This window comes from Eschrichtius robustus, chromosome 3, assembly GCF_028021215.1.
Source record: "Eschrichtius robustus isolate mEscRob2 chromosome 3, mEscRob2.pri, whole genome shotgun sequence".
NCBI classification, from domain to species: Eukaryota; Metazoa; Chordata; class Mammalia; order Artiodactyla; family Eschrichtiidae; genus Eschrichtius; species Eschrichtius robustus.
Genome location: NC_090826.1, coordinates 18426066 through 18567256, shown reverse-complemented (window position 1 = coordinate 18567256; position 141191 = coordinate 18426066). Strand labels below are relative to the sequence as shown.

The window sequence follows — 141191 nt, the reverse complement described above, 5'->3', positions numbered from 1 at the left end:
GCCACTACAGTCTTAGGACCCAGGTTCCCGTCCTAGTTCTGGCACCACCAGGGGAATCATTCTTGCTTGGGGACCTCATTTCCCTCATCTGTAATGAGATGAATCTGAACCTGAGTCATTGAACATCCCTCCGGGCTGTGACTTTCTGACTTAAACCTACATGTGGCTGAGGGCACAGGAGCTGAAGCTGGGACACTCGGGTGTGAGTCTGCATCTCACCTCCTATGATGGGGTGACTGTGGGGGAGTCCTTTAACCCCTCCGAGCCTCTGTTCCCACGTCTCCAAAAAGGGGGACACTAAAACTCCCTCGTGATTATTGGGTGCGTTTCAGGTGATGATACAGCGTGAATGTGACTTTTTAAAAGCTTATGTGAACTGGACACCTATTATGTGTGGGTTTGGAGATATTTAAGTGAATATGAGCCATTCAGGGTGCAGTGGAGGCACAGATGTTACAAAGAGCAGTTCTCTTCTGGATGTGATAAACACTGAGACAGAGAAAGAGGGAGAGAGAGAGGATGGATGGACGGGTGGGTGGGAGGGGTCGGACCTGAGGTAGAGGCTCTCACATGTGATAGCTCAGTTACTGCTTCCACAACTCAGGGTGGTGGTCCTTATTTTTCCTGCTGGGAAAACTGAGGTGCCGGGTCCTGTAGCTGGTGAGGGGCTGAGGACTGAGCCCCCAACCTCTTCCTCACTCCCAAGCCAGGCCTTGTACTCTAACACGTGCAGGCCTCTGCGATGTGCTAAACAAACATTTGATTTTTTCGCATTCAAATACTGCATTTAATTGGCATCTTTGAGCTTCAGTTTCCTCATCTGTAAATAGACATAACAACAGTGCCTCCCCCTGGGGCTTCTGGAGTGTCCAAGTAGGTGAAACAGGACTCTCCTTGAGATCAGAGCTGATGGAGTAAGCCCTTGGGAAATGGGAGCTATTTTTGTTTTTAAGAAGGGCAGCCTGCAGACCAGCTGTTCTTTATCTGCACTTAACCATTTAAGCCTCTCAACAACCAGAGGCAGGTATAATCATCATCCCCATTTTAGGGGTGAGGAAACGGAGACCTATGAACGTTGTCACTTGCCCAAAGTTACACAGCTAGCTCAAGGTTGATCAGGCGGTCTGGCACACTGACATGGTTGTATTTTCAAAGCAATGCTTGGTTGGTAAGGAACGACTCAGATTGTGAGATTCTGGGCGTCAGGGTATATTTGGCAGGGGATTTCCGGTGCCCTGCTCCACATGCCTGCATAGGGAATCACGTCCTTACCTCTAAATGGAAATAAGCTGGTGTGCGGAGGAGTAGGTGATGGCCGGTGTGTCTGGAGAGGTGAGTGTCAGCTATGGGAGGGAGGCGGGGGAGGCAGCAGAAAGGGAGGCCGGGACCAAGTCACGCCAGGCCTGCTCAGTCCTGGTGGGAACTTGGATTTTATTCTAAGCCACATTTTTTTTTTTTTTGGCCGCACCACTTGGCATGTGGGATCTTATTCCCTGACCAGGGATCGAACCCGTGCCCCCTGCATTGGAAGCGTGGGGTCTTAACCACTGGACCGCCAGGGAAGTCCCTCTAAGCCATTTTTAAGTCAGAGCACAGACTGCAAGGGCCAAGAGTCGAAGCAAGGTGACTGGTGAGAAGGCTTCTGCAGGGGCCTGGGTGAGAGGAAGGGGCGAGCCGCAGATCACAGCAGCGGGACTGAAGAGAGATGGGCAGCTTAGAGGGTTGATTTGGTTGTGGAGGTGACCGAACTTGCTGCTGGGTCGGAGGCGGGGAAATGGCAGGATTACAGGTGATTCTTGGGCCTTCTGGCCTAAGCAACTGAGTGGGCGGGGGTTCATTAAATACAATGGGGGAAGACTCAGGTTTGGGGGAAGATCGGGAGTTTGGTTTTGACATGCTGAGTTCTGACCTAGCGTAGCCATCAAGTAGAGATGTAGCAGGAGCCCAGAGCCGGTGGGTGGGGTCTGTGCCAGAGGCATCCATTTGGGAGCAGTAGATCTGGAGACGGATTTAAAGCCACGGGGCTGGCTGAGATCACCTGGCGAGGAGTGCAGCCAGAGGAGAGAAGAATCGGAGGATGGAGCCCCTGGGCTTCAGGGTTTAGAAGTTGAGAAGAGGAGGAGGATACAGGAAAGGAGACCAAGAAGAAGCAGCCAAAGAGGTAGGAAGAAAACCAGGAGAATCTAGTACCAATGACTGCATCAGATTCTGCTGGATGTCACATGGGATGAGGCCAGAGAGCTGACCCCTGGATTTACCAACATTTAGCGCTGGTTCAGACAGACCCCAGGTCGGAGTGGGTTGAAGCGTGAATAGTGGTGGGGAAGTAGGGAGTGAGCACGGGTAACTCTTAAGAAACTTCACTGTGAAAGGGAGCAGTACAATGGGCTGGTAATTGGAGAGAGTCGTGAGGTCAGGGGAGGATGCTCTTTAAAGATCAGAGTTATTAGGGACTTCCCTGGCGGTCCCGTGGTTAAGACTCCGCGCTTCCAACGCAAGGGGCGTGGGTTCGATCCCTGGTCGGGGAACTAAGATCCCTCATGCTGCGTGGTGCGGCCAAAAAAACATAATAAAGATAAGAGTTATTAGAGGATGTCTGTGTATTGACAGGAATGATCTAGGAGAGTGAGAGGAATTGATGATGCAGGAAAAAGAGACCTCAGTGACTTCAGGGGCCAGGACCTTGATGGTGAAAGGGGGTAGGGTGACTGCAGAAGCTGGGGGTGGGTGTGGAGACAGGAGAGGGGAGGGGAGAGAGTGTGGGTGAAGGAGGGGGGCTGCTGGAGCTGGGGCAGGAAAGGGCAGGGTGTCCTGTGCTGTCAGGCGTGAGCCAGGGTAGGAGAGACCAGAGGCTGTTTTTGTTCTCGGAGGTCTGACCAGAGGCTTTCGGGCACCAGCATCAGGCATGACCCTTGTCGATTTGTCTCCAGCACCAGTGCTGACGTCCCAGCAGGTCCTGCCGCCACTCCCGCCGTCCCTTGTCCCTCTGGAGGCCACCGACAGCATGCTGGAGCCGTCACACCCACTCCTGCAGCAGACTGAAGACCAGCTCCTGTCCCCGACACCACCGTGCGGCTCCCCTCTGATCAGCTTCTCCCCGCCCTTGGACCAGGACGACTACCTGTGGGGCCTGGACGGCGGGGAGGGCATCAGTGACCTCTTCGACACCTATGACCTCGGGGACCTGCTGATTAACTGAATGGCCCCTGCCTGCCCCCCGGCAACCCCGCCAGTCTCCACCTCCTCACAGGCAGACTGACAGGCCCTCTGCCTGCACAGGATGTGACACGAGGCGCTGCCCTCAGGGTATGGGGGTCCCCCCTTTTCCTTTCCTACCTACCACCTGCCGGCCAGCGCTGTCGGGGGAACGTGGAGGATACGGGGGAGGAGCCTGTCAAGGGGTTGGGCCCTGTCCTTCTTCATGGAAACTGGGCCTGGGAAGACCCAGCCAGTCTTCTGACCTCTGACCTCTCATGTGAAGGGCCACAGGGGAGGTGACCAGGTCCAAGGAGAGGCCCTGCAACTGCCTTTAGAGGGGCAATTAGGACCCTCTGTTTATCAAGAAGCACTTAATGCCTTTGTATTTATTTCAGGTTGAGTTTTGTTTGTTTGCCTTCCCTGAGTTTTAGCAGGGAGGTTGTTCTAGTTCCTAGGAAGACGTCTCCTCAGACAGGTCCAAGGGCAGGCCGGGGCTTGCAGGGGCCCAGGCCAACTCCCTGACTCCCCCCAGCAGTGGGGACTGGGCCTCAGGGGCCATCCGGTCTGCTGGAATGCCAGTTGCACTTCAGCCTCCTAATTCTCTCGAGCGGGGGCTGCAGGATTCCTGGTCTCCTCTGTCCCAGAGCTGGTTCCAGGGAGTCAGCCAAGAGGTCCCAGGGAAACTGGGTTACGAACGTGGAAGCAGCTGTCCGCTGCTGTGGGCACCTTTCCTCCGTTGTTGCCTCTTGCTGGGACAGGGGCTGTTTTACACTGAGGACCTGGGTGGCAGAGACAGCCCCACTATGGACAAGGGTACGAATGAACTAAGAAACTGCCAGAAAGCACCTCTGCTGGTAGCTGCTGGTATCGTCCTCCCCTTCCCTAGAAGGATTTTTTTTTGCCGCATCTGTTGAAGGGGGTGATTCTTTAAGGACCTCCCCTTCCCCCCAGCTCTCACAGAGACCCCCAGGGACAGAAGTGACCACGGCTTGATGGCATGTTGGCTCCTTTTGTCACAGGATGCTGAAGGGGTGACAGGGAAGAGTCTTCATTGCAGATCAGACGTTGGCAGCTAATGGGGAGACGGGCTCATGTTACCTCTTCAGGCTTGGGGTCCTAAGAAGGTCTTTTGACCTCACCACATCCCCCAGAGGCTTGACCATCCCACATTGTCCCCGTAGCCCAGCTGGGTATGGGGCAGTCAGCTCTCCTCCCCCTCCCAACTTGGGGTGGGGGTGGGGCTCTGGACTGAGCCAAGGCTGTGCCTTCCTGAGAGAGGCAGCCGGGGGTGGTGGTCTGAGAGACCCACCGCCCACCCTCAGGGAGCTAGGTTTCCTCAGGGGCTCAGCTGGGCAGCACTTTTATTTTTTTAAGTTTGTAGCATTAAGTTGGTTTCAAATATGAAGTTGGCTCCATGGGATTGCTCCTGAGCTGACCTACTGGCTTCTGAAGTTTGGAAGGTGGGCTTCTTTGGGGGTGGGGTCCAATGTGAGCTAATGCCCAGCTGGGGACAGTCAGGCCTTGTCATTTGCTCAACTTCCTGGGTCCCCAAGTTAGTGCCCTCTCAGGAATGGTCACAGATACCCTGCTCTATAAACAGGGCTAGTTTTTTATGCTTTACAGAGGTGACTTTGGTCTCTATTCTCTAAATACTCACACAGGGGTCTCATCAGAAGGCAGTTTTGAAGCCCAGCATGCCTAGGGCCAAGGGACCACCTTGGCCCTTGGGTGGGGGGAAGGGGTGCTGCGAGCTCTCTGCTGGGCCGCCATCTAGCCATGCGCCATATCTGAGGACAGAGCTGTCTGACTTCCATGCCTTGAGCTCTCTCTAGAACTTTCTCCTAGAATTAAATCATAGAAAAGGGAAATGAATTTAATAGTGAAGTCCAGCCAGAATTGAAGCTCATCCCCAAAGCCCAGCCAAAGGGCTGGACAGAGAGGCTGTCCCTTGGACCCATGACCTATATCCAGAGCAGCTGGCACTCCCGCCGTCCTGTCCCCTCCACACCTGTCCTGGCCCAGCGGCGGGATCACCCAGGCCAAGCCTCAGGCTTGGTGTAGGAAACAAGCTTGTGCCTCTTTCTTCCCGGTGATGCCTGAAACCTCCCAAGTTCCGTCAAGTACTTTAAGAAGCATTTTGAGTGGAATTCCCTTCAGGGCCCAGGTAAACTTTAAAACCAGGGTAGAAGAAAAGACAGTTTCTTTCTGAGGTAAATTATTTCTGCCAGGAAATTTCCCAGCCGCTCTGGCAGCCCCCCACCCCACCCCTGTCACTCGTGTCCCCAGGGGCATCAAAGGCTCAGGGACTCCCGGGAACCCAGTAGCATTAAATTGTTCAGTAGAGTTGGAGATTCAAAGAGATTTCTTAAAACCAGAGTAGCATCTCTCCTCCACAGCCACGCTGTGGTCTGAGCAGTGCGGCTACAGGGAAGAAGAGGGGGATGGTGGAGCGTGTTAAAACTGGCTGTAGTGTGGTTTTGACTTTATTTCCTCTTTCCAGGTGTTCAGCCTCAGTTCTGCGCCGTGTTTAGTTTTTAGTGAAAGAGTTTGGGTGCTCCTGCGTCCAAGCATTGTGTGGCTTAAAGCATTTGAAGTGAAAGACTTTTGGGGTTGTTTGCAAGCAGCTTTCTGGTTCTCATCACTGTGTCCTGAGGTCCCCACCTCATCCTAGGACCCTAGCCTACCATGGGGACCCTCGGTGAGCAGAAGCCCAGCCAGCCTACTGGCTCCTGGGTAAGTGCTGAAGCCTTGTATGTGGCACATGTGTCTAGAGGGACCCTGGTCTCTGTGCTGGGATTCCATTCGGGTCACTCACCTCTGGCCGGGTTTCTGGTTTTGCCCTGCGTCATGCCTTGACGAGCACCATGTAAACCTCCACGTGTTGTGATGATTGGGCATTAAATGACAAACCTGGGCCCCTTGTCTCTGTTGTGCTTTCTGAAGGTCATTACCGAGTGTGGGTCTGGTCCTCCCAGGTCGGGGGTGGAGATGGTTCTGACCAACTGGCTGATCTATCCCCAGAAACAGCCTCCCTTCTCCACGTGGGCTTAGGACCATGCCTGAAATCTCACCAATAAGACCCTGAAGTTAGCAGCACCCAGATCTAAAATGTGAGCCCCTGCCCTGCGTCTGCCTCCATCACCTCTCACCTGAGCAATTTCAGTAGCTTCCTTAATATTCTCACTGCTACCCATTCTTCTCCACCCCATCCTCTATATCAGTGGTTCTCAAAGTGTGGACCTCAAACCGGCATTCCCTGGGAACTTGTGAGAAATGCATATTCTCAGGCCCCACACCAGACATTCAGTTTCTTCTGAATAAGAAACTCAGGGGGTGGGACCCAGAATCTGTGTCTTAATGAGCCCTCCAGGTGATTCTAGTGCAAGTGACGTTTGAGAACCATGACCCCACTAATCCAGAGAGATCCTTCTAAAACAGCTCTCATCATGTCACTCCCCTTCTTAATGGATGGCTTCTCTCTGCCCTCAGGATGAAGTGCCCTTTCACTTTGTGTGAACGTCCATTTCTAACCTTGCAACTGGCTTGGCCTACCTTTCCAGCCTCACTGGCCACTCCTTCCCACCACCCATAGCCACACTGGACTTCTTTGTCAGTTCCTGAAAACAACATGTTTTCCCCCTTCTCTGCAATTCACATGGGCAGGCTCCTGCTTATTCTTTTTTTAAATATATTTATTTGGCTGAGTTGGGTCTTTGTTGCTGCGCACGGGCTTTCTCTAGTTGTGGCGAGTGGGGGCTACTCTTCGCGGGCTTCTCGTTGCAGTGGCTTCTCATGTTGCGGAGCACGGGCTCTAGGCGTGCGGGCTTCAGTAGTTGTGGCTACGGGCTCTAGAGCGCAGGCTCAGTAGTTGTGCTGCATGGGCTTAGTTGCTCCGCGGCATGTGGGATCTTCCAGGGCTCAAACCCGTCTCCCCTGCATTGGCAGGTGGATTCCTAACCACTGTGCCACCAGGGAAGCCCTCCTGCTTATTCTTCAAGGCCCAGTTCAGTTTTTTTGTAGAGTTTTTCCTTGACACTAATGTGTAGCCGTTAATACTTTGTACATGGATATGGCCATTTATGGGTTATTGAATACCTACTGTGTGCTAGGAACTGGGGAGATAGAGATAAATAAGAATAGTCCCCATCCTCAGTATGCTCACAAGACACAGACACGTAAAAATATAATTACAGGGCTTCCCTGGTGGTCCAGTGGTTAAGACTCCATGCTTCTACTGCAGGGGGCTTGGGTTCAGTCCCTGGTTGGGGAACTAAAGATCCTGCATGCCGTGCAGCATGACCAAAAAAAATTACAAATGATGTGTCAGTTGCAATAATATACATTATAAGAGTTGGGAGGGGCAGTCATTAGGGAAGGCTTCCTGGAGGAGGTGATGCCCAAATTATGTCTTAACAGATACATAAGAGTAGCCTGGAGTTAGGGTAAATGAGGGATGGGAGACTTCCTTCCAAGCAGAGCAATCAATACCTTCTGTCCTGCCATCCAGCAGACAAGGGTGGCATCACAGAGCACTGCCTGCTGCCCCAACTCTGCCAATTTGGAGCTCTTGCCCTGTGAAAGCCTGCTGAGCCAAAGTGGTTGACACAGACCTTAAGGGCAGTGGGATCGGGAGACTAGGTCTGGGGGTCCTGTTAGGCCACAGGGGACTGATTAATGAGGAGCGTCTTGAACTTGACACCAAGATGTCAGTTTACATAGAGGGCATGAAGACAATCTCATCCATGTAAGCAAAGCAAGGGCTGAGGTTTGAGACATTAGCATAGACAAAGGAACAAAAAAGATGCCATTTTTTAAGCCTTCACATGTGTCTGGACACAGCAGTGTGCTCAATCCTTCACACATGATAATTTCATTTAATGTTCACTTTATGAAGTCAGTGTTATTATTATCACCACTTTATAGATGAGGAAACACTCAGTTTGAATAAGTTCCCAGGTAACCCTTGTACTTTGCTAGTAGGGATGTAAGATGGTACAAGCTATTTTTGAAATTTGGCAGTTTCTCAAAAATATAAAAGTACCGTAGGACCCAGTAAATTCCACTCCTAGGTGTCTGCTCAAGGGAAATGAAAACGTGTCCATGCAAAGACAAGACTTGCACATGAATGTTCATAGCAGCATAATTCATAATAGCCCAAATGGGAACTATCTAAATATCTATCAACCGGTGAAGAGAGAAAATATTTGATCTAGACAAAGGAATAGTATTCAGCCACAAAAAGGAATGAAGTACTGATGCAATATGGATGAGACTGTCTTCAAAAACAATACGCTAAGTGAAAGAAGCTAGTCACAAAAGAGCACCTATTGTTAATTCCATTTTTATGAAATGTCCAGAATAGGCAAATCTGTAGAGACAAAAAGTAAACTGGTGGTTGCCTAAGACTGGAGGTGGGAATGAGATGAACTGTAAATGGGCACGAGGGCTCTTCTGAATAGAAATGCAAAAATCCTCAACAAAATACTAGCAAACCAAATTTATCAACATATAAATAAGGATTATATACCATGGGATTTATCCCAGGAAGGCAAGGTTGGTTTAAAATCTGAAAATCAGTTAATGGAATACACCATATCAATAGAATAAAGGTCGAAAATGATCATCTCTATAGGTGCAGAAAAAAACATTTAACTAAATTCCACACCCCTTCATGATTTAAAAAAAAAACAACTCAGCACACTAGGAATAGAAGGAAACTTTCTCAATCTGATAAAAAACATCTATGAAGAACCCACAGCTAGCACCAGACTTCATTGTGAAATACTGAATGCATTTTCCCATAGATCAGAAACAAGACAAGGATGTCTACTCCCTCCATTTCTATTCAACATCGTACTGGAAGTTCTAGCCAGGACAATTAGGCAAGAAAATAAAAGGCACCCAGATTGGAAAGAAGAAAAACTAGCTTTATTTGCAGATAACATGATCTTGTGTATAGAAAATCCTAAGGAATCCATTAAAAAATATAAAACTAATAAATGAGTTCAGTAAGGTTGTAGGATACAAAATCAGCATACAAAAATAAGTTATATTTCTATACACTAGTAGTGTACAATGCAAAAAACAAAATTAAGAAAGCAATTTCATTTAGAATAGCATCAAGAATGATGAAATACTTGGGAATAAATATAACAAAAGCAGTACAAAACTTATGTTCTGAAAATTACAAAGCATTGTTGACAGAAATTAAAGAATATCTAAATAAGTAAAAAGACATCTCATGTTAATGGATTGGAAGACTTAATATTGTTAAGATGGCAATATTCCCTAAATTGATTTATAAATTCAACCCAGGCTCCATCAAAATTCTAGCTGGTTTCTTGGCAGAAATCAATAAGCTGATCCTAAAATTAACATGGAAATCCAAGGGACCCAGAATAGCCAAAACAATCTCAAAAAAGAAAAAAAACAGCGTTGGAGGACTCACACTTCCCAATTTCAAGGCTTATTACAAAGCTACAGTAGTCAATATAAGCATAAGGATAGACATATAGATGAATGGAATAGAATTTAGTGTCCAGAAATAAGCCCTCACATTCACAGTCAATTGATTGTTGCCAAGGATGCCAAGACAACTCATTGGGGAAAGAATAATTTTTTCAACAAACGGTTCTGGGACAACTGGATATCCATATGCAAAGGAATGAAGTTGAACCCCTAACACATACCATCTACAAAATTTAACTCAAAGACCTAAATATAAGGGCTAAAACTATAAAATGCCTAGAAAAAAGCATAGGCATAAATCTTCATGGCCTTGGATTAGGCAATAATTTCTTAGATATGACACCAGAAGCACAAGCAACAAAATAAAAAAAATAGACAAATTTGACTTTATCAAACTTTAGAACATTTTTTGTTGAAAAGGACATCATCAAGAAAGTGAAAAGACAACCTACAGGATGGGAGAAAATATTTGTAAATCATATATCTAATTAGGGACTTGTATCCAGAATATAGAATGAACTCTTACAACTTAATAATAAATATATATATCACCAAACTAAAAAAAACTGTACAAAGGATACGAATAGACTTTTCTCCAAAGAAGATATACAAATGGCCATTAAGTGCATGAAAAGATTCACAACATCATTAACCACCCTTCAGGGAGATGCACATCAAAACTAAGAGATACCTCATACCTACTAGGATGGCAATAATCAAAAAGACAGATAATAACAAAGCTCCAGTGAGGATGTGGAGAAATTGGAACTCTTGTACACTGCTAGTGGGAATGTAAAATACTACAACCACTTTGGGAAAAAGTTTGGCAGTTCCTCAAAAGTTTAAACATAAAACCACCATGCAACCGAAGTAATTCCACCCCGTATATACCCAAGAGAATTGAAAATATATTCACACAAAAACTTGTGCACAAATGTTCACTGCAGCATTATTCGTAATAATCCAAGAGTGCAACAACTCAAATGTCTATCAATTGATGAATGGATAAATAAAATATAGTATATTCATATAGTAATGGAACATTATTTAGCAAATAAAAAGACATGAACTACTGATATATGCTACAACATGAATGAACCTTGAAAACATGCTAAATGAAAGAAGCCAGACACAAATGACAACATAGGATATTATTTCATTTATATGAAATGTCCAGAGTAGGCCTATCTAGAGACTGAAAGTAGATTAGTGGTTGCTTAAGGCTTTGGAGGAAGGAGGAAGAGGAATGACTGCTAATGTATAGGGGTTTGAGAGGGGGCAATGGAAATATTCTAAAATCGGTGTGGTGATGATTGCACAACTCCATGAATACCCTAAAAACCACTGAATTGTATACTTTTAGTACTTGAATTGTATGGTATATGAATTATATCTCAATAAATCTATTGTTTTACAAGTGGACATAGGGACATGAAAATTTATGGTAATAGTTGTAGTTACTTGATACAATTTCTAGATATCAATGCACTGTACACCCGAAATAGGTGAAATTTAGATTATGTAAAATATACCTCAATAAAGTTGTTTTAAAAAAAAAGAGTTCCCAGATAACACAGCCAATGAGAGGCAGAGCTGAAAATGTATGTGAAAGGGAAAATTTTCTAGAAAATAATAAATTTACCCAAACTGGCTCAAGAAGAAATACAAATCGTTAACTAGCTTGAATGGGCATTCAGGAGTTTCTGACTCCGAAAGATACCAGAGCCAGATGGAGTTTACAAGTTTTATTAAACCTTAACCTTGAACTTACACATTTTTCAGAGAATGAGAAACAAAAGTCATTTAATGTGTTTCATGAGGCTAGGATAACCTTGATCCCCAAACCAGACAAGGACAATGCAAGAAAAGAAAATGCCAGAGGAATTCTCTCAAACGTAGAGACACAAATCCTAAATACATATTAGCCAGTTAAATATAGCCTTGCAAAATAAAAATAAATCACAGCCAACTTGGATTGACCCCAGGCATGCAAACATGTTGTCAGCACATTTGCTGCAAAACTCCAAGCTTTTCTTATGTGTAGAATATGAGCTAGAAATGCTACTTTTTTGGGAAGTTTTCCTAGGAATCTGTTCCTCGTTTATTTATTCAGCAAACATATTTAGGTGCCTATTAAGTGCTGGGTGCTGTTCTGACACCATGCATAACACAAACTCCTGCCCTCAAAAATGGAAAGAAAGCAATCTATGCAATCCCCATGTTAACAAACTAAAGGAAAAACCCATGTAATCATCTCCATAGATACAGGAAAAACACTGGAAAAATTCAACACTCATATATGATTTTTAGAAACCCGATAGGTAAATCAGAATACACAGTAATTACTATTCCACAGCAAATATCATACTTAAGAGTAAAACCTTAGAAACAAGACCAGGACACCTACAACTCAACATCATGCTGGTGATCCTGGACAAAGCAATAGGACAAGAGGGAGAAAAAAGCCCAGATCTGACGGCTCAAAACCCATGCAATTAACTACAGTGTACTCTGCCAGGGTGCCAGGGTAGGGTCATAACTACTGCTAATTCCTTGTCAAGAGTGTTGACCTGCTTTAGGAGTTGGCTTCCTCTTTCCATGAATGGACAAGGCCTGGCAGGTGTGTGTCTGCACACAGAACTCTTAAGGTGACTGAGGTTCTAGATTAGAGCAGGGATAGAAACCCAGACCTCTCAGGGGGTTCTAAAGGAGAATTTCTGATGGGGCTTAGCAGTATGACAATACTATTTTGTTATGTATATTCATATATTTCATTTGCCTCTTGATCCTTCCATCAATCCTGGGAGAGAGGACAGGTAATAAAACTGAAATTTGGAAAGTTTAAGATACTTAGAACCACAAAAAGAACTGGAAGGGATTTTCACTTATTTGTTTTACAAACATTTTTTGAGCACCTACTATGTGCCTGCATCTGCTAGGTGCTAGGGAAACCATGGCCCCTGCTGCCTTCATGGAGCTTACAGCCTATTCTACTTCAAATCACATATTTTATAGGTTGGTACATCCATTTAAAGAAACACTTCTGAGCCTCTGTGTTCTAGGCCAGTGGATCACAAACTTTAGCACACATCAGAATCACATGGAGGGCTAATTAAAGCACAAATTACTGGGCCCCATCTCCAGAGTTTCTGAGTCAGTAGGTCAGGGGTGGGACCTAAAAATGTGCATTTCTGACAAGCTCCAAGGTAATGCTGAGGCTGCTGGTCAGGGGGGACCCTACTTTGAGAACCATTGCACTAGTAACGTGCCCACACTGGGTTTCAGGCATTACACAATATAAAAAAGAAAGACAACTTCCTACCCGTGAGAAGCTTACAGCTCCATGGGGTTTGTTTGTTTGTTTACTCCTAATTTATCCCTCCCCACCTCCCTTTCCCCTTTGGTAACCATAAGTTTGTTTTCTATATCTGTGAGTCTGTTTCTGTTTTGTGTATAGATTCATTTGTACTATCTTTTAGATTCCACATATAAGTGATATCATATAATATTTGTCTTTGTCTGACTTACTTCACTAAGTATAATATTCTCTAGGTCCATCCATGTTGCTGCAAATGGCAATATTTCATTCTTTTTTATGGCTGAGTAATATTCCATTGTGCATATATACCACATCTTCTTAAACCAATCATCTGTTGATGGGCACTTGGGTTGTTTCCATGTCTTGGCTATTGTGAATAGTGCTGCTATGAACATTGGGGTGCATGTTTCTTTTTGAATTAGAGTTTTCATCTTTTCCAGATATATACCCAGGAATGGGATTGCTGGATCATATGGTAGCTCTATTTTTAGTTTTTTAAGGAACCTCCACACTGTTCTCCATCGTGGCTTTACCAAGTTATATTCCCACCAACAGTGTAGGAGGGTTTCCTTTTCTCCACACCCTCTCCAGCATTTATTATTTGTAGACTTTTTGATGATGACCATTCTGACCAGTGTGAGGTGATATCTCACTGTGGTTTTGATTTGCATTTCTCTAATTAGTGATGTTGAGCATCTTTTCATGTGCCTGATGGCCATCCGTATGTCTTCTTTGGAGAAAAGTCTATTTAGGTCTTCTGCCCGTTTTTTAAATTGGGTTGTTTGGGGTTTTTTTATATTAAGTTGTATGAGCTGTTTGTATATTTTGGATATTAACCCCTTGTCAGTCACATCTTTTGTTAAATATTTTCTCCCATTGCATAGGTTGTCTTTTTGTTTTGTTGATAGTTTCCTTTGCTGTGCAAAAGTTTTTAAGTTTGATTAGGTTCCATTTGTTTGTTTTTGCTTTTATTTATTTTGCCTTGGGAGACTGATGTAAGAAAATATTGCTATGATTTATGTCTGAGAATGTTTGCCTATGTTCTCTTCTAGGAGTTTTATGGTATCATGTGTCTCTCTCTCTCTCTCTCTCTATATATATATATATATATATATATATATATATATTTTTTTTTTTTTTTTTTTTTTTTTTTGGCTGTGTCGGGTCTTAGTTGCAGCACACAGGATCTTCATTGAGGCATGCAGGATCTCGTTGCAGACCGTGTGCTCTTCGTTGTGACACGTGGGCTTCTCTCTTGTTGTGGCGTGAGGGTTTTTTTCTCTCTCTAGTTGTGGTGCGTGGGTCCAGAGCGTATGGGCTCTGTAGGGTGCAGCACGCAGGCTCTCTTGTTGAGGCACATGAGCTCAGTAGTTGTGGCGCACGGGCTTATTTGCCCCACGGCATGTGGGATCTTAGTTCCCTGACCAGGGATTGAACCCACGTCCCCTGCATTGAAAGGTGGATGCTTTACCACTGGACCACCAAGGAAGTCCCATATTTAGCTCTTTAAACCATTTTGAGTTTATTTTTGTATATCGTGAGAGGGAGTGTTCTAATTTCATTGATTTACATGTAGCTGTCCAGCTTTCCCAACACCACTTGCTGAAGAGACTGTCTTTTCTCCATTGTATATTTTTGCCTCCTTTGTTGCAGATTGATTGATCATAGGTGTATGGGTTTATTTCTGGCCTCTCTATTCTGTTCCAATGATCTATGTGTCTGTTTTTGTGCCAATACCATGCTGGTTTATTTTGTTTGTTTGTTTCTTTTTTAAGTATAGCTGATTTACAGTGTAGTGTTAGTTTCAGGTGTACAAAAAAGTGATTCAGTTATGTGTATATATTGAGCATCTTTTCATGTAGCTTTTGGCCATAATACCAAGCTGTTTTGATTACTGTAGCTTTGTAGTATAGTCTGAAGACTGGAAGGGTTATGCCTCCAGCTTTGTTCTTTTTCCTCAGGATTGCTTTGGCAGTTCTGGGTCCTTTGTGGTTCCATATAAATTTTAGGATTATTTGTTCTAGTTCTGTGGAAAATGTCATAGGTATTTTGATAGAGATTGCATTAAATCTGTAAATTGCTCTGGGTAGTATTAATATTTATCAATATTAATTCTTCCAACACAAGAGCATGGGCTATCTTTCCATTTCTTTGAATCATCTTCAATATCCCTTATCAATGTTTTATAGTTTTCACAACTCCATGGGTTTTAATAGGCATTCACTCACTCACTCATTCATTTGTTCATCAAACCAGGGCTTTGCATTCATAATATTGTGTAGTTTTCAGGAAAACCCTATGTGCTGAATATTTTTATTAGCCCCATTTTACAAATGAGGAAACTGAGACTTAGGAGAGGTTAGGTAATGTGCACACAGTTACACAGTAAGTGACAGAACCCAGGCTGCAGGTCCCCAAGAGTCCTTACTCTTAACCTCCAGTTAACTGGACATAAGTAATTTAATGTGTGTTCTAAATGCTACCATTAAGGAGGCAATAGAGTGTTTTGGGAACCTAGATGGACCCATCTATGGAAGAATGAGCTCAGAGAGGGCATGGTGGGATGGACCTGAATAGGACATTTGCCAAAGCAAAGAGGGGGGGAAAGGCTGCAGAGCAAGCAGAAGGAACCACTTTGGAAAAGGCCAGGTGGCCCTATGGTTGGGGTATAAAGAACAGAATGTCCCAGTAAATGCCTATTCACTGGTCTAAGGCTCATGCCAATCCTCAAGAGACCACAGAGGAGAGTGACCAGCAGGGTGCTCATCTGTTGGCCAGTGGCTGTGTTGACCCAATCAAGGCCACATACCCTCCTGGTGTACGCCTGTGCAGATGTGTGTGTGTGTGTGTGTGTGTGTGTGTGTGTGTGTGTTCCTTCAAAGGAATCACAGATCACCAGGCAGGTTATTTTCCCAGCATGGGGACCACTGCCCTCTGGTGGCCACTCTGCCAAAAGCTGAAATTGGGAAAACAACTCTCCCTACGGAGACCATTCAGGACCGGTTTTGTTTTATCTCCCCAAAACCTTATAGAATAGGTATTATTATCCCCAGTGAGGCTCAGGGAGATGAAGTTACTTGCCTGAGGTCACACAGCTAGATGTAGTAGACAGGATTGTGACTAGGGTGAGGCAAGGGAGAAAATGGGATGGGACTGGAATCTGGTCAACTGAACTCCAAGACTCATGGTCTTAACCATCATGTGCCCAGTCTCCTGACTGGCATTGTGGGGGTTGCATTCTGACCTTGGACGTTTCCTTTGTGTGTACAATGCTAGATGCTGGGGAAACAGACACAGCCCTTTGCCCATGAAGATCAAGACTTCTGTCCGACAAATGTAAGTCGGGAGAAGATGCTCTGCTCCAGGAGCAGCAAAAGAATCATGGTTGTGTGTGTGTGTGTGTGTGTGGTTTTGTGTGTGTGTGTGTGTTTGTGTGTGTGTGAGTGTGTGTGTTTGGCATCCTAAGGGAACAGGTCCTCAGGGAAGCTTGAAAGCAATGTCCCAGCCACAAGGAGTCTTCTTCTCCAGGCAGTGCATCCCCTGAGCCAAGCCAGTGGGCACCAGGCTGGCTCCTTGGAGGTGCTGGGGAAGCATTTGTTGGATAAATGCCCATGAACTTAGAACACAGTTGATCTGCAGTCCGTTGTGATGATACACATGATTGTTATTGTACTGCGTGGTCACTAGTCATGGAAGGAAAATGCTCCCCAGTGTAAAGGTAATTAGCATTCCTTTGACCCAGACATATGCAACTTGGCTATTTTAGCTCTTCTCATTTTGCCAACATTTTTCATCAGGGTCCAAGTCAGTAGTTTTCCCTAAAACCAACTCACAAGTTTTTATTGAACACCCACTAGGAAGCCAAAATACAGGGAGAGGGAAATTATAGACATAGAGCTCTATGCCATTTACTCAGTACCAGAAAGGTGCATAGCACTATCCTAAGCCTGTTACTCCTTACATCAACCCAATGGGGTAGGGAGGGAATCCAAATGCAGGGAATCCTTTTAGAGATGAGCGAGCAGCTCGGAGAGAGCAAGGGATGTATCCAAAGTCATGCAATGAAAGACACAGCTGAGATCCAAGTCTAGCCTCATGCCATCACCTCAACTTCCACGCTTGCGGTCCTTGAAGTGTTCCCCAGACCAACAGTATCAGGCTCACCTGGGCACTTGTTAGAAATGAAGATTACCAGGTCCCACTGCAGATCTACTGAATCTGAAATTCTGGATGTTGGGCCCTGGAAGCCTGTATTTTAACAAGCCCTCCAGGTGATTCTGATGCACACTCAAGTGTGAGAACCACAGACCGTTGCTACAGTAGTCTCTGTACTTCAGCTGCCCACAGTCAGATGGGGACCAACCCAAACCGGGACATACACAAATAACTCCAGCCCAGGCATTCTGTAATAGTGTCAGAGGAGGGAGAGTCGTTCTGGGGGTTCTGAAGAGGTTTCATGGAAAAGATGAGATTTGAACTTGGCGATGATGAATGGAAGGACTTTAATGATCATAACTGGAAGAAAAGGCCTTTCAGGTAGAGCAGAGGCAAGGAGACCAGAAAGTGCCTGTTCACAAATGGGATGGAGGCCAGTTCATGAAAGGCCTTGCCTGCCAGGCTGAGAAGTCTGGCCCTTTTCCTGGAGGCAGTGGGAGCCATGTAGGTTTTTGAGCACAGGTGTGCTCATGGCTCAAAGTCCCAGTATGTCATTGCCCAACAACACTGTTTTCTTACTTACCACTGTGGTAGACAGAGTAATGGCCTTCCAAAGATGTCCATGTCCTAATCCCCAGAGCCTATGAATATGTTATATTACATAGCAAGGGGAATTTATAATCACAGATAGAATTAAGGTTGCTAATCAGCTGACCTTGGGATGGAGAGAGTATCCTGGATTATCTAGGTGGGCCCAATGGAATCACAAGATTCGTTATATGTGAAAAAGGAAGAAGAGTCAGTGTCAGAGTCAGTGAGAGATTTCAAGGTGCTAAACTGCTGGCTTTGAAGATGGAGAAAGGGGCCACGACCAGGAAGGTAGACAGCCTCTAGAAGCTGGAAAAGCAAGGAAATGGATTTTTCCCTAGAGCTTCCAGAAGGAACACAGTCCATCCAACATCTTGATTTTAGCCCAGCAACACATTTCAGACTTCCAACCTCCAGAGCTATAAGATAGACCTCCAAAAAATTATAAGGCGTTTTCTTTCTTTAACCGAAGGTGAATGAAAAGAGCAGTGGCTGCTTTCTGAGTGCTTACGGCGTTGTGTACTTTATGAGCATGCTCTCCTTTAATCCTCACAACAACCCCATGAGACAGGCACTATTCTCTCCATTTTCCATTGGAGAAATGGAGGCTTGCCCACGCTAATAAGGAGCACAGCCAGGATGGAAACGCAGGCCTGTCTCCAAAGGTTGTCCCCACTAGGCTTGAGAAAAGACTTTGCATGATAGTCTCTGCTCCAAGTTGCCTGGATGGGCTTCAGCCAAAGGTGCTGGGGGCCCTTCCTGTCTGGAGCAGGGGCAGAGGCTTGGAAGACTGGCTATCCTCTCCCTCCAATGAGGAAGTTGGTGAAGACAGCTTGGACCTAGTTATCCACCCCGGCTTGAATCTGCTTTCATCTAGGCCGGGAGATAGACACACAGGCACTGGACACCTGTTTACAGCCACATTCCCTGCGTTTGTCCCCTGGTTCCATCACTTGAGTACTGGTAACCTTGGGTAAGTTCCTTACTGCTCCTATCTTAGTTTCCTATTCTACAAAATGGGTATAATAACAGTACCTACCTATGAGAGCATTCTATGAGTTATTGTATGTAATGGGCTTAGAAAAGTACCTACACTGAGTAAATCTGATAACTGATATCATTATTTTCATTTTTATTTCATATCTGGGAAACCCACCCCATCTCAGGCACCCTTCTCAGAAACAATGGTGGTGGCGGGCTGTGCAGATGGATTCACGTACATACCCTTTTTTTTAATGTATAAATTTATTTATTTTACTTATTTATTTTTGGCTGCATTGGGTCTTCGTTGCTGCGCACGGGCTTTCTCTAGTAGCAGCGAGCAGGGGCTACTCTTTGTTGTGGTGTGCAGGCTTCTCATTGCAGTGGCTTCTCTTGTTGCGGAGCATGGGTTCTAGGTGTGTGGGCTTCAGTAGTTGTGGCACGTGGGTTCAGTAGCTGTGGCGCACGGGTTTAGTTGCTCCGTAGCATGTGGGATCTTCCCAGACCAGGGCTCGAACCTGTGTCCCCTGCATTGGCAGGCGGATTCTTAACCACTGTGCCACCAGGGAAGCCCACGTACATACCCTTTTAATATGAATATTTCTATGTGTTCACCAAATATCTCCTTAGGAATTTTAAACCTCTTATGGGTTTGTGAACCATTTGGGAATCTGATGACAACTACAGATCTTTGTAAATCTGATCAGTCCACACTTCTCTGCAAATTGCCCCTATAGGTGCCCTGCAGTCTATATTTGTACTCATGGTGTAGGCAGCTCCCACAGCTCCCAGGGAGCCTGGCCCACCCTAGTGGACACTCAGTGTTACTGCGCCCAGCCTTCCAGCTGGGCAGGCTGTGCACTGCTCCCCTCTAGGGGGCGCCATGATGTAGACTGCAATTCACAGTCACGTGTGCAGCAGGGAGGCTTGGGAGCTTCTTCTGAGGCAGGCTGGGGCCATCCAACTCTCTCTCAAGGGAATTTAAGAGTTGAGATTCTGAGATTAGTCTCTGCCGGTGGCTTGAACTGAGGATATGCAAACAAAGACCATTTGGCCCTGAAGAGTAGCTTCCTTTGGCTCTTGGGTACTTTCCAGTTCCTGGGGGAATCTTTGGGTAGGAAACGTCTTGCGCAACTTGAGGTCACAGGGTCATATAGCTATCCTTCTAGCGAAGGGTAGATAGGGGTGGGTCTTTATACACAGGGAGTGAGGGGGAAGCAAGGAAACAAAGTGAGACATGATGAGGAAGCACAGGGGTACCAAAGGGAAGGGTACCAAACCATCTCAGGGCATCAGGGGAGGCTTCCTGAGGCAGTGACATCTGTGACATCTGAGTTATGAGAATGAATAGGAGGTCAGCAGGCAAAGAAGCTGGAAAAGTAATGCAGGCAGAAGGAACAGGCTGTGCATGAGAAGAGAGGTAGCCTCAGGAACTGGACTGAGGTTGGTTTTCTTCTCCTGAGAGAGGATTGGAGAGGCAGATGGGGCTAGGTGGGGAAGGGGCTTGTGGCCACGCAAAGGAGCATGGGCTTGATCCTAAGGGGGAGGTGGAGCCCCTCTTTGTATCCACTTCCCTTGGCGGTCCTCATTTTCACTTCTTCAGGTCTCTGGTCATCTCGTCCAGGACATGAAACATGAACTCTCCACTCCCTGGAGGTGAGCCTAGAACCTACCACCAGAAGGTAGATTATGGATCAGTGGATGAAGCAGGGATTTTTTAAAAAGTAAATTTATTTATATATTTTATTTTGTTTATTTGGCTGCATTGGGTCTTTGTTGCTGCGTGCAGGCTTTCTCTAGTTGCGGCGAGCGGGGGCCACGCTTCATTGCAGTGTGCAGGCTTCTCATTGCGGTGTCTTCTCTTGTTGCGGAGCACGGGCTCTAGGAGCGCGGGCTTCAGTAGTTGTGGCACGTGGGCTCAGTAGTTGTGGCACGCGAGCTCTAGAGTGCAGGCTCAGTAGTTGTGGCGCACGGGCTTAGTTGCTCCGTGGCGTGTGGGATCTTCCCAGACGAGGGCTCGAACCCATGTCCCCTGCATTGGCAGGCGGATTCTTAACCATTGCACCACCAGGGAAGTCCCTGAAGCAGGGATTTTGACCGCAAATAAGCCTGGATTCTAAACCTGCCCCTGCCACTCACTGGTCATGTAACTTTGGGCATCAGTAAAATGGGGGTTAATAACACCTACTGGATTGATCAAATATTTATTGCATGCCTTCTACGCACCAGACATGGGAATGGACAATAACTAACACATTTTTTAAAAAATTAATTTATTTATTTTTGGCTGTGTTGGGTCTTCGTTTCTGCGCGAGGTCTCTCTCTAGTTGCGGCAAGCGGGGGCCACTCTTCATCGCGGTGCGCGGGCCTCTCACTATCGCGGCCTCTCTTGTTGCGGAGCACAGGCTCCAGACGCGCAGGCTCAGTAGTTGTGGCTCATGGGCTTAGTTGCTCCATGGCATGTGGGATCTTCCCCAACCATGGCTCAAACCCATGTCCCCTGTGTTGGCAGGTGGATTCTTAACCACAGCGCCAACAGGGAAGCCCCTGACATGACATTTCAAAGGCTCACTTGCTGCTCTGTTGAGAATAGCCTGTAGAGGAGCAAAGGGTGGAAGCAGAGAGACCAATCAGAAGGCACCTGAAGGAATGCAGGCAAGAGATGATGTGGCTTGGATCAGTGATGTGGGGTGGTGGATTCTGAATCTATTTGGGGGGAAGAGCCAACAGATCTCCTGATGTGGGGAAAGAGGTTTGGGAAGGGAAATCAGGAGCTCAGCTTTGAACATATTAAGTTCAAGATGCCCTATTAGATTTCCCGGTGCGAGTGTCAAGGAGGCGGTGGGATATGGGAGTCTGGAGTTCAGGGGAGAGGTCCAGGCTGTAGTTATAAGTTTGGGAATCATCAGGATCTAAATGGTATTTAAAGTCATGGGACTGGATGAGATCATCAAGGGAGTGAGCATGGAGGTAGGGGAGTAGAAGACCAAGGACTGCGTCCTCAGTGTTAAGAAATCACAAAGAACAGGAAGAACCAGAAAGGGAGATCAAGAAGGAGGCATCAGTGAGGGAGGAAGAAAATCAAAATAGTGTGGTGTCCTGGAGGCCAAGTGAAGAAAGTGTAGCATGGAGGAAGCTGCTGGGAGGCCAAGCGTGGTGAGAACTGAGCAGTGATTAATGGGTTCAGGACCGTGGTGGTCTCTGGTGACCTTGATGAGAGCAGTTTCAGTGGTTAGTGGGAGCAGAAGCCTGATCAGTGGTAGTTTAAGAGAATATCAGAGTACAGGCATGGACTCCTTCCTAAACTCCTACTGCTCTGCCCACTGGCTCCTTGGAGCTGCCTCCAGGGCCACTCTGAGTTCATTTCTCACCCTCCCCGCTGCTCAGTCCCAGCAACATCCTGGATTCTCCTCTTGACAGATGGCAGTTTGCCCATGACCCAAAATCAAGCAAATTAATCCAATGATGCTGGTGAACAATTGTCCAAGCAGCTGCTCCTGACTCTATACTACTGGTTGCAGGCAGAAATAAAGAGAAGCTATCTTAAGAGGTTCTATTTTAAAAGTTATGAAGCCGGGCTTCCCTGGAGGCGCAGTGGTTAAGACTCCACCTGCCAATGCAGGGGACACAGGTTCGAGCCCTGGTCCGCGAAGATCCCACATGCCCTGGAGCAAGTAAGCCCATGCACCACAACTACTGAGCCCGCACGCCACAACTACTGAAGCCCACGTGCCTAGAGCCCGTGCTCCGCAACAAGAGAAGCCACTGCAATGAGAAGCCACGCACCGCAACGAAGAGTAGCCCCCGCTCGCCACAACGAGAGAAACCCCGCGAACAGCAATGAAGACCCAACACAGTCAAAAATAAATTAATTAAATAAATAAATTAAAAAATAATAATAATAAAAATAAATAAATGTTATGAAGCTAAAAGAGAGTATTTGCATTAGGTACATCAAACACTGGGATTCTTACATTTTTATCCTCTGTCTATTTTAACCCAATATAAACATAATCTTGGGCATGACGTGATATCAAACATCTATAGATTACTTAAAGATTACCCCAAACCTGGAAATTTAGGGAAAATTTCACTGTAATTGAATTGTTCACATAATATTTAAATAAAAGCAAAATGTTATTTTACTGAAAAGAAAAATATCAGAAGAAAGGAATTCGATACTGTAAATATAGTGACGACTTTTCAAGGACTTCTGAAAGGGGAGCAGAGAAATGGGGCAGTAGCTGGAGGGAGGAGTTAGAATTCAAGAGGAATTGTTTTAATTATGGGAGACATTACAGTATGTGTCCACACTGATGGGAACGGACTTTTCTGTACTGTCTTTTTCTTTGCTCACTCTGTCCCAACTCCCTCAGATCCTTCAGGGCTCAGCTCAGGCTCCGTTCTTCTCTGAAGATGCCCCATCTTCCCTGAGCCAGACAGGGAAAGGACTCTTTTCCCCTCCCCACCCCTAATTCCCGTAGCACCTTGTTAAGGGCATTTATAATTTGCATTGTATGATTATTTGGGTACAAGTTTCCTGAGAACTGCTCCATATCTTGCACACCTTTGTATCCAAAGCCTCCCCACTTGTCATTTTCCACTCAGGAATACACCTAGAACTGCTTGATAAATGTTTATTGAGTGAACAAGTGAATTCCAGGGAGCTGGATTTGCACCGGCTGGTCCAGGGACCTAGAAACAGCAATTTTATAAGTAGTGTGTCTCAAATTCTTTCCTTGAAATAGCCTTCGTAAAGTGAATGTTTATGTGGGATGGTCTGGGGAAATAACTAGAAGCAACTGAAATTTTCTTGAAGGCACATGTTTTCTCTGAAAATTCCTAAAACTTTTGCAGCCTACCCTGATATAGCTCTGGGTTTATCTTATTTCCAAATAATACTGTAATTTACTTACCATTTATTATTCAGTTTCTCCCAGAAGTCTTGAAATAAAAATTATGCTTCAGAAAGTGGCCCGCCCTCAGCAGTATGTGTCTCTTGGCTTGAGTATCTGATAGAGGATTTGACATTGAAGAAGTTGCTTTACAAAATAGTAATAATTTGTTAGCCTGCAAGATATTACGATAGTATTCTGCCTCTGGTTGGCGGCATGTTTTAATTATAGAAGAGAATATATGGAACATGTATATCTGCTTATAAGAGGCAATATTTTCTCGTTAGGTAGCATAGTTTGGTGATTAATAATAAAACAAAAGCTTTGGAGTCATGCAGACTTTGGTTGAAATCTTGGTTATATTTTCATTCTGACTTTATACAAATTAACCCCTCTAAGCCTTGGTTTTCCCGCCTATAACACAGAGATGGGAAGAATAATGTTCCCCGACTCCTTGGGTTGTTGTGGATATTGAGTGAGCTATTGCTTGTATAGCCCTTGGCACTGTGACTAGTACATAGTAAGTGCTCAATAAATAAATAAGTGAGCCAGAGACCCAGACCAGCAAACAGGTGATTACAGTTCTCAGTGAGAAGTGCTGGGGCAGGGGATACCGGGTCCTGTGGGAGTTCCAAGCAGGACATTGGGGAAGGCTTCCTGGAGGAACTGACATCCAATATGAGCAGCTGAAAGGAGGTCGGGGAGTGTTATGGGCAGAAGGAAGAGTAATGAGAGAGCTTGGCTCATGGCAGGAAAGGAGGGGTGAGAGGTAAGGAAGAAAATGAAAACGGCAGGAGCAAAAGATCATGCAGGACCAGGTAGCCATGAAAAGAGTTTGTCTTTCATCCAGAGAGCAATGGGGGCCATTGAAGAGTTCTAACCAGGGGAGCAACAGATCAGATATGCAAGACTGGGCACAGAGAGACTGGTGAGGAGGTCAGAGGTAGTGTGGCCTGGACTGGGGTTGGCCAGGAGCTGGAGAAGGTGGCTGTATTTGTGAGACATTCAGGAGGTAGTGATAATGATTGAGTGTAGGTTGGTGGAAGGAGATGGGGAGGATGATCGTCAGGGAGTGCACAGTGGTGCCTTCCACCAAGGCAGGGACAGAGAAGGAGCTGGGACCAGCAGTGAGGTACAAGATGCCCAGTTCGGTTTTGGACATATAGACTGTCTGTGAGATAGTCACATGAAACCATCCTATAAATGGTTGGATACATAGATCTTAAGCCTTGGAAAATGTGGTAGGCTCAGTAATGGCCCACAAAGATACCCAGGTCCTAATCCCTGGAACCTGTAAATGTTATCTTATATGGCAAAAGGAATTTTGCAGATGTGATTAATTTAAGGTTCCTGAGATGGGGAGATTATCCTGGATCATCTGGGTGGGCCAAAAATGTAACCATAAATGTGCTCATAATATGGAGATCAAGGGAGATTTGACCACAGAAAGGTAGGTAATGTGACACAGAAGCAAGATGCCCTTTAAGATGGAGGAACTTGGCCACAGGCCAAAGAATGCAAGGAATGCAGTTCTAGAAGCTGGAAAAGGTGAGGAAACAGATGCTCCCCTAGAGCATTTGGAGGGAGTGCGGCCCTGCTGATACCTTGACTTCAGTCCAGTGAAACTCACTTCAGACTTCTAACCTCCAGGATTGTAAGAGAATAAATGTGTTGTTTTAAGCCACCAAGTTTGCGTTGTTACAGGAGTCGAATATAGGAGACATCAACATCAATGGTGTAAAGAGAACTGGTGGAGTTGGATGAAGGTGTTCAGGAAGCCTGAGTAGAGTGAGAAGAGCAGAGGGTCCAGCATTTAAGATACACGCAGAGGAAGTGCACCTCAGAAAGGGCCCTAAGAAGGAGCAGTCAGAGAGGAGGAGGACCACCGAGGAAAATGGTCCTTTTTCAAAAAAATGAAATTACTGTTTGCCGTAGTTCGGGCTGAAAACAGGCTAGAGTGGGTTGAAGGGTGACTGAGGGGTGAACCAGAGTTGTATTTCACAGCCTATTGGTCCTGTCTCCTCCACCAGATTGTACACATTTTTTCCAACTTTCAATTCTATTCCACAAACAGTATAAATTCATTACCAAAACGTTAGGATAGACAGACTAGCTAAAAGAAGAAATTACTCATAACATCCTCAGCTGGTAATATTTTAGTGTATATCTTTTCAGGTTTTTTTTTTTTTCCACTTAAACTACATAATCCTCTCAGTCACTTAGTGGGGTGAAATACCATTAGGCCATTTCAAGAGGTGGAAAATTCAGGCTTAGAGAAGCAAGCAATTTACTCAGCTGTACACAGCTGGTCAACAGCAGCACCAGGTTGGGGACTTAGACCTATCTGACTCCAAAGCCAATGTTCTTCACCGCAGTGCTTCCCTGATATTTTCCAGAGGACTTCGGGCTCCAGAACTAAATCTAAGTGGATTTTTATCCTGAACACCATCCCTCATCCACCCAAATATATAGGTGGTTCCCAAGAGGCAGAGGATAGTGGGTGGGGAGGAGGGGCAATCTTTAGCCTGGTGGGGTTGGTGAGCCAGGTTGAGGAGTGAAAGGCAGGAGACTGAGCCCAGGAAGAATGAAGGTGTGGGTGAGAAGGCCGGATAAGAGGGAGCCAGTTCCTGAGCGCCTATTGAGTACACGCACGTGTAAGGTTCCCTCCTCGTAACATCACAACCAAGTGGGCATTAGACTTCCCATTTTGCAGAGAAGAAAAATGAGGTTCCAAGAAGGGATATAATTTTCCCCAAATCACACAGCTATCCGAGGCGCCGAGCCACAAAGACCCTGGAGGCGGGGCACACTATTTAGGGGAGGAGCGAAGGGGCCGTTGGACGGCCCTGCCTGGACGCTGAGCAGAGGCCGAGAGCGGGGTATGCGGAGCAAGGGAGGGGTGGGGCGACTCGGGGCGGAGCGGGGCACCGAGATCCTCCTCCCCCCACCCCGGGCTTGGGAGAGAGACGAGGGGCTGGGTGAGGGCGAAGCTGAAGGGGTGAGGTCATGAGGACTGGGAACTAATGGGTAGGAGAGGAAGACGCAAGGCGCATTAAGGAGGGATGCGGAGATACGGCACCGAGGCTTTGGGAGGCAGGGTGACTTCGGAGGCCCGGGAGCGGGACAAAGGGGCGGAGCCGTGGACGCGCCGAGAGGGAGGTAGCTTTAAGAAAGGGAGGCCAAAGGACCCTGCAGAGAGGCATGGGGCGGGACCGCAGAGCCGGGTGAGGGGCCGAGGGCGGGGAAGTGAGCCAGGGGCGGAGCTCTCAGGGGCTGGGAGGCCAGAAGGCTGGGTCGATGGGTCGGGGGCGGGGCAGTGAGCCAGGGGCGGAGCTCTCAGGGGCTGGGAGGCCAGAAGGCTGGGTCGATGGGCCGAGGGCGGGGCAGTGAGCCAGGGGCGGAGCTCTTTGGGGATGGGAGGCCAGAGGGCTGGGCCGAGGAGCCGGGCGAGGGGCCAGGGGCGGGACTCTCAGGGCTGGGAGGCCCGCGAGGGCGGGGGACGGGCGGTCCAGGCTAAGGTGGGGAGCGAGGCTGGAAGGCCGTGGGCGGGGCCGAGAAGCGGGCGGAGTGGGAAAGGTCTGGGCTCCCAGGACTAGAGGGGACGCGGCTGTGCGGGGCAAAAGCAGTCGGGGGCGGGGCGGCGCGGAGGGGGCGGGGCGGCGCGGAGGCCAGGACGGCGCCCGTGGCGGGCTGGGAGGCCGGCCCAGAGCACTGCGGCGAGCGGCCCCCGGGCCCCACTCCGGCAGCCCCGGCGACCCCACCACGCGCCCGCCATGCCCGAGCAGCTCAGCGTCGCCGAGTTCCTGGCCGTCACTGCAGAGGACCTCAGCTCCCCGGCCGGGGCTGCCGCCTTCGCCGCCAAGATGCCCCGGTGCCGCGGGGCAGCACTGGCGCGGGAGGAGGTGAGAGGGCCGAGGCGGGAGGGGTCTGGGGTCTCGGCAGGGCTTCGCCTTGACCTTCACAGGCGTGACCGGAGCTGCGATGGCCCTCCTTACCGCGCCCCAGAAACCTTCCCCCTTCCTAGAGCTGTGAGAACAGAGTGCATCTCAAACATCTGCGTCCTCACCGTCGAGTGTTTGGGGGAGGGCCCGAGGGACCATTTGGGGGTCCTCGAGGTCACCTCGACGACAGACTTCACAGGTCGAGAGACATACCCCCAGTGCTCTTCGTGACCTGCCGCGCCGTCGCTTGCGGGTTTGCTCAGCGCCTCACTGCATCTGTTTGGGTTTTCATCTTTGGAGCCCCACAAGTTCGCCCCCCAGGTCACTCCCCTTCTGGGAAGCAGACCTTCCAGCCTCAGTCCTGAACTTAACTTCTCCCTGGGAGCAGTGAGGCGCCCTCCCCCAGACTGCTGGTTCTGAGATTTGGCCGGTGTTTGTGGAATGAATGCGAATGAGAAGGCGCCAGGAGCCGGGGTTCACCTTGGCCAGGCTGTTCACAAGTTTACAGTCTCCTCTCCCCTCCCCTCTCCTCTTTGTCTTTTCCAGAAATGCATCCCAGGCCTTTTCTTTGGCCCTTGCAGGCTGCCCCACCCCGTTCCCCTGCTCATTGGAGTTAGTTCCTTTTCTCCAGACCCGCTGCAGTTTCCCTGGCCTCCTCTGCAGGAATATTCTAGGGCAGACACCCTGAGGCTTTGGGCCAAAGGAGAATAATGTGTTTTTGCAGCTCCCTTTCAGAAGATGCCCTGAATTGGGGTGGCATTTTGGACCTCAACAGCAGCTCTCACCTTCCATCCTTCACCATAAGAATATTGAGCACCTACTGCGTGGTAGATACAAAGATTTATAGTTCATAATACCCTGGGCCAATGTCTTGGGATATCTCTTCTTCTCCTCCTCTCCCCAGCAGTCTGAACCCCCATCCCACAGTCTGTGTGTATCACTTGGTAAGGATGATAGAGGACTGTGGAAAGATCACCCACTTTGGGGAAGGCAGACCTGTGTTCAAATTTTGGCTCTGCAGTTTGCCAGCCGTGTGAGCTTGGGCACGTGACCTGATCTGTTTGCGCCCCACTTTTGGCATCTATAAAATGGGGATAATAATGTTTACCTCACAGGACTATGGTATTACATGAGGCCATGTATGTAAGGCATGCATTTTGATTAGTGGAATGATTATGGGGTTAATTGACAGACCTCTTTAGACAGGGACTGGGTCTCTTTTGTCCTCATTTCTCTCACAGAGCCTAGCCTAGTGCTTTGCATATAGTGGGGGTACAGGTTTTAATTAAAATAAGAAGCTTTGGCTTCCTTCCTTGGGCAGAACCAGTAGCTCAGAGTCCACCGCCTATGAATGTAGATTGTATTTTACTGGAGGCTCACAGGGAAACTGCCTCAGAGCCTCATCCTGAGGAGAGAGAGCTACCTGAGGTTTGTCTTCATTTTGTGACCTAGAAGAGGTCAGTACGATCAGCATCCTTAGGGCTTTCACAGTTCACACTCTTCTCTGGGTTGTTCATTAAAATGTTAGACCAGGATCAGGAGAAAGGGCTGTACTATGAACCCTTCTCCAGGGACAGAAATGCCCATTTATGCCCGTGCATCTGGCCTTGCCTGGCTTCGTGTGTGTAAGCACTTGTGCGTGCCTGGGGGAGAGAGCCCTTAGGATGGATCTGGAGGGCACAGCAGACTCCCGTCAGGGCTCAACTTTAACCCCAGGTTAAGCCAGACAAAACCCAGTCTCCTTTGCCTTTGGGACTTTAGTTTGGTGCGCGCAAAGGTTCATTTTTGCAATAGAAAGGTTTCTGACACCCAAATACAGTTTTGCTCTTCAGCATTTCAGTGCCTCAAAAGTTAGAATCTGACCTTTGGATTGGACTTTCCTGAGGTTTCCTGTTTGGCTTTGCATTTGTGTTTATATTTACATGTAGTTTGATGCTGTCATTACCCCGATCTCAGTTCTGGGCATGACTAACCCCCAGGCTTGAAGCTCCATTTGGCAGAATCAAAATTTGACTGATTCTCAAAGCAAGTGTTCCAGTCACAGCTGGTTTCCTGGGAGTAACTAGGGACTCTGTCCTGGGACTTGCGGTCTTTTTTTGCAGTCCTGCTAGGAAGGACCCTGGGCAGTTTACAGGAAGCTAGAATGTCAGTGCTGAGGGACCCTTTAAGATAGAGATCACCTAGGAACTCTCTCATTTAAGACGGGGAAACTGATGTCCAGAGAGTGCTACAGACTTATCTAAGCTCCCACAGCTGGGTAGTGGAAGAACTGGCATTTCTACCCAAATGTTCTAACCCCTGGTCCTATTCTCTTTCCTTCTAAAGTCCCTATGTAATTTCTCTGAACCTTAGTTATATCACCCTTAAAATTTCACCCTATTTCACCTTCCTTGCTTACCTCTCTGGGTTGTTAAATGTTTTTTGTTTTTAATTAAAAGCTGCTCAAATGTGAGGGAGTATTAAGACAGATAATCATTCTGTCAACCGTCGTCTTCCTGTCCTGGGCCCTTTACATCCATCATCTCATTGATATTCACAATAACACAGGTGAAAATGGGCCCAGGGAAGTTAAGGCAGTTGCCTTGTGCCACATAGTGGCTTTGTCTGACTTTAAGGCCTGTGCTATGTCAGTTCTCCATGGCATTTCTCTGCTAGGCACCAAGAACATAAAGATGCTGCTTAGTTTTGCTGGCTGGTTGGGGAGAAGTAGCCTGTCTTAGCGAGATAAGTGGAACCCCAGGAGTCTGTCCAGAGTACACAGAGAAGGTATGGTTAGTGCCATAAGAGGCCAGTGGAGCGAGGGAGAGAGAGAGAGAGAGAGCAGTGAGGACTGATGCAGTCAGGGAGAGCTTCCTGGAGGAGGTGACACTTCCAGATGGGTCTTGAAGGATGGAAGAACTCCATTAAGTGGAGAGGACAAGTGAGTGAATTTGGAGACAGATGGGAAGAAAGCATATTCAGGAACCAAGTAAGCCACTGTGACAGTGCTGAGAATTCATACTATGTCATGTGTCTCAAACTACTAGTGAACTTAAATCTCCCAGTGGGTCTTGGATGAAGCAGTCCACCACAAACAGGGGATCTTCAAAAGCTTGTGTTTTATATATATTTTTTGAGATTTAATGAAGTTTTAATTGAACAAAAGACATACTAATTTTTAATTAAAAATTTAAAATATATAACAGAAAAGACTAAAGTCACCTCTGACCATGTCTCACGATTCCTGTACTCTCCCCAGAGGTAACTGCTATGGAAATGTGCATGCTTCCCAATATCTGTCCTCAGAGAAAATGTATTATCAATAAAGGGGTGGTGGTTAAGAGGAATGTTTGCCTAAGTCGGTATCATGTCTTATAATGCATAGTTTTAAGTTTCATTGGAGTCAAATTTATCTTTTCCTTTGTGACTTCAGTGTTTTCGAATCTTATTTTAGAAAGGATTTCATTCTTAATTCTTAATATTCTTGTGAATTTTCCATTCTGCTTCATCATGTGTCGATGTTTGTTTTACCAAAATAATAACATTTTTATTTTGCAAAAAATAATAAAAATTATGTAGTCTTAGAGATTTTTTTGTCTGCAAGAAACAGAAACCCTCTAAAGCTTATGTTGAAGGGAAATTTGTTTTAAGGATCTAGAGGTGCCTCATGGGACTGAAGAACAGTATAAGTCAAAGTAGACCTCACCCGGGCCTCACCAGGGCCTCATTTGAATCTGGGAAGTCATCAGGAACAAAGGCAGCTGCTTCCTCATTCCCGCTGTCTCTTGCCTCTTGTTTCTTTCTGCACAGCTAAACGGTGCTTTTGCTCACTTGTCATCACACAGGCCCCAAAGGGCATCACACAGTCTTCTGGGGAAGTCAGGCATCTTCAGCCCCCACATTCACGTGACCTCACTGGTCCAGCATCTAAAGGCAACCAAGCCAGTCTTGCGTCCAAGTTCCTGGCAGAGAGGTTGATGGCCCAGCCTAGCTTCTGGATTGGTTCCAGAAGCTGGGTCCCCACCCCTGGTTTCATCAGCAGAGGTCATGGAGGGATTGACTCAGGCAGGGAAACATGGCCACAGAGACCTACATTGTGGGAGGGGACACTTCTCGGAGAAGAGGAGCAGGGCCTGGAAAGTCCCCACCCGCACCCCCATGTGTCCATGGCCATTTCTCTTCATTTGGCACAATCTAGGCTCCAGGGAGAGGCACTGTGTTCATCCTGTTTTGTGCCTCTGGTTATCCAGGTGTAAAGGAACCCCAGTTTGGAAAGCTCAGGTGTAGTGGAATTAAAAAGATGGATTGGAGAGCTCAGGGGGTACAGCATGACCTGGAGGGCCTTGAATGTCATTTAGGCATTTGGGCTTTTTGCTGGACAGTGGAGACCAGCGGAGACCATGTTATCTAAGGAATGGATGAGGCCGGCCCTGCCGAGGGACACAGTGGCCAGCATCATGCATGGGAACTGCTCCATGCCAGGCCCTGTATTAGGCACTGGGTAGACACATTGCTTGTTAAAGAGACGCAGTCCCTGCTCTACTGAGCTTACAGTCTTCTGGGGAAGACAGGCAGTAAACAGGTAAACAAACAAGTCAGTAATTGCACGTGTAATAAATGTCATGAAGGCTCATTCTCCCTGTCCAGGCCTGCCTTGAGGTTTGGTCCTGGGTCCTCATCTCTTGGCATGCTAGCCTCTCTCCCCAGGCAATCTCATCCACACCCATGGGTTCAGTCCTCTTCCATCTTCAGGTGACTCACACATTTGTACCTTTAGCCCAGACCCTCATGTCCAACTGCTCACTCAGCTGTTTCATTTGGACACGTCAAAGCCACATTCATGACGTCCCCCCCGAGGCTGGCCATTCTGGTGTTCCCTTCTCAGAGAGTGGTCCCTCCCTCTCTTCTGGTAAGCAAGCCAGAAGCTCCACATGCTCCCTTCATCACCAAGGGTCATCAGTGTTACCTTCTAACCATCTCTGCCGTCCCTCTACTTCTCTACATCGCTACCCTAGTCCCCATCGTCACCTCTCCCCTGGAACACTGCACTGGCCTCCTAACTTGTCTTTCCACATTTACTCTATAGCTCAGTTCTCCCTAATAGCACCGTGTGTCTCCTTTGCAGCACACATCCTAGATAAATTTTACATTTATTTGCATAATTACTTTGTTAAAATCTGATTTCTCACTAGATTTTGACTTCCATGAGAAAATAACCTGTCTCACCATTTTATCCCTAGTATTTACCACAGCACCATAGTAGGAGCTCGGAAAATATCGATGGGAGTAACAAATAAAGAAAAGAAGAAACCTGAGAGGGAGCATTAATAGAGAATAATGGTGTGAGGGTGCTCCAGTTGGAGGGAACATCTTAGGCAAAGGCCCTGAGTCAGTAAAGAACCTAAAGTATTTGTGACACTGAAAGGAGGCCAGAGGAGCAGAAACATAGCGATGGCAAATGGAAGAGTGACAACAGATGAGTTTGGGAAGGTAGGCTGGAGCCAGATCATATTCAAGTTTGTAGGCCCTGGTGGCAAGTTTGGATTTTATTTATTTTGCAGGCAAGCAACATGATCCAATTTATATTTTAGGACAGTCATATAAGCTGCTGTGTGGAGATGAGATTGGAGGGGGCAGGAGAGGACCCAAGGAGGCTGTTGGCAGTTGTCCATGGAAGAGACGATGGTGCTGTGGATAGGGCCGTGGTGGGTGGAGAAGTGGACAGATTCTAGAAGTATTTTATAAGTAGTAGCATCAAGATTTGTTGATGGGGTGCATGTGGGGAGTGGTCAAGAATGGTTCCCAAATTCCTAATGGAAGAATGCCATTGCCCCTTCCTAGGAAGGGGAAATCTGGGAGAGGAACAGGTTTGGAGGAGAGTCAAGAATTCTGTTTTTACATCTTAACAGGCCTTTGAGACATACAAGCGGAGAAGTCAAGAAGACATTTAGATATATGAGTTTGGAGGTCAAAGGAGTGGGTGGGCTGGAGATACACATTTGAGAGTTGTCAGCATTGAGATAGTGGGTTTCAAACTTGGATCTGTGTAAGAATCACCTGGCATCATTCCCAGAGAGTCCAATTCAGTAGCTGTTTCTTACTTAGGCTTCTTATTGCAAGTAACAGAAACCAACCTGAGCCGATTTAGACAGAAGAGGAGTTCCCTGAAAGGGAATATTCAGTAGTTCACAGGATTTCTGGGAAGCTAGAGAACTGGGGCGAGGCAGCAGGGGGGATCTCAGCCAAAATCACTCCACTGAGCCAGTCTGGCGAGGACACTACTGCCTCGCACTAAATGCCACAGCATATACCACCACTGTCCCCTGGGGACTGGGCACCTTCACTGCTGTTGCCATCAGTATAAGAATGATCTTCCACTCTCTCTGCTCCTGATTCAAAGTCTGTAGTGAGTGCCTCTGATTGGCCAAGGCTAGCTCATACTTACCTGTACCCTAGCTGCAAAGGAGTCTGGAAAAGCATGAATTTGGTCTCGTCAGCTTTTGTAGGAGGCAAGCTCTGCTGAGACTTGTGCAGCAAGTAGTTTCCCAGATGTAGGAGAGAGGTTCAGATACCAGTCTGGCAAAAATGACAAGTGTCCGGGACTTCCATGGTGGCACAGTGGTTAAGAACCTGCCTGTCAATGCAGGGGACACGGGTTCAAGCTCCGGTCCGGGAAGATCCCACATGCTGTGGAGCAACTAAGCCCGTGCGCCACAACTACTGAGTCTGTGCTCTAGAGCCTGCAAGCCACAACTACTGAAGCCCGCACACCTAGAGGCCGTACTCCGCAACAAGAAAAGCCACTGCAATGAGAAGCCCACGCACCGCAACGAAGAGCAGCCCCTACTCACCGCAACTAGAGAAAAGCCCAAACTCAACAACGAAGACCCAATGCAGCCAAAGATAAATAAATGATTTATAATTAATTATAAATTAATTGTTATTTAATTAATAATAATTAATTTAATTAATTAATTTTAAAAAATGACAAATGTCCTTGGCAGGTTCACCAGCCTGCAGGAGGGTGTCTGGGAATCTGCATCTTAACCAGCACCCCCAAGAGTTGCTCATGCACGTGGTCCATGAACCACATAATGCGTATAGTACATTAGCTGGTTTTAAAGAAGTGGGAGTGGATAAAATCACCCAAGGAAAGGAATGAAGAGGACCTGGGCCCAAGCTCTGGGGAGCTCAGGATCGAGAGATTAGGATGGGAAGAGTAGTTAATGAAGGAAACTGAGAAGGAACTGCCGATGAGGAAGGAAGGAAATCAAGAGAGGTCCGTGCCTCAGAAGCCAGGGGAGGAATGTTTCGATGAGGGAGCCACGCTCAGCTTTGTCGGATGCTGCCTAGATGTCCAGAGGTCGCATAAGAAAATGACAGAGACACGACCCCTGACGTCAGCAACACGGAGGTCATTGATGACCTTGAGAACTGATTTAGGGGAAAAAAAAAAAACAGATTTAGTGCTATTTTCCCCTCCACACTGGCGTGGACTGGATTTGAGGAGGAGGCAGATGAGAATTTTTCCTGAGAAGGGAAGTAGAGACATGGGATGGTGGCCAGGGACCTGGGCCAAGAGGGTTTTCCAGGCCAGACTTAGAACCCAGCTCCATCTGAGCCTAGCCTCTTCCCATTCCAGGCTGCCTCTGCACAAGGACACAGGGTTCTCCTGGAGCGTCAGCCTCAAGCCCAGTCTCACAAAGGCTCCTCACCTCCCCAAATGGCCGTCTTTGAGCCCAACTTCCTTGCCTGGTATTCAGCTGTTCTGGCCACCGAGGCGACACAGGCATATTTGGGGACAGAAACTGGAGCTTTAGGTCAGAGCAGAAGGAAAATGCTTTCCTCAAAAGCAATTTGGTAGTATAGTCCTCAGACATCTCTGCTAGAAAGTCCCTTTGATGGGCCCAGAGTACATGAGGCAGTGAAGCCCACGGAGGCACAATGAGATCCCCAGAATCTGGGGCAGGGCCCTGAGCCCCCTTTGTCCTGGGAACTTTGTGAGTGGGCATCACTGGGGTCAGAGAGTGGGCCTCACTGTGAAGGGTACAGGAGGCTGAGCTGGGAACAGCTGCTAAAGGTTTTCTAACTGGGCTGGGTTTTGACCTTGACCGAGCTTTTAAGAACTTCAGATGCTGTTGGCTCCACGCAGACCTACAAATCAGAATCTCCCAAGGGTGAGGCCTGGGCAAGGGAACAGTTAGAAGGTTCCCGGGCAACTGATGAGCAGTCAGAGTGAAAACTACTGTGGTGAGCTATTGCATGCCCCCTTAAGGTTAGTTATTCATTAAACACTATTTATTGAACACCTGCTGTATACGAAGGCGAGATGGTAGGTTCTGAGGGGATGGAGATGACAAGACAAGGTCCCCATCTGGGAAGAAAGACTCACGCCCATGAAAAGATGATTGACAGGGCTTCCCTGGTGGCGCAGTGGTTAAGAATCTGCCTGCCAGTGCAGGGGACACGGGTTCGGGCACTGGTCTGGGAAGATCCCACATGCCACGGAGCAATTAAGCCCGTGAGCCACAGCTACTGAGCCTGCACGTCTAGAGCCTCTGCTCCACAACAATGAGAAGCCCGCGCACCGCGATGAAGAGTAGCCCCCACTCGCCGCAACTAGAGAAAGCCCTCACACAGAAATGAAGACCCAACACAGCCAAAAATAAATAAATAAATTAATTAATTAATTTTAAAAAAAGATGATTGACAGCCCACAGCATAGAGGGGTGTGGCTGAGATCTGTGGAGACTGTCCCGTAAGTGAAGTCAGGCAGACCTGGGTTTGAATTCCTATTGGTTGTGTGACCTCGGGCACATGACTTGAATTTTCTGAACCTCGGTTTCCCCATCTGCAAATCAGGGTGATAATAACTATCTTATGGGGTTGTTTGAGGGGATTACATATAAAGCATCTAGCATCTACCTGGTGCATAACAGATACTTAATTTTATTTAATTCTCTTTTACTAAAAACACAAGTACACCTGCATATAGGATGGTTAAATAGATTAGGAACCACAGAGAAAAGGGGAGGATAATTGCAACAGGGATGAGGTAATTACTGTGAGTAAGCACTAAAATTGTGCAGTCCTGGCACCAGAGCAAAAAGAGAAATCTGTGTACCTTGTGGGTGTCCGGGAATGAATAGCTGAGCCTAGGTCTGGATAAAGCAGGTTCTCCCCTCTGCTCTGCCCTTTGCTCTCTCCTCTCTCCCATCCATTCATTTCTTCATCAAACATTCGTTGAGAGCCTACCCCATTCTCGGTCCTGGCTACACGTTACAATCCCCTGGGTTGCTTTTAGGTAGATTTTTTAAAATAGAGACAAAATTCATATTACATAAAATGTACCATTTTAACCATTTTAAAGTGTACAGTTCGGCAGTCTTTATTCACAGTATTGTGCAATCATTACCACTAATTCTAGAACATTTCCATCAGCCCAAAAAGAAATACTGTGCTCATTAGAAGTCACTCCCCACTGTCACTTCCCCAGCCTCTGGCAACTTTCAGTCTCTACGAATTTGCCTATTCTGGACATTTCATGTCAGTGGAATCCTACAATATGTGGACTTTTGTGTCTGGCTTCTTTCAGTTAGCATAAGGTTTTCAAGTTTCTTCCATATCGTCTGGATTGCTTTTAAAGCAATAAAAATAGGAATAGCAAACACACTAGGCAGTGTTGTAAGCATTTCCCATATACATTTTAACTCATGTAATCCCCATCAAAGGCACAGAGAGAGAAAATAACCCAGTAAACAGGATTGCCAAAGAACATACAGGATGTGCGTGCAAGGTATGGGACATGCTTATACTAAAACCTATTCACTGATTATCTGAAATTCTGCATATCTGAATAACTGCATGTCCTGTATTTATTTTTGATAAATTGGGCAACTCTGCTAGCAGTAAGTGGCAGAGCCAGGATTTGGACCTGGGCAGTTCAAAGCACACTTGTGTGCCTTACCTCTCACTCCTCTTCTTCCTACTCAGGGACTCTGACTTAACAGGTCTGAAGTGAGGCTCTGGAACCCTTATTTTTTTAAGCACCCCAGCTGATTCCCCTGGCAGCCTGGGGATGTGTCGCAGGGCCTGGGAATACAGAGATGTCTGCTGGGCAAGATGGGTATCATGCAGCCCTCCCTGTATACCTGGCACTGGGCTAGGTACTTAAATGCCCGATCACATTCAGTCTCATGAGGTAAGTGCTATTATTATCCCATTTGACAGGTGCGAAAATGGAGGCTCAGAGAAACTAAGTCACTTGCCCTAGGTCACACAACTAAGAGTACTGGAACTAGAATTTGGACCTCAGAACAGTGTGATGTCCTGAATTCTTAACCCTTGCTGCCTTTTCTGTGTTCCCACAAGGCCTTGCTAGTATCTATTCATTCATTTACTCACTCATTCATTCCACAAACGTTTACTGCTACTCATGTGCCAGGCCCTGTGCTGGGTGCTGTGGCTACAAAGGCAAATGAGCCCATCCTTGCCCTTTTAGCATTTTCAGCGCCATAGAGATTCAGACGTGGTAAATAAGGGCCACGAATGCTCTGATAGAAGGCTGTAGTGGGCACAGGGTGGCATAAAGTCAGTTTTTCCGTGATGGGGAGGGGGTGCCCTGTAAGCTGAGAAGGGAAAGATGGAGTGTTTACTAGGCAGAATGGGAAAAAGGCTTTCCTGGCAGAGGTCTAGCGGCTGGAAACAGTGTGGCACGTTGAGGAAACTGCAGAGTTGGGGAGGACTGGGGTTTAAGGCAGTGGTCCCCAACCTGTTTGGCACCAGGGACCGGTTTTGTGGAAGACAGTTTTTCCACGGACAGGGGGAGCGGGGGATGGTTCAGGCGGTAATGCGGGTGATGGGGAGCGATGGGGACCGGCAGATGAAGCTTCGCTGGCTCTCCCGCCGCTCACCTCCTGCTGTGCGGTACCGGTCTGCGACCCGGGGGATTGGGGACCCCTGGTTTAAGGGATTCATGATGACTATCGAGTTGGGGCCGGGAGGGATTCATCCAGGCCAACAAGGGAACCCAGAGGATGGGCGGCGTGGGGCCCTCTGCTGCTGTGTCCAGGAGGGCAGGCTGGTTCTCCCCAGGGTTGGGTGGAATTCAGGGCTTGGGGCCAGGGGTCAGATGGGAATCTTCAGCGATCCTCCTGCAGAGTTCTTGGTCTCTTAGCTCATCACCGCCGAGCAGTCTCCCGAGGAAAATCCCAGCCAGGAAACTTGGGGTTTGTGGAGGCCTCAGCACACACAGAGGGTGCGGCTCCCTTCCTGCAACCCCTCTTCCTCCCCGCTTCCCACCATGCTGCAAGGGGCAGCTGCTGAGGCTGAGCTGGCAGGGCTGGCCGGGTTCCCGGGCTGGGGAGACGGCTTCAGGGGCCCAACTGAAGGGGCGCACAGCCCGCCACAGGCTCCAGCAGCGCAGGAAGGAAAACAGCGAGAGACTGAGGGATCCTGAAATAATAAATGTCAGAGCTGGCAGGAGCCTTCCACGTCACCGCCCAACCCCTCGTTCCAGACAGGGAGTCGGCCCAGGGAGGGAAGGAGACTGCTCAAGGTCGTACCAGGGGCCGGGGCAGACCTGGGGCTGGCCCCAGGTCCTGCTCCAGGCCTTGCAGTGTAGCTCCTCCTGACTGTCCCAGCCTGGACTCTTGGGGGCTGGGGCTGGGGGCTTATCCAGATGAAAACCATTTGGAGACTTTTGCTCCTGCTGGTGGCTGAAGTTGGGGCAGTCTTGCAGGATATGATTAACCCCGCCTCTGAGTCCCGGAGCTTTGACCTGGAAGGGTCATGTCTGTCAGCTCTAAATTGTATAGGTGGGGAAACGGAGGCACAGACGGAGGAAGGAACTTGCTCAGAGGGATACAGAGGGCCTAATGGCAGAGGCAAGCCTAAAATTCAGTGCCTCCCCTCCCTTCCCCCAAAGTGTTTCTGCATTGCTTCTGAAGATGCCTGACATCCACCGTTAGAAAAAAATATGACCTAATTTAATCTTCACAGTGATCCTTACAGAGATAAGTAGGGCTCAGAGAGGTGTGATAGTGAGAGAAGGCTCTGGAGGCAGAGGGCTCTACACTTCCTAGAGCTACTGACATGTCCCTGAGCCGGTTGCCTCGCCTCCCCCAGCCTCGGTTTTCTCATCTGTAAAATGGGGAAGATATTAACTACCTCACAGGAATAAACAAGGTAACAAAAATAAAACGAGCACTTAGCAAGTGGGGTGGCGGTTGGATTCATGTAATCAGATCAGCCTGGGAGCTTGGAATCCGAGTGTCTCCTGTTGGCCATCTGCTTTGAGCTGGGCTGGGCTGTGCTCTCCGTCACCCAGTCGAGCCTGAGGTTCAGGGCTGCACCCCCTTTCTCCCACTTGGCCTGGGTCTGCAGATGAGCCCCAGAGTCAGTCTTTCTACCACAAGAATTTTTTTTTGGCCACGCCACACGGCTGGCAGGATCTTAGCTCCCTGACCAGGGATCAAACTTGTGCCCCCTGCAGCAGAAACGTGGAGTCCTAACCACTGGACCGCTGGGGAAGTCCCATCTACCATGAGAATTTATTGAATCACTCCTCTCTTGTTCAGAACCCTGCAGGAGCTCCTCATCACCTGTGGGATAAAAACCTAGAGGTTTGGGTTAAAAACATGGATTCTGGAGCCTGACACCCTGGGCTGGAGTCTAGGTTCCACCACTTATCAGCTATGTGAGCTGGAGAGATGCCATACCCTGGGCCTGAGGTTCCTCATCTGTAAAACCTCCTGGGGTTGTGGACAGGATTTGGTGAAATAATGCAAGTCTGTCAGGTGCTTAGAAGAAGCCTGGCATGTGGCAGTGATACAAAAGCATCCCCTCGCCTCTCATTAGGAGCATGGACTCCCAGAGGGTCGTTCGGGGCCCTGCTTAGCCTGAGGCCTCACTGCTCACCACTTCCTCACCGGCCCTGGTAGGTGCCTGCCCCATAAGCTCCAGGCTGCTCCCCAAATGTGCTGACACTCCTACCCGGGGACTTTACCGAGGCGCCTCTCCCCTCTTAGAGTCACCTTCCCCGTCCTACTTTGCTCCACCAGTGTCTCCTCATTTTTCAAGGCTCTGGTGAAGCATCACTTCATCCCAGGGTGGGGTGGGTGCTCCTGATCTGTGGCCCCCACAGGCTTCTCTTCTGCTCCAGCCTCACCCAGGCCTCCTCAGCCCTTGGCAAGCACATCCTTGTCTATGTTCTGTCTTCCCCACTGCGCTGTGAGCACCTTGAGGGCAGGGCCCAGCCTGACCTCCCTCTCTTCCCAGCGCCTTCACGGCCGGGCAAGGTACAGCCGGACAGTCAGTATGTGTGGACGAGCCCCTACTGTGTGCCAGTGACTCTGTTGGAGACCTTGCCCCAGCCCCTCCCTCTACCCCACTGGGTGGAGAGGGGCAGACTTGCAGATTTGAGGTTCCAGGGGAGATGCTTGTTCAGGGAGTAGAGCTGAGCTGGGATTGCCTGGAGGAGGGATGCTAGCAAATACTTCCCAGTCCCACCCTTGCCCCTCCTTGCTGGCCACCCACAAAGGGCCCTGTGGGGCTCCCTGCTTTCTTTGGATCTGCTAATTGGGCAGGTGGGTGAGCAAAAGCAAACTTTGAGCATGATGTGAACAGGACAGCTCACGTTTGCAAGGGCTACAAACTTAGCCAGTCCTTATTGATTCGATTCCCAGTGGGAGGTGGCTGGAACGGCACTGACTATCATTCCCATTTTGCAGATGCGGACCCTGGGGCCCAGAGACTGGAGAGATTGCAGACTTGCTCAGGGTCTTGGTATTGGGTCCAGAATAGAACCCCAGTCTCCTCTCTCTACATCCTGTGCTCTTTCTGCTACGTGCCCTCTTTGGAATTAGGCAGCAGAGCTTTTGCAACTTCCTTTAGCCAGCAGGTCAGCCTTAAGCCCTTCCTGTCTGCCCCTCAAGGACCCTCCCGCCTGGCCCTTGCCCTCCTTTGCCTCTCTCGGGCCGACTTCTCCAAACCCCACTCTCTCCCATCCCATTCCTCTTATCAAAAGCTGTGCCCAGACAGCTGTCCATTGAAAGGGGCCCGCTCATGTACTAAGGTGTCAAGGGGTTTCAGGTAACAGTGCAGTGGTCCTCAACTTTTCTGAACATAGGCACCCCCTGTCTTCTTTCATTAACTTCACGTTGTAGAAATTTTCAAACACACAAAAGTGGACTCACCCAGCTTCAACAACTTATTTTGCCAATTTTATGTTTTCATCTACTAGCCCTCATTTTTTCTTATGGAGAATTTGGTATATTCACAGAAAACAGAACAAACTGACGAACCTCCGTTTGCTCATAACCCAGTGCTGCCCCGTGCCCATCCCAACCTGCTTCCCCAGCTCTCATCTTGTTTTGAAGCAAATCCCAAACATCATATTGTTTCAGTCTTAAATATTTCAATACATAGCTCTAAACAGTAAGGACTTCTTTTTCTGCTTACATAACTAAAATGGGATGCCATTCTCGTACCCTGAAACATTAATAATAATCCCTAAATCATCAACTATCCAGTTTTCAAATTTCCAGTTGTCTCATAATTATCCTAACTTCTTTTACAGTTTATTTTTTAAAAAGCAGGATTCAAGTAAAGTCCATTTGTTGATGGGTGTTTTCAGGCTCCTAAGATTCCCCCTCCATCATTTTTGGTTTCGTTTTTTGTAGTCTCCAGGAAAACAAACCAGTGGCCTATTCTGTAGTGTCACGTCGTCTGACTGTGCTCACTGTTGCGTTCCCCAGGTGTGGTTTAAAGAGTTTCTCCATCTTCTGCACTTTCTGTAAATAAATCAGTAGTTAGAAATGAAAAGCCCCAGGGTTTTCTGTGCGTTTTTTGTCATTTCATTAAATATTTGAAGTGTAACTCGGTTTGCTCATTAAAATATTGTATTTTATTTTTCACAGTTAACATGTAGTTAGTACATACAATTTCATCTTCTCTCAGACATCAAAGATCAAAGGAGCCAGGATTCTGCCACCTCACAGAAGGACCCCCTTTCTTAAAAATTTATCTTATTCAAGTATAGTCGATTTACGGTGTTGTGTCAATTTCTGCTGTATAGCAAAGTAATTCAGTTATACGTATCTATATATATATAGAGAGAGAGAGAGAGAGAGAGTTACACACACATATTCTTTTTCATATTCTTTTCCATTATGGTTTATCAGAAGATACTGAATAGTTCTCTGTGCTATACAGTAGGACCTTGTTGTTTATCCATTGTATATATAACTGTTTGCATCTGCTAATCCCAAACTCCCAGGCCATCCCTCCTTCACCTCTCCCCTTGGCAAACACAAGTCTGTTCTCTACGACAGAAGGAACCCTTTTTTTTTTTTTTTTAAAGTATTTGTTTTATTTTTATTTATTTATTTATGGCTGTGTTGGGTCTTCGTTTCTGTGCGAGGGCTTTCTCTAGCTGTGGCAAGCGGGGGCCACTCTTCATCGCGGTGCGCGGGCCTCTCACTATCGCGGCCTCTCTTGTTGCGGAGCACAGACTCCAGACGCGCAGGCTCAGCAATTGTGGCTCACGGGCCCAGCTGCTCTGCAGCACGTGGGATCTTCCCAGACCAGGGCTCGAACCCGTGTCCCCTGCGTTGGCGGTCAGATTCTCAACCACTGCGCCACCAGGGAAGCCCGAAGGAACCCTTTTCAATGTCAAGGTTTCACTGACCTTTCCTTTACACTTGTACTTTTAGTATTGATTGATTGATTGATTAAGAAATATGGAAAAGGACAAAAAGCTACCATGAATTCAAAAATACGTTTAAAGATTTGTGTCTTATTGATCATAACAGCTGCGCTCATATCTGGAATGTGGTCATACTAATTTGTGAGACTTTTTTATTGGTCTGTAGTGCTTACTATATAAGTGTGCCTTCATAGGGCCATGGTAGTAACTCCTTGGACCTCCAGGGCCTGGGGCCCACAGACTGGGAATAAACCAGGGAGTTAGAGTCCAACTGTCCCAGGTCTATCTTGGCCACTTCCTGGCTGTGTGAGCTCAGGCAACTGTCTTTACTTCTCTGAGCCTCACTGACTCATCAGCCAGATGGGAATAAAAGCAATGACTGTCTTATCAGGATGCTATGAGTCTTAAAGGGTGGATGTCAAATTGCTTTACAAACTGTAAAGCCCTGTGCAAGTTTTGGATTGTATTCTTTCCTTAGTTTGTTTGCATTTCCTATGAGACCTGGGGCAAGAAACTCATCTGAGCTTTTGTTTTGCAGTCTGTAAAACGAGGAGGTAATGTTAGATTATCTCCAATATTCTGTGATTTAGTCTCTCAAGGGACAACATCATGGTCCAAAACAAAGCTAGAAACTGGTTTTCTTCTCCTGTGCCAACTATACTTTAATTGGTAGAGGCTACCTGAAGAGCTGCCTCAACAGAATGATGGAACAAAACCAGAGTCAGTGGGAAAAATACTGTGACTGATTAATGATGGCTCCAATGGTCATGGGATGCCACAAAAGGGGTGCCTATGCCCCGTATTATAATGGTCCAAAGGAGTGAATGTCTAATGGTGAAATTTAATCTGCAGCTCTCAAGGCCTTAGCTTTAGCAGCTCTGCCCCCTGGGCTGGGTCGCCATGGTTACCACAGCTGGCTCTGAGAAATCACAGGAATGAAGAATGGCTCCTATTGATGAATCCTGACCCAGGAAGGGGGCATGCAGAAGGCCCTTCCAAGCAAGGCAGCTGGGCATGGCCCTAGTGCTGCCATCTATGATCTTTTGCCTTCAGAGAGCGAGAGCACAGTGTGTGTGTGTGTGGAGGGGGTGGGGGGGCCACAAAGGGCAGTATCACCAACTGGAATTCAGACTTTGTCCAGGCCTAGCCAGGCAAGGCTGCCTGAAGAACTCCAGTTGGTTTTCCAAGTTCAGACATGTCCCTGGTACTCTGAGTTTCGCCTGCCTTTGCCCAGTGCCTGCCCAGGCTCTTGCATGGACTCTTAGCTTTGAGAGAAATCTAAATGGCCATCACTACTAATCCAAAATCTGGTGCCTGAATCATGCTCTACCACGTGAAGTCCCTAAATACTTCAAGGTCACTCCCTCCAGGGTCACTGATTCTTGCTTAGGAACTTCTTCTTGTGTTTGAGCTGAAATCTGTTTCTGTGTCTCTAATTCTACCTCTCAGTCCTGGAAATCCGCTTCAGGGCCAACTTCAATAAATCTGTTTTCTCTCTAGTAGGACAGCCCTTGGAGTATTTGCAGTTGGGGCCCTGACACTGCTGTCAACTTCCTTTTCTTTGGACAGGTCTCCCTCTGTCCCTCCCTCCTCCCTTCCTGTGTGAGGGGATGTTGAGGGGATATGGTAGAGATGGTTGAGCTGAAATTCAGGCTCAGAGGCAGATCCAGTCCCAGGGTCAAAGAAGCCGTGTCCCTTAACCTCTGTGGGGCAGCTTGGTGTTATGGAAAGAACATTGGCCCTGGATTTGACCAGACCGGGGTCTAAATTATGACTCTGCTACTGTTCAGCATTATGTGACCTGGACATACCTGGACATGTTCCTTCCCCTGACAGCTTCATCTATAAAAATGCAGATGGTGATGCCTGTCTCAAACGGTGGCTGGGAGGGTGACAAGTAAGAGTCTGGCCCAGAGCCCTTACTCAGGCATTCAGGACGTGTAACATCTTGCACTCTGTGTCTGCCCAGTGACAGAGGTTTCACTGCGGTCCCTCTGTACCTGTGGTTCCCACATCTTGCTGAGCAGGATCATGGGGGTGGTGGGAGGTATCTTTAATTAGCTCAAGGAAAGTTGAGAAATTCCTAAACCAAATTCCATTTAATTTTGCAATGGATAACATCATTAGCAATCAAATAATAATGTTCTAAGCACTTTACCTATGTGAGTTCATTTAATCTCCCCAACAACCCTATATAGTAGAAACTATTATCATCCTCATTTCGTGAATGGGGAAATTGAGGCACAGAGAGGTCACATAGCAAATACCAAAATGGAGCTAGAATTCTAAACCAGGTAGTTTGGGGCCAGCCTCATACTTTTAGCAATGATGATTTACTGCATCTCTGAAAGGTGGAATTAGACCAGTGATCCCCAAACTGGAGCATGCGTCGGAATCACCGTGAGGGCTCCTTGCAACTCAAATCGCTGGGCCCCACCTCCAGATTTTCTGAGTCAGCTGAAGAATCTGCATTTCTAACACGTTCCCAGGTGACGCTGTCAATTCCCTACTTTGAGAATCACTGACTACTGGGGATTAAAAGGACTCCGTGAGTCCAGAGGCTGATTTTTGGGTTTTGTTAACCTATCCAGTCACAGGCACGGGGAATGAGGGCTGATCTCATACAGAGGCAGAAAACAAATCACAGTAAAAATCATACTCATATTTTCCAAATGCCCCAAGCCTTGGCACCATGCTGTTAATGTCTGTGATCTCATCTAAGCCTCACAGTAACTCTGTGAGTTAAGTGGAGACTGGATTTTTTTCCCTGTGTGATATTATCTTTCTCCCATTTTAAAGAAGGGGAGGTTTAGAGATCTGGCTGGACTAGTATCATCCAGAGAGATAGTTTCCGGGGGACTGGGGCTAGGATCGTAGCTTGGGACTCATCGTGCTATGGTAGCCTCATTACTGGAGTTCTAAAAACCTCTGTGCCTTTCTCCAAATCCCTTCCCATCCCCAGGCTTTGATCTGAATTTTCTTCTTAAAACGGTATTTCTTTAGGTTAAATTTTTGCCCCATTGTACCATAGAGGGTAGGTGTTGTCAGTCATTTATACCCCAGTGTGAATGATCTTGAAATATTTTCTTGAGAAAAGGGTGATTAGAATTCCCCCCTCTTTGTTTCCCCTTCAGGCACTTTGTGTTTATATGTCTATGAGCCTTTTGAAGGAAGGGGCCATAAAATAGGCACCAGGAGATGCTTGTTGAAATGAATGAATGATCCTCTCCTTGCCCATCCTTCCCAGAGCAAGCCTCCCTCCTCTAGCACTTCTACCATTTATACCTAGTACTCCCCCACACCGCGTCACAGCGCAGCCTCTTAGTCCAGTGCTCACGGCCAAGCACCACAGCTTAAAGCTTTCCCTGTTCCTCCTAAGCAGACACAGCTCTGCTTTCCCTGGGCTCTGAGGTACCTTGTCCATCTTCCATTATAACCCTAATCACATTGCATTATAAATATCTATTTACTTGGCTCTTTCTTCCCTTAGATGGTAGTGTCCCTAAGAGCTGAGATCGTGTCTCTTATGCAGGATGTGAACACATAGCAGACACTCAATAACTAGGTGAATGAATGAATGAATAGCTGTGTGAACCTTGGTTGCTAAGAGCAGTAGGGGCAGGAATGGTATCTTGCCAGGAAGCCACTTCCTGATACATTTCTGACAAGGGCATCAAGGGACAGTTTGTGGGTGATTAGGATGACTTGCCTGCCTGTACCAGTAAGAGCCAGGTTCAGCTATAAGTGACAGAATACCTAGCATAACAGTGGCTCAAATAAGATAGACATTTACTTTTCTTTCATATAAAAAACATCTACAGATAAGTAGTCCAGAGCTGATAGGGTGGCTCCACAGTCACCAGGGACAAGGCTACTACTTTGTTGCTCCACCATCCATAATATGTGGCTTCTACCTCATGGTCCAAGATGGCTGCCTGAGCTCTAGACATCACAAATGCATTCTAGATAGGAGAAAAGTATGACAGGACACCCCTCCCTTCCTTTTTTTTCTTTTCTTTATTAAATTTTTTTTCCTTTATTTTTGGAGCAGTTTTAGGTTCACAGCAAAATTGAGTGGAAAGTATAGAGAGTTCCCAAACACCCCTGGCCCTACACAGGCACAGCCTCCCCTACTATTACCATCCCACACCAGTGTGGTACATTTGTTATAATCAATGAACCTACACTGACGCATCATTATCACCCAAAGTCCATAGTTTACATTAAGGTTCACTCTTTTTTTAAATTTATTTATTTATTTATTTTTGGCTGCGTTGGGTCTTCGTTGCTTTCTCTAGTTGCGGCGAGCAGGGGCTACTCTTCATTGCGGTGCGCCAGCTTCTCATTGTGGTGGCTTCTCTTGTTGCAGAGCACAGGCTCTAGGCACACGGGCTTCAGTAGTTGTGGCACGTGGGCTCAGTAGATGTGGCTCGCAGGCTCAGTAGCTGTGGCGCACGGGCTTAGCTGCTCCACGGCATGTGGGATCTTCCCGGACCAGGGATTGAACCCGTGGTCCCTGCATTGGCAGGCAGATTCTTAACCACTGCTCCACCAGGGAAGTCCCTTAAGGTTCACTGCTTCACCAGGGAAGTCCCTTAAGGTACATTCTATGAGTTTTGACAACTGTATAGTGACATGTATCCACTATCCTGGTATCATACAGAATAGTTTCACTGCCTAAAACTCCTTTGTGCTCCACCTATTCATCCCTCCCTTCCCCCAACTCCTGGCAACCACTGATTTTTTACAGTTTCCATAGTTTTGCCTTTTCCAGAATGTCATATAGTTGGAATCCTACAGTCTGTAGCCTTTTCATATTCGCTTCTTTCACTTAGTAATATGCATTTCAGTTTCCTTCATGTCTTTGTGGCTTGATAGCTCACTTCTTTTTAGCACTAAATAATAGTACATTGTCTTCCAAGTTTTGGCAGTTATGAATAAAGTTGCTATAAACATCCATGTGCAAGTCTTTATGTGGAAATAAGTTTCAACTCATTTGGTAAATACCAAGGAGAGCAGTTGCTGGATCATATGGTAAATGTATGTTTAGTTTTGTAGGAAACTGCAAAACTGGATTCCAAGGTGGCTGTGCCCTTTTGCATTCCCACCAGCAATGTATGAAAGTTCCTGTTGTTCCACAACTTCACCAGCATTTGGTGGTGTCAGTGTTTTGGGTTTTGGTCATCCTAATAGGTGTGTAATCCCTCCCTTCCTTTTTTTTAATAAATCCATTTATTTTATTTATTTATCTTTTGGCTGCGTTGGGGCCTCGTTGCTGCGCACGGGCCTCTCATTGCGGTGGCCTCTCGTTGCAGAGTATGCGCTTCAGTAGTTGTGGCTCGCGGGCTCCAGAGCACAGGCTCAGTATCTGTGGCGCACGGGCTCAGTTGCTCCGCTGCACACGGGATCCTCCTGGACCAGGGCTTGAGCCCGTGTCCCCTGCACTGGCAGGCGGACTCTCAACCACTGTGCCACCAGGGAAGCCCCCTCCCTTTTAAAACTACTTTCTGGAAGCTAACAAATGAGATATCCATTACATACCATTGGTTAGAACTGTCACATGACCACATTTAGCTGCAAGTCAGGCTGGGAAATGTAGTCTTTTTTTTTTTTTGGCTGCGTTGGGTCTTCATTGCTGTGCGCGGGCTGCGGTGAGCAGGGGCTACTCTTCGTTGTGGTGCGCGGTCTTCTCATTGCAGCGGCTTCTCTTGCTGCGGAGCATGGGCTCTAGGCGCACGGGCTTCAGTAGTTGTGGCACATGGACTCAGTAGCTGTGGCTTGCAGGCTCTAGAGCACAGGCTCAGTAGCTGTGGTGCGCGGGCTTAGTTGCTCCGTGGCATGTGGGATCTTCCCGGCCCAGGGCTCGAACCTGTGTCTCCTGCATTGGCAGGCGGATTCTTAACCACTGCGCCACTAGGGAAGCCCCGGAAATGTAGTCTTTATTGTGAGTGGCCAAGTGGCCATCTGAAAAGTCAGAGTTCTAATTGCTAAGGAGGAAGAGAGAATGGATTGGGAGCCAACCAGCAGCCTCTGCTACACTGCAGGGAAGAGAGATCCTCTCAAACTAGCTTAAGCACTAAAGGGAATTTGTTTGCTAGGTTCAGGGGTATTTCATGGAGGCCCAAGGACAGGAAGTATGGAAGGGCCTCTCAGGGTGAAGGATCTGGAAAGTTGCCAGAAACCAGGGCAGCTCTTCTTCTCTTGTGCTTCTCTGTGGCAGCATGGGTCTCATTTGCTTCTTTCTACACATCTACTTTGTTCTTTTCCCTTTGCTTAAACACTTCCAATCAATTAGCTAGCTTTCCAGAGCCCGATTCCAAATTCCTTGGAGAGAGAATCTGATTGGCCCAGCTTAGGTCAAGTGTCAACCTGGTCCAGTCAACTCTGGCTGGACAAACAAGGCAGCAAGGGCCCAACTGTAGAGGGGTTTTCAGAGAACGGGTGTCATGGGATAGGAAGACTCCCCAAAGGGTATCTAGAGCATGGACATAGACCTCTCAGGTCTGTGTCCCAGGGCTTTGCAAACCATCATTCATTTAGGTAAACAATTATTGAGCACCTTTTGTATGCTAGGCACATGGATCTGCCTTCTAGGGAGTTTTCTAAATCTCTTTGGAATTTGTTCATATCTTTAACCTGCACTGTCTTTTGGAGTGAAGTCCTAGCTCCTTAAATTAATCAACTCTTATCTTTCCCTTTCAAGTTTCAAGGTGGGAGTCAAGGGCTTTGGCAAACATGTGTTTCCCCGTCTAGGTCTTTGGGAACTACAGACACGTCCGCGTTCTCCCCTCTTGTCTTTGTCTCTCAGATAGAAACGTCTTAGTTCTTTAGCTGAGTCAGTTATGGCCCCCTCTCCCCAGTCTCCCTAAGTCCTCAACTTTCTTTCTTCAGCTCTGGGATGGGCCTCTACTGGTCCCAAATATGAAAGTATCTCAAGGTCATACTCAGGGGACAGACTGTTAGGTTTCTATTCCCTGGAGGAAAAGTACCCAGAATTTGATGGGTACTTTTTAGCATCAGGAGCAACTGCTGACAATCAGAGGTACTGTTCATTTAGGACACGCTCTGTGCTCAGCACCAAACTAAACCCTTTATGTGCATCGTCTCATACATACAGTCCTCATAATAACCCTGAGAGGTAGGCATTATTTCCCTCATTTTACAGATAGCTAATCAGGGAGCTCAGAAAGAATAGGCAACTTGCCCAAAGTCACACAGCATCTGGGCAGTGGAGCTGGGCTTCAAAACCAGACCCCTCTCCCTCCAGAGGCTTCCCGTGTGCCCAAGGCGTCTGAAGACACTCCGCATCGCCTCCAAGGACTGCCTTGTGCTTGTCCTCCTGTGAGTTTGGTTTAGAATCTTTGCAGATACCATTCCAAATGTTTGCTAACTCTTGCCACATTGAAGTAACTCTTTGGCGATCAAATTTTGATCCCATTATCGTCACTGGACAAAATGGGGGGGGGGGGCTGGGCTCAGGGTGCAGCCATCGTGTGTGGATGGAGCGCTGTATTAGGGCACCCCCGGAAGCCCAGCTCTGCTGCTTCCCCACTATTTGACTCTAGGCAAGACCCTCCCCTCTCTTGGCCTCAGTTTCCTCATCTGTGGCTCTGTGGGCCCTTTGCAGCCCTAATTCTATAATTTCCCACTTAACTATGCATTTCATGAGGATTTCATGAGGTTGGCAGCTTCTATACCCCACTGAAAGAGGGGTGTGTCTGGGAGGTTTCCATCCGGGCTGAGCCGCCTGGGGTATGTGACTCCTGCACGTGATGCTGTCACATCTTCTGGCTTCCCCACAGTCTGCTGTTTGTTCTGCAAGCCCTGGAATTTGGGGTTGCCTGATATCGTCCCAGCAATTCTCTCCAGGGGAGCTGAGTGTCCACCTCTACCCTCCTCATCTCACTTCCCACCGATGGTGTCCCAGCCTCTTCCTCCTTATCCTCACGTGGCTGCTTACTGAGCCTGGGGTTTGGGGAACAAGTCTTTCCCCATCTGAGTCTTCCGAGAATATAGAGATGTCCATGTTTTCCTCTGGTATTTTGCTAAGCGTCGTGTATGTATCGCCAAATCATTCTCTCAGCAGCTCTGTAGTGTCATCCTCGTTTTGCAGACGAGGCACCCTAGGCTCAGAGAGGCAAACAGATCTATCTAGGTTGACACACGAGTTAGTGCCAGAGCCAAGATTCAAACCCCGGCCTGGCACACCCCACTGTGCCACGTGCCTTGGAATTGCTGTGTTTCTTGTCCCGCATGAGGAGAAAAGCCTGGCCTTCCTGGTGTGGTGTGACTGATCTGTGGCTTCCCACGTGGTCTGGGTGGGGGAGGGTGGTCTGTTTATGTTTCGTCGGGGTGCAGGGGGACCCTAGGGAGGGAACTATGGGTGTGTTTGGAGGGTGGGATCGCAGAGTCAGGCACCCTTCCCGGTTGAGCATGCCTGAACCTCTGTCCACATTTGCTTCCAGATGCTGGAAGGAGACCAGGCCACCCTACAGAGAATAAAGAAGGCTGTGCGGGCGATCCATAGCTCCGGCCTCGGTGAGTGAGCCTGCTTGGTGCCAGCCTGGCGAGGCAGCCCTTTCCCCAGCTCCAGCCTGGAACTAACTCTGCGCCTCCCTGCTCCACAGGGCACGTGGAGAACGAGGAGCAGTACCGAGAGGCCGTGGAGTCCTTGGGCAACAGCCACCTGTCTCAAAACAGTCACGAGCTGTCCACCGGCTTCCTGAACTTGGCCGTGTTCACCCGCGAGGTGGCCGCGCTCTTCAAGAACCTGGTGAGGCCCTGCTCCTCTTTCACTCAGCCTCAGCCCAGGCTCAAGGCAAATCTAATCAGTGACTTAAAAACCCGACTGGGAAAGGGTTGGTTTCCACCCTTCTTCCAGGTTTCCCTTGACCCCTAGTCTCCCTTGACCTCTGACCCATGACCCGAGGTTCCTTTCCAGTTCTTCTTTTTTTTTTTTTTTTTTTAAATATTTATTTATTTATTTTGGCTGCGCCGGGTCTTAGTTGCAGCATGCAGGATCTTTAGTTGCAGCACGCGGACTTCTTAGTTGCGGCGTGCGTGTGGGATGTAGTTCCCTGACCAGGGATTGAACCCGGGCCCCCTGCATTGGGAGCGCAGAGTCTTACCCACTGGACCACCAGGGAAGTCCCCCTTTCCAGTTCTGACCTCCTATTTGCATTCTTCTTCCTCTCTGACTTCTTTCCGGCCGGTGTCTCCTCTCCCCTCTCTCCCTCCCTCCCTGCCCTCCTCCTTCTCCTCTGTGGTGAGCACCCAGGAGCAAAGGGGGTCTCACAGTGGGGAGGAGCCCCACTCAAGGGAGGGCGGGCTCAGGTTCCTGTCTTTGCACCACTGCCTCTCCTTCACCCTCTTTGTCCTCTGCTTTCCCAACCATACCTGCTTTGTCCTCAAAGGCAAGAACGTGCCTTGCCTCAGCAAGCCTCTCAGCTCCTGCACGTAGCCCAGTGGCCTCAGGTTCCTTCCTGAGATGGCCTCCTCCCCGTCCGCCAAGTCCCCGCCTCAAGGCTACCCCAAGACTTGAGCTCTTTCCTGGTGCAGGCGTGGTTCTCAGTACTTCATGTGTGTTAACATTTCATCCTGGAGCACAGCTCTGTGGGGTTGTTTTTACTATTGTCCCCCCTGTACAGGCTAGGAAACTAAGACATGAGGTTAAGCACCTTGCCCGAGGTCACACAGCTGATTTGAACCCAGCATCCGAGCACAAGCCTGGCTGTACCACCTCCCAGGAAAGCCTCTCTCCCTTCTCCCTCTAGGCTCCATAGCTTTTGGCCCAGCTTTCGTGGCTCAAGCTCCACCCAGGGCCCTTCCTGGCTGGCGGGGACCACATCATCTCTACGAGGCAGTTTGCTTAGTGATCAAGCACCCACACCTCAGGCTTAGACTCAGGCCTTGAATCCCTGCTTTGCTGCTCACTAGGTGTATGACCCTGGGCAAGTCCCTCTGCTGCTCACTAGGTGTATGACCCTGGGCAAGTCCCTCAGTCTGCCCAAGCCTCATCTGTAAAATGGGGATAACAGTGGTCCCCACCTCACAGAGTGGTGATGAGGACTTCGCAAGTTAAGTGCCTGCTCCGGGGTAGCGCTCAGTTAACATTAGCTAATATTGCCGTCTGTCATCATTTTGTCTCTTTGCGTAGCACTGCCTCGCACCCTGTCCTGCATGTAGAGGCCTTTAACAGTGTTTGGGTTCAACTGAATCAGTGACGTCTTTTGTCTTTACCTCTCCTCCCCTTGTTTCAGTCAAACTAGTGTTTGCTGAGGGTCTTCTCAGTGGTGGGCGATGTACCAGGGGCTGGTGACACAGGGAAGAGTCAGACTGCCTCGGAGAGCCACAGCCTAGTCGAGGAACTGAGATGTGAAATGACACCAAGCAAGACCAGCAGTGTGGCACAAACTCAAGGACCCAGCAGCTTGGGTCAGAGGCCTAGGGCTGCCATGGCTCAGAAAAGGGGAGGTCAGGATAGGCCACAGGAGGAAGTAGTCAGGAAGGCTTCCTGGAGGAGGGGAGGCCAGAGCTGTACCTTGAAAGGTGGGCTGAAATATTAGATAGGCTGTTTTGAGTTGCCAAATGACAGAAATTCAACTCAAACTAGGTTAATTTTTTTTTTTATGTCTTTTTCTCTCTTTCAATCTTTTTTTTTTTTTTTTGGCCACGCCACATAACTTGTGGGATCTTAGTTCCCCGACTAGTGATTGAACCTGGGCCCACCCAGCCCCAGCAGTGAACGCACCGAGTCCTAACCATTGGACCACCAGGGAATTCCCTAGGTTAATTTTTAAAAAGAGAATTCACTGGCCCCTGTAATGGGAAGTCCAGGTATGCAGCTGGTCTTAGGCTCCTTTTCTTTCTCTTAAAGAGTTTCTCTCTGTCTCTGCTCAGTGGGCAGGCCCAGATTCACACCTTACATAAAAAAGACAATCTTTCTTCCGTGACTTTGGCAGAAAAGTCCCAGGAAGTATTCTGATTGGCTGGCTTGGGTCACGTGCCTGTTTCTGATCCAATCACAGTAGCCAGAGGGTGGGGCACTCTGGTCAGCTCTGACTCCTGTGTTCACCCCATGTGACCATAGGGAATGGGTTCCCCACATTATAAGGGGAGTGGAGGAACTAGCCAGACAGAAACAACAGATGGGTGCTACAGGTGGACCTCAGAGGGTCCGAGAGGAGAGGTGAGGGTGTCCCTCTGGCAAAGGGACAAAGACAGGCTGACCATGGATGCCGTGGATTGAGCAGTGAGGTGATAAGGTGGATTAGTCAGGGGAGGGGAAGAGCTTTCACAGGAGGCCGACCCCGCCACCCCTTGTACTCCTTCACCTTCTTGTCTTTCTCTCCCCTGCCTCCTTCACCCCAGTGCTGTCCTTGGCCTTGCGATGCTTCACCGTACCCTGAGCCCCTTGGGGCTGGATGGACGGTCACCCAAGGTGGGGTATGGGGGTCTCTGCTTTTTCCAGGTTCAGAACCTGAACAACATTGTCTCTTTCCCCCTGGACAGTCTGTTGAAGGGGCAGCTGAGGGACGGGCGACAGGTGAGTTTCCATGTGGGCAGCAGGGGGAGTGCAGAGGTGGTGGGATGGAGCAAGACAGGGGTGGGCAGGAGACCATAGGGGAGGCAAGGCTGGGCTGAGGACGGAGGCCAAGCGAGGCTGTCACAGTGGGTGTGCTGACCCCATATTACTGACCCTCAGGATGACAGGAGGACCTGGCCCTGGGGTGAGCCTAGGATGGCTGACTTACTGTCTGCCAGGGCCCTTTACAGCAACCCAATGTGGGGGGTTCTGTAGGTGCTGTTATCCCCATTTTGCAGTTGAGGAAACTGAGGCTCAGGGAGTTTGGTACCTGCTTACAGTTTACACAGCTGGTCAGTGGAGGAGCCAGTGTGAGAGTCAGGCCTCCTGACTCCCATGCTTGGCTGCTCTCTCTGCAGCAGGCAGCTCCTGGCTCGAGGCAAAGTAGAACTCAAAGAGAGTAACAGAATAATCTCCCTGGGAAGTCTGCCCCAGAAGGCCCCTGAGAGGTTCTCCCCGCAGAGGCTTTCCTCCTTGCCCCAGGAACCACCCAAACCAGACCAGCAGCTTTTTCTCCTGGTAGACTGGGGCACCTTGGAAGTTTGGGGGTGGGGGGAGGGGGGCTGTTCTGAAGGGTGTGAGCAGCCTGCTGGATGAGGCCCAGGCAAACTAGGCCAGGGATCAGCCAGGTCTCTCCGGCTTGCTGTGTGGCCTCGGGTAGACTTCTTAGCCTCTCTGTGCATGTGTCCCTCCACCTGTACCTTCCTGTTGAAAGGGTGAGCAAGTACCAGGCAGGAGAAAACAGTGGGGTAAAGTTAGGGGAGGATTCTGATCTTTATCCTCCATCCTTTTCCTCATGGTGATCTCCATCTTCTAAGGGAGGGGACTCAGGGCAGACCCCCCAAAATCTCCCCAGTACCCTAGGCCTGAGCCTACCAATTCAGACGGATTACTGGCAACTGCGGGAAGAGGTCAGTTGGGAGAAGGGGCTCAGCTCTGAGAAATGGGGTTGGTTGGGTCTATTTTGGGGGGTCAGGTTTGCAGTCAGGGCTATGTGGGCAGGGGGTGGTTGGATTGTGGCTCTGAGCGGCACAGGGGAGCATGCAAGTGCAGGGTCCCCCTCATGGTAGCAAAGTGTACTGTAGATTCCAGACCCCAAGAGCCCCTTTGGGCAAATTGTTCTTTCTGAACTACAGGATTCCAAAAAGCAACTGGAGAAGGCATGGAAGGACTACGAAGCCAAAATGTAAGTGGCTGCGGCCAGGGTGGTTTGTCCAGGAGAGCAATGTTTCTGTTGCAGCGGGAGGCTGGATATGGGGAAGAACCTAAGTGCTGCCAGGGCACGTCACCCAGAAGCGCATGGCACCTCGCTCTCTAGAAATGTTTATGGGGGCTGGTTTATGCCCAGGCCTGACGGGAGTCTGGGGGCTGGACCACGAGATGACTAAAGGGGAGCTATTGTGAAGGGACCCCAAGATGCTGCTTTCAGAGACCCATCTGCTCAGTGGTGCCAGTCATGGGCAGAGAGATGGAAAGGAGCATCCATTTACTCAACACCTCCATGTGCCAGACATCCATCCTCACGCTCACCCAGCCCTGTGAAGGAGATAGTAGTATCCCAGTTATCAGAGGAGGAATTAGAGGTTCAGAGTGGTTAAGTTACTTGCCCGAGACCATACAGCTAGGCAGAGGCAGAGCTGGGATTCACGTTCGTTGATCCTGTTTCTGCAGCACCAGGCAGTATCTATAAACATTTAGCTGGACATAAAGGACGAAAGGCCATACCCGGGCCTCTTGTGTGCAACACACAATACTCCAGATTTCTCACTAGCTACTGGGACATTAGGGAGACAGAAGGAGTCCCAGGTACCCAGTAACCAACTGCCCCTGAGCAGGGACTCCTCGGGTTCTGCCTGCCAAACTCTGTCCAGGTCCTGTCCCCAGCCCTCAGCCAGGACCCAGCTGGGCCCACTGTACCTCAGGGCACCGTTTGCTCTTCTTTGTAAAATTCTGGCTTCTCTTGCATTTTGCAAAAGCAATGTGTTCATTATGAATAACTTAGAAAATATGGAGAAGTAGAAGAGGAAACATTTTTAATTATCTCTAGGAGAAGATGAGGGTCATGTGGGGGAATAGTAGTACTACTAGTAGGTTCTAGTACTTCTCTGTTGTTAGAATTTTTTTACATAGTGTGTGTAGCACTGTAATTTCATCATTTTAAAAAAGTGGAGGGTGGGGGAGAGTTCCCTGGTGGTCCAGTGGTTAGGACGCGGTGCTTTCCCTGCCGTGGCCCAGGTTCAATCCCTGATCAGAGAACTAAGATCCCACAAGCGGCATGTTGAGGCCGGGGGTTGGGAGGGGGAAGCGGGGGGAGGGGAAACTACCAAAAACCAGGAAGAAGATCCTTCATTTCCAAGCCTAAAGTATTAACATCTTTCTAGTCATTTTTCTATATATAAAGAAATATTTTTACAAAACCGAGATCATAATAATCATACTGGAGTTTTTTTGCTTAAAAATACATTGTGACCATCTTTCTACATCATTACATATTTTTATACAACGTCACTTAAATGGGTGCACTGTGTGTCAACATATGCATAATCCACAATGTATTTAATCTGCCCCTGTTGTTGGGGAAGCATCCTTGGAACTAAATCCTTGCTCCCACCCATAATTATTTCTGTAAAATCCTTCCAAGAAGTAGATCCTGGAGCTTTATTGTTCCTCAGGCTCCCAGCACCATGGGGACCTCCCTGAGTCTGAAGGAGGCCGAAACTCCTCCTCCCCCCCAACGAGGATCTCCATCTACACTCCCGCTGTGGGTGTAGATCTTGTGGTGAAGGGTGTGGGAGCTGTGATGAGCGTGGCCATCTGTTCTCATCAGAGGCCCAGGGAGGGGTGTGGCCACGCAGGCAGGTGATCTTTCTCTTTATGATTTGATGTGTAATCACATGGTCTTCATCTTCCTGAGTGACCTTGACTAAGCCCTTAGCCTTTTAGCCTTTCAGGGCATCATGTACTAAATAGAAAGAATAAGCCCTACCTTGCTGACCTTCCCCAAGTAGCTCTGCTTTTACCAGATTGATATATTGATCTTGCCTATAAGGTTTCGTTTAAAGAAAAGACTGTGTGTAATGATGGGGAAAGGGGCTTGTCTGAGGTTACGCAGTGAGTTATCGATAGGGCCTGGGCTAGAACCCAGGACTTCTGAGTCTGGCCTTCTTCTTCCAGTGGTCTCCTGGCTCCTGCTTCTATAACATAGGTCGAGCTACATGTCCTGGCACAGGTGTCTGTGTACATTCGTTTTATGAGGGCTCCAGGTATAGCTAGATATTAGCGAGCCATGAGTTGCTGTGTAATTCCACCTCATTCTTACCAAACCAGTCTGGGCAGCAACTGCAAGGGCCCAAGGGCTCTGATAGCATCTGTTGAATACCACCGGGATCCTCACCCCTGGTTGTTTATATATGGGGCTCCCCTCTCCACCTGGGGCTGCTAAGAAAGGCATCCCAGGCCCTGTGCAGGGGACACAGTTATCTAGGCTGTTCCATTTTCAGGGATGTTTCCTCATCTGAAAAATGGGGCCAACGATACCTTGCAGGGTTGATGTGGAGATGAAATAAGTGCAGTGCATATACAGCACCTGGCACTGCAGTTCAACACGTACTTATTGGCCATCTTTCTGAGCCAGAACTGGGGCCAGAATAACACAGCAAGGGGTTCAGAGGCAGAAGCCCAGACCTCTGCTCCTAGCATTTCCCCAACCAGCCTGGGATCTTGGGCAATTACCTCCCTTCTCTGATCTCAGCTTCATCTTTTGGAAAATAGTCCCTGACCATGATCTATCAGAAAAGACACTGTGACTGTCACCAGCTGGGGGAACCAGGCAGGGAAGGGGGGATGGAACAAATCTGAGCCACAGTGTTCGTTACCAGTGCTGTCCCTAAGGCTCTAGCATCAGGCTGACTTGGGTTCAAATCCTCTAGTACTTAGCAGCTGTGTGCCTTGGACAAGTGACTTATCTGTAAAATGGAGTAATGACTCCTGCCTCATGAGATTATTGCTTTAGTGTGTGAAGGGCCTAGCAGAGCACTCAGCACAAAATTAGCACTTAAAAATAATTATTAATAATAGCAGCTAATACTTATACTTACTTAAGAGCTTCCTTTGTGCCAACTGCTGTGATAAGCTCTTTACATCTGTCATCAGTTATTCATCTTGGAAGGGAAAGGTGCTATTATCCCCAATTTATAGGTAAGTAGTGAGGGAAAAAATATCACCACAATCCCTGCCTTAGTGGATCCCACTGGTTTGTAAGCAAGAAGAGAGGTGGGTCCCAAAATAATGAAAATACAAAGTGACAGTGCTATAATGAAGGCATCAGCACAGAGGTGGCAGAACAGGCAGGCAGTTTTGGGGTGGAGGGAAGGGTGGTTGGAAGAGGCATCATAGGAGAGGTGGTTCAAGGTGTCAGGTTGGCAGGTGCATGATTCGTTTTGATTCCTTTCCTCCCCCATCTCCCTCCCCCCTGACCTCCTCACTCCACTGGTACCTGTTCCTCATCCCCTGAATAATGTTAGACTGTGGCTGTGGTCCCCTTCTCCAGTTATCTCTGTCTTCTTAGTAACTAGCCTTTCAGCACTTTTCACTCCTGCTGCAACTCCATTCAAAGAAAATAAAAATATTCCTAACATTTGAAATGTTTATGAAACATTGGTCATACTTTGAGGACAGGGAGGGAATGGGATTTGCTATTTTCTTTGTGGGGTTGTATGCGGTGGAATGAAAGCACTCCCAGCTGTTAGTTTGAGGTGTATCAGGTCATTTCAGGTGACTCTCAGACTTTGTAGGGAAATCTTTGTAAATTACCATAGCTGAGGCTGAGGGACAGAGCTATGGTAATTCACAAGGCCATGTATCATACTTCACAGCTTATCTTCATCCTGAGCTAAGTAGCTTCTGTCCTTTAACCTCCACTAGACCTTGCATAAAAAATATTAAATAAATAAATAGGAAGTATGCTACACTAAAAAAATTATCTAGGGAATTCCCTGACGGTGCAGTGGTTAGGACTCAGCGCTTTCACTGCCGGGGGCCAGGTTTGATCCCTGGTCGGGGAACTAAGATCCCACAAGCCACATGGTGCAGCCATAGGTAGATAGATAAATAAATGCATAAATAAATAAAAATAAATTATCTAAGGGAATCATCAAGTTATTACTATAATCATCAGTATCATTAGCATCATCATAATCCTGTCATTTATTGAGGGCTTACCATACACCAGGGACTGTACTAAATGTTTCCAATGCATTAGATCATCTGAGAACTAGGCAGTATTAGTCTCATATTTGAAATGGGGAAACTGAAGCTTAGAAAGATTTATAAGGTTAAGTAAGCAAGGGAGCTGCCATTCAAATCCAGAATCCACATTTCTAGCCAGTGTACTATACTGTGGCTTCCTTTTTGTCCATATACTCTGGAGCAGACTTCTTTCCACGCCAGTATATATAGATTTCCCCCATCCTTTTTAACAGCTGCATAGTATTCCTATATATGCACGTAGCATAATTTATTTAACTACTTCCTGTTGATAAATATTTAGCTTATTTTTTCATTTCTCCCTATTTATTTACTTATTTTTTGGGGAGGGCATGCCACGTATCATGCAGGATCTTAGTTCCCCCACCAGGGATCGAACCCACGCTCCCTGCAGTGGAAGCGCAGAGTCTGTTAAATCTGGAGCACCAGGGAAGTCCCTCTCACTTTTTGCAGATATGGTAACAATGTAGACGGGAGCTGCCCTTGCCCTCTCCCAGCTGCTCTGCCCCCTCAGTCTCCCGCCCTCCTTAGCAAGCTGCCAGGCTCATTGTTGCTCAGGCCTGGCCATCACTTCTCTCTCTGCTGCTCATCTTCAGATCCCAAAAAAGCATCTGCCCTGACCCCCAGGCCCGTTCACAGGGTCAGTCCTCACCTAACTCCACTCCCCTGCCACAGATTCCCTCTTGGGGTATCATAAAGCTTTAGGGAAATGAAGAGTAACCACTTCTGAGAAAATTAAAAACAAACAAAACCACACACACACACGCAAAAACCCCTGCAGAACTCTGCTCTAGAGCAGTGGGTTTCACCCAGGGGTGATTTTGCACCCCCAGGAGACATTTGTGGTTGTCACAACGGGGCAGATGCTACTGGCATCTAGTGGGCAGAGGCCAGGGGTGCTGCTAAACATCTTACAGTGCACAGGACGGCCCCCACAGCAAAGAACTGTCTAGTCAAAATGTCTGTAGTTCCAAGGTTGAGAAACTGCTCTCTGGGTCTCCAGGGACAGATTCTGCAAATAAACACCATTCCAGAGGTCTGACGTCAGTAAGGTCTAGAACTTTAGAACCAGAAGGGGCCTGAGAACTCAGTCTGGGCCATTGCTTCCTCAGTTTACAGATGGGAAAACTGAAGCTTAAACGGGCCTATAATATTATACTCTAGTGTCTTCTGTCTGCTAAGTCTTTTGCATACTTTATCTCATCTGGATGCAGATAGAGGTCCCCATTTTCCAGATGAGGAGACTGGGGCTTGGAGAGGGGAAGTAATGCAGATGTAAGGTTATCCCGCGTCTCTTTTCTTTGCTCAGGGCTGGCACCCACTGGGAGCAAAACTATACACAAGCTGTCTCCTTTACACGGGATTCACGGTCTCATGCGTCCAGCCCCAGATTTAGAAATACTCTCCTGGCTGGGAGTGGGTGGTCTGATGGGTGTGGGATTTCCAGGAAACCATTTATACACAGTTCCACCCATCCACAAACAGGAGAAACCACCAACTCTGAGATCCTTAGGGGAGAAAGCCCAGGTTACTCTTAGCTACAGGATGGGAAGCGCTTTCTGTCTTCACCTACAAAGAAAAGAATCAAGGTTTTTTAAGCTTTAAATGGGAAGCTCCATGGCTCAGAAGAATGAAGGCACCTTGTGGTCTTTTAACCCACATGGTCCTAAATCCCTTCCAGAAAAATCAGAACTGGTCACCCCCAATCCCACCTGGCCCTATCTGAGCCCATCCCCTCCCTGCCTAGAAATCATCAATTCCTTCCCATTGCTCTTGGGATAAAGACCAAGAACGTCAACATGGTCTGACTCAGGCCCTGCGTGGTCTGGCCTCTCTTTACCTCACCTGGAACCACCTCCCTCTCCACCTCTGCTGTGATCCCTGATCTCTCCTGCCTCCGGGCTGTCACGTGGTCTGATCCTCCCACCCAGCCCTAGCTTCCTCTGACTTCAGATCTGAGCTCCAGCATCACTTCCTGAGTAGCTGGATGAGGTCAGATCCCCCATTTTACTCTCCCATTGCTCTCTTCAAGGCTGTGATTTGATTCACAGGGCTGACACCCCCCTCACCAGCCTGTAGATTCCCTGAATCCACACTGTTGACTGTTGTACCCCAGCCCCACCACACAGCTGCACAGAGGAGGGTCCCCTCACACTCGTGTGCCCGTACAGACAGGAGCATGTAGGGATGGTGGGACATGCAAGGGGATAGTGAGAGTTGTTCAGGCCTCTCTTTCCTTGGGGCCTAGGGCCAGGCTGGAGAAGGAGAGGGACCGGGCCAGGGTGACAGGAGGGAGTGCCGGGGAGGTGGCGCAGGACACCCAGAGAGAGCGACGCGTCTTCCAGCTGCACATGTGTGAGGTAAGGGGTGCCCCAGGCCGAGGGAGGGGTGGGATGTGTCTTCCTGTCTGCATCCCTGAACCCCCCCGGGGGCCCAGTCACAGTCTCAGCCCAGGTCCTTGCCAGATGGCCCTTGAGATGTCACCAAGGTTCAGTCATGGCCAAAAGGATTAGCCTGGGATGGGGACAGCAGCCCCTTGTCCCCAGGATTCAGCTTTGCTCACATCACACACCTTTCCCTGCCCTCTCCCCAGTACCTGCTGAAAGCCGGGGAGAGCCAGATGAAGCAAGGTCCTGATTTCCTGCAGAGCCTCATCAAGTTCTTCCATGCCCAGCACAAGTAGGTTTCTCCCTGTGTCCCACCCCCATCCCCACGGTCCCTTGCCCCTTAACCCTTCAGGCAACCGAGAACAAGGCCATCCCCAGGGTCTGGCTGACCCTTGAGGCTTCCGTGTGTGTCTGTACCTCATTGGTAATGCTTTTTACAGCTGCTCTTTATTGAATGCTCACCACATATCAAGCACTACGTACCCTACACACACCCCTGTGAGCAGCTACTGATATTATCCCCATTTTATAGATGAGAAAACTTAGGCTCAGATTTACTAAGATCACACAGCTAGGAAGTGGGATCTGGACCGAGACACTCTGACTCCGGGGTGCCTGCTCGTGGCCGTCACACTATATTGCCCCCAGGTGCCCTGCGATCTTTAGAGCACCTTCTCCCACACTTCCCCTCTCATTTTCATCTCTCTCTCTGGTCCCTTGTTTGGCCTCACACCCTTAGCTTTTTCCAAGATGGCTGGAAGGCTGCTCAGAGCCTGTCCCCCTTCATTGAGAAGCTGGCGGCCTCAGTACACGCAGTAAGTTGGGCCTCACCCTTGAGCTTGTGGTCAAGTCCCCTGTCCTTCCGGGAGAATCTGTGACCGTGGAATTGCTGGCTCCTGTCCAGAGAGCAAGGCGGCTACTGCCCTGCTGCTCTGGGTCTGGGCTCTGTACCTGGCACATCCGCTGGCTGGTGATGGGGTCCTGCCCTTTGCCCCATAGCTGCATCAAGCCCAGGAGGAGGAGCTACAGAAGCTGACCCAGCTCCGGGACTCCCTCCGAGGGACGCTGCAGCTTGAGAGCAGAGAAGTCAGCCCCTGAATCATACCCAACCAAGTGCCCACTCCCAAGGCCCACCCTGGAGGGAGGGAGAGAAGGAAGACCCCATAGCGTCCCCTTGAGAAGTCTCCCTGAGTGAGACCCCTGCAGATTGGGGCTCTTCCCACCCACATGCCCTGAGGTCTCCTTTGCATGTCCGAGGAACAGGAGACTCTGAGCCGGAAGAACTCAGGAGGTGGCTACAGCATCCACCAGCACCAAGGCAACAAGCAGTTTGGGACAGAGAAGGTGGGCTTTCTGTACAAGAAAAGTGATGGGTAAGTGACTCAGAGAGCTCAAGTAACTTGCCCAAAGCCACCCAGCCAGTAAATGATAGGGTTGGGTGAGCTGCCTGAAGGAACTGTTCCTATCATTTGTGTAGACCCTGAGGGTTCCAGGACCCTCCACTCTGGCAGTGCAAAATCATCAGAATCCTGGGCTTGTGAATTTCTGCTAAAGTTGCTGGTTGTTCTTAACGTAAAGAAGAAGAATAGCGGCAGCGAACAATTTTTGAGCACTTATTATGCACTAGACAGTCTCCATGGCCTCACCCGTAATCTCTATAATATATCGAGTATGCCTGGAAATGAAACTGTTGACTGTGCCCTGCTCCCTGGTGTAAAAAAAAATCAGTCTGTGAAATGCAAAGGCCTTTATGGGAATCCGTTAATTTTTTTACTTACTAATCAGTTTTTATCAGAGAAGAATACCTTTGTTAAACCAATTAATATTTACCTCTTAGAGGAAAAGTGTCAAGTAGCTTTGATCATGGATTTGCTAATTTTATTTTTGAGGGCTCGATATTTATCTTGCTTTGTCTTTAACCATAATTCATCTGTTGTGGTCAAGAACCTGTTCCTCCTCTCAGACTAGGAGGTCCCTAAGGTTGGGAACTGTCTCCTCCATCAGACTGGAAGCTCTCAGAGGGCCAAGGTCACATGCCCCTTTAGAATAAAGATTCCTAGAGAGTGGGGCTGTCTGACTGGGAGCTTCCTAATGGCAGGGCTGTGTCCCCTCCAGCAGAAGGGAGCCCAGGGAGTGAGGGGCATAGGGGTCACGGGACGGAAGAGGTGAAGAAGTGAGTCCTGGTCCAGGACTCTGTTCACTGATACAGGGGAATTAGGTGTGAGCCTTGAGTGACTGTCTTTCTATCCCTCTGGGCCGTAGAATTCGAAGAGTCTGGCAGAAAAGGAAGTGTGGAGTCAAGTATGGCTGCCTGACCATCTCACACAGCACGGTGAGGCCTGGAGGGGTGCGGGGTCTAAGGACATGATAGGTCCTCTCCTCCTGGTGTTCAGAGCAGACAGATGTCAAACCCTCCCTCTAAGACTGGTTGCAAACCTGGATCCAGGGAACTGGAGACTCCCTGTGGGAGGAAGGAGGGGATCCAAAGCCTCACACTCCACATCCTTGAGGTGCTAGGAGAGGGGAGACATAAACTGGAACGCGACTATTGTGCCCATTTAACAGACTGGGAAACAAGCCTAAGAGTTTGGGAGGCCCAGAGGGTAACATGTACATCCTCCATCCCCAACTTCGCACAGATAAACCGGCCACCAGTGAAGCTGACCTTGCTGACATGCCAAGTGAGGCCAAACCCCGAGGAGAAAAAGTGCTTTGACCTGGTGACCCGTGAGTAGTCCCTGCCCCCTACCCAGCAACTGCCCAGGGCTTCTCTGAGAGACCTGTCAGCTCCTGGGAGGCTCCAAGTAGGGGCCTGTGTCCAATTCCACATGTGTTTATCAAATAGTTGCTACGGCAGGCATCAGACTCCTTAAGCTCTGGACACACTTTTTAGAGGCTTCACCCCATGTCACATTAAACATTAAAATGCACCCACACCCCACATTAAATATGACTTCTGTAAAACATATTTAAATGGATTTGGGTAATTTGGCTTTCAAAATTATTACTTTAAAATGTTCAGTTTTCATCTTTTGGGGTCTTGGTGACAGGCTTTTCATGAGCGCCAGCACAGGCTGAGAAAGACCTAGATCTGGTCTTCAGGGAGCTCTCTCTGGCAGGGGTGTGAGGTGGGGACCTGGAACTGCAAGGTGTTGGGGAATGTCCAGAAGAGAGGTGCAGATATAGCACCATCAGAGATTAGAGTGAGGGGGGAATTCCCTGTTGGGTCCCGTGTTTAGGACTCAGCGCTCTCACTGCCGAGGGCCTGGGTTCAATCCCTGGTCAGGGAACTAAGATCCCGCAAGCCATGCGGCGTGGCCAAAAATAAATAAACAAATAAATAAATAAAAATTTAAAAAGATATATTAGCGCGAGGGAAGGCCTGCCCTGCTGTGAGGAATCAGGAAAGCCTTCTCGGAGTTTAGCGTTGAAGGACACAGAACATAGAGTCTGGGGGAGGATGTTTCAGGAGATGAAAGGCATGGAAGTAGGAGAGTGGGTCTTCCAGTTTAGACAGGGTGCAGGGTTCCCATAGCAGTAGTGGGAGATGAAGCCTGGGACCGCCTCTTAAAGGTTTGGAGGTCATAGGAGGCCTTGGAGCAGGGAAGTGGTGTGATTTGAGCAGAACCTTTGGCCCAGCAATCTGGCAGCTGGTGCGGGCTGGGGGACGAGGGGGAGAGGTGGGGAACAGGAAGACCAGAAGGGAGACTGTGGGGCTGGGAGGGGAGGTGGCCGTAGGTTCAGAGGCTCCTCTGCCCGTGAGCTGAAGGGGGTCCTGTGCCCTGGGAAACCTCGCCTGACCCTGGAAGCTGGGCTTCACACAGAGGGCCTTCTTGGGGTCCTACTTTGGAGGTTTCTTCTGAGAAACTGCCCCCTCTGCTGGCCACTGTCATCACCCGCCCACTGTAGCTTAGCAGAGCCTGGCCCCAAGGAACAAAACCTCCGTCTGGAGCCGGCGGTGGGGATGAGGGCTTCCCAGGCCCAGGGCAGCAAGGACAGCAGGATCTCTGTGAGCCAGACAACGCCCCTCTTCCCACAGACAACAGGACATACCACTTCCAGGCGGAGGACGAACATGAGTGTGAGGCGTGAGTGCCCCCCACGGCTAGCCCGGGGGTGGGGGTTAGGGGAGCAGCCTCCGGCCCGATACAGGACCGCACCACCGCGGGCGTCATCCCCACGCCACGCCGCACTCTCCGCAGGTGGGTGTCAGTGCTGCAGAACAGCAAGGACGAAGCCTTGAGTAGTGCCTTTCTGGGGGAGCCCAGCGGCGGCCCGGGGCCCTGGGGGGGCGCCGGGCTGGACGGGGAGCCCCAGGACCTCACCAAGCTGCTCATCGCCGAGGTCAAGAGCAGGCCCGGGAATGGCCAGTGCTGCGACTGCGGGGCTGCAGGTGGGGCCGGGCGAGGAGGGAGGTGGAAACGGAGGGGAGGGGCCTGCGCCTCCAGGCACGAGCTGCGTTACTTTGCAGACCCCACTTGGCTCAGCACCAACCTGGGCGTGCTCACCTGCATCCAGTGTTCCGGAGTCCACCGCGAGCTGGGCGTGCGCTTCTCACGCATGCAGTCCCTCACCTTGGACCTACTGGGCCCCTCCGAGCTATTGGTGAGGGCGGGGCGGGGCCGGAGGGCGATTCGGGGCGTGGTCTGATGAGAGGCGGGGCTTGGGCCCGAAGGGCTCAGCTGGAGCCTGTGTGGTCGGATGGGGCGGGGCCAAGGTGAGGCAGGGCCAAGTTGGGGCAGGACCCAGACGAGCCAAAAAGAGGATGGGCGGGGCGGAGCCGAGCCTGGACGAGGAGGGAGGCTGAGGGGCGGGACCTCTGGAAGCTCAGTCCTCCAGGGGGCGCTGTCCTAACCACCGCGTCTTACCCCCACTACTTTCCTGCGAACCCAGTTGGCCTTGAACATCGGAAACACTCGCTTCAATGAGGTCATGGAGGCCCAGCTGCCCTCGCACGGCGGCCCTAAACCCTCAACTGAGAGTGACATGTAAGGCGATTCTCAGCTGGGGGCGGATTCTGGCCGGGGGATTCTGCTTCCCTGGCTCCCAGAGAGAAGTCTGGGGAGAGGGGAGCCTCAGATCTGGAAGAGTCCAGGACATGTGGGGTGGTTTCAAGGGTCAGCTGAGTAGAAACGGTCCTTGCTCTGACATCCCGCGGTTATTTTTGGCAGGAGCACCCGCAGGGACTATATCGTGGCCAAGTATGTGGAACACAGGTTTGCCCGGCGATCCACCCCCGAGCCTCAGAGACTCTGGATGGCCATTTGCAACCGGGACCTCCTGTCTGTACTGGAAGCCTTCGCTAATGGGCAGGACTTTGGACAGCCACTGCCGGGGCCTGAGGGGCAGGTGAGAACCCTCTCCAAGGGCCACTTATAACCCAGCCACACTTAGCACACCCCAGTCCTCCTCCAGGGCTGGCTGTTACTCCCCCCTGCCCCACCTCTGACATCTGCTCAAACCCCACCCATCAGAGGGGTAAATGGGAGAGAGCACAACTTAAGTCAGGCAATTCTGAGCCAAAATCCTGGCTCTGTCTTTTCCTAGCTGTGTGATCCTGAGCAAGTTACTGAACTCTGAGTCTCATTTTCTCATCTGTAAAACGGGTTAATGATAGCACCCATGGGGTTGAAGTGAGAATTAAGTCCCGTATGAAAGGGCCTGGTGCATAATATATGTGCGATAAATGTTAGAATATTTTTTTCCCTTGAATAGCCTTAGAAATGGGGAGGGGTGGGTCAGATCAGAGCAAGGAAGGCCATTGCATTGGTGATTCTAGTAACAAACATCACGTGAGCCAAGGGGGAAAGGATATCAGAGACATTTGAAGGAATAAATTGACACTGACTGGACATCAAAAATTGGATGCCATGTCTTTGAGCTGTCTGCCTGATATCTTGTGGGCTCTCCAGTGGGCAGGGTGGGTGTAGCACTTAGACGGGGTAAGAATTTGGAACAGCCTACCCGTGAGTGTTAACTGAAAGCTTGAGGTTATTCGACGTCTCTGGGGGCAGTGAGAGAGGAGCAGAGAGAAGAGTCCAAGGCCAAGAACCAAGTTTGAGAAACACCTTCCACTGGGGAGGAGGAGGTAGAACCACTGAAGGAAGTAGTGAAGGGATGGCCTTTCATCCTCCTCCCAAACATGAGGTTTCCCCATTCAGTTTCCTCTCTCAGGGGTTCTGGAAGCTTCATATCTGGAGGTGTCAGGGGGCAGCAAGAGTTTAAGAGGGTAATATTGGGGGGCAGGTGAACTGGGGTAAACTCAGAGGTGTGGACATGTATTCAGGCACCTGGAGAGCTCGCCCTGCACTTGGCTGTCAGAGTCACCAACCAGGCCTCCCTGCCCCTGGTGGATTTCATCATCCAAAACGGGTGAGAACCTCCCTGCCCACCTCCTCACGCTCCCCTTGCCTTCCTCTTCTCCCCCTCTCCTCCCTCCTTTCCCCTCTCTCTTTTCCCCCTGACTTTGACCCCTTCACCTGTCTGTTCCCTTCCTTCCTCCCTGGCCCACCCCCCCACATCCCGCCACAGTGGTCACCTGGATGCCAAGGCTGCTGACGGGAACAGCGCCCTGCACTGCGCTGCTCTCTACAACCAACCCGACTGCCTCAAGCTGCTGCTGAAAGGGAGAGCCTCAGTTGGCACAGGTGGGGCTCCGACAACTCCTCCATCAGACTCCCATTCCTGACTACCCCTCGTGGGGGACTTCCTGCCTTATTTCCAGACAGAGAACACTGGTAACAAGCATGGACTTTGCGCACAGACTTGGGTTCTAATCCTGGCTTGCTTCTGACCACCTTTGTGACTTTGGGGTTTGTCCATTCATCTCTTGAACCTCAGCTTCTTCATCTGTAAAATGGGAATAATACCACTGACCTAGCAGACCTGCTGAAAGGATAAAATAAAACAACTTTTCTTAAAGTACCTAGACAAATAAACATTAACTGAATCTGAATAATAGTGCTTGTAATAGCTATGATTTACTGTTTAATGTGTACCTGGTAATGTGCCAAGTGCTCTGTGTATATTAACTCATTTAATCCTCATAACAACCTCGTCAGTAGTTACAAGTGTCATACTCATTTTATAGATGAGAAAATTAAGGCCCAGAGAGGTTAAGTCACTTGTCCAAAGTCACACAGCCAGGAAGTAGCAGAGCCAGGATTCAAACCCAGACAATCTTGATTCCAAAGACTCATCCTAACCTCTAAGTTATAATGCCTCTTTGACCCTGACCATGACCCCTGACTTTGTCCCTCACAGTGAACGAGGCAGGAGAGACAGCTCTGGACATAGCCAGGAAGAAGCAGCACAAAGAGTGTGAGGAGCTGGTGAGGTCTAGGGAAGGAGAGGGAGCCCCTGACCCTTTCTGTCTCTCCACTGAGCCCCTGACCTTCTGAACTGCCAAGGCTTTGTTTTTGGCAGCTGGAGCAGGCCCATGCTGGGACCCTCGCCTTCCCCCTGCACCTGGACTACCCCTGGGGGATTTCCACAGAGCCTGGCTCTGACAGTGAGGAGGATGAGGAAGAGAAGGTGCGTCCCAGCCCTCGTCTCTCAGGCCTCCAGACAGCCGAAGGGAAGACCTGATGGTCTTCCAGGTCCAAATGGGACCTGATGTGGGGAGGGGTGGGGCTGAGCTGGAGGAACCAAGGGCGTCCTCCCTCCCACACTTTTGCCCCGGCAGCGCTGCCCGCTGAAGCCCCCAGCCCAGGTCCGCTGGGCCAGTGGGAGGCTGGACATCAGCAACAAGACCTACGAGACCATCGCCAGCCTGGGACCAGCTGCCCCTAAGATCCAGAGTGAGGATTGCCCCCCACCTTTGCCGGTCAAAAACCCTTCTCGGACCATGGCCCAAGGGCGTGCGGGACATGCCAGTGGAGGTATGGTTGGCTGCCCAGAAAGATGCTCTCATGCCATTCATTGAGGGCCTGCTATGTGCTGGAGCACTGAGCTCAGAGCGCTGTGTTAGTCCATACCATCCTTACTGTCGCCGTCAGGTAGGGGTTATCGTCTCCGCCTTACAGGTAAAGGAAGAGAGATGTTCAGTAACATGCCCAAGATCCCATAGCTAAGTCCCTGATGTGGGCTTCCAACCCAGGTCTGTCTTATTCCAAATTCCTCAATGCTTCACTGAAATAAAAAGAGAGAGAAGCATTTTTTAAGCATCCACTGTGTCTTGAGTCCCTTGGGGGCTACTGAGACACAGTCTAGTGGGAGAGAGAAAAACTGGAATGTAATTCATTATAATATAAGGCACAGTGTGACATAGAAGATAAATCCCAAAAGGACAGAAGCAAGTTTTGTTGACTACTATTTCTCCAGCACCTAGCACAGTGCCTGGCTGCTGTCAAGAACTATTTGTTGCATGAATGAACAGGCTTGTTCTGGGAACTCGGGAGAGGGAGGGAGCCTATCCTGCTGGGATTGGTAGGTGGGTTAGGAAGGCTTCCTGGTGGGGGCAGCATCAGAGCTGAGCCTGAGGGACAAGCAGGAGAGTCCAGATTGAGGAGAGGGTGTGAGCAGAAGTGAAACAGTGCTAGTCAGTGTGGCCCTGGCCATCAGGAATGAACATCATGAACCATGAGACTGAAGCATGATGGGGAAGAGTTGAAGGAGAGTGCTGGAGAGATAGATGAGAGGTGGGGAATTGGGAGAGAACCATGATAGATCCCAGAGGCCAAAAGCTGCTTTGAAATTGAGCACAGGGTAAGTGATAAAGCCTGTCTTTATCACTTCTGATTTCAGATCGTTCCGAACTTCCCAGCCTGAGCTCGGAGTCTGCTGGGGTCCCTGAGAACCTGAGCAGTCCAGCCTCCTCCTCCTCCAGCCTCACAAGCCCCGTGGAACCTGGGGGTCCCAACCAAACCCTACCCAGCTCTGAAGAGGCCCTCTGGGAGCCCCCGGGCCCCTCCCGACCCAGCCTGACATCTGGAACCACCCCTTCAGAGATGTATCCCCCTGTCAGGTTCAGGTTGGTGAAAGCCCAGCTGTGCAGTCTCAGCAAGTCTCCTGACCTCTCTGTGCATCCATTTACTTCGCCACCTCTAAACGGTGCCTGCCTGAAGCCTGGGATACCTTCCAGTGCTGAGGCCCATGAACAATGCAGAAATGCTAGACCTTAAGTGGAGGGTGATTGGATCCCTTCCCCCTTCACACACCTGCTCCTGCATCTGGCCTGGAGAGCTGGGGAGGAGTCTGGGGCTCAGGCTGCTGAAGCTGGAAGAGCGAAGGCCTAGTGCCAACTGTGGCTTGTTCTACAGGTTCACAGTGGGGTTTTCACTCTGTCCCCACCTCCAACCCAGGATCCAGTCCTCTCTTCCTTGCAAACCCTTTCAGTTTGGAGTTTGGGGAGTAGATATGGTGAAATTTTCAGTGTGGAGGTCAGTTCTGGGCCTCTGGGGCCTGTGATGCACCCAGCCTGGGGGCCTCGTGGACTCTCTGCCCACCCAGTCCAAGCCCCCAGCCTTGCTCTATCCCTGAGCCCTTCCCCCTACTCTATGGGGCTCTCTGGGTGCAGGGGTCACCTTGGCCTTTCCCTGTCTTCCAGCTCTGAGAGCACTCGCTCCTATCGGCGGGGGGGCCGGAGCCCGGAGGACTGTCCTTCAGCCCGGCAGCCTCTACCCAGAAGGAACATGCCGGTAAGACTCCGGGACTGTGGTTTGAAGGGCGGTGATAGGGTACGTGGGAGGCAGAGCTGGTCAAGAGTAAGTGTATTAGGGCGGCAGACCTCTCTCCAGGACTGGGGGCAGCCATCGTTTGACCAGTCCCTGTCCTGGTGTTCCTCCTTCCCCAGCCCAGGATGGGTGCAGCTGGGGAGAGCCCAGGCCTTGAGAGGCGTCAGAGGTGACAAGGCCCAAGCTCTGACTGTTCCCCAAGGGAGGGTGAGCAAAGCTGTGTCAGCCAGGCTGGTCGCTCAGAGAAGGAAGCACTCCCTGCAGACGAGGAAGGATTAGGGTGGCCGTGTTCCAGCCTTTGGTTTGCATAACTCTCCCCTTGTACAGGAGTCTCCTGGAATCCACTGAAACTTCCAGGCATAGAGGGATGTGACAGGGACAAGGCAAGAGCTGTCATCCTTAATCCAGCTTCTCCCTGCTGAATCACAGAGTCTCGCACAATCATACATATTTAGATGAGGAGCCTGGGAGTGGGCATAGGACAGAGGCAGTTGTGCCGAGAAGGAAGAAGCCATCTCTGTTCCTGGTTCCCCTGGGGATTTGTCGGGGTTGGCATTGGTTGTCTGTGTTGAAAGTAGGGGATGGAAGGAGCTGGGTCTCTCTAGGGAATCATCATCCTCAGTCTATCAGAGTCAGGCACCAGACACAAATGTGTGTCTACAACCAGGTGTCCATCACCCAGCATTTAGTTGATGCCTGTTGTTGAGACATGTGTGATAATAAGAGCCTGGGCTTTGAAGCGTGGAGGTCTTGGAAAAGTGGCTTCACTTCTTCAAGCTTCAGCTTCATCTGTAAAATAGGGATAATTTCATGTTCCCACAATAGGACCTTTTGAAACTGAGTGAGATAAACAGCTGGTATATAACAGGTGCATAAGAAATGTCAATTTTCATCCTTCTCTCCCCAGGTTGGCTTCACTGAAGGAGACGGTTCAAGGACTGGGGTTCTCCCAGCAAGTTCTGTGCAGCTTTTGCAAGACTAGCTCCTTACTAGCCCTTGCATGCCTGAACCACCCCCATGCTGGACCCCAGATTCAGAGCTAGGACTTGAGCCCACAAGACTGGGGAGCTGAGGTGTTTATGCCCTGGGGTCTTGCTGTCTCTGTCCCTTGTGCCTCTGTGGCTGGCCTTCCTCCCTGACATGGGCCCATGCTCCTGCCAAGGGCACTGGGCCCCTCCATGTTAGGGCTGATGGCTGTTTGTCTCCATCTCATACCTGCCAGGGACCAGGGAGCCCTATGGCTGGACCCGAGTGCTCCTGACCCAGCTCCAACTGCAGAACCTTCAATCCCTCATCAGACCAGGACTGTGTTTCTTCCATCAGTCTGGGGGGCTCTAACCTGCCTTCATCATTCTGCAGGCCAGGGATTCTGCCAGACTAGGGACTGTCTTCTCAGCCATTCATTAGCCTAGTATTCTTTGACTGAGTTCTGGCTTTTTGTCCATTCCTGTGCTAGGCACTGCAGATGTCACAGGAATAAGACAAAGGTCCTGCAGATGCGGTCCCTTTCCGGGCAGCTGGTCTCACGAGTTAGGCTTGGAAATGGGCAGGGCTAGATTCCAGAGGATGGTTCTGGGCTTAGGGGCAGACTGACAATCAGCTGGCTTACACCTGAATAACATTGCAGTTGTCTACAGCCTGTATCCATTCTGGTTGCTCAGTGCCCATGCTATACTGGCTGTTAAATAAATATTCTGAATATCACTCCTTTTGAGGGACAGCACAGCCTTGCTGAGGACCTCTGTTGTAACAGATTCCCAGCCAGGAAGTAGAGGAGGGTTCACCCCCATTCGCTTACTCTCCTTGATTTAGCAAGAATGAAAGGAATGGTCTGGGATGATTATCCTCACTTCTCTCCTCTTTCTGTCAGTCAACTCAGGAACCTTCCAGTCTCGGGGGAGGAAAGGGCCAAGAAAGGAGAAAGGAGAGTGATAGAAATGGAGGGTGGAGACTTAAAGGTTCTACTTCCCAGCGCCAGAAATTCCACCGTCGCTTTCAGGCCCGTATTGGAAAACAGATACACCTAAGCCATCATCAGTCTCTAACAGGTCAGCTTTATAGGCGCTGGGCACTGGGACCTGGCAGGGATGGACCAGGACAAACAGGGGAGGCCAGAGGATGCCAATGGCCAATGCAGCAGCCTGGTCTGGGAGGCTGTGCTGTTTACCCTGGAGACCTGACAGGTCTGTGATCCCACAGGAGCGAGGTTGTCTTCAGAGCCCCCAGTGTCTTGTTATTTCACTCATCTCTAATAAAAGATTTTTCAGAGTAAATTTCAGTGGCTTCATTTATGTTCTCTGAAGAGCCATCGGGAAGGGGAGGGATTCTTAGGGCTTAGAATTCCTTCTGTAGACCTGCTAAGAGGGACAGCCTGGTGTAGAGCAGTGGTTTGCAACCAGGGGTGATTTTCCCCCAGGGAACATTTGACAAGGAAGAGACATTTTTTACTGTTCCCAACTGGAGGGTGCTGCTGGCATCTAGTGGCTAGAGTTCAGGGATGCTGCTAAACATTCTTCAGTACACAGGCCAGCCCCCGCGAACAATGGATTATCCAGTCCAAAATGGTAATAGTGCCGAGGTTGAGAAACCCTGGTGTGAGGAAAGAGCACTGGACTAGGAGTCTGGAGACCTGCAGTTTAACTCTGCCACAGTCCCTGCTTATTTGTGAGGTGATCCCAGGAAGCACAATGGGTAGTAGGGATGTGAAAAAAAAAGGAACGTGCCTTCAAGTTATCCCATCAGGAGTGAAGAAATTGGTGTATTTACTACCAACTCTGGTCTCTCGCTGGTTCAAGCGTCCTTTCTGGGGGTGTCAATTCCTAATTCTCTACTTCCAGGCTGCCCTGAAGCCCTCAGAGAGATGCAGGAAGCTGTCAGAGGTGTGTCCAGGAATTGCCTGCTGGTGACCTCCAAGGTGGATGGGTAGGCAGAGGGGATGTAGAGGGTACTGACGTGTCTGATACGGTTGAGCAGTGCAATCCTGGGCCTCACTGGGCCTCAGTCTTCCAATCTATACAAAGAAAGGTTTGGACTTGATGTTTTCTTAGGGTCCTTCAAGCCCTGAAGTCTTGGCTTCTTTTGATGTCACTCAACTCACAGTGGGAGTTGGGTGGAAGTTTGAGGAAACTCAAATCTGCTTTTTCTAAAAGGCAATCCTAAGTAATTGCAGACAGCTGTCTCTTCAACCCAGAGGGGCTTGCTTGGGGGTTGGCCAAGAAGTTTTAGTCTAACCTCCTAAAAGTGGCCTACAGCGCTTTTCATGGTCAGGCCCCACCCACCTCCCCTCCGAACACCCCTCTCACCGCTGTGCTGTAGCCACACCAGTTTTTCCTTCAACCCCGACACGTGAAGCACCCTCCCTTCCCCAAGCTTTGCACATTCGGAACTCCAGGAGGACTGATTTGTACCTCTCAGGATGCTCAGGGCTAAAAGTTCTGGCACCTAGTAGGTGCTCAATAAATATATGTATAAATGTTTCTTCTCTTACTTTAACACTCTCCTCCTCCTTCCCCCAGCTCCCACTCAGCACTTCCACCCAAAGTTAAACTTCATTTCTTCAGAGAACATGACACCCCAAATGGTGCAAGTCCCCTCAGATGTCTGCAAGTTATCCTCTACTTCTTCCTGACCCTCACCCCAGTTGTGATAACACAGAATTGATGGTGTCCGTATTTGTTTAAGGTTTTTCTTACCCATAGACTGAGTCTCAAGCTTGCTGGGACTGGGTCTGTCTTATTCATTGCTTGGACATTCAATGCGTATCTGTTGAATGAATGAGAAACCCACCCCTTCCTACCTTGGTCCCACCACAGTTAGAAGATTTAACCAAAATTTTAGAAATGGAGACCTGATTGAAACAAAAGGTGCTTATTTGGGGTTTGTTAGCACTGCACTGCAGCACTGCACTCCTGGAGACACAGATTCAAGAAGCGCTTCAGGGCTTCCCTGGTGGCGCAGAGGTTAAGAATCCACGCTCTGCAACAGGAGAAGCCACTGCAAGGAAGAGTAGCCTCTGCTCGCCAGAACTAGAGAAAGCCCGCCCACAGCAACAAAGACCCAAGGGAGCCCAAAATAAATAAATTAAATAAATAAATAAATAAATGTGTGTGTGTGTATGTATATATATATATCTATAAAGAAGCGCTTCAATTGTGTTCTGCAGGACTACAAAATGGGGAGGCTTATAAAGGCAGAAACCGCAAGGTTACAGTTAGTTACAGGAGTTGTTTATCAAGAATTACAATTGGAGGGCTTCCCTGGTGGCGCAGTGGTTGAGAATCTGCCTGCTAATGCAGGGGACACAGGTTCGAGCCCTGGTCTGGGAGGATCCCACATGCCGCGGAGCAACTGGGCCTGTGAGCCACAACTACTGAGCCTGCGCGTCTGGAGCCTGTGCTCCGCAACAAGAGAGGCCACGATAGTGAGAGGCCCGCGCACCGCGATGAAGAGTGGCCCCCGCTCGCTGCAACTAGAGAAAGCCCTCGAACAGAAAAGAAGACCCAATACAGCCAAAAATAAGATAAATAAAAATAAATTAAAAACTAATTCCTTAAAAAAAAAAAAAAAAAAAGAATTACAATTGGAGCTGGCCAGAAGTAAAGGTGCTTATTAAATAAGGATTGGTTGGGGTCCAAAATGGTTGCATAATTACAAGGGGAGACCTTGAGACCATAAGGTTTGCAGCTGGCAAGTGTGGTTCTGAGTACTCTGGTGATGTCCGTGGACCTGGTACAGCTCAAAGAAAGTTCAGGCTTTCAGTGATGCAGAGATGTGTCTGAAACCAGATCCTCAGCTGCTGCTGGACTGCATTTTTGTTTGCCTGAACTGTGATCACTCTATTTGAATTTCAATTTGTCATCAGAAGCCAGGTGAGTCCACCCTGTGATGGAGGACGAGGTTCTCCAAGGTTCTCTCAGGAAAGTCTGGAGATTTCACTGAACGCTCCAAGCCACAACTTCCCATCCCCACACACTGCGGACCACTTTTCATGCCTCCCTTCCAGGCCCATAAGCACCCCCACACACACTCCACACACACATAGGTCATTTTCTATCAGTTAAACTCACGTTGAGGAAGGGATCTGGGTCTGCTGGGGACACTTGGAAGGTCCTTCCACAGGAACACAGATGTGTGTGCACAGCTGTGGAGGCATGATTCTGTTTCCTCCCTTCCAGATCTAATCTCATTGGGGAGGCAGTGTCCTGACCCTGACTAAATAAAGGGCACATGCACCTGGACACGGATTTCTCAAAGTCTGGTGCACTTAAGAATTTCCCAAGCCCTCACTACTCAAAGTGTAGTTGTGGGGCCAGCAGCACTAGGGGAGCTTGTTAGAAATGCAAAACCTCACTGTAACAAACAAAATTGAGGGCAACAGTGGGCCTGGATACACGCGTGTGCACGAATAGTGAGCACAGGGTAGGACAGAATTGGATTTAATGATCATGCAAAATAATGTGATTCAAGCGTACCAAACTGCCTCCACCTGGGCATAGGCATTGAACTAGGTCCGCCGGCTTTGAGCTGCAACGGTGCAGAGACACGGGAGCCCAGAACTCTTCTGGAAGCTCCCGGGGCACCCTCGGGACAACAACAGCCTCTTGTGGCCAGGGACGACGGCCTCCCCATTCACCAGAGAGCCCTCCTTCCCAAATCTCCCTTCAGCTCCCGGCGCCCCAGGACCGGCCCGAGGTGAAGGGCCCGCTCTCGCAGCCTCGTCCCTCTCTCGGGTGGCCCGACTGGCGGGCGCGGGCAATCTTTGCCCCGGCGAGTCCTTGAAGTCTATATTTAGTGCACGCCACCCCTCCCCCACTGTCGGGAGGCAGGCGGCCGAGGGGGTGTGGGGGGAGAGCCCCGCCCCCGCCGGGCGTGTGTGTCGGGTGCGTCTGGGGCCCGCGCGGCTTGCGCGCCCTCAGCCTTTGCGCCTCCGGCCCCCGGAACCCGGCTGCCGCCCCTGCGCCCCTCGTCCCGCCGGGCGTCGCGGGCCAACATGGGCCAGGAAGAGGAGCTGCTGAGGATCGCCAAGAAGCTGGAGAAGATGGTGGCCAGGAAGAACACGGTGAGGCTGCAGAGTTCGGGCCACAGCCCCAGCCCCCGGGAGGCGCGGCGCGTGCGAGCCCGGGAGTCCCGGGGGCGCGTGCTGGCTGGGCGCCCGGGAGGCGCGTGCGGGACTAGGGGACCGGAGGGAGGCACGGCCGGGGCAGGGCTCGGCGCCCCTTGGCGACTGCTGATACCTCGGGGTGGGCGTGTGCATGGCCCGGGGCTCCGGGGTGGACCGTGCCGGCCCCGAAGACTGGGCTTGTGCACGTACGCCTGGACCTGCAGGGTTGGGGCCCCTGGCTAGCTTGTGCAGGGCCCGGGAAAGAGAGTGAAGAGACCGGCAGCTGGAAAAGGACTCTCGAAGCCCCGGGACTCGGCGTGTGCAAAGCCCGGGGAGCGGCGGCGACTGCGGGACGGGGGAGCCGGAGACGGGGGAAAACAAAATCCTGGGTGACCCGAGAAGGGGAAAAGAAACTTGAACTGATGAGGGGTGCTGAGCCGCGTCTACCCCACACGCCGGGAGTGGATCTGGCAGAGAAAAGCGAAGGGCCTCGGATCCCGCAACCCCACAGCTTGAGGCTCCAGGAGCTGCTCTGTTTGCAACTCTCCCTTTCCTTGGCCGCGGGTTGGGGCCCAGGCGGGCGGGGGCCGAACAGGTGTCGGGCAGCCGCTGCGCCCATGGGGCCCGCGGGGCGGGGGAAGGGGGACCGGCTGCAGGCCCGGGCTGAGGGGCGGGGGAGGCTGGGGGGAGAGAAGGGCCCGGAGGTTGCGGGGAATCAGGAATGGAGGCCTTACCTGCGGATCCCTGAGCGCTCAGTGCCAGGAGCCCTTACTGCGGGCCGACTTGAAGTTAATGTTTGATCCTCCCTGTGATCTTTGCTCAAGTTGGCTGCCACCCTGTTGCCTAGACAAGCAAACTTGGCCTTGGGACGGAGAGGGCTGGAGCTCACCAGGAGAGGGAAGAGAGAGGAGGGTAGTCCAGCAGGCAGGTCCCTCACTTTGCCCTGTCCCAGAGCCCTCCTCCTCCCACCATCTGTAGGCATGTGCTGGAGCAGGACCTGCGTTTCCAGCACATTCTGTAATCCTAGGAGCTTGAGAGAGGGATGGACCCTAAGGGTGGTTTTAGAGCAGGGAAGAGGGAGGGGTCGCTGGATCCATGGAGTGTCAGGGAGCTCTCCAGTAGACATGGGCAGTAATGAGTTGGTGTCCATATAAAGACCAGAGCCTCAGTTTCTTCATCTGTAAGAAGATGAGATTACCTACCTCCTGGGAAGGAATGTCACTGGATTTTTGTCTCTGCTGGTGGTGGTGAGGGTGGAAGAGATGTGAAACCCTTGGGAAGACCTGGACTGGTGCTCGGGAAGGCTTAGAGAGTGACTCCTGCTTTTGCACAGCCAGAGGAAACACAGAAACCTGCAGTGTTGGGAGCCCCCATTCCAGGATGCTCCAAAGTCAGTGAAACTGAGCCTCAAGTCATCAGGCTCAACTGGGGGCGGCAGAGCCCAGCCCGGGGCTCCTGAACCAAATTCCAACTCAAGTAGACAGGTTATCCCAGCCCTGCCCCTTGCTGACCCCAGGTTTGGGCCAGGAGATTCTGGGCCTCTGGGTGAGGGGTGCGGGGGCAGCTTAGGGGACCTGAGAAAGGCAGCTTGCCTGAGAAGGAAGGGACCTGCCCTGGCCTCCCCTCACTCCTTTTATGGACCTAGACCCACCACTCTACTTTCCCTCTCTGGCCTCGATTTCCTCTTCTGTGAAATGGGAAGAGGAAATGGTGTCCCTTGGCGAGGATTCCTGTGGAAGTACCCAGAGCTTTCTCCAGGAAAGATGCAAGTCTGGCCTCAGGGTCCCTGTAGCACAGAGCCAGCCTGCAGCCACGTCTGCGCCTGGGTTCTTGGCAGCATCTGGGTGGGCACAGAGCTCTGGGCATGTGACCTAGTAAGGTGGGGCCTGCTCTGGGAGCGAAAGTGGGCCCGCCCAGTGGTGGTTAGGGAGAGGAGGACACACTTCCTGTAATAAGACGGATCTTCCACGTTGCAGCTCAGGCCCGGGGTTTACTGCCAATTACTGAAGTCCCAGCAACTTAGGGCTTTTGTCAGATGCTGGGAGCACGCAGCAACTGTAACAGCTTCAGACTTACAGCCAAACAGCCTCATGATCACACACAACAAACATAACTACGTACATGCAGCCACACACAATATAGCTAAACAAGCAACTATGAACATAACTACATAAAAGATGTGGTTACTGACCATGACATGACTGACACACTGACCATTATATTTGCAGAAGGATACACAAAGACAACTACACACATGCCTACACGTGTGCATGCACACAATAAGCTACACCCCAACATGCAAATCTACAAACTTAGCAGACAGCCACACTTACACATTCAGACATGTTATGACACGACCATCATCCCTCAAAGACAAATAAACACATTATGCTTCGAGCAGCGTACACACAGCAGCTCCGCACCTGGACCAGAGATACTGCTGGCTGCGCATCCCATTCGTGCATGCAGAGAGACACAGCTGGCAACATTTGCACAAGGCTTTGTGAGTCCAGCTACAACCCAGGCTCATGGCTGTTCTCCAATATGACCCAGTTATACAGTATGACATGCAGAGGCACACGCCCAGTGGTGAGCTGGAACTGGCTTAACACTGTTGAACTTTCAGGAATTTTGCAAGCCAGTTGTTAAATACAGCCATTATTTTTAACATTAAATTATATGCTTACAATTAAATAAATTATATTAAAACATAGGTCATAAATACTCCAAAATCATCACTTCCTTATTATTTTATTGCATTTTACTGTCATCTATGGTCTGGAAGTTATTTACTTCTGTTATATCAATATGGTTTCGCATCACACATCTCTTCCGAATACCTCCTTCAGGTCAGTCACAGCATATTGGTATCTTGACATTGGCCATGGGAGGAGTCCTGACACCACAGAAATGGGCAAACACTACGAATCAATTTTTTTCCTTTGAGAACTTGTCGTTAAACATTGACCAACATACCACTGCACTTACCCATGTTGATATTTCATGATTGCACACGTCTAGCCAGACCTATGTCCATACCTACCTACATGGTTGTATATTGGGTGGAACCCGAAGGGCCTAAGTTTGAATCCCAGCTCAGTTCCTATTTCTCTTCTCTGAAAATGGGATAATGATTCTGTAAAAATGGGAATAGTAATAGGACCTACTTCATGGGGTCATTGAGAGAGTTAGAAGAGATAATGCATGTAAAATACTTAGAACCGTGTCTAGCAGATAATAAGCCTTTAATTAGTGGTACATGCAGGCCTATGTGCCCACAAGTTCACATGCACACACATCCACAGGTCACACCTTGGAAAACAGACTACGAACCCAAGTTCTAAGGGAGGCTGAGGACTGACAGAGGGCAGCTCTTGGGATGTGGCCCAGGAAGACTGATAGGGAGGGGCTTGGCGGCTGGCAGTGCACAGTGGGACCAGGACTCGGGGCATACAGAACACAGTCAGCTGGTGCTCCCCAGGGAACCTGTCTCAGGACAGGAGGCCGGGGCTGGCTTCTAGGAAGTGGGTGGAAAGAAAGAGAAGGCTGAAATGGGTGAGGGGTTGTTCAGGGCCTGGCAGCCAACAGCTTTTCACATCCGAGTCTCCTTTCTTCCCCTCCCACTCTCCCCTCCTGCCTTCTGCTTTCTGCTTTATTCATTCACTCAGGGAGATGCTCCCTGAGTGATGAGATCAGTATGCTGAAGCCGGAGGTCTCAGAGATTAAACAGTCCTCTTCACCGGAGAGAAAAGAAAGTACATGTCCACGCAAACGCTTGTACATGAACGTTCCCAGCAGCTTTATTTGTAATTGCTGCAAACTGGAAACTACCTAACAGTCCCATTAACAGGTGAATGGATAAACAAATTGTGGTATATACATGCAATGGCAAACAACTCAGAAATAAAAAGGAACTGTGGATCTGTGCAACAATGTGCATGAATCTCAAAATGATTACACTGAGTGAAAGAAGCCAGATGCGAAATTCCATTACAGTCACTTTCTATAAAATCCTTAAAAATGCAAGCTCATCTAGAGGGGTTGGGGGTGCAGCGAGGGATGTATAACAAAGGGGCACAAGGAGAATGTCGGGGATGCTGACTATGTCCTTATCTTTTTTTTTTTTTTTCTAATTTTTATTTATTATTTATTTATTATGTTTATTTTTGGCTGTGTTGGGTCTTCGTTTCTGTGTGAGGGCTGTCTCCAGTTGCGGCGAGTGGGGGCCACTCTTCATCGCGGTGCGCGGGCCTCTCACTATCGCGGCCTCTCTTGTTGCGGAGCAGAGGCTCCAGACGCTCAGGCTCAGTAGTTGTGGCTCACGGGCCCAGCCGCTCCGCGGCATGTGGGATCCTCCCAGACCAGGGCTCGAACCCGTGTCCCCTGCACTGGCAGGCAGATCCTCAACCACTGCGCCACCAGGGAAGCCCTATGTCCTTATCTTGACTGTGGTGATGGCTTCAGGGGGGAATATGTAGGTCAAAACTCATCACATTGTAGCCTACAACATGTGCGTTTTATTGTATGTCAGCTATACCTCTATAAAGCTGTTTAGAAAAAGCCACAGTCCTCAACCTACAGACGTTCCCAGTTGGGAAGTGAAGGGAGGCAGTTACAGACATAAAAGCAGAAGCAATAAGCCATGAAGCAGTTAATTTTAGAGGAAGAGATGGGGAAGGGAAGAGCATGCCCAGTGGAAGGAACAGCAGAACCAATGGCTGGGGGTCAGGGTGAGTGGGTAGGGCTGGACCCTGGCTCAGAGGGGCTTGAACCCAGCTGGGTGGTGGGAGGTGAAGTTAGAGGGCTGGTTTGGGGCAGAAGCTTTTTCTTCTCTCCTCCTTCTGTTCCTTGTCTGTCCTTCGACCACTTGGCTGCCTGTATCCTGTCACTGGAAAAGTCTCCTCCCTACCTCCTGCCACCCTCCTTCCCACTGAGACCACACAACGGTCAGAGAGGGGCCTGGGGCAGACCCCACGGGCCTCAGCCCTCACCTTGTGGCCTCCCACAGGAAGGGGCCCTCGACCTCCTGAAGAAGCTGAACAGCTGGCAGATGTCCATCCAGCTACTCCAGGTGGGTGGGGATGGCCAGTGCCTGGAGTGGAGGGTGACTCTGTGGGGCAGGGAAAGACCCTTTAGGGGGAGCCCTCCAAGGATGGGGTCTGGGAGGAACTTCTGAAGGGAAGGCGGCAGGATGGGATCTTGAGGTACTCTGGGGGTGGGAACCCAGGCCTTTAGATGATGGCAGGGTAGCTTCTAAGCCCTCGGGGCCCTCTGGGTCTGGGGGAAAGACTGACTTGCTTTCCTTGTGTACCCCAATTCCCAAGGCCCTGGGCCTGTGGGATCCAAGAGGCCAGTGACTCAGGGAGAGGGAAAAGCCCCCCATTTTTAGATCCTCCATGTGTTACCCATGTAGCCCCCAAACTTTACCAGAAGCTCTTGGCCCTGAAAAATTAGCACATACCCAAGCTGTAGTAGCCAGAGCTGTGTCTTAAGCTGAAACTTGAACTCAAAGACACCAGGGGGCAGAGAATGGGGAGGAGTCCTGGTCATCAGCCAGACCCACCACCACTGCTCCAGCTTTTCACCAGAGCCACAGTTACCCATCCCTGCAGGGCGCTGGGCCTTGGGCACTGACCTCACTCAGGACAGCAGGTCAGGGCCTCGGTTATAAGGTCAGGGTTATTACCTCAGCCACAGGTCCAGGCTGGGACTCAGGAGAGGCTGGGCCAGGGGAAGGGGGTGATTGAGCTGGGGCAGGTCTTGCCAATTAGGGCAGCCAGTCCAGTGGGTCCTGATTTCCAGACCGGCCACTAACCCTCTCGCTTTGCAGACCACCAGGATTGGAGTTGCCGTGAATGGGGTCCGCAAGCACTGCTCTGACAAGGAGGTGGTGTCCTTGGCCAAAGTCCTCATCAGAAACTGGAAGCAGCTGCTGGGTGAGAGGGGCAGGGTCGCTTGGGCCAAGTTTTCCTCTCAGCACCTGGATGGTCAGTGCCCGGCTTACAACAGGCACTCAGTGTATGGTTGTTGAATGACTTAATAAGTGACAGATGGCCTCTAGTGGGACTGCCAATGCTTGTCTAAACAAGTGGGAGATTTGTAGATGGGTGGGTTTTCCTGTACATGTTCCTATGTATATATATCTGTGTGCTTGGGTGTTTATACATATCTGTATATACACATTGATATGAATATGTGCATAGGTGTGTGCAAAGGTCTTTCTGTCCCCATGTGTCAGCTTCAGTTTGCACACACATGTGCATATTGGATATGCACTTGTTTCTAAACAGGTATTTGTTGGGGGAGGGGGAGGCTATCTCAGTCCCTGACCTTTGCTCCTTCCTCCCCAAGTCCTGGGTTGGGCTGAGACAGAGAGTTAAGGAACAATATCACCATTTTGTTTTTACACTCCCCAGCACCCCCCAAAGGAGAAAAAAGAGAGGAAAGAGTAAAAGCAAAGAAGAAGGAAAAAGGGCTTGACTGTTCAGATTGGAAGCCAGAGACAAGCCTTTCTCCACCAAGGAAAAAACGAGTGGAAGAGCCTAAAGACAGGTATTTTTTCTGGGATGGAGAGAAGGGAGCTGACACTTGTCACATCCTATGGCAACACCTCTGTTTATATAACTTCATTTAATCCTCACACACCAGAAGGTGGTTATTGTTATTATCTCCTACAGTGCCCCCTCTGGGGGTCTTCTTGGCTCAACGAGACAGACTCACAAGACCCAAACAGGCCATCCCTGACACAGGCTTTGCCTAGAAGGATTCAGGGACAGGAGATGCACTGTGCCAGCAGGGTAGCCTCAGGTGTTTCTCATCACCAAGAGTTCTCATAGGGGACCACACAGCGTCCAGAGCTATTCTCTGGCCCACCCAGGTGACATTCTCAGGTGCAGAGAATGAGACCACAATGGGTGGGAACCCCCTGACTTAGAAGCCCCACGTCCTAAATCTTATAACAGTCCCATAGACAAAGTTTCCAGGATCCCAGCAAGGGCAATGACCAGTTACAAGAGCAATGACCACTGCACTCAGGGTAGCCCAAAAGCCGTGGTTTTCCACTAATCATTTATAGTTCTTTCATAACCCTTCCTGTCTAGACACAGTTTACCAATCAGCACTCATTTGCACTAGAAGCAACGCTGCCTAGTAGTACAGCTGACATTCCACCTTTGTCAGGGTTCCAGGTAAATGGGGCTAGGAACTTACTTGTCCACCGAGAAGGAAAAGTGTTTTGTTGGCTCTTTATTCAAATTGCCATTTAGCGATGCGGAAGCTGAAGGTTGGGGAGCAGGGCCTTTCCCAAGGTCACACAGCCATTATGTGACAGAGTGGGATTCCCATCTTTGTCTGTCAGACCCCCAGACCTCTGCTGAGGTCTCAACACCGTGCCCATTCCCCTTTGCCCACCCCAGCCAGGGTCCCCCAAAATGCATGACTTTCTGATAGACCCAAATGCCTTATCCATGACAGTAGATAAAAGCCTTCATGGATGGATTAGTAAATCCTACCTATTCCCTGTGTGACTAGACAGATCACTTAATTCCTTAGGGAGGGGGTCATCTAATAGATAAGGGGGTGAGACTAGATAACACTGAATGGTACCTGATGGTACTAGATAATACAGATAGTATCGTGATATACGGACATTTTTAATGTACATACCTTTTTTGCCAAGTATATCCACTACAAGGAATTCATTTTAAGGAATTAATCAGATTAAACATACAGATGATATGTTCTGTGTGTAACATTTTTCAGCTGACATTACTGAAACATTTTTTCCTCTGAACCCTTTTTGAATGAATGTTTATTATAATTCTATGAAATAAGTGTTTTTGGGAAATGATGCTATAAGGGGAGTGTTTCTTGACCAGGAGGGAGATATACCTCCACCACACTACTCCCATTTTTAGTTGTAAAAATAACTGTGGGGCAGAGGAGATGTGCCATGCTACTCTTCCCGCAATGCACAGAATAGTCCTACACACCAAAGAACCATTTATTATGTTCAAAATGCCAATAGGGCCCCCATGGAGAGAATGGAAGAATATTTAATGACATGGAAAAATATTCACTAAGTATTAAGAGAAGCTGTGTACTATATAGTGTACTATATAGTATGATTCCATGTTTATAAAAATTAAATAAGTGAATTTTATGTACATGCATAGGAAAAAAGACATGAAGGATATACACCAGGATGGTAATAGTGATTATTTCTGGGTGGTAGGATTGAGAGGTTTTTTTCCTTGTTTTCTTTTTTTTTTTTTAAGATGTAATTTTTTTAAGATTCATTTTTATTTATTCATTATTTATTTTTGGCTGCATCGGGTCTTAGCTGCGGTATGCGGGATCTTCGTTGAGGCATGTGGGATCTTTCGTTGCGGTGCTCAGTCTTCATTGCGGTGCGCGGGCTTCTCTCTAGTTGTGGCGTGCGGGTTTTCTCTCTCTAGTTGTGGCGCTCAGGCTCCAGGGCGTGTGGGCTCTGTAGTTTGCGGCATGCGGGCTCTAGTTGAGGCGTGCAAGCTCAGTAGTTGTGGCGCGCAGGCTTAGTTGCCCCGCGGCATGTGGGATCTTAGTTCCCCGACCAGGGATTGAACCCGTGCCCTCTGCATTGTAAGGCAGATTCTTTACCACTGGACCACCAGGGAAGTCCCTCTTCTTCTTTTTGCAAATTTCTGTATTCCTAATATTTTCCCAATAAATATGTACCAATTTTGAAATGAGAAAAAATAATGAAACCATCTTTAAAAAAACAAAAATGTATCTGTGTGATTGTAATTAAGAAGAGCTTCATAGTCTATGTTTTACAATAAAATTTTTTCATCTGTATTGTTTTATTCACAATGATTCTGTATTGCTTTTGAAATCAGAACAACAGTACTTTTAGGGTCTTCCTGGTGGCGCAGTGGTTAAGAATCCGCCTGCCAATGCAGGGGACACAGGTTCGAGCCCTGGTCCTGGAAGATCCCACATGCTGCGGAGCAACTAAGCCCGTGCACCACAACTACTGAGCCTGCGCTCTAGAGCCCACGAGCCACAACTACTGAGCCCATGCACCACAACTACTGAAGCCCGAGCGCCTAGAGCCGGTGCTTTGCAACAAGAGAAGCCACCTCAAAGAGAAGCCCGCGCACCACAACAAAGAATAGCCCCTGCTCGCAGCAACTAGAGAAAGCCCGCATGCAGCAGCGAAGACCCAGTGCAGCCAAAAATAAATAAATAAAATAAATTTTAATAAATAAATAATAAAAAGTAGGAAAAAAATCACTCACATCCCCGCCACCCCACAACAATCACTATTAATATTTTGGTCTATGTTTTTTCTATTTTCTCTTTGTTTTCTATAGTCATCATCAATTTTATAGTCTGCTTTTTAAAATGCAGTACTTGTCAAATGATTCTGTAATCTTTTGTATGTTCTATTGCTTTCATTTTGCTAATTTTGCAATTGTATCCCACTTGGAGAAATCCTGATTGGCATTTAACTTTTCACATGGTGTGTTTGGTTTTCCCAAACGGGTTAGAAGGTTGGCTGCCAGGGATCCTGTGAGCCACCGTGCCCCGCACGGAGTGAGCATTTATTGAATACTGCTAGGGCTGGCTGTACCATTGCAGTCCCCTGTGGAAAATTCATGCTCTGGCTGGTCTGGCCATGTCTGGAGCAACTGTTTGGTTCTGAGCACCTTAGCAAATGAAGCCTCAGGATCTTGTGAGATGTAGTTGAAAGACAGAGGCTGAGGTGACCAAATGGTATATGGGACTAACCTGTGGAATAGCGAGTGTAGACGTCTGGGAACAGATGGCAGCCTGAACACAGGTGTTTCCTTTTGCTCTGTCCCCAAATCCCACTGAATGATCAGCAAAGGGATTTCTTTTAAAGGCCTACAAGGACAATAGGTAATGGCAAGGAGACGGTTGGAAAGCAGAAAGCCAAATTCTGGGCTGAACTTAATCACTTACACACACCCTTAGACTCTGAGACTCAGTATTATGGCCTAAGCGTCATTATCTCACTATATATAAAGTGTATGTGTGTGTGTGTGTGTGTATACATACACATATATATATATCCTTCTAGAATTTTTCCTATGCATTTACCCATGAAATACTTATTGTATTAATAAAATGGAATTAAACTCTATGTTCTATTTTGTAGCATTTTCACATAATATATTTATTTATATCAACAGTGAGTCACATTTTATAAAAAGTTTAGAAAGTCAAACACAAGAAGAAAATAACAAATAACACTGTTAACATTTTGATGTATATCTTTCTCATCTTTTTTAAGAACATATAGAGAGAGAGTTGTATTTTCTTAATAAAATTGGGACCTCACTATGTACTGTGTTGTAACCAGCATTTTACATTTAACAACATCCTGGGGCATTGAATTGTTAATGCCAGCTCACTTTTCACAGCTGGAGCTATGAGATAAAGCTGTCACCATGGCTGAGCAGACAGTGGTCCCCCCACCTTGCTGGGAGAATCTAGTGGGCAGGGGTCCTATTTCAGCTCAGTTGATGAACTTCCTTTCTTTTTAGTTTTCTTAATGACAATTCATTATCATTATTTTTTATATAAACACTATAACCACATTAGTGAAATGTAAAGTAAGAATTAAAAATATTTCTTCACAGTTTGCCACTTCTGACAAATGAAACAGCTTTCATTTTCTTCTCTTCCCTCCCAGTCCTGATCTACTTACATACATAACTTCCCAATTCCTGTAGGCAGAGTCTACAAACTATTACATCCCTGTTCATTTATCTTCCTAGTGTATTCTAGGCATTTTCTCATGTTCCTGAATAGTTTTCATAATGATCATTTGCAAAAACTGCAGAATATTTCTGGTTTGTTCTGAAAGGAAAAGCAATGAGGAAGGGCCAGAAAATGGGGAGTCTCGGGAGATGTGGGGAGAGGCTCACATCTTCCCTCCTTTCTCCCGCTGCAAGAATTTCAGCTTCCGGCTCTGCCTGCACCTGTCCATCCCCATGGGGCACTCGGGGAGGAACCCCGCAGAGGAACTCCCAGGGCCCCGTGTGGGACTGTGAAGGAGGGTCTCTGCCCCTCTCCCTTTCTGCTGCCTCCCCCTGTGTTTAAGCTGGGGCAAAGGTCCAGAGCTGGATGAGTCTGGTCCACAGGATAATTAGAGCTGGCCCCTGAACCTTCCTCACCCACTGTCTCCCGGACCACCTGGAGGATGAGATGGGAGCTGGAAATCCATGCAGGAACCTTGCATAATCTGGAAGACCAGAAATCAGATACCTAGGATTATGGAGTATTGAGGACAGCTTTGTGGTGGGAACTGCTGTAGGGATGTTAATGATCTAAATTCTTCTTCCCAGCCAGCCCCAAGACATAGGTCCTTTTCTTTCCATTTGACAGATGAGGGAACTGATGCTCAGAGAACATGACCTGCCCAGGGGCAGGGCTGGGATTACAAGTCATGTCGTTGCCTCCCTTTTTAGAATGATAAATGTCATATATGTTTGTACGCGTGTAGAAAAAGATTTGGAAGGAAGGACATTAAACCTAACAGTTGTTACCTCTGGGCAGGTTTCTTTTTCCACTTTTTAAAATATTTCTTTACTGTTTGACTTCATAGCATTCAGCAACAAACATTTATAAAGCACCTACTCTGTGCCAGGCACTGTTCTATTCACTTGGGAGAAGTCAGTTGAATATATTAGATTGGGCCTCCCAGAAGCAGACCCTGAGACACGGATTCAAGTGCAAGAGGCTTATTTGGGAAGTGATTTCAGGAAGTGCAGACAGAGGAGTGAGGAAGTGAGAAAGGGAAGGGAAGGGAACTGGCACAGGGTGTGTTCGTGAGCAGGTTACTGCCCTGGGTCACCAGGGCTTAAATCCCGCTGGAGAGCAGTGGAGAACACACCTCAACTGACCCTCTTGAGGGCTGAGGAAGCTGGGGTATTTGCCCACCTATTTCCACGTGTCTGGTTGAGGGCTGCTCCTGGGGCTAACTCCCCAGCACTTCCTGCCCACCGGCCTCCTGGCGCTGGCTGGCACGGAGAACTCCCTGGGTCAGAGGCCCAGGGGATTTTGCAGGAGGAAGCCCTTGGGCCCCAGTGCACTTGGGAGAAGGAGTGCCCAAGGAGTGATGTGGGCCCAGCAGAGACAGCGTTCACCACAGTGAACAAAACCCACCAAATTCTGCTCTTTTGAAATTTACATGAGGGGTGCTCAGACAATGCATAAAATAAGTAAACAAATAGTCTGTTAGAACGTGATACTTGTGCTGGAATTAAAAGGAGAGCTGGGGGACCTCCCTGGTGGCGCAGTGGTTGGGAATCTGCCTGCCAATGCAGGGGACACGGGTTCGAGCCCTGGTCTGGGAAGATCCCACATGCTGCGGAGCAACTGAGCCCAGGTGCCACAACTATTGAGCCTGCGCTCTGGAGCCTGCGAGCCACAACTACTGAGCCCGTGTGCCGCAGCTACTGAAGCTCGCGCGCCTAGAGCCCGTGCTCCGCAACAAGAGAAGCCACCGCAATGAGAAGCCTGCACACTCTAATGAAGTGTAGCCCCTGCTCACTGCAACTGGAGAAAGCCCACGTGCAGCAACAAAGACCCAATGCAGCCATAAATAAATAAATAAATAAAAATTTAAAAATAAAAAGGAGAGCTGGGTAAGTGACCTGGGGAGTTACAATTTACAAGCAGATTAAAATGATAAAACCAAAAAAAGGGGAAAATGCATTCTACTGTATAAAGACTGTAGCTACATGTATTTTGGAAAATGGGGGGAAACTTTTCCCTTCTAATCCCATCACCCTGATATAACCATGGTTAGCATTTGGATGTATTTTCTTTTCATCTTTTCCCCTCCTAAGCATTACTTTTCTTGCCTGACTTCAGACACAGTATGCATCTAAATTTGGGCCCTGCTTTTTTCTTTTTCTTTTTGGCCGCACTGTGTGGCATGTGAAACTTCCCCAACCTGGGATTGAACCTGTGCCCCGCTGCTGCGGAAGCACAGAGTCTTAACCACTAGACCACCAGCAAAGTCCTGTATCCTGCTTTTTCACTTGCCGTTTTAAACCCAGCTCTTCTAGCTCCAAGGCCCACATGCTTCTCTCCTCCTCTTAAGGTGCCCACAGGAGAGTCTGAAGCTGATCTTCTCCAGCTCCTCATGAGATTTGACAATCCCAGGAATTCCAATCCATCGATTCCAGCTAGCCAAGGCCTGCCTGACAGCAAGGAGGAAGGGCCTGCTGAGAATTAGTTATTAATAATTAGTAACACATGACATAACACATGTAACATATCTGACACGTATTAGGTGCTTGGCAGATCTTGGTTTCCTTCCCTCGTATTACTTCATTTGGTGGAGGGTAGGTGAGGGTGACCAGCCAGCACCCCCTGGAGCTCTCCCTCCCAGGCAGCTGTGGCCCAGATGGACTTCGTCATCCTCAGCGCAGCAGGCCTGGCTCCAGGATGCCTTCTCTCCGGCCTCTGAGCTCTCTAGACCAGTACTCATGCTAGCCTACGAGAGTATGTCATCTCCAGTTTCTTTTCTTTCAGGGGAGACTCTGTGGACTCCAAGTCTTCGGCCACCTCCTCTCCAAAAAGACCATCGATGGAAAGGTAAAGGGAGCCATGGACTTCTCCACCCCAGCAGTCCCGTTCAGCGTGTGTGTCTCTCTCTGTTTTACTGGAGGAAGCCCGAGGCAGGGGAGAGGAGGAAACGTCATCTCTTACGTTGCCTCTGATTCCTAAGACCGCACAGTAAGACTGGGTGGGCCTCTGAATCAGAGGTGTGGCTCCTTCACTGGGGTGGCTGACCAATCACTATTGCCCCATCACTGTTTGGGGAACATTCTCAAGGTCAAGTTGAACCCAGTGAGAACGGGTCTTGAGAGGCTGTAACTGGGCTGGGATCTCTGGGTTTGGGCAGAACTGGTTAGGGTATCTACCCTAAATCATCAAGTCACTCATTCATCAAATGTTTATTGAGGGCCTACTATGTGCCAAGAACTGTTCTTGGTGCCGAGGATATAGCAGTGAACAAAAGAAACAAAAATCCCCACAGGCATGAGGCCTATTTTCTCATGGGGGAGACAGGAAATACATATGATAAGTAAATCACACGATGGTTCAAAAGGTGATAAATGCTATGGAAAACAATAGGGCAGAGTGAGGGGGTTTGGGAAGGATGGTCACTGCAGTGGTCAGGAGAGCCCTCGTTGAGGAGGTGACCTTTGAGCAAAAACGTGAAAGAAATGAAAGGAGTTAGCCTGGCAGACATCGGGGTCATTCCAAGTGCTTGGAAGTGGGAGTGTGCCTGGCAGGGTCAAGGGGCAGTGAGGTGGCCAGTGGGTCTGGAGTGAATAAGTGAGGTGGGGAGTTGGAAGATGGAGTGAAACAGGAGCCCCTGGAGGGTGCTGAGCGTGGAAATTCTATGACCGAATTTATCGGGATCCCTCTAGCTGCTGTGCTAGGTTGTTAGGGCCAGGGGCAGAAGCAGATAGACCAGCTGGGAGACTGTTTCCATAATTCAGGCAAGATATGATGGTGGCTTGGATCAGAGTGGCAGCAGTGGAGGTGGGGAGAAGTGGGGGACCCCGGGTATATTCTGAAGGGAGAGCTGTCAGGATTTTCTGATGGATTGGATGTGGGGTACGAGAGAAGAATACGTGTCAGGATGACTCCAGGACTTTTCACCTGAGTGTCTGCAAGGATGGCGTTGCCGTGGATTGGTATGGGGAGGACTCTGTGTACATCAGGCTTGAGGTGGGAGATCAAGGGTTCAGGTTTGGATATGTTGGATTTAGGGGTGTATAAATCATTCAGGTGAAGAAGTTGAATAGGCAATAGCTTAAACGAGGCTGGAATTCAGGAAGAAATCCTGGGCTGGAAATATAAATTTCAGTCATTAATGTGTAGATAGCATTTGAAGCCACAAACCTGGATGAGATCACCAAGGAGAGATTGTGGATCGAGAGAGGAGTATGAACTGTCGTCCAGGAGGGAGGTCAGAGGTCAGAGCAGGAGAAGCAGGGCGAGGGGAGGAAGTGGCTTAAAGGTCTATCAAGGCAAATGATTAAGGTCCAGGGGCCATACTGGATGCTGGGGTGACCAGAGGGAGTGGTAAGGGTGCTGGCTTCTAGGGGAGTGTGTGTGGGAGCTGCCCAGTTACGTTAGGCCTAACGCACCAGTCAGACTGACATTGGAAAGAAAAGAAGAGGCGCAAATATTAGGTCGTTTAAGGTTTCATGAAGATAAAACAGGCCCCGATGTTGATGGTGCTGCTGTGTTGCGTAACCCAACCCTGGCAGCCGAGTGCCAGCTCCAGCCATTGAGTGGAGGCTCTCTGGAGTGCTGCTTGGAGAGCGAATCTGAGGCTGCATCCTACGTCAGAAGAAAGGAGTTTTGTAGTCAGTTAGCAACGTCTGCCATGGGTGAGGCCTAGGAATTGAGGCTCCAGCATCATCCTGGTTCTAAAGCAGCCTCTTCCTGGCTTGCAGACCTTCTCGCTGTGACTGCACATGACAGAGAGAGGGAGCTTTCAGGCTGTGATCTCTCTTCTTCTTATAAGGGCATTAATCCCATCATGGGGCCCCACCCTTATGACCTCATCTAAACCAAATTATCTCTCAGAGGCCCCACCTCCAAATACTATCACACTGGCAGTTAGGGCTTCAACATATGAATTTGGGGGAGACACAAACCTCTGGTCTGTAATATAATGTAATAATGGGAGGGAGGAGAAGAGCACTACTGGAATTTAGTAGGCAGGGGCCAGAGATGCTAAATGTCCCAGATGTGAAGGACAGCCCTGCATAAAGAAGGACTGTCCTATCTGAAAATGAAGCACTGACCACTAACCCATTTCTGGGTTCAATGTTATAATAAATACATTTGGCATTTGTGTAAGGATTTATACCTTCAGGCTCCTCTCCTTACTTTGCCTTGTGGCCTGGAAGTCTCTTGGCACCCTTCCCATAATGCATTCTTTCTCTGAAGGTCAGTCAAGCAGAGTATGTTTGGCCTTCCAGTAGTTGTGCCATTTCTTGCTGGTTCAGTATTGGGGGTGGGCAACCCAAAGGAAGAGAAACAAGTCTTGTGAATTCACTTTATCCACTACCCAGACTGTTTCCTGCACTCTCTACCTCTCTATTTTATCTTTCTCATTCATTCATTTATTCAGCAAGCATATTTGTTGAGCACCTTCTTGCAAACTCAACACCCTCCAGGGGTCAAGGGCATGTTTACACACTGGGTGACTAGTGGAGAGTGCCTACCCGTCTGAAGGGGATACCCACTACCCAGACCCAGCTGGTTGATGCTTTATGGGAATGCTGGCCCAGAGTGCCATGCCTTCCAATTTTTTAAGGAAAGCTGGCCAATTAGATTTTCATAAGAAACGCCCAATTTTATATGTTGGCAACATATTCAGATTTTTCTAAGACACAGTAGGGCAAACAAAACACATCTGTAGCCAACCAGTTTGTGGCCTCTAAAGCCAGGCAAAGATACAAACTCATGATCTCTGCCTTCACACAGCTAATCACTAGTGTGGAGGCAGACACCAAAAAATGCTTGTTTTTCGAAGATATAACGTGTAATGGGAACACAGTATCTCAACATGACTGGAGAAGTCAAAGGAGACTTCAGGGAAGAGAGAGTATTTGTGCTGAGAAGTGAAAGATGAATTGCCTGGTAGACAAGCCAATTGAGGGCATCCCAGGCAGAGGGAATGGCACATGCAGAGGTGTGGCAGTATGAGTGAGCATGGTGCTTGGAGAACTGTAGCTGGAGTACCAGGGGGCAGACCACAAAGGCCACCACTGTGACAGAGAATAAGGTTGCACTTTGCCAGCTGCCCTTAGGACCATTTGTCTTAATCGGTTGACTTTTGTTTTCACCTGAGCAGTTTCCGCAGGCTTGGTGGTGCAGTAACCAAAATGCCCTCGAGGTGGCGCATAGGAGCAGCAAGACGGGCCTCCAGGTGCCTCTGCTCAGTCCTGGGGCAGGAGGATTTTTTAAGAACTTGGTGATGTCAGACCACAGGCTGGTGCTGGCACTGGCACATCCGGGGAGCAGAAGGAAGCTGCTGACACATCCAACACCCCCACCCCCGCCCCCGCCGATGATGCCCTCTCTGCAACTTGGCGCAGTTCCCAATCATGTGCATTGAAAGCAAAATGAGCGTGGCTGCCTGATATGCCGTCCAGACACGAATCCCAGCCAGCCAGCCAGCTCCTAGCCAAGAGGAGGGACTAAGGCTGGAAGCGCCTTGCCAGGAAGGTGGGGGGGAAAATGCAGCAGGCAGCCCAGCCTAGTCCAGGTAAGGGGACTCTGGAAAACTCTCCGCTTTTTAGGGACACAGTGAGATGTGTTGAAAAGAATTTGGAAGGCAGACAGAGCTAGATGTGTGGTCTGACTCTGCCATTTGCAAGTTGGATAACCTTGAGAGAGTCAGTTCAACTCTCTGAGCCTCAGTCTATTGAACTGTAAGATGGGGATAACTATGACCCCACCTCTCAAGGTCACTGTGAGGATCAAATGAGATAACGAAATGCTTAGCACCATCCCTAACCCAAATGAGTACTCAATAGATGCATAATGCTTAGTAATAATACTCACACTTAATGTGGCAATCTCTGTAAATAGTCTGTGTCTGGAACTCTCTTAGGTGCTTTAATCTTCTAAGCAACTCTATAATGTGGGTACTATTGTTTTCTCCATTTACATGTGGGAAAACTGAGGCATCTAGAGGTTAAGGAACTGACCCAAGGTCAAATGGCTACAAGGTGGTGGTGTCAGACACTGAACCTGGGAGTTTGGCTCTGGAGCCTGGGTTCTTAATAAATATACCACCGCAGTGTAGCTGTCCCCAAAATGACAACTGTTGTTAATGTTTCTTACTATTATGCCTCCTTCCAAGCAGTGTGCTACTGACTCCTGGTGGTTCCCCATTGGTGAGTGCTAGACATTGAGGGTGTGGTGATGGGCACACAGGTCAGTGAAGGGCAGCACCAGGAAGAATCTGGGGCTCCATCCCAGCTGTAGGAGATAGGTTGGCCCAGGTTGTGGGAGTTGACAGATGCTGGCTCAGAGGGAGATCCCTCTCTTAAGCCTAGAGAAGTGGGGCAGCTGGTTTTCCAAAGAGGACCTGCCCCTGCCCATTTCAGCTCTGTCTAGACCCCTGGATGTGCCTTTCATCTCTTTGTGGCCAACTCCCTCAATTCCTCATCTATTCATTCATTTGACAAAGATTTATCATGTGTCTACCTAGAGCCTTATCACAGGTGCTGGAAGACAATGGTGAACCAGCTGATGGGGTCCTCATACTCTGGAACCTGTAATCTGGAGATGGAGGCAGACAGTGTTTATAAACACATAAACAAGTTAATTTTAGACTTGGATAAGTGCTGTGAATGAAAGAAATCAGGTCATGTGCTAGAGAGTTACAGGGCAGGACAGTCGGCTTGGCTGGGGTGGTCAGGGAAGGCCTCGCTGAGGATGTGACATTTGAGCTGAGACCTGCCTGGTGGGAAAGCACCAGTCATCAGTTGTAGGAAAAGCTGGAGGAGGAAGAGCTTTCCAGGAGGAGGGACCAGCCAGTGCAAAGGCACTGTGGTGGGAGTGATAGGTGTATTTAAGAAACAGAAAGCAGCAGTGCAGTGGGGGACTTCAGTGAACTGTGAGGGGAGTGGGGCATGAGATTAGGTCAGAAGAAGGGGCAGGGGCCAGATGTAGAGGGGAGGGTAGGAGGCCATGATGAGGAGTTTGACTTTAAGCTGAAAATGATTGGAAGCTCTTAGAGGGTCAGAAGCAGGGGAGCGATGGGATCAGGACCCCCCCAGGCTGCTGTGTGGCAAATAGATTGTAAGGAGGGCAAGAGGAGACCAGCTTTGGGGCTATTGTGGCTGTGCAGGTGAGAGCCCAGGGGCCGAGACCAGGGTTGGGTGCAGGGGGATTCATTTTGGTCGCAGGCAGCCCTTAGACTTTAGAGTTTATACCCTTCCCAGCCTTCCCGCACCCACACCTTTACTCCCGCTGAAATCTGACTACAGGAGAGAGCTGGCTGGATCTCAGCTTCCCTATCCCTCCCTGTGCTCTGCTGCCAGGCAACCCAGTTGTCAGACAGAGCTGGGTAGAATCCAGGGTAAATTAATCTAGAAGAGTAAAGTTCAAACTGCATTAAAAAAATAAAAGCTAGGGAATCCCTTTGGACAAAATTTTTGGGAATTCAAAATGTAAACCTTGGGAGTTCCCTGGCGGTCCAGTGGTTAGGACTTGGTGCTTTCACTGCCCTGGGTCTGGGTTCAATCTCAGGTTGGGGAACTATGAAAAAAAACCCATAAACCTTAAAAGGGCAGAGCCTTCCCTCCTCAGACCACCCCGCTCCTGTGGCAGCACTGAGACACCTTTGAGGAACCTCAAGGCTCCAGAGAACACAAAACTCTCAGTGGTCCAAGGGTATCTATGGTGACAGAGGGGATCCAAGGTTAGGGCAAATAGCACAAGTTGGGGGATGAGGAGGCGGACGGCAGAATTCACACTGATCAGTGTTCAGCAAGTTGTCGGATGGGATTCTCTTGTAACCCCAGGTTTTTAACACTGGGAAGCTTGAGCTACTCAGCCAGCCTCACTCCCAGACACAATTTCTTGGGCTTGACTTTTCAGAAGCCCAGCATCATCTTCACTAGTATTAAGTACGTTCATATTGCTGTACAACCATCACCGCCGTCCATCTCCAGAACTTTTTCATCATCTGAAACTGAAACTCTATACTCATTAAATAATAACTCCCCATTCTCCCCTCCCCCAGCCCCATTCTACTCTATGAATCTGACTGCTCTAGGTACTTCATATTAGTGGACGCTTACAATATTTGTCCTTTTGTATCTGGCTTACTTCACTTATCATAATGTCTTCAAAGTTGTAGCATGTTTCAGAATTTCATTCCTTTTATAGCTGAATAATATTCCATTGTGTTATATACCACATTTTATTCATACATTCATCTACTGATGGACACTTGGGTTGCTTCCACCTTTTGCTGGCGGCTTCTTGAGAACAGGAAGACAGGAAGCTTCCGGTCTGAGCCATCAGCACAGAGGGACCACTCATGATTGTCAAATGTTAGCAAACAAAAAAAGTGTTTCTCATGACAAAAGTATCAATAGATATATTCTTTATAGAAGACTTAGAAAATATGTATAAGTGAAAGAAGAAACTGAAAATCTCCTATAATCCCATCTCAGAGAGATAATTGCTATTAACATGGGGTTATGGTCTGAATATGTGTGGTCCCTCAAAATTCATATGTTAAAGCCCCAACCCCCAATATGACTGTATTTGGAGATACGGCCTTTACGGAGGTAATTAAGGTTAAATGAGGTCATGAGGGTGGAACCCTGATCCAATAGGATTAGCATCTTTATAAGAGACACCTTGAGAGCTCACTTGTTCTCTCTCCACCACGTGAGGGCTTAACAAGAAAGAGGCTGTCTACAAGCCAGGAAGAGAGCTCTCACCAGAAACCAAATAAACCGACACCTTGATCTTGGACTTTGCAGTCTCTAGAATTGTGAGAAATGAATTTCTGTTAGGTCATGCAGTCTATAGTACTTTGTTACGGCAGCCCGAGCTAAGACACGTGGTTATCCTTCCAGTTCATATATATTTGTGGTCTTTTAAGCCAAAACCATAATGGGATCATTCTTAGACAGTGTATCATAGGAGTTAAGAGCATAGACACTGGAATCAGATAGATCTAGGTTCAAATCTTAGCATTGTAACTTTAGGCAGATCTCAGTAGTGTAACTCTGTTTCCTCATCTGCAAACGGGGATGATTACAGTACCTACTTCCAAGGACTGCTGTGAGGATCAAATTAGAAAATGCTCCTAAAGTGCCTGGCACAGTTCCTGGCACATGGTTAAAGACAATTCTCTTAAGTGGTGGTAAATTCATTATTCACTGGACTGTAGTGAGGGAACTTTTCTGGTTTGTCTGCTTTATCCCTTGTTCTTAGCACAGTACCTGGAAAATAGGTGCCTAATATTTACTGAATGAGTGAATAGATGGTTCTATGAGAGCAGATAGAGAGAGCAGCTAGCATGGTGCCTGGTGGATGACAGAGTTATTGGCATCGTTACACTTTCTGTAACCTCTCAGTAGAGCACAGTGTTTGGCTCAGTGCCTGGGTACCAGAGTTCACCCTCTTGGGTTTCAATTCTGGTTCTACTGATTTCCAGATATGTGACCTGTCATATTATTTTGAATGCATCTCTCTCTCTAAAATGCACTTTAAAATATAACTCTAAAATGGGGCTACGTATAGTACAGACCTCACGGGGTTGTTAGGAGGATTAAATGAGATGATCCATGTCAAGTGCCTAAAATAGTACCTTCCGGATTTCCCTGGCCATCCAGTGGTTAAGACTGCACACTTCCAATGCAGGGGACGCGGGTTCGATCCCTGGCTGGGGAAATAAGGTCCCACACGCCGCACAGCCAAAAAAAATACATATATATATATATAGTACTTTCCTCATATGGTTTTTATGAGGATTAAAGGAGATCATCCATAAAAACATCTAGAATGGTGCTCAGTAAATGCTTTATTCACTTAATGTCAAAATGTCTATTACTGATTGTCATCCTCAGATCAAACAGCGGCAAATCGAAAGCAGAGACTCCCAGAACACCCAGCAGCCCCTCGAGCCCCACCTTTGCCCCCTCTGTCTGCCTTCTGGCGCCCTGCTATCTCACGGGGGACTCTGTCCGGGACAAGTGTGTGGAGATGCTCTCCGCGGCCCTGAAGGCGGACGGTGAGAGGGCCTGGGCCAGGGACGGGGGAGGGAGGGCTTCCCAAGGTCAGGGAGAGGTGGTCTTTCTCAGCACCCTGAAAGTGCTACAGGATGTTAGAGTCCCCTGTCCAAGCAGGCCTCACTGCCAACGTCATCTCCAGCTGATGCCTGTGTTTCCCGAATCTCTTTTAGACGATTACAAGGACTATGGGGTCAACTGTGACAAGATGGCATCAGAAATCGAAGACCATATCCTTGAGCTGTGCCAGGGCTGTGGGTGCCTGAACTGTCCAGAGACAGGTCTCCCAAGTACAAGGGATCCAGGACAGTGAGTGGGCAGTGGAAAGACTCAGGCATAGGCCCCTGCTCCGCCCCTGAACCTGAGTTCTTAATTCTAGCTAACATCTATTAAGTTTGGCACCTGCCGGCCTTTTGATAAGCTCTTTACAAGCAGTACATCATTTCACGTTGAGAACAATCCCACAAGGTAGGTTCCCTGTGGGATTAATCCCATTTTACAGATGAGGTAACTGAGGCTCAGAGCAGCTAAGTTACATGCCCAAACTCATACAGTTAATAGTAGTGGCAGAGTTGGGATGATTTGAACCCAGAAAATGTGACTGTAGAACCTGAGGGCTCAGACAGGGCTTTTTTTTTTTTAAGATTTTTTTTTTTTTTTGATGTGGACCATTTTTTGAAGTCTTTGTTGAATTTGTTACAATATTGCTTCTGTTTTATGTTTTGGTTTTTGGCCATGAGGCATGTGGGATCTTAGCTCCCCAACCAGGGATCGAACCTGCATCCCCTACACTGGAAGGCGAAGTCTTAACCACTGGACCTCCAGGGAAGTCCCCAGGCTGTGTCTTGACGTGCCTGGGTTGTGACATTGTCAATGAGTCGAGACAGAGAGAGAGGACAGCATTCCTTGCGCTCAGCCCTTCCCTCTCTTCCTCCTCTGAAGATAACAGCTCCCATGTTTGACCCCCTAATATGTACCAGGCACTGTGTCCTGGGCAATTGACACTTCCTACCTCTGTTAATACTTGCAATAATCTCTGTGAGGCAGGGGCTATTGTTCCCATTTTACAGATGAGGAAACTGAGGCTCAGGAACTACTGGATATCAAAGCTGAACTGAAAACCTTGGTCTTTGGATTCCATGTCCTGAGTTCTTCCTTTATGTGCCATGCTTCCACTGTCTGAAAGCAGCCTTGTCTAGACAGAGGAAGTGACTACCATGTGATACGGCCGATTGCACCAGAAGATTTTTTTTTTTTTTTTTGGTTGCACCACACAGCATTCAGGGATCTTAGTTCCCTGACCAGGTATCGAACCCCGGGCCCCCTGCAGTGGTAGCGTGGAGTCCTAACCACTGGACCACCGGGGAATTCCCAAGATTTCTGTCTTGGAGGGGGAATCCCTCCACACTTTGCCCCACTGAATGAATGCATGGAATTCCTTTTACTGGAGACAAAGCTTTGCATATCAAGAAGGTATGGAGGGTGGGAACAGAATCCCCAGGGAACAGGGGTCTGAGTGTCCCATTAAGACCCTTTTCTGGCCTTCCAGGCTCTACCTAGGGGCTCAGCTGGGGTTGGGAAGGTACAGGGGCCGATCTCAGAAAACAAACTTCCTGCTTCCATCTCCTGCCTGAGAACCACCCTATTATCTTTCAACATATCTGGGAGTTTCCCTCCACCATCATTTAGTTATTAACCAGCACTTCTTGAGCTAATCTAGCACCTCTCCAAGTACATGTTCATAATTTCCAATTAATTCAGTAACACAGAACATGAGGTATCAGAACTCTCAGGAGCTTCATCTTTGTTTTCTCCCAAACAGTTGTCCCTCCAAGCAGGTCCCTCCACCTTCAAGCCCAGTTAGAGACAAAGGTGGGTGATCCAGTCCATAGTTCCACTGCTGGCCTTCCCTCCTCTGAACGACCCTCTTCTGAAGGAAAGGAAATCAAAGCTGCACCAACCCTTTAGCTCTTTGTTCTTAGGTGGTGGGAGGTCAGGGGAAGGATAAGTTTGGGGGCTTGAAAGCTCTATGTCCTAAAAAAGATCTGACCTCTTTGCAGCGACCCTGGACTAACATGGCAGCCGTGGGGCTCACATGTGCTCGTCTGGGGGGGTAGGGGCCTATGATCCCTAGGTCTGCACTCCACCTCATCCCCCTCTGTGACCTCAGGAAATGGAGGCAGACTCAGGAAGAGGCTGATGAAAGGATTACCAGCCCTGCTGTCCCCACATATCAAGCAGATCCCCACCTCCAAGAATCTCAAACACAGATTTTTAAACAAATATTTTGGCTTTCAAATGCATTAGGGCATATTCTTTCTTTTCACATTTGTATTGTACAAACAACAATCAAGGAAAACATAAATAATACCACCTTCCCTCCCACCACTTCGAGAAAGCCAGCTGTGTCCATTTTCCCACATTCCCCACGTTCTCTTTCTTGTATATGGTTTTTCCCAGCAAAGGCTTCATCTTCCTGATTCTTCTTAGCTTAGGAGACCAAGGAAATGTGGCTTTGTTCCCTGAGGTCCTCCAGAGGATGGAGAAGGGAGGAGGGGGTAGGAGGCCTGTCTGGGATGCAGTGTCTGGACAGATAACTCACTGTGGTCGGTGGCCAGGGGCGACTTCCTGCCGGGTGAGTGGAGAGAGGATTACCGTTAGGAGGGGGTCTGGCTTCCAGCCCTGACTCTGCCGGGAATGTGCCCTGTGACCTTGAGCAAGGGCCTGCACCCTTTCTAAGCCTCGGCTTCCTCATCTATTAATGAGCGAAGTAACTCTGACCAGCAATTCCCAAAGTGGGTTCCGCGATAGGTATTCCCAGAGAAAAGGGAGGAGGGGCAGGCAGGTGGGTCTATGCTCTAATATTTTGGGAACACCAGAGTAAACAAAACTCAACGATTTCTTTATTGCAATACTGCCTAGAGCCTTAGACACGTGGCCCCTAATCTTATGTTTTCCTCTGACGGCTGGACTTACAACCTCCAGAGGCCCTTTCAAACTAGAGGTTATCGTCATCACTATCATCTTAGCCCCTAAATGTTGAGCACTTGACATGCCCCAGACACCACGCTAGCGCCTCATGCAGCTTAGCTCACGGAATCCTCGTAACGGCCTTTTATTTATAAATAAGGAAGCCGAGGCACAAAGAGGTCATGGGACTCACCTGAGGTCACACAAGAGGCTTAGACAAACCCAGGCTGCCCATTCCTGGGGTCCCTGCCACCACAGTGCTTGAGATGACCTGCTGTCACCTTGGAGGCTATTTCCTTTCCTTGATATGTGGCTGACCCCAAATGCCCAAGTGAGACCCCCTACTTGGGGAGTCAGAGGCCACAAAGGTGCCTGACCCCTTGTAAAAGTCCAAGGAAAGGAAGAGGTGGCCTTGCAGCTCCTCGGGCTTCAGGGACAGGCTCCCCGTCCTTCTGTGCTCCTCTGCGAGTGGCTGGCCCTTGACTGTGTCACATATCTACCAGGAGCTCAAGAGCACAGATATGAAGTACCGGAACCGCGTGCGCAGCCGAATCAGCAACCTCAAGGACCCCAGGAACCCCGGCCTGAGGCGGAACGTGCTCAGCGGGGCCATCTCCTCTGGGCTCATTGCCAAGATGACGGCAGAGGTGAGGGTCGGGGCCGGGACCTCTGCGTGGTGGGACAAGGGGCCGGGCCCCTCCAGCCTTGCCCAAGTCTGAGAGGCACTGGCTTGTAACTCAGTGATGAACCAGGGGCTTCCCTAGCCGGACCATCTAAGACTCCCCATCCCTCAGGGCCCCTGGACCATCAGGACAGTGAACACAGCTACCATGTCTTCAGCACTGTGCTAATCGCTTTGGTGTGTTGGCCAATTCTAGCTTCACACCACCTGAGACAGAAATGTTTATCATCTCCATCTTATAGGTGAGGATACTGAGGCTCAGAGGACTTAAGTGATCTGCCCGTGCACACAGCTAGAAAAGGTCGATGCCAGGAGCCAAGCTGTCTGGCCCCAGAGCACCCTCTCCTCCCTGCCTTGTGATCTGCCTCCCTCTTCTGCCTCGTTCAGCCCTATATCCCATTACTCAGCTCTGGGCCGAAGCCAGAATCGGAGTCCCCGACTCCATGGAGCACAGCCCAAAGCGCGGGGACAGACATGTATACAAATACATATAATACAGAGGTGATGGCTGCCATGACAGAGCCACCATGGGAACTTACAGGAGGGAAGGATTGACCCAGCTTGAAGGGATCAGTAAGGGAAGGTAAAGGGAACAAGCCTGTTTGAGGAAGTATGTGCAGTGGTTAGAAGCTCGGGGCCTGCGCCGAACTGCCCGGGTTTGACTTCTGCCTGTGCCACTTAGCTGTGTGATCTTAGACCAGCCACTTAACCTCTTTGTGTCTCAGTTTTCTCATCCATAAAGTGGAAGTAATAACAGCTATCCCATGAAGGACTGAATGAGTTAACACATGTGAAGTGTTTAGAAGGTTAAGGCAAGCAAAGCCCTCCCAGGAATTAGTATATGTTAGGCCCATTCACTGGCCATTTCATCACAGTGCTATCAAAGAGGAAATATTATCCCCATTTTGTGGATGAGAAAACTGAGGCCACCCTCAACTCATAAGTGATGATGAGGATTTGATCCCAGATCTGTTTATTTCAGAGTCTCTATCTTGGAAAGACCTTTGTGCACCCTCAGGTATGAGTGGCTCTTTGCTGCCAGAGCTAACTCAGTGGATTCCCCGCAAGCACGTGGCAATGGCACTGCTAAAGCGCTACTAAATCCAAGCGGCCCAGAGAAGGGGAGGGGAAATGCACTGACATCCTGGAGTCTGGGTGTGCCTTGGGGTGTCTGGGAACCCTCTGAAACTATTGTCAAGAGTGTGCCTCTGTGTGTTTATGGTGTGCACGATGTGTATGTATGTGTGGTTTGTGTGATGTAGTGTATGTGTGTGTGGTGTCTGTGGTGTATGCAGGTGTGTGGTGTGTGTGTTATGTAATGTGTATGTGTACATTTTTCTGAGAAGAGGGTTTGCTGCTTTCCTCAAATACCCAAAATTTTACAAAGAGCCCTGGCTTTAGGATAAAATGGGGAACTTGGCACAGGTGGACAGGGGTATCTTTTGGCTTAATCTAAAATATATGCTCTTTTTAGGCAAATAACAACATATACCCAGAGTTACAAATTGCAACTTGGCTTAACAGAGTATTATCCTTCCCTGTGAGGTGAAGCTGCGACTTTGATGGGAACCCAGCCTGCATTTCCTTCTCTCTGTCCCTCACTCTGTGGCTCTGGGGTCCCTCTGCTTCTCTTTGTGTGTGTGTCGTGGGAATGCTATCAAGAGACTGTCTTACAGGCAGTTCCAGAAACATTGGGAAACCAGGCCCCGGAGAACCAAGAGCAAGGTGTAGGCACAGGTGTGAGCCAAACCCAGCAAGTTCCCAGAAGCTGGAGGCCAGAACAGAGCTGGGTGACTGAATTAGGACAAAGACAGGCCCCAGAAGTCTCAGCAAAGGAACCGGCCAAGTCTGGCCCCATCCAAGGACTATTCAGTAGAACAGGGCAAGAGAATTGGGTGATCAACCCAGGCCCAAGAAGAGGCTGACCAGGCCAAGGGCAGCAAGCCAGGACTGCATCATACGCTCCACAGGGACTGCCAGTGCCAGCCGCTGAGGAGCCCCCTGCCCGCAACCCAGGCAACGGAGGCCCAGGAGCCCTCCTTCCTGGGGTCAACTTTTGCTCTAGGCAGGAAGTTTTTATACGAGATAGAGGATCGGACTTCCCTGGTGGTCCAGTGGTTAAGACTCCGTGCTCCCAATGCAGGGGGCGCAAGTTCGATCCCTGGTCAGGGAACTAGATCCCGCATGCTGCAACTAAAAGATCCCACATGTCGCAGCCAAATAAATAAATAAATAAAATTCTTTAAAAAAAAAAAGAAAATATAGGACCATTTTTGCTCCAGGAAGAAACATAACAGGGACTTCCCTGGTGGTCCAGTGGTAAAGAATCCGCCTTCCAATGCAGGGGGTGCAGGTTCGATCCCTGGTCAGGGAACTAAGATTCCACATGCTGCAGAGCAGCTAAGCCCATGCGCCACAACTACTGAGCTCGCATTCCACAACTAGAGAGAAGCCCGCGCACCACAACTAGAGAGGAGCCCACGCACCACAACGAGTGCAAGATCCCACGTGCCGCAACGAAGATCCCGTGTGCCACAACGGAGACCCGACACAGCCAAATAAATAAATATTTAAAAAAAGAAAAAAGAAAAATAACAGCTTGGGGTTGGGCTGCCTGCTATGCTGTGGCTCAGAGGCCAGGGGCTCCCGTCAGGCAGAGCCTGGGGCAGCTGATGCCTGTGTGAGTGAGTGGACATCCCTCTCTGCCTCCTGTGTCTCCCTAACTCCCTTTTTATGTCTCTTTCCTGGTCCACCTGATTCCCTCATTCTTCCTCCTTCTCTCTTTTTCTCTCAAACCCAGATGATTCAAAGAATGGGGCAGGTTCTGAGATACCCATTAGAGCTGTTGAGTGGACATACTGGCAGCCCACAAGGAGAGAGTTTTTTTTTTTTTTTTTAAGGAGAGGGGTTTTGTTCCCAGCGTCAAAGCCAGTGCCTGGTGTATCATAAGTACTCAACAAATATTTAGCAAATTCACATTGTACATGACGTGAAGATCCAGTGTCATCTCTACACTTATTTTCCTCATTTTCGACCTTATTTTCTATATTACTGTACTGACCCCATGTGTCTTTGATGCTGCCTCCTAAATGAGGCAGGAAGAGATAGGTAAATGGATTGGTAAGTGGATAGAGTTTTCCTGATCTCTATTTCTTTTTTCTTTTTTTTTTTTTTTAATTGAAGCATAGTCGATTTCCTGTTCTCTATTTCTTAGCTGGCACAGTCTGACCCACAGCCACATCTCCCACACTCCTCACCTTGACCCATACTGAGTACCCTTCCCCAAACATGTTATTCTTGTCCTCTGATCTCTGGCATCTATTATTCTCTTGTGCCATCCCCCTCAGGAAGTCCTGCTTATCTTTCAAGACTGGGGAAGGTGTCTGCTTCTTTAATGAGCCTCCCTGCCCCCAGGCAGTTAGCCACCATATGGGCTTTCCCTACACTTTGTATACCTTTGCTTTAGTACCTCCTACACTATCTTGCAATCTTGTTCAAATGCTTGGCTGTTCTACTAGATTAGCATTACCTGGGGACAGGAACCAAATCAGGTCTGATTCCTTAGGGCTTAGAGGCAGTGGTGGGCTGGAGCCAGCTCCTACCAGCTCAAGAGAGATGATTATGTGTAGCTCTTCCCAACTCTGCATTCAGTTGTATCACATAGTAGCTTGAAAATGGCCATGGTGGGAGTGTTTACACCATGGAAATCGTAAATGCTACAAATTAGCCACCCCTGCAGCCAAAGGCATTCAAGAAATTGACATCCAATACATTTTGAATGAATAAATGTATTATGCTCTGGAAAGTCCCCCAACATTAAAGTTAGCTGCTTTTTGCTTATATGGCCTGGGGTTGACTTGTTTTTGTATATACCCCTGCCATTGGTTAGGACCTAGTCCTTGAATTTGACACAGTAGGACATTCGTGTGTACTAGGATAACTTGGGGGCACTAATAAAAATGCATATTCCTGGACCTGCCCTTAGAGTTTTAGATTCATAGGAATCTGCATTTTGTCAAGAAACCCAAGTGGTTATAATGTAGCAGTCAGCATACTAAATTCGTTTGACCTTTGTACCAACTCTGTTCTACACAGTTTAAGGGGTCATGCCAGATGGCAATAATTAAAATGTTTAGCCAGTGCCAAATCCTCTTTTAAAAAAAAAAAGTTTTTTTGTTTTTTTTTTTTTTGACCATGCCTCGTGGCTTGCGGGATCTTAGTTCCCTGATCCGGGATTGAACCCAGGCCGCAGCAGTGAAAGCACTGAATCCTAACCAGTAGACCACCAGGGAACTCCCCAAATCTTCTTTTAACATTAGCTTCGGGACTTCCCCAGCGGTCCAGTGGCTGGGACTTTGCCTTCCAGTGCAAGGGGTGCGTGTTCCATCCCTGGCTGGGGAGCTGGGATCCCCCATGCCTCTCGGCCGAAAAACCAAAGCATAGAAGCGGAGGCAGTGTTGTGACAGATTGAATAAAGACTTTAGAAATGGTCCACCTCAAAAAAAATCTTAAAAAGGAAAAAAGTTAGCTTCAGCCATCTTCTTCCCCCCAAACCAACACTAACTAGAGCTCTCTCCGGTTTGAGTGTCTCCCTCTCTGCTCTCTTCTGGAAGAAGTTCAAGGCAAGTCCAATGGCCAGGGGAGGGACAGAAAAGGGGAGGACCTGGATAATGCAGACACTAAGTGCCTACAGTGAGCTGACGAGAGACAGGAGGCTCTGTTCTGTAGGAACTTACAGAAAAAGATATTCCATGATGCAATCACAGGTGAGCAGTTAGTTGTGTGAACCCAGGAGCTTCAGGTCCTGCTTGGGCGGGGGTAACAGCAGTAAGTCATGAGTAGTCGAGACCAAGGTTCCCACCAGGCAGAATGGCCTGGCCAGGCAGGAATCCCAGCTCAGACGGGCAGTGGGTCAAGTCCAGACTGGAAGGACAAGGGGAACATCATAGATCAGGTGGTCAGTAATCAAGTCAGCTTATGCAGGAAGGTACACAAGAGTACCTGAGGAAATGTACACAAGAGTGTTGATCCTGGGGGAAGCTATTTGCCTTGTACTCTCCTATATGTGCCCTACTGTACTTGGCCCAGTTGGAGCACCCAGGTTTGACCTTCCACCCAAAGGCAGAATGGGGACTCTTCTGATAAAGGCTTTTCCCAGCTGGGACAGGGCCAGGGCTCCTGGGGGCTCCCTGGCCCTGAAGGGCAGACTCATTTCTCGCCAGGAAATGGCCAGCGATGAGCTGAGGGAGTTGAGGAATGCCATGACACAAGAGGCCATCCGTGAGCACCAGATGGCCAAGACAGGCGGCACCACCACCGACCTCTTCCAGTGCAGCAAATGCAAGAAGAAAAACTGCACCTATAACCAGGTATGGGGTGGGGGAGGGGCCGGGGGGGAGGAGGCGACAGGGGCCAGGAGGAGCTTAGGGACAAGCCAGCGGGGAGAAAAGGCTAAAACTCTGGGCTGCAGAGAGAAGGGCAAGTCTTGGTACACCAACATGATACATCTGTGGCTTCTAGAAAAGATACACGCAGAAGCACCCAGATCTGAGTCTGTGAGGCTTGGCCAGCGTGTTCTGGCCTGCCCTGAAGCAAGAATAAGAGGGACCAGACTCACAGGGCACAGAACAACTGTAGAGTCACAGATGGTTGGAAGGGAACTTAGCAATAAAAACTCCTGCTCCCTCACTTTACACACAGGGAAGCCGAGGTCCAGACGGGGACAAGTTTTGCGGCTTTGTCTAAAGTGGCAAAGACAGTGGCAGAGATGTTAATAAACCCAGATCCAGACCTTTCTGCCTGCAATACAGCCAAGTTGGTAGTAAAGCCTAAGGGATTTAGCCCCGAGTCGTACGGGTGAAGACCACTGCCCTGGCATGGGGAGCCGTGGGAGACTGTGGAGGCCTCTTCTCTGAGACTTAAAAGCTGTTTCTGGGTTGTACGTGTTATGCCCTTGGGGCACCAATATTCTTGGATTCTAACTGGTGCTTTGTCACCCTAGAACTCTATTCATTCCCCCATCTGCTCTCAAGCAGGATTTATCAGAGCACCTTGCCCTTGGGGATCTGTGGCTACAGCAGAAATAGTGAGCCTTGCCTTTCAGGAGTCCCTCGGAGAATTCTAGTTCAGGAATCTGGAGATGTGTGTGCAAGTTCCTGCTCCCTTCCAAGCACGTTTCCCTGTGGAATGACATGCCTCCTGTGCATCGCCTCCCACCAGAAGTCAAATGCCCATTCGCAAAGTTCTCTCTCCACAGAGAGACCCCAGTGGTATCCTTCCTCAGGTGTCATTGCTCTGCAGTGACAAGGCTGTGCTAGGCTGTGTCCTCCTGGCCCACTGCTGGACTCACCCATTAGCAGGGGGACTTCCCCCCACTCCACAGACTCCAGCTGACATGTTCATAGCTGAGTGTCCACAAAGCAACAACTTGCTACATGTCATGGCCATCCAGGGTTGGCTGCAGAAAATCAGAACAGCAATTGTTAAATCTGGAAATACCAGGGATTTACTGTGGGAAACCTGGTTTCTGCACCTGAATGGTCTGGTTAAGGGGATGAGAAACTAGAAAACAATATTAAATATCCCCAATGATCTTCAAATCCCTTTTCCTCTCTGGGTCTCAGTTCTTCCACCTGTAAAATAAAGAACAAACTGGATGATCCCTAAGGGTGCTTCCAGCTCACTCAGTTCTGATCAGAGAGGTACATCCAATAGGATGTGTTCATTTTTCCTGTAGGAGATGAGTCTTGAAGCAAGAGAAGACAGATCAGTTCAGAAGAATCAACAACAAGAGTGAGAGTGCAAAGGTCAGGTTGAGCCAGGGAGATACTGGAAGTGAGCTGATGGAAAACATATGAATACACAATGGAATTCTTAGTGATAAGGGAATTGCCAAAGTGGAGTGGGAGTAATGGTGCCAACCTCTGGGATTTGGACCTACTTCTACAGACAGTGGGAGCCATAGCAGGTCCTAGAGCAGGAAAGTGACTTCATGAGTGGTCCCTGCTCTCTTTTTCTCTCAGGTGCAGACACGCAGTGCTGATGAGCCCATGACTACCTTTGTCTTATGCAATGAATGTGGCAATCGCTGGAAGGTCTGTATGTCTGTATCTTTCTTCCTTCCCTGTCATCCACAGATGCTGCCCACATAAGGAGTAGGATGCCCACAGCCCAAAAGGGGCCTCATGGGGGGCTTGCCAGCCTCCACAGAGCAGGCCTGCAGAGCTGGAGATAGTGGTGGGTTGTTTTGGGGAGGTGGGGACAGTGTACATGTGTATGTGCATGTTTTTTTTTTGGAAAGCACCCAGCTGGGGTGGGGACAGCAGCCCGCATTTTATCACAGGAAGGGCAAGTCTGTCATTTGAACACAGATGGAATCAGCCTCCTGAGATCCACAGAGGGGAGGAAAAACAATAGCACTCTGCATTTGGACCACGCCTCTCTGCAAAGTGCTTCCACAGATGGTTCCTTTGAACCTGGTCACAGCCAGGGATGAGGAGACAGCGTTGCCCCCCGATGCTCCCAGGTCATCCTCCCCTCCTAAAGCAGCTCTGGAAAAGCCTTACATTACCCAAGGCTGTAACCCAGGTGGGCCCCAGCTCCTGCAAGGGCAGCGGTTTTGTTTTCAGGCATGGGAGCCAAGCAAAGACTCCTCTCAGAGTGCTCCTTCCTGCCTCGTCTTCTGAAACAACTGAGTGTGGTCACATGATTAATGTCCGTTTACAGTACCATCTGACTTGCATGTGTACTGTGTAATGTCTGGGCCACCGGGCAGGCTGCAGGTGCTCCTAAAATTGTAAGGTACTTAGCAAGGACTGAGCATGGGACTGGGAGTCGGGAGCCCTGGTTTCAGGTCTCCGCTCTGCCCTACTCGCTGCGTGATCCTGAGCGTGTCACTCACCTCCCATGGTTGATGTGACGATTATTACATATGCACACACACTTTGCAACAACTAAGAGAAATGTTCCTTTATAATATTACTCTTATTTTCAGATGAGGAAATTGAGCTACTGAAATGGTTAACAAGCATAAAGTCGCAGAGTTTCGAGCACTGAAAGACAGTACTCCAAATTCCTGATTGATTGAGTTTTCTACAACTTTATGTAGGGCCTCAACAGCCATGGGGCCTCATAAGAACTGCCATGTATTTTAGGGTAAAAGTCAGACAATTATGTATTTTTCTTTTATTCACTTATTGAGCATTTAGGGATGGGGCCAGTATAATGGCCTACTGGTTTAGAGCATGGGCTTTGGTATCAGGCTCAAATCCTAGCTTTATGACTTACAAGGTGACTTTGCTAAGTGACCTGAACTCTCTAGGTCTGGATTTCCTCATCTATAAAATAAGGGTAGGAATACTCAGCCCACAGAGCTGTTTTGAGGATTGAGAAGGTAATACACATAAAGAATTAACAGGGCCTCTGATAGCTCATGTGGTGTCTTTGTCAAATTAGAAAGAAGTGACCTTGCCTCCAGGTAGACACAGCCCTGCACCAGGGTACAGAGCTTGGCAAAGAGCAGGGGCTGAGTTTCAGCCCCAACCTGCCCCTCTGGCCAAGCTCTCTTGTGCAGTGAACAACCTGTACAGCCATACAAAAAAGCCCTGAGCACATACGTGCCTGGTACATAGAAACCACCATTCTTATTATTCTGAGTTTGTTACCTATTAGTATTATGGGAGCTTCGGCAAGTCATTTAACCTGGCTGAATTGCTTCTTTACCTGTGAAAATGGAAGAGATATGATAGTGCCTATCTCACAGGGTGACTGTGAGGATGAAATGAGTTAATATACGTTAATACTGCCTAGCCCAGAGTAAGTGCTCAACAAATTGTAGCTATTGTGTTACTATTGGGCAAAGGACATTCTACATGCTCCAAACCCAGCTCCTCCTCCCTGATTCCTGGAGAGAAACTGGAATTTGCAAGTTGGAGAGGCAGGTCCCACTAGAGGTGGCCGCTACATGGCTTCTGACAGAATTTTCAGGTAGTGTCCATTGCCATGTGGGAGACCTAAATTCTAACCAAGCTATTAGTAATAATCATGGTGTTATTTCTGACCATAAATTGAGAGCCTACTGCATGTCCGCCATCGAATCTCCATTCATTACTTGATATGCTTTTCTGCATTGATCGGCATTATGATCCCATTATGCAGATGAGTGATTTGTTCGGGGTCACACCGCTAATAATAGCAGAGCTGGGATCTGGACTCTGGTCCGTGTGGCTCCAGACCCCACCTTCCTTTTCATGTCCCTCCACCTGCCTCTAGCCTCCTTGAGTCACGGCAAAGAAAGTTCTAAAACATTGTTGCCTTTTTGGTTTTGTAGTTCTGCTGATAGAACCACCAGCCAGAATTTCAGTGAACAAGGTGAGGAAGAACAAAGAGAAAGCACTAAGCCATCGTAACTGGAGAAAAATAAAAATTAAAATGAAGAAAAGAACTTAACTCTGAATGGGGCATTAGGGATCAGAGGGAGAATGCTTTTACAAATTAATAATCAGTTATTAATAGTGATTGACTAATAGGGGGAGGCTAATTGGGGTACAATGCTTAGTCCGTGTTGACAGACCTCTTGTAGAAACTCAGAGCCTCAGAGCTGAGGTGCCGTATCTTTGACAGTGACTGGCAGACCTTTGCTTTGAGTCCCTTCCTTCACATCTGAACCTCTCGGCCTTTTCTGAGTTGAAAACTACCAGACCGACTCAAATCTTACCCAGCCCACCATGAATCACACGTGCAGAACAGTTGGCACATGGTTTGGCTTAGGCAGATATGACTTCCACATCATGTAGAAAGATTTCTTCCCCACTCATCTCTTCCCAGACTCTCTGCTATTCCCTGTTCCTAGCTTGTTTGGGGGCCTTTGAGGACTCCAGACCTGGTCCCTCTAGGCAGGGGACACATCGTCTTGAGCTGAGGGTTTCTGAGTGAAGAGTACAGTGGTGCCCGAGTTTGGTGGCCCCTGGGAGGTCCTGAGCCTTGGAACCCATCCAGACCCAGGCAATGCGTTCCTCACAGCTCTACTGTGGCCCCAGCTACAGAGGAATTCTGCAGGGCACAAGGGCCCTTGTTGTGTTTCTCCCGTGATGAAATTGGCTTGCTTTTTAAGCTGATAGGAATTTTAGGCAAATCTGGAACCGTCTGGAAAAGCCTTGGGGGCAGGTCTGGTGGGTCTGTCCTGGGTCTCAGTCTCTGACTGTCCCTGGCCTTCCAGCAGCCCCAGGCTGAGGCTCCTGGACTGTGTTTTCTAAAATAATTAATGCGTAGGAGCTTGTGAACTCCTGGGAGCTTGGGCAAGTCACTTAACCTCTCTGAGCCATTTCCTTACCCATTAAAAATGGGAGTGGTACTAGTGCCTGCTTCATAGAGTTTCCATCTGCCTTGGTTCACACTTAGGGTAGCTGTTGGGGTAACTTCAGCCCAAGTTTCTTATGTGCCCTGGCGGAATTGGTTATCACCTTCCTCCTTCCACCCAAGTGCCTCCTCCTGTAGATGAAGCCTGTAAATAAACTGTGTACAGAAACCTGCCACCATCTCCAGCTTCTCAGCAGTCAGATTTGGGGTGGGTCCTTTGGAAGGAATGAAAATCCTCTCACAGGAGATACAATACACGCAGCTCATAAATGGCAGATCCAGGACGGAAACCCAGGTCTCCTGCTTCCTGTCATTGTGCTCTGTGCTATGAGAGATCCAGGGCCATACGCAGTGCTCGGCCCCTACCTTCCAGGAGCTCCCAGCCTGGCAGGGGAAGAAGCCACAGGCACAGACTTCCACACCAGATGGGGTGTGATAAATGCCTGAGGTATGAATATTACGCACAGAAGTGTAGAAGGATGTTGCTTAGATACCCAGGTGCTTCTTAAACTGTAATATAGGTGGGAATCCCCTGGGGATTATGTTAAAAATGCAGATTCTGATTCAGTGGGTCTGGAGTGGGGCCTGAGATTTTCTTCTTTTCTAACGAGCTCCCAGGTGATGCCAACGCTGCTGGTCCACAGACCACACTGGAGTAGTACTGGTTGAGATATCCAGATTTTTCTCTGCATTATCTAATCCTCCATCCAAACGTCTAGAAGTCAAAAGCAGAACAAAATAGCAACCACTATTAATATAATAATATCAATAAATGTTACTTTTGGGCTTTTTAAAGATGGCACCCTGGGGCGATCTTCAATAGTCACGGTCTAAATGTCCGTTGCACTCCCGGTGTCACTAGGATTTACAGCATAGGAAAAAATACAAAACTGAATCTCTACCCTCAATAACCTTACTGTTTACAAAGGAGATGAGTCAGATTAAACAGCAGAAGAACAAGTCGGCTCCAGTTCGCACATCTATACAGTACACATCTACATTGGCAAAAGGACACAGAAAAGCATGAATAGGCCTCAGACTGTGTTCATCAGCAGGCGTCAATACCCTGCCCGCTGGTCTTCCTGTGTCCACCCAGGACCCCCTCCAGTTCATGCTCTCCACTGCGCTGACCAGAATAGGCTTTTCAAAATTGCAAGTCTGATCATGTTACAGCCCCTGCCCCCCCATTCCACCACCCCCATTTGCAACCTTCCATTTTTTCCCACGACTCTTGGCAGGGCCTATAAGGCCCTGCAGGGCTGGCCTCTGCCTCTCCCCAGCACTTTGTGCTCCAGCCGCACTGGCCGTGCTGTGCTCCTCCTCGTTACACAGGCTTTGCACATGCTGTTGGCCAGAATACATGGTTTAACCCCATCGCCTCCCTAATATCAAAGATGAAGAGAAAAAAAAAAAAAGATGCAGAGGGTGCGAGCTTCAAGGGAGTTAGCGTTAACTCTACCTCCCTGAAAGGCTTCCTAGGGGGAGGGAGATTGCTGCTACCTTACAGGAGGAAAAAGACAACATTAGGTGAAACAGAGAAGCAACATCCTTGGGATGGAGGAAAGAAGGTCTCACCAGGAATGTTAGGGCCAAATGACCTTGAAAACCAGAGTCAAGATCCTATGACCAGTTTAGAAGAGGATTTCAAATGTTACAGAAACCTGAAATACTACAGAGAAGTCTTTCTTAGTAGTCTCATCCAGACTACCAAATTTCTGTCTTTAGTTCTGAGGTTTTTTTTTTTTTTGAGCTTGAGACTTAAGTCACCAAGTGCCTATGTGGATATCTACTCCAAGTACCCCACGGCCCTCTCAATACAATTAATCACAAACTGAATTCACATCTTCTCTTTCTTAAATCCCCTCTTCTGTCTTTTCTATTTGTCAACTAGTTCATTACTTAGAACCATCTTTGACCCTTTCCCCTTGCCCTCTTCATTTTATCAGTTCTACAGTCTCTCCCTTACCCAATCCTTCTCTCCATTGCCATCACCATCAACATTTTCTCTCAGGTCTTTTTTCTCCAACTGATGCCAAGGCCTTCTACTGGTCTCCCAACTCAAAACACTCCCTACCGGGACTTCCCTGGCAGTCCAGTGGTTAAGGCGCCGCGCTTCCAATGCAGGGGGCACAGGTTCCATCCCTGGTCTCGGAACTAAGATACCACATGCCGCGTGGTGCAGCCAAAAAAACAAAAACAAATATACAAGCAAACAAAAAACAGTCCCTACCTTACCTGCATGAGCCATGCATGGCTCTGAGCATCATTCCCCCAATCATTTTCAGTGGATTTTCACCAGCTGTACTTGGTCTGACTTTCAAAGCTCCCTTCCATCTGCCCGTCTTTAGTGATTTATCTTCCACCCCTGCTGCCCCTTATGCTCCAGCCTAAGGGAGGTATTTGTCCTGTTCTTGAAAACCTGATGGACCTTCCCAACTGTGACTGCCTATTCCGATTCCCCCTCCTCCACCCCAGTCCAAATCTTACCCATTCTTCAAGGCTCACCTCAGATACGTCTTCTACGAAGTCTTCTCTGATCCCCTGGCCACAAGAGATGGTTCCTCAGAACTCCCACAGCACTGTGAAATGCCAATAATTACAGTGCATTCTACCATGATGATGATAATTTCTTTGTATGACAGTGTCAATAATATCTATTAAGGGGACTTCCCTGGTGGTCCAGTGGGTAAGACTCCACACTCCCAATGCAGGGGGCCTGGGTTCCATCCCTGGTCGGGGAACTAGATCCCACATGGATGTTGCAACTAAGAGTCCGCATGCCGCAACTGAAGATCCCACGTGCTGCAACGAAGACCTGGCACAGCGCAGCCAAAATAAATAAATAAATATTAATTTAAAAAAGTAATATCTATTAATTTTTGAGCATTTACTAGCTGGGTATCTTGGGCACATTATGTAAATTCATGCCTTTGTCTTTCATCTATAAAATGATGGTAATAATAGCATCTAGCTCATAGGGCTGTTGTGAGGATTCATTAGAATTATACCTGACACAAAGTACCTGATTAGTGAACATTAGCTATTGCTATGAGTATAGGGGTACTTTATATTGTCTCAACTAATCCTCAGACCCCCTGAACTAGGTTCTTTTTAAAAAAATTTGTGGGTTGAGAACTGGTGAGTTTTAGATTAAATGAACTTGTGTGCAAAAAAAAATTGTGGGAGGGTTTCCCTGGTGGCGCAGTGGTTAAGAATCCGCCTGCCAATGCAGGCACACAGGTTCATCCGTGGTCCGGGAAGATCCCACACGCCACGGAGCAACTAAGCCCATGTGCCACAACTACTGAGCCTGCACTCTAGAGCCCGTGAGCCACAACTACTGAGCCCACGTGATGCAACTACTGAAGCCCACGTGCCTAGAGCCCATGCTCCACAACAAGAAAAGCCACCGCAATGAGAAGCCCACGCACCGCAACAAAGAGTAGCCCCTGCTCACCGCAACTAGAGAAAGTCCGCGCGCAGCAACAAAGACCCAATACAGCCAAAAATAAATAAATAAAATAAATTTATTAAAAAAATAAAATAAAATAAATTTTTTAAATTGTGAGAAAATATACATAACAAAAAATTTACCATCTTAACCATTTTTAAGTGTACATAAAGTCCAGTAGTGTTAAGTACATTCACATTGTTGTGCAGCCAATCTCCAGGAACTCTTTTCATTTCGCAAAACTGAACTTCTGGGGCTTCCCTGGTGGAGCAGTGGTTAACACTCCGCGTTCCCAATGTAGGGGGCCCGGGTTCGATCCCTGGTCAGGGAACTAGATCCCACATGCATGCCACAACTAACAGTTCCCATGCCACAACTAAGGAGCCGGTGAGCCAGAACTAAGGAGTCCACCTGCTGCATCTAAGACCCAGCACAACCAAATAAATAAATAAAATGTAACCAAATAAATAAGTAAATAAAATAAATATTAAAAAAAAAACCCTGAACTTCTATTCCTATTAAACAATTCCCCATTTCCCCCTTCCCCCGCCTCTGGCAAGCACTATTTTACTTTCTGTCTCTATGAACTGTATTATTATATTCTTTTTACAAACCAAAAAAACCGAGGCTCAGAGAGTAATTTGCTTCTATGAGACAGAATCTGGACTTGAACCTGGGCCCCCGTTCATGCTCTGAGTCACTTTGAAATATGATTTCACCTCACAGATGGGAGGTGAAAAATCATCTGTGATGCGTTTTACCTCTCCTGCAACCATGATGGCCACTGTGTGACAAGGCCCTCCTCTGTGCCCGTGCATTTTACATTTTGCAGCCATTCTCACATTTAATCCTCACAGCAGCCCTGCGGTCACTGTGAGGGGCAGTATCCTATCTCCCAGCACAGTGCCGGTACAGGACAGAGACAGTAAACGTGTTCAGTGAATATAGGCCTATTTGATGCCTTTAAATGGGTTAAACAATACTAAATAAGTTTGTTGTACATTTTTAATGCAATTGTTTACATTACTTGAAAATGTTGACTCTCTAAGGAGAAAACCAGCTGAAATGCATGAGGTCATAAAGAGCTTCCCGATCCTCGCCACTCCCCTCTCCTCCTGCAGAGTCAATCTGCTCTTCTCACCCCAGGCCACCCCCCAATCTGCACTTCATCACCAGCATTGCTGATCCACAGCCAAAGCCAGAGACAAACAGGCAGGCAGGCAAAGGGACATAAGAGGCTGTCCCTGCTCTGCTTCCTCCCCCTGCCTCTCCACCCCCATACTCTTCCCTCTAACCATACCCAATCCTGACCATTCTGGAACGCGCTCTGTCCTTTCACGCCTCCGTGACTTTGCACATGCTGTTCTCGAAGCCTGGAATGCTTTCCCTCCCCTCGTTCTCCACCTCCGAGACTCCTACAGTCTTTGCAAGCCAGCTCCGAAGTCACCTCCCGTGTGAAGACTCCTCCCCTACCCGCCCCCCAGCTGTGAGCCCGCCCCTCCTCGAAGCCCACTAGCTGTCTCCTCCAAATGCTCTAGCAGTTGGACTGCAATGACTGTTTGTAAGTCAGGATGTCCCCAGCTCCTTGTGCTGAGATGAGGCTTCATCTCTGCTCTGAGCAGGGATAAAGAGGAGCCCGGATCACTGATTTTTTTTTCAATGTTCTTGGTATATTTGAAAATGAAGAGATAACAAAACAAGATCTCAAATACTGAGGCATATTTTTCAATGTCTAGCAAATGAATGCTTCCAATACAAAAAATTATAATTGTGCTGCTCACAAGATAATTATAGGATTTATTAAAATATAATAATTTATAGTGCTCCCCAGGCACAGTGGTCTGTTAATAAGAAACAAGCTTCAGGATATACAAGGAGGCTCTTTGATCAAATTGGTCAGTGGATCTGACATAATGTAAAACCCCATTTGCAGATAATGTCAAAAGCCTAAATTGGAGACCCTGATGAAATGGTACTCCTGGCCCCTTTCCCCAGTGGTAGGCTGTGCTGCTGCCTCTACACACAGTAGGTGCGCACTGTTTGCTGAATAATGGTAACAAACACAGCTTTCCAAGTAGGTTATTGAAAACCCACACACAATAAGTATTCCTGGGAAACAATGAAGTCCTGAACAATGGGGCAGGAAGCCACCTCCTCCTCCAGTGACCCCCAACTCTCAAGAGTCCAGCTGAAGGCTGCAACAGGAAACCCCTCACCCACTGTCTTTCCTCCCTCTCTTCCCCACTCAGGGGCCACCCCCACCCAGGGGCACCAAATGCACTCATGCTTTCCATCCGCTCTCGCTCTCGGCCCCTCTTCTCCTCTAGCCTCTGGAGGGTCCCAGGTGAAGAAAGAGAAAAGCACTTACTCACAGAAGGAGGCAAGCAGCCAAGCTGGGCTTGGAGAGTCGTCCTGCCCCCAGGCAGGCCTGAGGAATAAAAGGAATGGTGAGAGGACAAAGAAGGACTTAAAGCTCTGGAACAAGGGGAAAGAAAAGGCCTAACAAAGTTTACAAAGCAATCTGTCAGAGAAGGGATGAAAAGGGAGCCCCACTGAGCTGAGGGGCTCAGGCACTCACCTCACCTTCGGCCCAGTTAGAAACCTGCAATTACTTGGCCAAAGTCTGAACCAATCTCCCTCTTCCTTGTCCCAGAGGTTTCCCTGGGAGTGCAAGGCCTCACCTTGCTGGGTTTTTGGCAGCCCCAAATACCTCTGCTCTACTCGGCTCAATACACCAGTTCTCTTGAACCCAACTAACTGGCTCAACTTCCAGTTCCCTCTGGATTTTCAGCAGAAACACTATGGATAATACAGTCATCAGCAGATCCTCAAAGCTATCCAGCTACTCTGACTGCCCAGATGTTCTGAGCCAGTGAAAATATCCACAGGCCTTTCTGAAACTCTCTCCTGCCACCAAAGGCAGGATTAATAATAATACCAACTATCATCTGAGTGCTCACTCTGTGTCGAATGCTTTAAGTCATCTCACTTACTGCTCACCACCACCTTAGGTACGATTACCCAATTTCACAGAAAGGGAAATAGGCCTGGAGAGATTAAGTGTCTTTCCAAGGGATACACAGCCTGGATTCCAACCCAGGTCTGTCTGACCTTGGTGCCCACACACTTCCCACTCAGGACACTGCCTCTTGGGGACCCTCTGCGATTCTATTTTTTGTGGTTCCCATATTAATTTTAGATGGGGTAGGATGGTACAATTCTGTGGTATCTAAAAAAATTCCTTGCCTCACAGTTGGGAGTGAGAAGAGGAGCGGGAGTGGGAGAGTCTGCCTCATGGCTGGGTAGGGTCTTAGTTCTTTTTAGACACTTGAGTAATTTAACCATAAATAACTGGGCACTGGGAACAGGACACTCACTAATAAAAGCATAGCCTAGAGTCACGTTTGAAGAAAAAATTTCAAGTCACTTAGTGGGTGGACATATCTGCAAAACAAAAGAAAAGCCCCTTTCCCAGCCCAGGCAGAGAAGTCTCCTGTACGGTTAGAGACAACAGGCTTCTGGGCACGTAGCCAAGGTTCTGGGGATATTTATAACTTGAAGAGGGTGGGAGTCCCTAATAAGCTGCTATATTCTTTTTCCATCACTTCCCTCTCCAAGGCTACAGCGAGCTCAGAGCTCTTCCCCACGCAGAATGCCTGCTTTCCCTAGTGCTCGGCTTCCATTGTCTAATTTTCTCATCCTGGCTGGGGAAAGGGAAGGCTGCAAGTCCTTCTGTTTGGAAGAACTCTAGTTGAATGTAGCTTAGCTGCTGGTGGTGTTTCTTGGCTAGCTGCTGTGGTCTCAGGAATCTGCCTATGAGCCTGTGGTTTCTCTGAGCTGTCTGAGAGTCTGAGGTCTCGAGAATCTGTGAGTCTCTGGGATCCGCCTACGATCTCTGGGCTTTGCCTGCACGTCTACGGATTCGAGATCTACCTGCAGATCTGAGATAGACAGGATCTGCCAGTGACCCCCAGAATCTTTCCGAACGTCTGTAGTCTCAGAGAACCCTGCCTGCGGATTTGAAATCTGTTTGAGGCCTCTTGGATCTTGGAGCCGGCGACCTAGCGGATCTTTTGCGGGCCAGGAGGTAGGTCTGTTCGTTCCCAGTTCGGGTTTTCGGCTTCCCACCTTCAGCCGGTCAGGGACTGCTAACAACCTAAGGGTCCACCGGGCGTGGGCCGTTATAGAGGCCCACGATCCCATCGATGCGGGAGGCCGCCAGGAACCCTTTTAGCAGGCAAGCCCTCAGGGATGATAAAGACGGTCCTTCCCAACCCTGGGGTCTGGCTCGCTCCACCTTACGCGCCCCTATACTCCACCCTCGCTTCTGATTTCCCTCCGGCTTTTGCGTCCCCTCCGCTAGGCGCAACTCAGCCTGCCCCTCAAGGAGCGCCCTCTTTAGAGGGACGCCCCTACAGGGTTAACAGCGATGGAGCCGGGACACAAGCCTGGCCCAGCCGCGGACCACACTTGCTGGCGGACGGGCGGCGCGTTGCCCCCCCAGGAGTTGTAGTCTGCGTAGCAGTGTGAGAATGCCGCAGTCGCTGCTGGGTGATGTAGTGCGTGGGTGGAGCTCAAAGTTCCAGCGCGGCCGCTGAGTCTCCCCTGGGGAGTGGGCGGCTGCTGCTTTCCTCTCAGGCCCAGGATGTCAAATGAGAGCTAATCCCAGCTGAACTCAACACAGGCCAGCGCCTAAATTAGGCTCGACGTCGCAGTTAAGGTCCGACTCAAGATAAGCTTCTAGGGACGTGAGGAGAAGCAAGGCAACCTCCCTGGCTTAATGCGGCTGTGGTCTCCAAGAGAGGAGAGCGGAAGATACTCCGCCCTGGCTAGGAGGACGCGCTTTTTTCTTCACCCTTTTGTTCTTTTCCCTCCGTGGCTTTTGGCCTCTGACTGGCCTTTGTACGCCCGAATGGAACTCCAACTCCCGACAGGCCACGGGGGCGGGCGCAGGCGTGATAAAGGTGCTCGGCCGTGCTACAAGAGGCGGGCCTCGTATTCGCTTCGCTCGCTGATTGGCTGAGGCAGCTGCCGGAAAGGGCCCAGCCTCGACATGGAAGAGCAGAGGCGTTCTGTGGGCTGGGCTGAGAGCCTCCTCCCTGAGGCAGCCTCGGCTTGACCCCCGGCCCGGGAGGGACCGAGCCAGGGGGCTGTCTTAGTAATTCCGGGAGCCTCCACCCCTTGGTGGCGGAGACACGGAGGGCGGGTCGCGCTCGAGGGTCAGGGAGGAGAGTGACCCGGCCCGGATTCAGGGCCCTCCCCAGTCGCCTGGCGGCCAGAACTCCAGCCCCGGCGAGTGGGCAGGGCCTGTTTCTGTGCCTCACGCCCTGCTTTTCGCCTCCTTTAGCGCTGTCTGCTAGCTGCTTTTCCTGCTCTCTCTCTCTCCTGGGAGGCGAATCCTTGAGCCCGAGATGGCAGCCACCCTGCTCATGGCTGGGTCCCAGGTAAGCCGGGGGTGGCTTCTCGGACCCTGCCTGTGCTTACCCACGTCGTCCCTGCGTTTCTTTGCTCCGCGAATCTCTGTGGGAAATTCCCTGAGATTAGTAATTCGCTTGCTTCGGTATTCTGCCTCCAGAGACCCAGTATCAGGACAGTATAGACACAAACAAGCATTTATTGAACACCTGCTGTTTGCCTTTAAATACTGGGGAGACAAAAGATGCATGAGGCATGCCCTCCCTGCCTGCTCACAATCAGTAGGAAGACAGATGCATCCGGTTAACCATGAAACTACATGATAAGAGCACTATTTTCTGTAGGAGCAACATGCTGTGGGAACCAAGAAGTGGGAGTATTAATTCTCTCTGAGGTGTGGGAGGGAGGGAGGGAGGAGTGGAGCAGAGCAGCGAGATGGGGCGCATTGAAGAACAGTCGGTGCTGGAACAGGGCCTTAAGGAACAGTAGGATTTCACTACCCTGAGAAAGATATTCCAAGAAAATAGGAACATTGTGGGTAAAGGTATGGAATGATGTAGGTGCTAGTTGTATTTTGAGAAAACTACTACTAGAGGGTAAGGTTCGGAGTAGGGCAGGGATATCTGGCCATGGGACCAAAGCAATCAGCTCATAAATTGCTCTCTCCTTTACCACATCTCTTTGTTGCTTGTTTATTTCTCGCTTGGACTCTGCATATCAGACCTAATACCTTTTGCCTCCTCAACAATTCTAGCCATGTCTCTAATTTCGAGAAGAAAAACTGGTACTAACCTCCTAGATACCAAGTATTGAGGAAGCAATGTGTGATTTCAGGCACCTGTGACATTTGAAGATATGGCCATGTATCTCACCCGGGAAGAATGGAGACCTCTGGACCCTACACAAAGGGACCTTTACAGGGATGTTATGCAGGAGAATTATGGCAATGTTGTCTCATTAGGTAAGGATTCTCTGTCTTTCTCCACCCCACGTTTTTGAGACTGTCAAAAATGCCTTAGCTCTTTCAACACAACCTAGTTAGTTGATTCTTAAAGCACTTAATTGGATTTTGGCTTGAGTTGAGTCCTCAGGCAGATCTTTGAATGCGGGAATATCAAGGTCATATGGTCTAAAATGAAAGATCGTTCCTGCACATTTTAGAAACACTCAGATTTCTTGCGCCCTGAGTCATTTGCCATTCTCCAGCCTGTCTGTACAGATCACTGACCAAACAGGTCTGACATAATGGTGCTTGCCAGGATATAAATGCCCCTGTAAATGGTGCTTTTACTAGAAGATAAAGGGGTTCTGACCCAGGTTCATGGGAAGGCAAAAGCCACCTTTTTGTGTTTGCTTTGGCTTCAGAGCTGTAGCTTTGCCTCAGGTCCTTTATTTATCCAGAGCAGGTACTTGTCTAGAGACGTTTCAGAGTTGATCATAGATTTTGAGTGTGTCAGATGATGTTGTTGCAGAAGAATCCTGAACTAAATGAGATCACAGATTCTATTAGAGAGGGAAGCTAATTTTTTTGGTGGTCTGCAAACCTGTCTTTTCTCTTAGATATCCTTTGGTCTGGGTGTAACTAGAATAAACAGTGTATTCTTGAGCTGAAAGTCTTTTGACTCACTTTGTCTCCTGTTAGGACTTGACAGAAGTTAGCAATCATGTATGGTTGACTAGGTCATCTGCCATTCATTAGGATTATTCCTTTTTATGAAATCTTTATTCCTATAGCTTTTAACAAACAAAAGGCAAACTGTGAAGGGTTTCCTTTTTAAATTGGGCTCTCTCTGATGTCCCAACTTTCTTGGATCCTTCCTTTCAAAATGCAACCAGAAGTGAAGTTATCTACCCAGATCTATTGTAGTCAGTAACCCAAATATTCCACTCAATCCAACAAAAGCAAGAAATGAGAATCTTAAAGAAATGTGAATTTATATGTCAGTGGTCCAGCCCAAGGAACACATTTTGGAAGGATGGAAGCATGGAAACACACACACACACAAAAATGTTTCTTGCCCATATAAGTTTGGGAGTGGGTTAGATAATGTTTACAAGACTTCTTTACCTCAAGACTCTTCAGAACCTTTAATGTGATATCAGGCATTTTGAATTTCTAAGAAGATGATGTTGTACGCACCACTTACCAAACTGATTTATCCCTGGACCCTTTTCTCCCAGCATACCTAGTAATCTCTTTCTGAAGAGTGTACCAAGAAACACAACTTGGAAAAAGCAGTGTCTGGTAGAAGGTTTCTTGTAGACAGTGACTTTGTATATTTTGATTTTCATTTAAAGTCTTTACCTAGTCAATGCCAAGAATATTCTGAGCCAGGCATCTTTTTTGCCTTCTCCAACCTTCCCACCTCTATTTTCATTAAAAGGCCACTGAGGGAATTCCTTGGCGGTCCCGTGGTTAGGACTCCTTAATTTCACTGCGCTGGGCCTGGGTTTGATCCCTGGTGGAGCTCCCCACAAGCCACATAGCGCGGCCAAAAAAAAAAAAAAAAAGCCACTGAAAAGTAGCAAGTAACATTTGGCAGTCATTTTTCCTGTCAACTGAGACTTGATACAGATTGATAAAAATTTGTTTTTCTCCATGCTAACCCAGTAGGTTCTTAGTAAATATTATATAACGGTAATGAAGAAGGCTTGACAAGTTAAGAACATACACATACACGCACATTCATTCACATATAAAATATCTAGGCTCTTGGCATTTAGAAATTCTAATTTAGAGTCTTTTATGTTTTCTGTTTATGGTTTTCTTCTTTTGAAACACCAGGAACACATACAATATTCATAAGGAACCATTAACTGTAGTGATACAGAGTATGAACTTTTATCAGACAGAACTGGATTTGAATCTTAGCTTCACTATTTACTACTGTATGACCTTTTGCGAGTCACTTCTGTGGGCCTTGAATCTCTCATTCATAAAGTAGAAATCATCATAATGCCTGGCTCTCAGGGTGGCTGAGGTAATTCACATAAAGAACTTAGCACGGGCTTCCCTGGTGGTGCAGTGGTTGAGAATCTGCCTGCTAATGCAGGGGACACGGGTTCGAGCCCTGGTCTGGGAAGATCCCACATGCCGCGGAGCAGCTAGGCCCGTGAGCCACAACTGCTGAGCCTGCGCATCTGGAGCCTGTGCTCCGCAACAAGAGAGGCCACGATAGTGAGAGGCCCGCGCACTGCGATGAAGAGTGGCCCCCGCTTGCCTCAACTAGAGAAAGCCCTCGCACAGAAAGAAAGACCCAACACAGCCAAAAATAAATATAAAAATATATATATATAAAAGTCCTTTAAAAAAAAAAAAAAAAAAAGAACTTAGCACAGTGCCCAGCACACAGTAGATAATTTTTGTGTGTGTTTACCAGTATTATTCTTCACCTTTTATTACAGATTTTGAAATCAGGAGTGAAAACGAGGTGAATCCAAAGCAAGAGATTAGTGAAGATGTGGAATTTGGGACTGCATCTGAAAGACCTGTTGGGAATACTGAGGACAGTCCTGAAAGCGAAGAGGCCTTTGAAAACAGGGATAGATCAGAAAGACAATGGGGAGATCTAACAGCAGAAGAGTGGGTAAGCTACCCTCTCCAACAAGTCACCGATCTGCTTGTCCACAAAGAAGTCCATACAAGCATCCGATATCATATATGTTCTCATTGTGGAAAGGCCTTTAGTCAGATCTCAGACCTTAATCGACATCAGAAAACCCACAGCGGTGACAGACCCTATAAGTGTTATGAATGTGGAAAGGGCTTCAGTCGGAGTTCCCACCTTATTCAGCATCAAAGAACACACACTGGAGAGAGGCCCTATGACTGTAATGAGTGTGGGAAAAGTTTTGGAAGAAGCTCTCACCTCATTCAGCATCAGACAATCCACACTGGAGAAAAGCCCCACAAATGTAACGAGTGTGGAAAAAGTTTCTGCCGGCTCTCTCACCTAATCCAGCACCAAAGGACCCACAGTGGGGAAAAACCCTATGAGTGTGAGGAGTGTGGGAAAAGCTTCAGCCGGAGCTCTCACCTAGCTCAGCACCAGAGGACCCACACAGGTGAGAAGCCTTACGAATGTAATGAATGTGGGCGAGGCTTCAGTGAGAGATCTGATCTGATCAAACACTATCGTGTCCACACGGGGGAAAGGCCCTACAAGTGTGATGAGTGTGGGAAGAATTTCAGTCAGAACTCCGACCTTGTGCGCCATCGCAGAGCCCACACAGGGGAAAAGCCGTACCACTGTAATGAATGTGGGGAGAATTTCAGCCGCATCTCACACTTGGTTCAGCACCAGAGAACCCATACTGGGGAAAAGCCATATGAATGTAACGCCTGTGGGAAAAGCTTCAGCCGGAGCTCTCATCTTATCACACACCAGAAAATTCACACTGGAGAGAAGCCCTATGAGTGCAACGAATGTTGGCGAAGCTTTGGTGAAAGGTCAGACCTAATTAAACACCAGAGAACCCACACAGGAGAGAAACCCTATGAGTGTGTGCAGTGTGGAAAAGGTTTCACCCAGAGCTCCAACCTCATCACACATCAAAGAGTTCATACGGGAGAGAAGCCTTATGAATGTACTGAATGTGAGAAGAGTTTCAGCCGGAGCTCAGCTCTCATTAAACATAAGAGAGTTCACACTGACTAAGTCCTGAAATTACGACTGAGAAATGAGTCATTTGAAGGTACAATTTTATTTGATATCAAAGAGCTCTCTCAAGACTGAGCTGCTTTTACTGTACTGAATTTCCTTGTTGTGGGCCACAGTTTAAAACATCGAAGAAGACAAGCCACTTGAAATTCTGATCCATGGCTTTGGGAATGGTATTCCTTCCTCCAAAATAGTGATTTTTATTCACCCAGTATTAATGAATTATGTCATCAAAATCAGCCCCACAAGTAACTGGAAATCTGAAGACCAGGTGCTAAATGCTGGTAAATGCTCAGGCCTGGAAATGGAGTAAATCTTTAAAAGTAATTTCTCCTGTCCTTGGCCCAAAGAACTATGCTAGGGGAAATATTGACCTGTGATAGGGTTGTCACAGCTGCTTTGGTAAAAGACAACCAGAGACTTTGCCTGAATTGCCACACCTATTCACTCACCATAGTAGCTGGGCACACACATCTTCCCTTCAAAGGGCTTTCTCCTTGAGTTGCTCATGCATTTGTATCTTTCTGTCTTCCTAAGAGCAGGATTCTGCATGATGAAGGCAATGATCATAACTTTTTGCCTCATTGTTTATAATTAACTTTTTTAAAGCTTTCATGATTGTGAAAGCTAACTGAAGATACAGATTGAAAGGAAAAATGAGACACAGGTTTGGGGACCAAGGACTCATCAACAGTGGTGACTTTAGCAAGAGATGCCCACTGTTATTGCCATTAATCAGAATTTATTAATTTTCTTTGGGGATCACTGTAGGGAATATTGTAGGGAAAATATCTTCAAGGAAAGATAGGACCATAAGTGATGGTGGAGTGTAAGGAACAAGTGGAATTGACCACTTCAGGGAAGGAAACGGAGTCCCTTCCCAAGGAACACAGGTCATTTCTCTGTTCTTTCCCCTCTACCCTTTAAGATCAATTCTCCCTATACTGCTAACTCTAGGATTTGATAAGGGCCACATCCCAGTGTTTATCTTAGCTTGCATAAGGGCATGTGTATGTACATGTAAAACGTGTATTCCTGTTGTTTTTCCAATAGCAGAAACTGAATTCACACTGAATTAGCATGTTCTTGGGTGATATTGATCATGTGACAGAACTACAGACATAACTCCAATGTGAGAAATGTCCTTTCATTCTTTATGCAAAAAAATTGAAACACTAGTGCTCTAATGTGTACTCTCCTGTAAGATCTGTCTTTGTACAGAACCAAGCACTTGTTTATATGTATCAGTCAGTTGGAGATTATTACCAGACAAATAGGTTGATTGTCCTGTTCTCAGACTGAATTATCTTCTCTTTGGCCTAGTCACAGGGAATTAATAAAACTAGATAGGAATGTATTTCCATTCTCCCAGCCTACAGATTTAAGTGGTTAATATAAGAGTTGACCCAATTTAAGCCCAGTAGTGCCAGTTCTCCTTATCTCAGCCCAAATAGGAATTAAGAAATATCCCAAATGTTGATGCTTATCCAAGCATTTGGGGGTGGGAGTGGGAGGGAACTGATGCCCAGGAGATGGGACTAGAGTGAGGAATATATATTTTTTGAGCCTGCCCCATGTTTTTTCTACTGTATTGTGAGTGTTGTAACATTTGAAAAACTTTTGCCATAGCTCTTTGGGACTTGGCGTTAAAGGAGCCAGTGGTCTCCCTTGGGTAGTGTACTATAGTGATTTATTATGACCCACAACCATGTGGGTCTGCATCCCTTGCAAATGACACAACCTCAGAAGTAACAATGAGAAAACACTCCACCAAGTAGGTGTCTTTATGTTGTCACTCTTATTTAAATACAAACTCGGGCAGGGAGCATGTTTTTTGTTCTATACAATATCTAGCTGACTTTGGGTATTCATATTTTAATTGTTGAATGACTTACATGTTCTTGATGACTAAACTCAAATGTCTTTTTCCCGTATCAGTGTTGCTGGTGGTTTTAATGAATATCAAAGTTCTCCTGTTGTTTCTGTGAGCCACTAGGGGCATCAGCTTCGGAGTGGCTGTAGAAGAAGACAGCATCTCCATGACCTAACTATTTCACCCCCTTTTCCTTCCCTACTCCCCTGCCCCACCCCCAAGCTGTTCCTTCTGCTGCTTTTGGCTTCTGAGTGCCCCAGCCATCTCTCCAGACATGTACACTTCAGTTGGGAAGTTAAAAGGGCAAGGGCCGGACCAGCTCTGTCTCCTCTCTTCCTGCCAATTGTTGCCCATTTGCTGTGTTGAACTCTGTGTAAAGTTATGCCTCAGTCTCTCTTTGCTAAAGCTTTCTGCATGCCTTCTGCTCCCAAGTCTCTGGCTGCTTCTGCACACACCCTGAACACATTGTGCCTGTTTTCTATGGTTGTGGAGAGTGAGTGAACACGTAAGTATGTACAGCAGTTTTCCTTATGGTATTGGTCACAGTTTTCTTGTGTCTATCTATATCTGTATTATTCTAACAATATCCTGTAATTAAAAGTATAATTTTTAAAATCAAAAAGCTGAGAATTATTTTAGTAATCCAGCACCAATTCATAAAACGGCTTTTCATCAGGTTTATTAAAATTGGGCACAATTGTTTTTATATTGATGCATTTGTACAGATGTTCTTGTGGGAATTTGGGAATACTGTGTCTTCACATATTGGTGAGCCCTCTGGATATTACCATATTTTGGCAAGTGCAAAAACCTGGACAGTTCCCTATGAAGATTAGGCTGGTGGCAAAGCAACATGGAAATATTTGATATGGGTAACTCATTAGCTTTGGCGAAGGGAAACAGAAGCAAAAAAAAAAAAAAAAAATCCTAACGGAAAAATGAGAGGAAGCCATATTGCTTTAAGGAGATATTTTTGAGTATCTGTTAAGGATACTAAAACAATTTCTATTAAATTAGTATTAGGATCCTAGAACAGAGATATGTCTTAGAAGCAAAGGCTCTATATTCATGACATGATTGTGCAGTCTGCCTAAGGCAGTGATTATGTTCTACTAGGGTGTGGCCATTATTTTCAAATTACTTACACATAATTTTATCTTACGAAACATTTTTTTAAATGGAAGGCCAGTCTAGGCAGAGGTAGGAAGTGGAAGTGCTTTAAATCGGGGAAAAATACAAATACGAAAGAAAAGTTTTAATTAGCCCTATGGCCAAGACTGGAAAAAGAAAGATTTTATCAAACCTTTTTTTTTTTTTTTTTTTTTGGCTGCACCTCATGGCTTGCGGGATCTTAGTTCCCCGACCAGGGATCGAACCCGTGCCGTTGGCAGTGAAAGCGTGGAGTCCTAACCACTGGACCTCCAGGGAGATCCTGTAAACATTTTTTAAAACTCCTTTTCTCCTTTCTACATGTTCAGCATTTTTTATTACTGGGTAGGAAAGTTTAAGGAAAATGCTGGAGAAATTCACCTGGAACCTTTCCTTCAGGGCATTTAACATGTTAATGTTTCGCCATTATTATAGTAGAGGCAGATTTCCTTCTTTGAATTTTCTCTAGGAGGCTAGCCCTTTGTTATGGCTGTGCTTCCAGCCCATTAGGACCCCACTGAGTCTACTGAAATGATAATTTGTTAAATGGTTCCCTAGTGTTTCAAAGGTTAGTGTTCCTGCTGAAAAAGGAGTTCCTACGCCCTGGGAGAAATGCACCTCTTTGAAGCATTGGTTAGATACCTAACTCTGTAATGGAGTAGCCGACTGGGACCTGCTTATCTATAGGAGACTTCAAGATGAAAAGTTGTTAGTGTGGGACTTCCCTGGTGGTCCGGTGGTTAAGACTTTGCCTTCCAATGCAGGGGGTGTGGGCCCGAGCGCTGGTCGGGGAACTAAGATCCCACATGCCTCACGGCCAAAACACCAAAACATAAAACAGGAGCAATATTGTAACAAATTCAATAAAGATTTTAAAAAACGGTCCACATCAGAAAAAAAAATCTTAAAAAAAAATTGTAAAACAGTTATACTCCAATAAAGATGTAAAAAAAAAAAGAATAGATGGAAGATAAGGAATCAGAAGCAGCCGGTTGAAATTACTTCAGACTTTTTGTGAAGATGAGAGAGAAGTCTGTATGCAAAGAAGTAAGGAATAAGTCCTGGAAATAAAGCAATGGAAAAGGTTTTCGTTTAAGGACAGAGAACACTGTGATACGTGAATAGGCAAAGGGGAGAAAATTAGTGGAGAGAAAAGGACTGGAGAAAATAAAAAGTTGTTAGTGAAAAACAATTGAGTAAAATGAATAGAAGAAAATTACCCTGTAATGACCTAAAACAGTTTCACGGTGAATCCCATTGTATTATCTGTTTTCCTAAATGCTTCATATTCCAAGTTTGTATCATTTTCAGCTTCTTCAAAGGTGCTTTTTTTCCCTCCGGCAGAGACTGAGGCTGATAACATCAAAATCTCACTTTGAATTTCACACCAGCCCCTGCGGCTGCCCTGTAGATGTCTCCACTTGGAAATTACCCAGGCAGACCGCAAACTGAATTTACCACTTTGTTCTATCACCATCCCCCCTCACCTGCTTCTCATGTATTTCCTAACTCAGTCATGGCCTAGTCATCCACGCTAGAAACTTGCATATCATACTTGAAAGCTTCTCCTTTAGCCACCTTCCCAAAATCAATAATGAAAATTAGTTGAATAATTAGTCTTATGACATACCACCTCCTAAACAGTTCTCAAATCTGTCTACCTGCTCTCTCTACTGCCACCACTTATCATGTGACCTTGGGCAAGTTACTTAGCTTCTCTGTTCCTTGGATTGCCCATCTGTAAAATGGGGGTAATTATATCCATCTCACAGAGTTGCAGAGATTAAATTAAATAATGGGGCTCAAAATATTAGCTGCAGTTATTCAGACCATCAGCAAGCCACATCCTGCTTACTGAAACAACCTCTTAATGAGTCTCATCTATTTTCAACCCCCTTCCATCTATTCTCCCTTGCTGCAGCTAGAATGATCTTTCTGAAGGGCAAATCCCTTCAGGCCACTCTTCTGTGCAAAACTTTCTCATGCTTTCCATTGCCAGCAGCATACAGTGTGATGTAGGTCATCAAGATCTGGCCTCTGCTGCCCTCGTCAGCTTCAGTTCTCTGCACTTTCCCTGTACTTGAAACGCTCTTCAAGCTGCACCTCTTTCTCTCCACTCTTCTGGTCGACTCCTCCTCTTCCTTCAGGTCTCATACCTAACTTGTTCTAGGGAACCTTTCCCGATCCCATGAGACTGGATCAGGTGTTCCTGTTCAGTGTTGCCTGGGATTATCCCACTGAAAGCACTTTATTCATTTTGTAATTGCCTGTTCACTTTTTCATCTCCTCCATTAGACTTTGATATCCTTGAAGAAATCACTGTGTCTTGCTCATCATTGTATCTTCAGCCCCTAGCAAAATAATTTGACTTAGAGTAGGCAGGCAACAAATATTTCTTGGATAAATGAGAGGAGAATATGTATAAACTTCATTCCCTTCATCAGGACTGGTGACTTCATTTCTGATTTGTCACTGCACAAGCTATTCGTAAAAGAAATTCTGTAGAAACGGTAGATATTCTCTCATTGCATATCTGGTGAGGCCTAATGCAAGAGGAAAAAGGCAGCTAAAGGCAATGTGGCCCAACTAAGACACCCCCTCCCAAGGTAAAGCTGGGATAAAGTCACCGGCCCCTCATGCTCCAGTACTTGAATCATTGTCATCTTTGGAGGGTTATCTAGGATTAGACATCATGGCAACTTTGGTGACATGTTACAAGGCAAGCTCTCAATACAGGAAGCTTGGGCAGGATTCTAAGCTCTCAGCTGCAGTTTTGGCTGTTGGTCAACCTCTGAATTCTCCAAGCTGAGCACATAAGCCAATAGTTGTTAATATTTTCAGGAGGATTCAGATTCCTTTGAGAATCTAATGAAAGTTTTGGATCTTTTGTTTGAGAGTTCTTTATTTTGCTTACAAGTCCTTTATCAGATATGATTTGCAAATATTTTTCCTAGTCTTTGGCTTTCCATTCCCTTAACAGTGCCTTTCAAAGAACCAAAGTTTTGGGACTTCCCTGGTGGCACAGTGGTTAAGAATACGCCTGCCAATGCAGGGGACATGGGTTCGAGCCCTGGTCCAGGAAGATCCCACATGCTGTGGAGCAACTAAGCCCGTGCACCACAACTACGGAGCCTGCGCTCTAGAGCCCGTGAGCCACAACTACTGAGCCCACGTGCCACAACTACTGAAGCCCGTGCACCTAGACCCTATGCTCTGCAACAAGAGAAGCCACCACGATGAGAAGCCTGCGCACCACAACGAAGAGTAGCCCCCGCTCGCCGCAACTAGAGGAAGCCCATGTGCAGCAACAAAGACCCAACACAGCCAAAGATAAATAAATAAATACATTTATATTAAAAAAAAAACCCAAAGAACCAAAGTTTTAAATTTTGATGAAGTCCTGTTTTCTAATAGGATTTTTACCCAAGATTTCCTTTTCTAAATCTCCATATTGATAGTTCTTGAGTTACAAGACTTCAATCTTTGGTTTTTAGGCAAGGGAGGGAAGAAGAATGCTTTCTAGACTTCACCCTCATTTGGTTATGTCCACTCTATTGGAGTTCGGATTTTAGCCCAGGTAGTACTGCCATTATACCAGAGCAACAGGGCCATCTCCCTGAGCCCTGCACTTTAAAGTTGCACCTTTACCCACTAGGCCAATGGGATGTGCCCATCTAGAGCTCATACTCCTCCCTCCCCTTCTAGATCACAAACCTCAACTATCTAGGACCTTGGAATCCTTTGCCCAGACAGTCCCCTTCAAGCCTCTTCCCCAAGTTTGTTCTCTTGAGGGCAAACCAATCTCCATGTGTGTACCCATAGCCCTTGGTTTGGGAGGATGGACAGAGATTGGACCTGCAGCCACACGTGGACCTGAGGGCCCTCCTGGAATAGGACGAAGCCAGAACAGGAAAAGAAGGGGGCAAGCTTTCATCTGTATTTTTTTTTTTTGGCCATGCTGCATGTGGGATGTTAGTTTCCAGACCAGGGATCAAACCTGCACCCCTGCATTGGAAGCGTGGAGTCTTAAACACTGTACCACCAGGGAAGTCCCTTATTTGTACTCTTGCTCAACTCCTAGTCCTAGCCTCCAGGCATACTATCAACTGTTTTTACCAGTGACTTATAAGGAGTCAGAACCTATGATATCCAGATTCCTGAGGTGAGTAATATGTTGGATGGATGAGTATGCTATGGATGGAACCAAAACACACAAAGAGGAGGAGTCTGGGGTGGGTATAAAGGATAGAAGTTAATTAAGTCATTTAACAAAAATTTGTTGAGCACCAACAATGTACCTGGCATAGAAATGAATGAGGCAAAGACTCTGCCCTTGTTGAACTTGTATTCTGTGGGGGAGGTGGACAATCAACAAAGGTATACATAACATCAGGTGGTAACAAGTACAATAAAGAAAAATAGAGTAAGGGAAGGGGAGTGAAGGGGGACTGCTATTTTAGACAGGATGGTCAAGACTCTCTAAAGGGGTGACATTAGAGCAGAGTTCTGAAGGAGCTGTCAGGATATCTGGAGGAAATTGTTCTAAGTACTTAATTTACCAAAGAGCAAATGTAAGGTGCTAGGCAGCGGTTGGCATACTGGAGGAACCAGACTGGGGTGGGTGGAGGTCAGGGAGGAAAGGGGCAAATGGTGGGAGATAAAAACCGTCTTTAGAGACTTGTTGAGGAGTTTGAAGCACCTGTTACATCCAAACACATGTTCATATGCCCAGCAGGTAGTTGAAAATATGAGTCCAGAGCTCAGGACCCCAAATGGGCTTGTGGATAAAGAAATGGGAATAGTGAGTATGGAAATGAGCAGTGAAAACCATGCAAGTGAATGGGGTGGCCCTGATTGAGTGTGAGAACAACATCAAGGATGGAATCCTGGGAGCACCAATAGGTAATGATGGGCAGAGGAGAGGAGTATTACAGAACCCAGAGAAAAATCAGGAGAGGAGGGTCAGAGGGCAAAGGACGTGTGACGTATTTCAAGATGTCCAAATGTAGCAGATGTCTAGTGAGATACTGTATTTGAAACGCTTTGTAAATGGAAAAACTCCATGCAAGCATAGGTATTATATTATTGTTAGTATTAATGATAATCAGAGAGCACTTTCCCCCTTCCTCTAATGGTTATTTTAACTTAAAAGTAATGAAAATTTAGTTATACACACATAGTCTATTTATAATCAATTCTTACTATTTTATTGCACTTTCAAAACAAAACAAACATAAGTAAGTTATACTGAGGGAGCAGGACTCACAATCCCTGTTAAATCTGATTTGTGTAACAGTATAACATGTATATTGGTATATGGGTAATAATCGTAGAATTCTACTGGATTTTGGTTAAAAGCTTACAGTAACACTTCCTAAGGTTTGTCACACATAACTCTTCTGTCTGCCTGTAGGGAAGCCTTAAAATAATTAAAACTCAGTGGACCAAATATTATGTTCAACAGTCTCCTAGAATTTGATTTCTGGAATTTAGGTGGCAGCTGCTGCCACCGCCTGTGCCAGTCTCTTTAACGGCTGCAGAGTTCAGTGTTAGTGGGTAGATGCACCAAGGTGCTGATGGTGAGTCTCCAGGGAATCCTGCTGTTGCTAAGCGGGAAAATGTGATGTTAAATTCTTCCAAAGACCAAGTGTTCATCACTGTTAAATTGGACTTAACAAACCTAATTGAACTTGAAAGTTGATTCTTTTTTGTTGTTGTTGTTGCCACACCACGTGTTATGCGGGATCTTAGTTCCCCAACCAGGGATCAAACCCCTGCCCTCTGCAGTGGAAGCGCGGAGTCCTAATCACTGGACCATCAGGGAATTCCTGATTCTTGTTTTCTTTCTTTCTATTTTTTTAAAATTAAATTTATTTATTTATTTTTGGCTGCGTTGGGTCTCCGTTGCTGCGCGTGGGCTTTCTCTAGTTGCCGTGAGCGGGGGCTACTCTTCGTTCTGGTGGGCGGGCTTCTCATTTCGGTGGCTTCTCATTGTGGAGCACGGGCTCTAGGCTTGCAGGCTTCAGTAGTTGTGGCACATGGGCTCTAGAGCACAGGCTCAGTAGTTGTGGCTCACGGGCTTAGTTGCTCCGCAGCATGTGGGATCTTCCCGTACCAGGGCTCGAACCCCTGTCCCCTGCATTGGCAGGTGGATTCTTAACCACTGCGCCACCAGGGAAGTCCAATTCTTGTTTTCCTGAGTTTGATTGAGGAAATGGAAGGTTGGAAAGGAGAGCTCATTTTGCTAACTTTCTTTTCACTTCCCCCCCCCCCACTTTTTCTATATTCCCTCAACAGAACCCAAGGAGAGCAGAGAACTCATTTTTTAAAAAAGGACAAAAATAATTTCAAATTCAGAGACTACCAACTTCAGGTTTGGAAATATGAAGGCTTAAAAAGACAAAAGTTTAACTTTATTGGGTTTCATTCATCTCTTCTGGCTGTGTACCATAATGATTATGAGACTGGAATTTGGAGTTACATCAGAGTCTGAGTCTCAACTCTGACCTGGGAATTAGTTTCTTCATCTGCAAAAGGGAGATGATACCTTTTGGTACTTGCCTCATATATTGTGAGCATTAAATGAGATAGCATGGCAAATGCTTTAAAACGTTAACTAGTATTATGAAGTCTATGTAGGTATAATCTCCATGGGATGTTTTCTTTTCTAACAAAGCTACCCAAACGGTTGTTGCTCAATGTTGAGACCTTGTGAGGCCACAGTTTTGTTCTTAGATACTGTCATTTCTCAGAACATGTTCAAACTGCATTGCAAAGCCAATTTGCAAAGCACATAAGGAAAATGTTCTCATTATCTTATGTCACAGTTTGCTTTGGGCTCTAAATAGTATTTTCTAACTTACTCATCAGATTGACAATGATGGCTTTTTGACTGGTAAAAATGTCTACCTCTACAAATGAAGAATCTGCCAATACTAAGACTTTAATTGAAAAGGAGCTTGATGAAGTAGCTCAAAACTCGGTTTGAGTCTTTGTTCACCTGTGTGGCTTTGAGCAAATGTTTTAAACTCCCTGAGCCTTGTTTCTTCAATAAAATGGGATAATATTACTAGCCTTTAAGATTTCATGAGAGGATCAGCAACAGCATTTGTAAAACACTGGACACATAGTAAGAGCTCCATAAATGGTAGTGATTATTGTTTAAAACCTTGTGTCACTAAGATGAAGAAACACTCTTTCCATTTTAAAACAGCTTGATGAATTTGAGAATTAGAAGGGAACTCGTTGGGCCAGCTAGGATAATCTTCAAAAGAAAAAATGCAAAAATGGTGATAAAGCAGGCACACAAAAATGATGATAAAGCGGGCCTTGGGGTAAGTTGACTACAAGTTATTGCAAGCCACCCATATGGCAATTTATTTTTTAAAAGAAGCATAATCCTAGGAGGTAAAAATGAGAGACAGTGTTCAGCTCTGGCCAGTCTTGATTGGAGCACTACCATTTTGGAAAATGGTAAATAAAGACATTTATTATTTATTTATTTATTTTATTTTTGGCTGCATTGGGTCTTAGTTGCAGCACGCGGGATCTTCGCTGAGGCATGCAGGATCTTTCCTTGCAGTGCGGGCTTCTCTCTAGTTGTGGCATGCGGGTTTTCTCTTCTCTAGTTGTGGCGCGTGGGTTCCAGAGCACGTGGACTCTGTAGTTTACCGCACGCAGGCTCTAGTTGAGCCGTGTGAGCTCAGTAGTTGTGGCGCGCGGGCTTAATTGGCCCGCAGCATGTGGAATCTTAGTTCCCTGACCAGGGATCGAACCCGCGTCCCCTGCATTGTAAGGCGGATCCTTTACCACTGGACCACCAGGGAAGTCCCTCTATATTATTTCTTTTTTCCTTTCCCTTGTGTGTGACTTCGAACTGTGTCTGGGATGGCTTAACCTTGTTAGTAGCAAGTGAAGGCATTTTGAAGAGGCTGAATTGATGTAATCTTGTTTGGAGTCTGAGGAATAGACTGTTTCTTTTAGAATCATGAAAGGGACAAGCAAGATGAAGATTAATCTAAGGATCCAATAAAAAGGTTTGGTAATTTTAAACATTCTTTGTTAGTTCAGGTTGTAAGTGGTAAAAGTCAAAGCTTCAGTTTGAATATTCTGGTGCCCTGTAATTGTTTTAAGAAGCAAAAGCATATTGTTCATTGACATACCAGTCAGACCACAGATTTGGTCTGTCACAGGGCAGGGCTGTGGACTCTCGCTGTGCTGTGTTACCTCATCTTAAAAGGTTAGAGATAGCTACCCACCGCCAGTCCCTCCCATCAGGAAACCTGCACAACCCTCTTAGATAGCCTCATCCACCAGAGGGCAGACAGCAGAAGCAAGAAGAACTACAATCCTGCAGCCTGTGGAACAAAAACCACAGTTACAGAAAGATAGACAAGATGAAAAGGCAGAGGGCTATGTACCAGATGAAGGAACAAGATAAAACCCCAGAAAAACAACTAAATGAAGTGGAGATAGGCAACCTTCCAGAAAAAGAATTCAGAATAATGATAGTGAAAATAATCCAGGACCTCGGAAAAACAATGGAGGCAAAGACCAAGAAGATGCAAGAAATGTTTAACAGAGACCTAGAAGAATTAAAGAACAAACAAACAGAGATGAACAATACAATAACTGAAATGAAAACTACACTAGAAGGAATCAATAGCAGAATAACTGAGGCAGAAGAACGGATAAGTGACCTGGAAGACAGAATGGTGGAATTCACTGCTGCAGAACAGAATAAAGAAAAAAGAAAAGAAAAGAAATGAAGACAGCCTAAGAGACCTCTGGGACAACATTAAACGCAACAACATTCACATTATACAGGTCCCAGAAGGAGAAGAGAGAGAGAAAGGACCCGAGAAAATACCTGAAGAGATTATAGTCGAAAACTTCCCTAACATGGGGAAGGAAATAGCCACCCAAGTCCAGGAAGCGCAGCGAGTCCCATACAGGATAAACCCAAGGAGAAACACACCGAGACACACAGTAATCAAATTGGCAAAAACTAAAGACAAAGAAAAATTATTGAAAGCAGCAAGGGAAAAACGACAAATAACATACAAGGGAACTCCCATAAGGTTAACAGCTGATTTCTCAGCAGAAACTCTACAAGCCAGAAGGGAGTGGCATGACATATTTAAAGTGATGAAAGGGAAGAACCTACAACCAAGATTACTCTACCCGGCAAGGATCTCATTCAGATTCGATGGAGAAATCAAAAGCTTTACAGACAAGCAAAAGCTAAGAGAATTCAGCACCACCAAACCAGCTCTACAACAAATGCTAAAGGAACTTCTCTAAGTGGGAAACACAAGAGAAGAAAAGGACCTTCAAAAACAAACCCAAAACAATTAAGAAAATGGTCATAGGGACATACATATCGATAATTACCTTAAACGTGAATGGATTAAATTCTCCAACCAAAAGACACAGGCTTGCTGAATGGATACAAAAACAAGACCCATATATATGCTGTCTACGAGAGACCCGCTTCAGACCTAGGGACACATACAGACTGAAAGTGAGGGGATGGAAAGAGATATTCCATGCGAATGGAAATCAAAAGAAAGCTGGAGTAGCAATACTCATATCAGATAAAATAGACTTTAAAATAAAGAATGTTACAAGAGACAAGGAAGGACACTACATAATGATCAAGGGATCAATCCAAGAAGAAGATATAACAATTATAACTATATATGCACCCAACATAGGAGCACCTCAATACATAAGGCAACTGCTAACAGCTGTAAAAGAGGAAATCGACAGTAACACAATAATAGTGGGGGACTTTAACACCTCACTTACACCAATGGACAGATCATCCAAAATGAAAATAAATAAGGAAACAGAAGCTTTAAATGACACAATAGACCAGATAGATTTCATTGATATTTATAGGACAGTCCATCCAAAATCAGCAGATTACACTTTCTTCTCAAGTGTGCATGGAACATTCTCCAGGATAGATCACATCTTGGGTCACAAATCAAGCCTCAGTAAATTTAAGAAAACTGAAATCATATCAAGCATCTTTTCTGACCACAACGCTATGAGATTAGAAACGAATTACAGGGGGAAAAAAACGTAAAAAACACAAACACATGGAGGCTAAACACTACGCTACCAAATAACCAAGAGATCACTGAAGAAATCAAAGAGGAAATCAAAAAATACCTAGCGACAAATGACAATGAAAACTATAAGACACTGATGAAAGAAATTAAAGATGATAAAAGCAGATGGAGAGATATACCATGTTCTTGGATTGGAAGAATCAATATTGTGAAAATGACTATACTACCCAAAGCAATCTACAGATTTAATGCAATCCCTATCAAATTACCAATGGCATTTTTTATGGAACTAGAACAAAAAATCTTAAAATTTGTATGGAGACACAAAAGACCCTGAATAGCCAAAGCAGTCTTGAGGGAAAAAAACGGAGCTGGAGGAATCAGACTCCCTGACTTCAGACTATACTACAAAGCTATAGTAATCAAGACAGTATGGTACTGGCACAAAAAACAGAAATATAGGTCAACAGAACAGGATAGAAAGCCCAGGGATAAACCCACGC

The 141191-nt window shown here is 48.0% G+C and overlaps 5 protein-coding genes across 13 annotated transcripts in view; 4 read left to right on the top strand and 1 right to left on the bottom strand.

The window, feature by feature from the left end:
- Nucleotides 1-3568, top strand: part of E2F2 (E2F transcription factor 2) — a 17804-nt gene extending 14236 nt beyond the window's left edge. Inside the window, exon 7 of the mRNA XM_068539143.1 lies at nucleotides 2931-3568. Within this exon, the coding sequence (XP_068395244.1) occupies nucleotides 2931-3199 (269 nt within the window). The 3' untranslated portion in view covers nucleotides 3200-3568. The remainder of the gene's footprint in view (nucleotides 1-2930) is intronic.
- Nucleotides 3569-27275: 23707 nt separating this feature from the next.
- Nucleotides 27276-74413, top strand: ASAP3 (ArfGAP with SH3 domain, ankyrin repeat and PH domain 3). Of its 4 annotated transcripts, none has more exons than XM_068539137.1 (26): nucleotides 27276-27506; nucleotides 51696-51768; nucleotides 51858-52003; nucleotides 54701-54775; nucleotides 55633-55725; nucleotides 55951-56000; nucleotides 62328-62439; nucleotides 62673-62758; nucleotides 63206-63281; nucleotides 63466-63552; nucleotides 63730-63839; nucleotides 64729-64798; nucleotides 65106-65193; nucleotides 66506-66554; nucleotides 66669-66859; nucleotides 66938-67071; nucleotides 67360-67454; nucleotides 67638-67815; nucleotides 68753-68838; nucleotides 68998-69113; nucleotides 69730-69797; nucleotides 69892-69999; nucleotides 70151-70265; nucleotides 71212-71437; nucleotides 72014-72104; nucleotides 73048-74413. In XM_068539137.1, exons 1-26 carry the CDS (start codon nucleotides 27378-27380, stop codon nucleotides 73120-73122), a joined length of 2727 nt encoding a protein of 908 aa, XP_068395238.1. In that variant the 5' UTR covers nucleotides 27276-27377; the 3' UTR covers nucleotides 73123-74413. The 4 variants fall into 4 exon arrangements, with proteins under 4 accessions (XP_068395238.1, XP_068395237.1, XP_068395239.1 ...); XM_068539136.1 differs by having other exon boundaries at nucleotides 70151-70346; XM_068539138.1 differs by lacking the exon at nucleotides 55633-55725 and having other exon boundaries at nucleotides 70151-70346.
- Nucleotides 74414-78050: 3637 nt separating this feature from the next.
- On the top strand, nucleotides 78051-114233 carry TCEA3 (transcription elongation factor A3). Of its 3 annotated transcripts, XM_068539142.1 has the most exons (12): nucleotides 78112-78198; nucleotides 81909-82090; nucleotides 83249-83311; nucleotides 84071-84176; nucleotides 84657-84792; nucleotides 91792-91854; nucleotides 99891-100054; nucleotides 100226-100287; nucleotides 103520-103669; nucleotides 108927-109073; nucleotides 110727-110798; nucleotides 113033-114233. In XM_068539142.1, exons 3-12 carry the CDS (start codon nucleotides 83291-83293, stop codon nucleotides 113039-113041), a joined length of 930 nt encoding a protein of 309 aa, XP_068395243.1. In that variant the 5' UTR covers nucleotides 78112-78198; nucleotides 81909-82090; nucleotides 83249-83290; the 3' UTR covers nucleotides 113042-114233. The 3 variants fall into 3 exon arrangements, with proteins under 3 accessions (XP_068395242.1, XP_068395241.1, XP_068395243.1); XM_068539141.1 differs by lacking the exon at nucleotides 81909-82090 and having other exon boundaries at nucleotides 78051-78198; XM_068539140.1 differs by lacking the exon at nucleotides 81909-82090 and having other exon boundaries at nucleotides 78051-78198; nucleotides 83225-83311.
- A 6865-nt stretch (nucleotides 114234-121098) lies between these two features.
- ZNF436 (zinc finger protein 436) lies at nucleotides 121099-130082 on the top strand. 4 transcript variants are annotated; one of them, XM_068539133.1, is made up of 4 exons: nucleotides 121099-121598; nucleotides 122859-122955; nucleotides 123761-123887; nucleotides 126332-130082. In XM_068539133.1, the coding sequence occupies exons 2-4, from the start codon at nucleotides 122923-122925 to the stop codon at nucleotides 127582-127584; spliced, it is 1413 nt and encodes a 470-aa protein (XP_068395234.1). In that variant the 5' UTR covers nucleotides 121099-121598; nucleotides 122859-122922; the 3' UTR covers nucleotides 127585-130082. The 4 variants fall into 4 exon arrangements, with proteins under 4 accessions (XP_068395234.1, XP_068395236.1, XP_068395235.1 ...); XM_068539134.1 differs by lacking the exon at nucleotides 121099-121598 and adding an exon at nucleotides 122095-122231; XM_068539131.1 differs by lacking the exon at nucleotides 121099-121598 and adding an exon at nucleotides 122095-122475.
- On the bottom strand, nucleotides 121325-121714 carry LOC137760528 (putative uncharacterized protein ZNF436-AS1). Its single transcript, XM_068537513.1, has one exon. It carries the CDS (start codon nucleotides 121712-121714, stop codon nucleotides 121325-121327), a length of 390 nt encoding a protein of 129 aa, XP_068393614.1.
- Nucleotides 130083-141191: the final 11109 nt, after the last annotated feature.

Excerpts from the sequence above, each read along its gene's own strand:
- LOC137760528 (XM_068537513.1), bottom strand. The coding sequence starts at position 121,714 with ATGGGATCGTGGGCCTCTATAACGGCCCACGCCCGGTGGACCCTTAGG.
- ASAP3 (XM_068539136.1), top strand. The coding sequence starts at position 27,378 with ATGCCCGAGCAGCTCAGCGTCGCCGAGTTCCTGGCCGTCACTGCAGAG. Across the intron at positions 67,816-68,752 it reads TGCCGGGGCCTGAGGGGCAG|GCACCTGGAGAGCTCGCCCT; the intron begins GTGAGAACCCTC and ends ACATGTATTCAG. Across the intron at positions 72,105-73,047 it reads TACCCAGAAGGAACATGCCG|GTTGGCTTCACTGAAGGAGA; the intron begins GTAAGACTCCGG and ends TTCTCTCCCCAG.
- ZNF436 (XM_068539133.1), top strand. The coding sequence starts at position 122,923 with ATGGCAGCCACCCTGCTCATGGCTGGGTCCCAG. Across the intron at positions 122,956-123,760 it reads TGCTCATGGCTGGGTCCCAG|GCACCTGTGACATTTGAAGA; the intron begins GTAAGCCGGGGG and ends GTGTGATTTCAG. Across the intron at positions 123,888-126,331 it reads TGGCAATGTTGTCTCATTAG|ATTTTGAAATCAGGAGTGAA; the intron begins GTAAGGATTCTC and ends CTTTTATTACAG.
- TCEA3 (XM_068539140.1), top strand. The coding sequence starts at position 78,130 with ATGGGCCAGGAAGAGGAGCTGCTGAGGATCGCCAAGAAGCTGGAGAAG. Across the intron at positions 91,855-99,890 it reads AAAAGACCATCGATGGAAAG|ATCAAACAGCGGCAAATCGA; the intron begins GTAAAGGGAGCC and ends TGTCATCCTCAG. Across the intron at positions 109,074-110,726 it reads AAAACTGCACCTATAACCAG|GTGCAGACACGCAGTGCTGA; the intron begins GTATGGGGTGGG and ends TTTTTCTCTCAG.